Here is a 141,880-nt window from a genome sequence, read left to right on the forward strand (position 1 = left end):
TATATATGCCATCATAGTTGAATTCAATGTAATACTAAAATTTGCCTTTCCTTTTTAATCTAAAAATTGATACTGCATCCATCTGTTCATCCCTCTTTCCCTGCTCTTCTGAATATGCTTCTTCACACCATGATCCTTATCACTTTTGTTCTTATACGCTTGTTCTTTCCTGTTGTTTACTCATGTTGTCTAAGCTAGGCTGCCATGTTAAATGATGCCTTTCTCACTGGAAATACTGCCCATTCCCCTGAATCCCTCTTCACCATCATCCTCTCCATACACTGCTGTCTGCCTGCATGGGATATGACTTTTCTCTGGAAAACGTCAGCTCTGGGAGCAGCACCTTGAGAGTATCTCTTCCTTGCTCCAATACAGTGCCTCTTCTTGCCATCAGCAGCTAGATTCTCTTCTTGCCATTAAGGCACTTTTTGCACATCTCAGAGCTGTCATTTGCAAAAAAGAATAGAGACACATGGAGCAGCAGACAAAGAAAAGGGAGCCTAGATTAAATCATGGGACTAACCAGCTCTCTGAACACCATAGAAACACTCACAGACCATCCTAGCATCATACATTAATTTGGAACTCCTTAGAAAGGAAAAATTTAGCACTCAGGAGTCTAACAGCAGTCTCTTCAACACAATATTGCTTTAGTTGCAACATGTATCTTTCTTATTCTAAGGCGCTTACCAGAGTTCTGCTGTGCTCGCCCCAATATGTCATAAACATCATGAGCGTGCAGAGCCATTACAGGTGTCGGATTCTGGGCTGCAGCATCCCTGCTGTTCAAATACACTGGCACAGGACAGAAAACTGATAACAGCAATTCTACAAAGCTTTTGAACCAGGAGAAGAGGAGGATTGCAACCAAATACTGCCCTGCAGGCTCAGGTGTTCTAAAGCAAAAAAAGGGGAAAACTCATCATTTACCTGTGTTGACTACTCTCGCAAAAGAGAAGTCATTTGCTCTAAATAAGAGCTTGCCAAAAATGAAAAGTTAGGCAGGGGTACTTGAGAAAGATTATTAGCAGATACAGAATGCTTTCCTGCACAAACAGAATCATGTAATCACTAATGCATAACATCCCTCTTGCACTTAACCTTTATGTGCTACCAAAGTACAGTGTCAAGATTGTCCTTTGGCGTTATGCGCCTGTAACTGAAAGCTTTTAATATCCTCCTTCCATCTCCCTCAAAGCCAAGTTATCAGGAACATAGAAAGATTTAACCACTTTTTAAACAGCGCTATCTTGTCAGGCAATGTATTCTTTTCCGGAGGGCAATGGTGAATTGAATGTGTAAGAGAGACAAAGTGTCTAACAAAGGAAAACTTGCTGCATGACAAGGATCTCTTCTTCTCTCCCAAGGAACCTGACTAGCAAGAAAACCTCCCCATGGAGTACAAAACAAAGGAATCCTATGATAGCAGATGGGGCAATAGAAAAATCACACAAATAAAGATGTAGAATGAGAATGGTGGACATGAAATTTGTAACATTTTTGTAAATATTTCTTCAATAATAAATGAAAACTACTTTGATTATTTGGTTCACGATGAACCTGTCTCTCCCTTCCTCTTTTTCTGCAAAGGGGAGTTGAAAAACCCAACTCTTGCTGTCATGCTTTGCACCACCACTGAACAAACGCAGCACACAAAACAGAAAGTAGCTGAGAATGAGGCCTTGTGGCTTTGTGTACACTTCAGAACATAAAATACATATCATTATACACTTATGGGTATTTATCACCCATAGTGGTCACCGAGATTGCTCCAGAGAAAGAAGATGCAACAAAAAGTTGTCCCATGGCAATATTAACATCTTCATTGCACAGTATAGATGTCCTGGTGTTTGTAGATATGTCACATATACGACAGATATAGATACGTCCTGACAGAGAGAGGTCAAAATCAGCCTGTGCCCACCTTTACTACCCAACAGATTCATCATATCAACACCCGCAATGTCTGTGAAGACAAAAAAGTGCAAATAGTTCAGGACTCCTACATTTCTATGCCAGTAACTCCATAGTCCGTTAAGACTGCTCCTGACGCAGATTCACTCCAGCTCACATTTGTTTTCTGTCTTTAACATTATATCTAAATCCACAAGTACCAGTTGATGTGTACTCATGAGACATATATATGAAAGTCACCCAACATGAACTATGCCAACCAACCTACAACATCTCTACTTGTCTCTGCAGGTCTCTGCTAACTGGAGAACAAAAAGGCTTGGTCATATTCCTCTTTTTCCTTTTGGACAGAATTCCACCCATAAAAAGATGTAGCCAAGAGTGTATGGATGCATGGGCAGCCTTGAGTTTTAGGCTTCTATGCTTAAAATAGTTACCTAAAATGAGTAATTAAGAACAGCAATTTAAAAATTTAAAAAAGTTGTAACTTTTAGGGGGTCTGGACCACCCAGTGCAGTTGCTTTCACACAACCAAATGAGATCCTATGCACAGGGCTAAGGTGAGAATGAAAAAAACCCCATAAAGCAACCCCTCAAACTTAAATACATTGTGATTTTATCAGGAAATGAAAGTATTAATATAAAAATGCAACATTAACTGTACAGACATAATATTAGATTCACACAGTTCATTTGGTTTTCTTGTTTATTTCACCTTTAAAAATATATTGAGCAAAGCAGACATTTAATTAGGCTTTCTGATTTACATATAATTGAATAAAATACATGGAAAAGGGCGTATCCATCTCAAGTCATTTTACACCTTTGAATTAATACAGCCTCTATACCCCGTCTTTTAACAGTGACTTTCCACTTTTGAAAACCTAGTCATCTCTCTGAGGTCTGTAGTCTTTGTGCAGACAGGTCAAGTGGACCTGGATGTCAGAAGCAACAAAAAAAAGCAAATGCATGTATTTAAGTTGAAGGATACAGACTTATTAAATCACTTCTGCAGAAGGATGAGGAGTTTCTAGCAGCTTGATTGCTCAGTGTGCTGCAAGAGAAATTGCTCTGGACCAAAATTTGTCTTAAGAAATATAATGTTTTTTGCATCTTCCTAAATAATGTTGCGAAGGCACAGTAGGAAGAAAACAATGTGTTGGGGGTTTCAGTTTGAGCCTCAATCACTGCAACTGTAGTAAAATAATCATGTGAAAAAGCCAGAAAAAGCATCCTGCAAATTCACGTATGGATGTAGTTATATTGTGTGGGATACAAGAAAGGAGTGGGCTTACCCGTGTGCATTAAGCATTCAAAATACACCAGAAACAACACCATTTGCTTCAGCCAAAAACCAGGTTTAAAATGTCAATCAGGAAAAAAATGACGGAGGAAGCCACCGGGAGGCAGTGTTGTCACTTAGCAAGCGCATGAGCAAAGTCTTGCTTGCTTCTGCAGCCCTCGATAACCATCGCCCTGGGAAACTTCCCTTAACAGAGTTGTGTGCGGGTCAACTCCTAGACAAGAACATGTCAACACAGAAAATACAGCACGTTATAGTTATAACTTTATGTTTAGAGGCTGATGCATTTGTACCTACCAAGAATAGCAATGAAATTGTTCTCACTAAAAGCGATGTGTGAGTTTTGCTGGTAACTCAACAGTGGTTTGGTTTGTTGTTTTGGAGGTTTTTTTTCAGTATACCACCATCTATCTTTATCCATGCTATAGCAAAATGAGAGCTATTATGAACAAAACAAATTTTATGTGATGATGCAGGAGCTTCTCTGTAAATTAGAAATTAAGGAATGTCTTATCTTTCAAAACTGCAAATTGCTATGAAAAAGAAGAAACTGAAAGCGGTGATAAAATGACTCTTTTCATTTGACCAAACCCCTTAAATTTGTTTCTTATTAGATTTTGTGATTTATTAATTTTCCACTGCATCAACCCCTTTGATTACAACCTCATAAGCAGAAACAAAGCTGTGTGCAACAGGGATGAAAATCAGAAACCACACAGGAGACATCCTGTTCTTATATTGTCTGTCATCATGATAGAGGTCCACAAAAGCCAACCTTATTTTCTTTCAAATACAGCTAACTAATTTTTATTCATGGGTTTAACAATTCTTTTTCAGTTTGAAGAACATTGTGGGTCTTTTTTGCCCATGGATTCTATGATTCTGAAGGAACCTCATGCGAAAATTTGACTCTCACTCATACAGTATCAGTCAGAGAAGGCTTTACTTAATATTCTTGTCTAATGCATTAGATTTGTAAAAGCTGCCATAAACTTGGAAAATACAGATTTATTTAGGATTTTTGTTATTTTTCTAATAAAAACAGCATATGAAAAAATGTATTTTAATAAATGCTTTATAATCTCTATTGTTCCATACATATGAGAGTTTAATTCCTGAAGCTGATCATACATATAATATTTTCCATTTCTGCTGTTACCCACAATATTTTATATGCAGGTTATTTGCCTTTTTTGACCTGAAGATAGAACCACCCCCCACCCCCCAATTAAAGACAAGTGTCACATCATCCCCTTTAACTGCCTAACAACAATTAATACAGAACAACCTGCTGATAGCATGAAGCATAGAAGGACTTATAATGCAAAGAACCCAACAGGAACAATTTTAAGATATGCATTGAATTATTTAGCTCACTACAGAACACTCTGAGTGAAACACAATACATGTCTCAATTGAAACTCCTCTTTAGTGCAGAAGTTTTAATGTTAGTGAGTCTTGTTGGTTAATCCATGGGACTCTCTGATATAATGTGGCATAGGTGTCTGTGCCCAGAGCGTGTGCTCAGGTGAACGGAAACATCTGGCTTTAACTTCGCTTCCACTCAAAGCTAGGGAATGCAAATCAGCTCCATGGCTGATAGCTGTGCTCCTAAGAGCAGGTCACCTGAGACAATGGATAGGAGCTGAAACTGAGTCAATGACATTAAATAGTTCTGCTTTTACAACTGGCTTGCTCTCTGCCATGCTCCAATGTTGGCCGCGTTAGGCCAGGTCACATCATGGAGATACACCAGGGCACCAGAGAAAGATGGTTTGTTCTGTGCGGTGCTAGCTGGAATTTAATCCACTGCTCTGTCACAGTTTATCTTTGGGCAATTTTCTGTGCTGTGGATCTTCATCCACAAAAGATTAATTCTCAAATTATCACAGTATCGTAGAGATAAATCAATGTATGAGTGTCATGCACTTCAGTACTGTTGTAATGAAACTCTTAAGCTTTAGACAGGTCCAGCTCTGGAGTCCTCAGGACAGTAAAGCTACTGATCTGTTGGAGAGGGTCCAGAGGAGGGCCACAAAAATAGTCAGAGGGATGAAGTACCTCTCCTGTGAGGAACGTGAGAGAGTTGGGGTTGTTCAGCATGGGGAAGAGAAGGCTCTGGGAGACCTTATCGTGGCCTTTCAGTACCAGAAGGGTACTATAAGAAAGATGGGGAGAGACTTTTTAGCAAGGCTTTTTGCAACAGGATGAGGGGTTATGGTTTTAAACTAAAAGAGAGGATATTCTGGCTGTATGTGAAAGAAGACCCAGGGACCTACAGCCCTGTTAGTCTAACCTCAGTTCCTGCAAAGATTATGCAAGAGATTACACTGGGTGCTATTGAAAGACATTTAAAGAATAATAGAGTCATCAGGCACAGTCAACAAGGTTTCATAAAAGTCCTGTGTAACTAATCTGCCTACCCTTCTGTCATAAGGTCACCCACTCAGTGGATGTGGGGAAGGTGGTAGATGTAGTGTTTCTGGATCTTAGTTTTGTAATATTGTCCTCACAGCATCCTTCTGGATAAGTTGTCCATTTGTGGGATGAGCAGGATCACAGTGTGGTGGGTGAAGACATGGCTGAAGGGCAAAGCTCAAAGGCCAGTAGTGAAAGGGGCTACTTCTGTCTGGCTGTTCCTCACCAGTCACCAGTGCTGCTCCTCAAGGTTCAATTCTAGGACCAGTCCTGTTCGACACATTTATCAACAATGTGGATGCAGGAGTCAAAAGCACCATAATCAAGTTTGTTGATGATACCAAACTGGAAGGTGCTGTTGACTCTCTTGAGGGACAGGAGGCCTCACAGAGGGGTCTAGATAGATTGGAGCATTGTGCTATGATTAATGGGACGAAATGTGTTTAAGAGTTCAGTGTTTCAGAGGCATTTGGACAATGCTCTTAACATGCTTTACACTTTGGTCAGTCCTGAAGTAGTCAGACAGTTGGACTAGGTGATTGTTGTAGGTCCTTTTCAGCTGAAATAGTCTGTTCTGTTCTATAGTGACTCACACAGTCAGGGGTTACAAAGCAGATATGCCCCATACTGCCTAATGTCTGACTAGGAGGCAAGAAATGCTAAGTCCCAAAGAGTCTACTCAGGAACCTGCGATGACAATGTTAACTGTGCCTGATGACTCTATTATTCTTTAAATGCCTTTCAATAGTACCCAGTGTAATCTTCTCCCTAAGTTTTGCATGAACCGAGGTTAGACTAACAGGGCTGTAGGTCCCTGCGTCCTCCCTCACATACTTTGTGTAGACTGGACAAAATTTCTTCTTCACATCCAGCCTGAATCTCCCCTCTTTTAGTTTAAAACCATCACCCTTCATCCTATCACAAAAGGCCCTGCTAAAAAGTCTCTCCCCATTTTTCTCATAGGCCCCTTTTAAGTACTGAAAGGCCACAATAATGCAAATGTGTTTTCATTTCTGTACTCACGATGGTTAATAATATTACAGAGAAAGTTCATTTTTATAAGCTGCCATTTCCAGTCTTGGTGCCAGAGGTAACCTGCAGCTAGGAAATAGTTCCATTGATTTTATTAAACAACTCAGTTGTTCACTTATCCTCAGACTTCTGGGGTTATGGGCAAGCAGAACAGGTTTCTTGAACCAGCTGCACCTAGTAGCTCATCAGAGAGCATGCAGCAGGTTGTATTTCCAATGTTGTTACTATAAATGAAGCCATTTAGGGCAGAGAGCTCCAGAGAGATCTGGACCAAACGAAGCTCATCTACCTTAACTGTTTGGAACATGAACTTGTACAGGGCTGAGTATTTTTGGTTCTTTCTCTTTTTTGCCCTAAGGAAAAATATTGTTTCTACAAGCTGGTGGGAGTAGAAACCTATAAACAACTGTTGATTGCCTGTGAACTACAATCCTCTTGCAACTGAACAGAGTAATCATCATAATTAATAACTCAGTAATATTCTGTACAATGTCATGACCTGGTAGAAGCTCTCATCTAGAATTAATTATACTCTTCAGTTTGAATAGATTTTTTTGTTTTAGAAATAAGAATAACAGTATTTGTCCTAATGTATTTAACTGCTAACATGAGCCTAATTCCATTCACAGCATAATTTGGGTTTTGATTTGCACCAATCAAAACAAAATCAGCTGCATTATTCTTGAAAATTATCTTAAAACCGAATACAGCTCTGCCTGCTTTTACCAAGGTACAGAAATAGATTCTTTTTTTCCATGTAAGAAATAAGATGAGAAAATATGCACTTTCTTACCTTTACTGTCTGGAAGTTGCTGTCATTTCTCCCATTTTGATAATGTAGTAGCTGTAAAGCTAAAAGATAGGCTCAAAGGACACTTTTTTCATATTTTTTAATTTATTCTTTGGAGAGTTATTGGATTTATATGCATTTTTATGGAAAAGGGCAAAACAAAAACGATGGTGAAAACCAGAATGCATAAATAGACCATGTACCTAGTTATGTGCTATAAATCATGCCGATGAGTATTTTTAACTGGGGAAAGGTGACATGAGAACAATGAAGAAATGTAGCTGCTTCGAAAGCCTAATGTGATTCTATTCTGTTGTTGTAGAGACACTAGAAACGCACACGTACACCGAGGCTTACACAGCTTTGCCTGCTTCTCAAAGGGATGTGATAAATGGGGGAAGACATCCCAAGGGGTTCCCTTAGTTTAACAAAAACAAAAGTACTTTTCAGCACATTGCGTTTTCCTCACATCTTCCCTCAAATAAAATGAATTATGCACACAGATTGTTTATTGTCAGTTGGCATACTGTGGTGTTCCTGTTGTAATAAACAAGGCTCTGAGGACTTCTCTGTAAATGCTTTTCCTGTTTATTTATGTGGGTTTTATCAATACAAATGTTATCTCAACCCCAACACTTTATCCCCTTCCCCCAAAAAGGAAAGAAACAACATATACATGGAGATGCTGAGACATGTCGGAAGTTGCTGTTTCTCTGCATCTTTCCATCAGCAGAACAAACTGAATGGGAAAGTCTTCATTCCTGCATGATCGATTGTGAGATGTTTTGCATTCCTTATATGCATAGAAAATGGATTCACTAGGTGTTTAAGTTAATTTTATAACTACATTAGCTGTAGGATTTAGGAATAGTCATAGAGTCATAGACTCACAGAACAATTAAAAAGTACATATAAAAACCAGCTCGAGGATATTTTTATGGTAACTCCATTCTGTACATAAATATGGTGTTTTTTTTTCCAAGCAGGTGTGGTTCTGCCTTCTTCCCCCAGTAGCCTGAAGTATGAGCTCTGTCAGGATCCAGTAAATACATAGGGCAATGCCCAGTATTCCAGATATCTGGTCTGGAAGTTGCCTTCTATGCACAGTGGGGACGCATCCACAAAAGGTCAAATGGTGCCCTAATGCACCTGTAGCTTCTTTCTTTATAAAAACCAAGCTGCAGCAGTATTTATCATTATAACAGCCCAGCAGTTGCAGCATTTACCCAGAACTTGCTGAAAACTGACTTGTTTGGGAAGATAATCCCCTCTTAGAAAGCTACTCTAGTGAGTTACCAGTTAACTCTTTCATATCCTTTCTCCTCCTACCATATGCATCTTCCCTCCTTTTCAACACAGGGGAACACTTTATACCTACAGGCTACTGTTTTGCATTCAGTAGTCAATGGATTTAAATATGAAAGAGTCTTGAGGGCTAGTCAGGACTCCAGGACTCTGCACTTGAGGCACTAGTGTAAAAGCATTTGTGATTGTTAAAATCAGCAGGTTATTTTGTACAAGAAGGGCATCACCATGCTTTTAGCACAAGTTTTTTTTTCCATACTTTCAGATTAGGCATCTTCCCTTATGAACTGGTTTTGACTATGGGCTCTGAAGAGGCTGTGTGTAAGCAGCTCCTTTACAGAACTGACTGTGGTGCCTAAACTGCAGAGAGGACACAACAATTGGACTTCTCCCATGATCAGAGGTACTAACAGTGCCCTAGTGAATCTGCAGGTCTTTGGAGCATCTTACCAAGGGAAGTAGCTCTCCACATAGCGCTGCACAGAAAGCATATGGTTGGCTTTGCTTTCGATTTCTTGGGACCAGCCACCTAAAAACTAACCATTGCATAAAATCTCTGCAGTTTTTTACCATCTGTCTTTAGTGCTGGTGTGAGACAATTTTACTCTGATTTGCTAGTACTGAAGGATTCCTACTTAAATGAAGCACTGCCACAGAAAATATCTGGGCAGAGAAGCTGTTCTTGGAGGATATCTTTGCCCACTGAAGCAGCTCCACAGACTTGCACAGTTTTGACAAAGTAAGAAGTTGCAGAAGACTCATTCTGGTGATGGTTTCTGCATTGTTCTGTCCCCATTATCAATGTGCTTGCTCGACGCCATCATAAGAGGTCTGCACATATGTTTGAAGTTGAATGCCTGCACAGCCTTTGGCGCAATGGAGTCACAGCTATTACCAAAGCACTATAATGTCAATAAACATTGGCAGGACATGAAAAGGAAAACCTGTCTTAACAGATTCTAATGGATGATTATTGCATGTTGCTCACAGACCCCATTATGAAGCAAACACTAAAAGCCAAACCAAACTGTCCTACACTCCGTTCATAAAAGGCATCTGTCTTCTTCACAGAAAGAAATCAAAATAACAGGCTCTAAACTCATCAGACAGCCTAGACCTAATATGGCACTAACAAGGTTGTGGATCCTTACTACACCCTAACACTCTCCTGCTAGTGCCGTATTGTCTTTAATAGTAAGATACAATTTTATCCAACATGACCAGCTCTTCATCCCTTTATCCCAGTGTGTTAAGAAGGTTTAATTACCAAAATGACCTTAAATTTCCTTCTTAAACTTTTTTCAGGGGCTGGATTTTAAGACTTAGCTGTTGAATCAGCCACTACAACTTGGTATTGTAGAGTTGTATTCAGCTCAGGGTATGCAGGTACTTGTAAACAAAAGCAAATGATTAATCTTTTATAGGGACCTTAGCTTTTCTCAGCATGTTTTGCTGTTGCATCTGCACACTGTTGTACATTATAACTGATTTCCTTACAACAAAATTTGTTGGAGGAACAAAAGTTACTACGAAATTCCATACCAAGGGCAGTGTTCAATGATGTAGCACAGGAAACATCCAGGGCTATATCAAAAGCTTCAATTTGGGGGCCCTAAAATATCTTCAAAACCACAAAGGATTTGTTAATATAATACAATTTTTCACATTTTTAATGCATGATAACCTTTAATTTGTTTTAAAATTTCTAATATTAGAGCCTTTTTGAAGAGCTGGTTCTAGGACTCCGGAGGATCAGAAATAGATCCCGAGTTCCTGGGCTGCTTCTTTCTCTATTAGGATAAAGAAACATGTTACAAACATCAGTAGCTGTGTGTGAGGCTACAGGGATCTGTGGTTTTTAAGGATGGAGGTTGATGCTGTGTTTTTTTAAATAAGGTTAGAAATTACTCCAGGAAAGACTCCTGCTGCATCAGCAGATCTGAATGAAAGTAATCAGTATAAAATGATGTATGGGTTTCTATTCTTTAATAAGAAAACCCCAAACCAAAACAGAAACAAAACCAAGAAACCGTCCATGAAAATAAAAGTTAAGAGCTCAGTAAGTAAACGCTTACTGCATCAAAGATTAAATGAACACTAAATTAGCTTATATCTATAATTTTTTTCTTCCCATGTCTCATCTGTTTTTTAAATAACATATTCAGTGTAATTTTATGTCTTTTAAATGAATATGTGGGCTAAATTTTCTTAGTTTTATTAACAATAGCTTACATTGTGGAACATTTTCTTGTGAAGGACATGAATATTAGTCCTCTCAATCTCAGGACAACCAAAGCAATGAAATGCCATAAATCCAGATCTTTAAAGCTCCTTGATATGGATGAACCAGCCTGTAAGATTAGTTCCCCAAATAGCCCACAGACTTCAGTTTCATTCTGTAAGAAGAAAATAACTTGTTTCTCAAATTATAGTCTTTGCTTTTCTCATCTAAAATTCCTTTAAGGTTTTGTAAGTTTACAATAGAAAAAAAAAATTAGGCACCTCTTTTTATTTCCTTTTTTTATACTGAATTAAGATCTTTTGTCATACCACCTGTAGTAATAATACTCTCCACATCTGGTTTTGGAGTGCTTTCCATTTGGAGCAATTTTGAGATTGAATATTGTTTTCTGAACTTCACCCGCTGCAGACTGCAATGCATGGCAATCTCACTAAAATGACTGAAGCATTAACATTTTAACTATGAAGATTTTATTCCAAGTTTATTCTTCAAAAGCCCATAACTTTTATGCTAACCTTTCACAAGTGCCTTCCTCTGGCCTTTACATTTAGTGAGACACAGAAGACCATTAGTCTGCAGCATTTTTATTGCACGAGGTTTTAAATAAAAAATAGACTAATCATTAACCTTTTTAGTTAAAATGGGGTTAATTGGGAGGTAATGTTGATAATATTATTTTCATAACTGTTGAAGACTGAAACATTTTAGAACAGCAGTTTGGAAAACACATGGACTCCTTTACATGTGATTTACTCACTCCACATCTAAAAAGATACAGTGGTGTCAACTCAGCATCTTCTATGAGGACTGAATTAACTTGAATAAGAATCAATACCGCAGAAAATAGTATAGTGGGTGGCAAAGTTAGCTTTTATCTCATGTTTTTAATATAAGAAACGGTAACTAGGCATTTGTATAGAGACTTAGATTCTAAAAGCATAATTATTAATATTCTTTAGGGTGGGTAAATATTAACAAACAAGATGCAGGATGAGTAAAAGCAACCTGCATAACGTGAAGTGGGATAGTGTTATATATATTGTCTTACAGCTCTAGGGCAAAACCTCAAGTCCTAGAGTGAGTTCTGTCCTGGTGCACGTGCATCCCATAATGCTTTACATCAAAGGAGATGTCTGCAGGAATAAGAAAAGGCCATTACTAAGGGGCACTGTTTCCCATTTTCTGGCAAGGCAGTTGAGCAGGTGTTAATGTCCCCTGGACTCTTTCCTTCAGCAAATTGTTGGATTAGACGACCTTGTAGGGAGCATTCCACTCTGTTTTTCTTCAGCTCTGTACCATGCAGCTCACCATAAGAATGCATTGTCACGGAGAAAATATCTTGATTTTTTTTCTGCATGTAGAGGACAACAGCTTCTGCCAAAGCAATGTCTAGCTGACCACTGGCCTGTTGTGTTAAGGACATTTGAATATTAGTATTTTCTTCCATATGAAAATCCAGCAAGATTTTAACACTGCCACAGCTAAATACCATAAATCTTGAAATGGAAGCATATGTTTCCTTCACACATTCCCACTTTTATGCTTTAATTTGTCCCAGCCTACCTGAAGTGTTTTTACTAAATTAGATCTGTTACTAGTATAAAATTATATCCATTCTATTTGTGTGATACAACAAAAATGAAATAGAAATGTATCTGGTTATACTTAGGATTGGATATTTTTAGGATTGCTTCCTAATCTTGCTGTGGAAACCTAATGCAATGTAGAAAATAAGAGATCACATTATTATCCTTATAGCTATAATATAGGCCATCATGAATAAAAATAATACATATACAATAATGAATATTAAAAATCTAATTATTTGTGTCATTTAGAACATCATCTTTGTTTTATAATACAATCAAGAATATGGCACATTTGTGTAACACATTCTGTTTATTGAAAAACAAATACAAAATGAAATCATTTTAAGTGCATATTGTACCATAGGAACAAAAGATCTGTGGCAAAACACCAGAATAAACCAAAATCACAGTAATAAATGAAAAAATCACTAGCTGAGAGACTTACAGCTAGGAACCCATTTGTTCTTTGGGCTTGTTATGCTAATTTTCAGGACTTGCTGCAGCAGCAAAGTTGAGATTTAGGATGAATGCATCAATTACTAACTACTAATGCTATAAAGATATCTTTAGGTTCTCAAGGTAATTTAAAAGACACATTCATATCCTGCTTTTCAAACATTGCAATTTTACTTGAACTCTGGAAGAGGTAAACTCTTCAAAAGTCAATAATGGCTTTAAACTGAAATAGGGTACATTTAGATTAGACATTAGGAAGAAATTCTTCCCTGTGAGGGTGCTGAGGCGCTAGCCCCAGGGTGCCCAGAGAAGCTGTGGATGCCCCATTCCTGGCAGTGTTCAAGTCCTGGCTGGCCAGGGCTTGGAGCAACCTGCTCTAGTGGAAGGTGTCCCTGCCTGTGGCAGGGGGTTGGAACTGGACGGGCTTTAAAGTCCCTTCCAACTCAAACCATTCTGTGATTCTATGATAACATTAACTGTTTCCTTAAGAAAACATAAGTGGTTTCCTTGGGAAGCATTGTTTCTAATTCTCCACTAATTAAACAAAAAAGAAACCACCAACAAACAACTATCTAAAAGCCTGTGAATAAGACCCAGAATTGAGGTTCTAGCCTACTAGCCTATGTATTATTTTTAAGGAAATGTGTGTTTGGATACATTTTACACCTTACTAAGTGTTTCTTGCCTGAGAGTACATTCATGGCTGTACACTGCCAAAATAAGACAGTGCATCAATAATTTTGACAGAAATGGGTTTTACAATCTGAATCACAGAACTGCATTGAGTCAATATCCCAAATTATTAAGAAAAATGATTGGGGGAGGGAAAATACATTTAATTAAAATCTTGTGCCAGTAAAGCAAAGACATATTTTTGTCTTAACATTCCACTTAATGCACTGAGATACAATGAGATAGTCCTGCTTCTTATTTTCCCTCATTTTGCTAAAAATTAATATGTGGAAAAGAGTGCTGTGATATTTGTGAACATATCAGGACTACTGTTTTCCAAGTGAGTTCTAAATTAAAACTCTGGAATCGGGTCATTTTCACCCACTGAATTCTCAGGCACACTTTGTAGAAACAGGTTATTTTTCTTTCTGCCAGTGACTTCTCTTTCTCCTCTCACAGCCACCTTTCTTTTACTACTCTGCAAAGCAACAGCTCTCCCAACAGTTCTTAGATTGCTCTATTTTGTGTGTTCTTGTCGTTTCCACAACACGTTTAGGACTCACAAATCTGAGATAACCTCTAGAATTGCTTTTGAAGTCTCAAAAGCCAATCTCCTAATATACAGTGGCCAGACTGTGTTCCTAGAGCACTTTCCCCTGGGACTTGTCAGTGCTCAGGTATTTATTAAAAATGTAATTAGAACGGATACTGTTGTAAGGTTTTTTCCCTCTTGTTACACCCTAAAAATTCCAACACATTATCTGTGATTATAACCTGTCTTTCTGGAGCTTATTTCCTTTTAACAGGGCAGGTAAAACTGCTTTTCATCTCTTAAGGTGAAATAGTGAAATTATCTAATCTCTTTAAACACTCCGACTACTGCATGCAATAAAGAAAGCTGTAAGAAAGCTAACAGGATATCACCTTATAACTGTAAAACTAACATGAGGGGTTGGGACTACTGTTGTAATATCTCTCTCCTCTTATCTTCATGTAATTCTACTTGATGCTGTGAGTGCTCAGCATTTAAACAATGGATGGTACAGATATTGTTTTCTTCCTACAGTGAGGCATTTAATGGGAGGATGAATCTTGATAAACAATTTTAATTGATACTTCCATTCAGGCTACTTTATTTCAAATAGAGAAGTACATATATGGCTATGTGTTTTACATAATCTAAACCATAGAATTATTACAAAGAACTCAAGATTACTGTTCAGTGTGGTACCATATTGCAGAGCAGGCAGTTTGAATCTCAGTTCATTCTGATACAAAAGAAAACCTAAAAATGCAATCAGACTGCTGCTGAAATAGAAATTACTCTATTTACTGTCTAGAGCAAGAAATGCTGAACTTAGAGCTGTAATACTTAGCTTGCTTATTGCAAAAAAAAGAAAATTAAGTTTAAGTGAGGAAACATTTTTATTTCAGAATATAAGACAAAACCACAATGATAAGATGTTCCATTAGAATTAAATTTAAATGGATATTTTACTGTTATCCCTTCTCCCCCTTAAAAAAGGCTTAAGAAATGCTTTTTCTAAGACTGCTCCATGATTACTGTGTGTGAGTTAACTCTGTTTAAAAGCAAATGCAGTAACTAGTATAACCAAGTGGCCTCTATTATATAGCGACTTTAGTTTACCCTAGTTCTCCGAAGATCTGAGAAGGCTGAACAATTTTATTTTCTGGTATCGTCTCAGAAAAAAAATAACCACCTATAGGTTTCATGCAGAATAATGAAGTAACTGGGCCATGGGTAGATCATAAAAGCATTGCAGAAAATAGTGGGATACAGAAGATATTAATGCAATTAATTTTTTTCAGGGTTGGACTAGATAATATTCTTCACCCTGAATAGCTACCCATTCCACTAGGTAACTAGGAAAAAGGCAGTGGTGTTTTCAAAGTTCAGGTATCCAGTAATCTCATAGGAGCAGACAGGAAAACGCACATTATCATATCTCTTTCTTTAAAAGAACACATCACCATACAAAGATAAATGTCATGAGAGACATCAAGGTCTTACTAAGACAACTGGTAAGTTATGGGTAATGAGGCCTTGGTAGCTAGAAAAGACAGTCTGTGAAAGACGGGCTTTTAATGGGATTGAATTTAAGAGTAAAAAACTAGTAACAAACAATTTCATGCTGGATAAAGCTGTCCTAAGAACAAAAGAGAGCATTCATTAGCACATAACACAATGTGCTAAAAGAGATGCAACCACGAAGACAGGTATAACAAAGATAAGGGTGTACTGTATGGCATCACACACATTGAGAGAAATGAAAGAGGTATGTGGGACTACCAGATGCATCAAGGTTTGTAATAGATGTTGATTGTTCAGCATTACAGAAGATAGTCACAAAGGGCACAAAGCAAATCACTATAAGCATACTACTCAGGAAAACAGGAAAGTAAAGATCATACAGTTTTGCAAAAGCTCCTAGCAGAGGAATTTAGCAATAGTATAACATTCTTTTATAGCCACATTAGAGGATCAAGAAAGGAGTACTGAAGAAGTGTTTATATGCAAATACGACCCATGAGAAAAAGAATACACAAAAAAAGTGTTTCCATCATGATAGCAGTGATCTTTTGCATCATTAGAGCTATATGAAGTATTAGCAAGTATATATGGGAAAATGTCAAAATCTAGGTTTTTAATAAATGTAGAAACAAAGCCAATACTGGGGCAGGGAACTGTAAAAGTATTGCACTTTATTTAAAACTGTCCTGGGTTCAGAAGTAGCAGTCATTTTTCTCCTTAGCACCTGGTGCAGTGCTGTGTTTTTGACTTTCAGCCTGGGAACTGTGCTGATAACACCAATGTTTAGTTGCTGCTCAGCAATGTTTAGTCTGACCAAGCACTTTCTAAGTCTCAGGCTCTGCCAGGGAGGAGGGGAAGCCAGGAGGAAGCAGAGACAGGACACCTGACCCAAACTAGCCAAAGAGGTATTCCATACCATAGCACGTCATGCCCAGTATATAAACTGGGAGCAGTTACCCGGGAGGGGCTAGATCACTGCTCGGGTTGGGCTGGGTATAGGTCAGAGGGTGGTGAGCGGTTGTATTATCTTCCCTTGTTATTTCCTTTATCATTATTATTATTATTGGTAGCAGTAGTGATTTGTGTTATACCTTAGTTACTGGACTGTTCTTATCTCAACCTGTGGGAGTTACATTCTTTAGATTCTCCTCCCCATCCCTCTGGGAGCTCGGGGGAGAAAGCAGGAGGAGTGAGAGAGAGACTGTGTGGCTGAATTGCTAGCTGGGTTTAAACCACGACAAAAACAAAATTAGAAAAGACTTCTCTAATCTCACAAAACACTTCAGAGCAGAGAAAATAAAGTTCGTCTTGATGCCTACAGGCACATCATATGATCAAGGTATATGTGCACGCAGTTCCATGACTATGTGCACTGCTACAACTGCCATTAGCAAAATGCCTAAAGGAAAGCAAAAAGCCCTTTAGATTATGGCATACATGAATATAATGAAAACGGTGGTGAACTCACTGCAATATATTACCTCAATTACTGCACTAGAAACTGGAGAGACTGTGCTGACACAGTGCATTAGCTTTTCAGACCTAAAAAGAACAATAAGGTGGAATGTTAAATTTACCTGCTACAGACAATGTAATATTTTTGCTCTGCAGCTCTCATACATTCTATGTACTATGTATTCTACCTGGATTACCAACAGTTCAGGCCAGGCAAACTTTAGCAACCCACTTCAGTTCTCTGGAAGGCGGCAGTTCAAGAAAATGGTTTTTATCACGGCTGCTGCATATGAGATTTTGAAGGAAGGTGCAATGATATACAAAAAGGACTGTTTGGAATTAGCTATTTTCAATACCGACACTGAAACAACAGCAACAAAATATTATTCCCTAATGTCGCAGGGAAAAGATACAAGGAGATGCCGTCTAAAATTCTACTACACTAGAAGGAAAACTGGTGTTAATCCTTTTGGTTATGTCTAGGAATAGATATGTATGTAACTCTCCCGAGTTAGTGCTTTAAACAAGTAAAAATATTTTCTCCTTACAAGAGCTGAAGAACATAATGAAGAAGATGACTAAGACAGGCAGAAGTCTAGACCAGTTGGGGAGGAAGGATGAAAATGGTATTGGGATACAGTCTGAATGATTTCACAGATGATGCTTCCCATAACATGAAAGATTTAGTCATTTCCTTGTTCTACTGTAGTATCTTAGCTCATTCAAGGAAACACACTGTAGGCTGATACATGACAAGCAGAAGTTGAGCAGCCCTCCAATAGTGCAAAATCACAATACTAGTTATTTGTGTATACTATTCCTTTTTTTTCATCACAGATATGAGTTCAGAGGGACAGTAGAATCTAAACGTAACCAGTTCAGATTCAGAAACCTTTGACTCTTTCAGTGATAGCACTATAACACTATAAAAAGCACATAGTACTTAAAACAATATTTTTGCATATCTTTTTACAATACAGAATCTCTGAAGTTGGATGGGACTTCTGGAGGTTATCTGGTCCAACTCCACCTCTCAAGCAGGATCAACTAAAGTCAGCTGCCTGGGACCATGTTCAGATGTCGTTTTAACTTCTCCAGGGATTGGAAGCTCCACAACCTCCTTGGCAACCTGTGCCAGTGCTCAGTCACCCTCACAGTAAAAAAAGGTGTCCTGCTGTTAAGCGGGAACCTCCTTGTGCTTCAGTTTGTGTCACTGCCACTGGTGCTCTCACAGAGCACCCTTGACAAGAGCCTGTCTCTGTCCTCTCAGCACCCTCCCTTCAGATACTTATGTACTATAATAAGATCTCCCCTCAGCCTTCTCTTCTTTTGGCTGAACAGCCCCAGCTCTCTCAGCCTTTCCTCATAGGAGAGATGCCCCAGTCCCTTCATCATCTTCATCGCCCTATCTACTACTATCTACTACCGTCCCTGTGTGTCCTGTGCTGGGGATCCCATAACTGTATTCACGGATACAGTTCACCAGTATGAATCAGAGGGTAAGTATCATCTCTCTCAACTTGTGAGCAGCGCTCCTCCTAATGCAGTCTAGGACACAATTAGCCCTCTTTGCAGCAAGGGTGCGCTGCTGGCTCATGTTCAACTTCTTGCTCACTAACACCACCGCGTACTTTTTTGACAACTTGCTGTCCAGCTGCGTGACCCCCAGCACGTACTGATGCCTTGTGTTAATCTTACCCGCGTGCAGGACTTTCCACTTTCCCTTATTAAACTTCATGAGGTTCCTGCAAGCTCACTTCTGATATTTAATACCATAAATCAAGTTATAAAACAAATGGAAGGCTTGGGACGAACAGCTGCATGTGATGGTATGGCACTCTATAATGACTAAAAATATGGTGGCAAAGAACTTACATGCCTGAAAGCCTTTTCTTCCTAGCACAAAATACTTTATTCCTGCAAACCTTGTTTTGTTTTGTTTGTTTGTTTGTTTTTAGAAATAAATGTACAGAAAGAGTGAGTAAAATACGAAAATTAGAGAACAAATATTTTAAAATAAACAAACTTAACATAGCTGGTAATGAAATAAGTTTCATTAGGGACAAAAATAGCCTAACCTTTGAACTATGGGGCAAAAGGTATAAATGAGAAAGCTGTGAAATACTGGAAGCATCCAGAGCTTTTGAAAGTGGTTTGTTATAGATGCCTTGATATGACAGTATGCTCTTTTTATACTATTTATATGTATTTTTTTCATACTTTCACACACATGCAAGTTTGGAAAGAAAAAAGAAATGGCCACAGGAATATTAGTGAAAGGATTGTGACTGTAATTTTAATATACCAAATAAAAATTGGCAAGTGATATACTGGAATACTAAGGCAGCCAGAACCTACTTAGCAACATGCTAATCAGAACTGTGGTGAGTCACATCAAGGACATATTCACTAGATGTGGTATTTGTGACAAACTATTTCCCAAAATAGACCCTGCTTCTATAGGTCTTCAGCTGTGTGCATTTTAATGAGCTTAAGTCTCAAATAACTAATGGTTCTCTAACAGTCTGTTGTGGTCTGAGCTTTAAATCAGGGTCCCAGAGATAAATCAGAGTCAAGAACTACATTAGAGGCATGAAAGTCTGCCATGCTCAGCAGCAGCTTGATAGGATCATTGAATAAATGGAACAACACTCACCATATGAAAAAATATAAATACATAAGAATGGGCAGTAATTTAGGTAAAATCAACCTTGGGGTTGGTGTCCATTACAGGCCATGTGATCAAGGGGAACCTATTGCATATAAGGAGGAAGTTCTTTATTGTGACAGTGGTGAGGCACTGGAATGGGTTGCCCAAGGACTTTGTGAATGCTCCATTCCTGGCAGTGTTCAAGGCCAGGCTGGACAGAGCCTTGGGTGACATGGTTTAGTGTGAAGTGTCCCTGCTCATGGCAGGGGGGTTGTAACTTGATGATATTAAGGTCCTTTCCAACCGTAACTATTCTGTGATTCTATTGATGAAACCTTGTTACTTCAGCTACAGGAAGCATCATGCTTGCAGGCTACTATTGTCCTGGGGACTTAAACCACCACATCTGCTGGAGAAGTAGCATGGTGAGCTGTAGGCAATTCAGGAGACTCCTGGAGTGCACTGGGGATAACTTAAACCAGGTAATAGTCAGCCCTACCAGAGCAGATACGATACTAATCTTGATGGTCACTAGCGCAAGTGAGCTAATCAGTGACATAAATATTGGAGACTGCAGTGATCACGCACTGGTGGAGTTCACAGTCCTGAGGGGTAAGGGGCAGGTGAAGGGTAAAGTCAGGAACCTGAATTTTAGGAAAGCAAAATTCCAGCTATTCAAGCAATCAGTCAATAGGACCCCCTGGGAAACTGCTCTCAGGGACGAGGGAGCAGAAGAGAGCTGGCAGACCTCTAAGCACACTGTCTATACAGCACAAGAGCTCTTGATCCCCAGGTGTAAAAAACCAGTCAAGAGGCCAGCATGGTTGTGTTGGGACCTGCTGGTCAAACCCAAGGGCAAGAAGGAAAGAACAGGCTGTAGAAGCAGGGACAGGTAACCTGCGAAGAATGTAGGGACACTGCCCAGTTGTGCAGAGGTAGTCAGACAGGCCAAGGCTGGAGCTGAACTTGGCAAGGGATGCAAAGAATAACAAGAAGGGCTTCTACAGGTACATCAGTCAGAAAAGGAAGGTCAAAGCAAGCGTATGCCCCCTGATGAGCAAGACTGGCAAACTCGTAATAACTGATGATGATAAGACTGAGGTACTCAACAGTGTTTTTGCCTCAGTCTTCACTGGCAACCCTTCTTGCCACACTTCTTGAGTGGATGGTTTACTAGGCAAGGACTGGGGGAGCAAAGTCCCTCCTACTGTGAGAGATCAGGTTCATGACCACCTGAGGAATCTGAACATATCTAAGTCTATAGGGCCAGATGAGGTGCATCCGGGAGTCCTGAGCGAATTGGCTGATGTACTTGCCAAGCTGCTTTCCATTACATCTGAGAAGTCATGGCAGTCAGGTGAAGGCCCTGGTGACTGGAAAAAGGGAAACATTGCTGCCATTTTTAGAATGGATAGAAGGTAGGACCCTGGGAAGTGGTAAATGCCCCATCCCTGGCAGTGTTCAAGGCCAGGTTGGACAGGGCTTGGAGCAACCTGCTCTAGTGGAAGGTGTCCCTGCACATAGCAGGGGCGCTGGAACTGGATGATCTTAAGGTACTTTCCAACCCAACCCATTCTGTGATTCTATGATTCTGTGAATCAGTGCTTAAGAAGTTGGTGTTTCCTGCCTTTCCTGGACAGGAAGAATCATGGTCAAGCAGGCTCTTCCCTGCTAACCACATCCTAGGCTGGTTTTTATGGCCCAAGGCTCATGATTTCCCATCCTTTCTGTCCTCCTCTTTATTACATTCTAGTGAATTTCATTGGAGAAAACAATATATTGTGCTTGTTATGTGCAGGCTTGAGTTTGAACAACAGGGTAAAATGTGGAGAATTTTGTAATTCCTTTACTATTATAGATCTGGTGAGAAAAGAAGTCTTCAGACTTCCAGTATGCCTTTCACTGCTGCAAGCCAGAAGGAAATGGTATAATTTGGGTGGAAATACAGTGGTTTCTTTAAACACTAAATGTTTATTTAATCAGTTACCAGTGAGAATATGAGTCTTTCGAAGAAAGGTACATTGTGTTTTACTGCATTTGTAATAATACAGCTACTTTTCTCTCTGAGGTCCTGTATGCTGTACAGGCGCTTTAAATACATTTTTTTGCTTTACTGACAAAGACAGGGATTATTTTGCTCCAGGTCATCCAATAAAGATCACACTCCTACATATTGTTGTGTGTGAAAGTTGTATATGTCTGCCTGTTTCACAACAGATGGCCGCATTTCAGTACTTTTATAGAGAAGATGTATATGGAAGGTTGAAATAAAACACTCATCGTAATCCAAATTCTTCCTGTTGCTTGTATGTTTTAGCTGTATCCCTCAAACTCGATGTCACGCAGAATTAATATATAAATTTGTAAATTTGTTTCTATTCATCCTGGGTCAAGATTTATTTGGAAAGGTTGTAAAGAGAATGTAAATCAAGTTTATTCCACACTGTAACATATCAGACATTGTTTTATGAGATATCCCAGCCTGTAAAACATGAGAAGAAATAAGATACCTTAATAAATGGTCCTTCTGTTTTAAGGGTGAAAGAGCACACGTAATTCTGAAAAGGGAGCCTTAACCTCTGCTTCCAAGATCTGAGTGATTTCTGGTGTTAGCTTTTTGTTTTCAGAGCTTCTTTACCCCCATCTTGCAGGCATATGACCAAGACACATTGCAGACATCTTTTTATTTTCCATTAAATAGAAAAAAGTAAATGTGTGTTTATTTGATTCACACAGATAGAGTATTTTCAGTGTTTTTTTTTTTTTTTAACTGTAGCTTTCACTTAAAGTTTATTATTGTCTTTTCCAGTGAATGTTGGTTTAAAATATTACTTAACATCACAGTTTTGGCTGTGCATCACTGGTCTTGCTTCCTTCAGGCTTTTGTCACCAAAGATTCATTGATGAAACACCTGAGGTCTAATAAGGAAGCTATGTGAAACCTCAACGCCGAAGATCAAAGTGAATAATAATCTAATGTATTAACTACTAGGAAAAAAAAGGAAAATAGACTTGCGCAAGGTCTTTTAAACCTTTTTTTCCTGTAACACAGGCTGCTGCTGAATCACAAACCCACTTACAACGGCCCATCGGTGTAATCCATCGGAAGTAAGATTTTTCTGGCTAGTGCTTATGAAGTGCTTTGTGTTACTGGGGGCGTGCAAGTATAAAATGCTGCGTAAATAAAATAGTACCGCTGTTTTGGGACGAAAAAAAAAGTTAAGATCGGGGGTTTTCTCCTCTTTAAACACAAACCCTGCCCTTCTTCGTTCTTCCCCCCCCCCCCCCCCCCCCACCATGAGCTTTGTAAGGCACCGCCCTGGCTGCCCTGGTCCCTCTCACACGCCGTTGCCCCGGGGACCGAGTCCTCAGCCGCTAAGTACGTTCTGCCGGAGGCGGGACCCCTGGGGCGGCTCCTTGATCCCGTTTCCCTTCGCCTCGCCGCAGCTCAGGGAACGAATGCCCGCAGGTCCGCCGGTGCCGTTGGCAACAACAGCGGCTGTGCTCCCAGGGGATGGTCCGCTGTTTAATGGATTTTAATGGAGACCCAGCTCCGCGCAATGCCTCACACCCGCCCAGCTCCAGCCGCCGTGCCACTATTACCTCAGCGCCGCCTGCGCACCAGCAAACGGCGGGCGCGCGACAGACGCCGGGAAGTGGGAGGGGGCACGGATTCACCAATCCGAAGCTGCGGCCGCCTCTGACTGCCAAGACCCACCACCCAATAGGATCCATCATTTGAGTAGGCGGGAAGATACCGCCCATTGGGAGGAGCTGGGAGGCGGGACAAAGGTCCGGGGCGGGGCTCGGGGGCGGTTGGGGTGGGGGCCTCGGCGAGAGTATTTAAACCTAGCACCGAGGGGCTCACTTGCTTAGTTCGCGCAGCGGTGGTGCTTGTGCTGGTCTGTAGTCCGCTGGTTTCCGCCTGTTCTACGCGTGTTTGTGTGAGGAGCCTGTCCCGTCTGGGTCAGCGGCTCCCGGGCAGCGTCTTTTCCCCTTTCCCAGACCCTTGCACCTTCGCTGAGGGATTTCTACGCACCCCTTGTCCGGTTGTTTTGGGGGTGTCCACTCGGCCAGCGTCCCTTCCCTCCCCGCTCCCTGCCAGGGGCTTGCGGCGCTTCCTTCTGGATGCGTCCCCGCCGCCCCGGGCGGGAGGCGGCCGGGGGGAAGCGCTGCCTCAAAGGATTTACCGCTGACACCGCTTGGGACTCGGACCCGCGCCGCCGCCGCTGCTCCCTTTTCTGTGGGGGCACCGGGCGCCCCGCCGCTCCAGGCCACCGCCGCCATGGATGAGAAGTATCTGCCCGAGCTGATGGCCGAGAAGGACTCTCTGGACCCGTCCTTCACTCACGCCCTGAGGCTGGTCAACCAAGGTGAGGGACGAGCAGGAGTTAGAGGGGATGCTCCGCGAAGGGGGTGCTGTTCGCTCCGCACCGCTTGGTGGGGTTGGGTTGTGTCTGTAAGTGCTGTTTCGCTCCCCGCGCTGTGCGCCGAGGAGGAGCCGGGGGGTCTGCGCTACCCACGTCGGTCCCAGTGTCTTCCCAGCATCAGACCGAACCGGAGCAAAGGCTGGGCCGCCTTCCCCAATTGCTCCGCTTCCATAGAGGTGTTTCATAATAGCGAAGGGATGGCCGCTCACCGCCTTGAGTTATGATACCAAGTGGTATCCTGGTGTAGAACAGCAGGGGTTTTATGTACTCTGTCAGGGTTTACAGTAGATTAAAACCCGGAAAGGTTTTCCTTTTTAAACCTACTAAATAGTTTCTGAACAATAAATTATTTTTTACGTATGTATATAAAAAAGCTTGCAACCTATGTCCTTTCCTAGAAACTTTTGGCTCTAACTAATGTATTAAGATTTAACACTGCATTTGGTGAATCTTTTAAACCCCCCCAAATATTTCTTTTTGCGTTTATGTAACAAGTGATCCCCATCCCTTTTGTGTTTGACATGTCAGATGTGCTTTAAAGTGCTGTTTCAGTGATGCTGTACTGATCAGAAAAGTAATTCTGTGTGATTTACAATATGATTATACATTTGGATCTGTTGTATAATTGGCAGGTGACTTTCAAGTATAGCTCTAAAGAGATGAACACTTGGTGCAGTGCTTGGGGTGGTTAAGTGAAATAAGTTACAAACTAATCTTGTAACGTAACTTAATGACACCTAAAATGATTTTGGCTTCAACTGACATGATTGAAAAGCTGTGTGAGTGTACTTTACTTTCCATAATAGGAATAGGGCTAGATCAATGTGGCTTCTTCTAATGCATTGTTATAGTTTTTGATGTATCATTGACTGTGAATGCCCATCTCTAAATCAGGAGAATTGAGTGTTGTCTGACATTCTGGAATTAGGGGTAACTGTCAGTTTTGGCTGTGGAATGCCTTGTGATTTGTAGCTGCATGTCCTTGGATTGTTGGTATTTTGGATATTTTTCCTACCTTTGAATTTGTGATAGTGCTGGTATTGACAGTAGAAGGAGAACCGTATTAAGTAGAGATTTCTATTGTTTGCTTTAAATTTGTTAAAATTTAGCTTGATGGCTGAGAACTTAAGGCTGCAAATTTGTGAAGTTATTCTCCATGTTGTGTTGAACCTTTATTGCATATGTAAATTACTTTAGGGTGTTACAGATCTGATTTACTGTTTTAAAACCAGCATTTATGGAATTAGATATGGTTATATGGTTGCTACCAAAATTGTGACTTATGAGGGCTAAGTATGATACTTTGAGCTGCTCATTGAAATGAGAAATTAGAGGACAGGTAACCTTCTGCCTGCTTTTATTGTATATATTTGGTATCTGCATGCTTGCTTTCAGTTCCAATGATAACTTACATTGTCAGTGGAACAGTGTAATGGACAGGGATCCAACCTCTTTTTCTCTAGTGTGATTCTAGATTTTTTTGCTTACTTTGAAAAATCAAGTCTTGCATTAAATCTTAAGTATTTCACATGTTGGAGAGAGGTTAAAAAAAGATTAAGCAGGGTGACTATCAAACTGCAGCTTAAAATGTAAATTTATATAATATTCATGTAAAATAGATGATTTAGCAGTTGGATCACCAAGGAACTAAGTAAGGTGAAGTGACTGTATAATACAAGTGGGAATTGCGTGGCTTCAGGAGGAGATACTTTACAAACCCTCCTGTGATGGCACTGACTTGACTATAATTCAGAAATAAAAGCGGTTACTGATAATTCTGGCCAGTTAGATGAAGGCAACTGTTAGTGGAAATGTATATGCAATAGTTGTGGCTTGTACTTCATGTATCAGGTCAACTGAGCTCTTTCTGTGGTAGTTGTGAGCAAGCAAATGAAAGGGCTTTTATCATGTTTTAAACAGGATTTTTTTAGCTTTTCAAGTGAGAATGCAATGTGTGTCAAAGTTTGACTTCTTCCAGGTATGTGTGAGAATGTCTTAGCAAAGGTTTTTAAGTGCTTAAAATAACCAGCTTAATTATGTAACAGCATTTTGATGCCTTGGTAGCATTACATTTACTGTCTGTATTTACTTGAATCAAAATGCTATAGATCAGCCAGATTTCTATAGAAACTCAGGACTGATTTGTAAGAATTGTATGGTTGAATTGGTAAAGCCTTCAGAGATGCTGAAGGAGTTGAAGTGTCTGTATTGCTTAGACACGACAGAAATCGTCAACAAAATTTCATCTGTGCTGAAATTTGCCTTCTAAGGAAAAGTCCTGTGTTTGACTTCCAAAATCTGTTAATTGTAGTACTCATATGGAAGTGGACACATTTGCATATTATACTTGTAATTACAAATTACAATTTGGATATGATATAATTTTATGGCATAATTCTAAATGATACAGGAAAAAGTGGAGCTTGACATGCTTTGAGCTCCAGGGCAGCCTTTCAGCTGAGAAAGAATAATGTGATAAGATGCTGCAGCAATACTTTTGTGGGCAGTATTATTAATGTATCTCAGAATTAAGAGATGTCAGCATCTTCTCTTGCCCTAATAAAACCTTGTTTTAAGCATTTTGAAAGCATTAAAATCTGTGTCCTTCATTGTTCCTGCGCAGCCCATAAAGTGCTGATGTTTCCTGTTGTAAATCGTTCAGGTATTTGACAACTTCTCTCTGGGACACAACTGCAAGCCTGCTTAAATTTTGCTCTGAATAGTCATTGGAACATTCAGATGCTGCTTAAAATTCAAAGCAATAAGAGCCTTTTCTAGGAGACCAGAGTATATCCTTCATTCTAATTAAGATGATTTGCTGGTATACTTGAACACTAAGCCATTCTAAAGGGTTATTTTTACCTGTAAGCCTTTATACATGTTACAGATTGGAAGTATACTTATTTTTGCATGTGTGGTAAGGTGACCGTGCAAATAGGATTAATTTGCAGCTGGTACCAGGCAATGGGGAGTGGAACATTATGTCCCATTAATCTTAAGTTCCGTAGTTGAAGAGCCTTGGGGAAGATGAGGCTCTGGGAAGTAAGCACTTAGTCCATGTGTATTTGTGTTTTTCCTATTTGTATCTCTCAGGTGTTCATCTTTATGCAAAAATCTGAAAAATGTGTTTGTATGTGCAAGTGATTCTTGTTCTCAGGGCAGGCTGGTTCTTTGTGTTTATCATTGCGAGGCACTGAGCAGCTTTGCTTTTCAACCTTTGAGAGCTTTATTTTGAAGGCTGACTTTGCACTTGGGCTGGTATGTAAATGGTGGTAAATGTGCAAGTGTAATATTGATGGCCATAACTTAGTTCATGAGTGATGCTGTAAAAGTATTGAAAGACCTGCAAGAAGAGTTTATTTTCACATCTATGCATAGTATTGATTGATGACAAGTATTTTGTGAATGCTGGGTGAAGTATGTGAAACTGCAGATTGAAGAAGCTAACTGTAAATAAAACATGTTGATACAGACAGTGGAGACATTCAAGCAGATGTCTGGCACTTGTTTGGTTTGTGTAATGTTAAATACATGGGTGAGGAGAGCCCTGTAATCAGTGTTAGGGCAGCTGAAATCCTCATGTCAGAAGACAATGAGTCCTGGTGCCACTGCTGAATGACAGTTCTTACTTGTGTAGACTGTACCTGTGGAATTCTTTCTTACAGGCTCATTTTAGCTACTTAGAGATTTGAGGTAATATCTTAAATTGGTGAGGTGTCCTTTAAATTGTCAACAAGATGTACAGGAATAGGAAGCCTTCCTATCAGTAGATGGCTGTATATGCTAGCTGTATATTAGCCATGTGTCTAGTAGTGATTGGTAGAGGGTTGCTGTTTCTTGTCACATGAGTAGCTCAATAATCAAATAGACTAGTACCTCCCTAAATATCAAGGAGAATGGTGTGTAAGGAAAAGTGTACTGACTTTCTGCATTGTGGAGGGTATTAACTGTCTGATTTTTATAGCAGCTAAAGGATAGGTTACTGAAAATGCTTGAAGTAGGAGCTTAGTGAATTATGGCTCCATAGAAGTTACTAATTTTTAATAAGTCTCTCTTGGTATGCAAGCACACCTGGGCACTGAAGAAGAATTTCCTTTAATTTGTCACAAATGGAATTCTAGTTTTTCACAAATCTAAAAGATGTATTTGATTATCTGTAGTAAAGTGACATGCATATGTTATAATGTTAATCAGCTTGTTACTGAATCATCTACTTTCCTCTGAAGGACAGGTGCTTCATGGCATGGAGCAGATGTGTGATGCCACACATTCCAAGTCCCTAATGGTGTAATGTGTACTCCCTTGCTGTGTCACCTCAAACTCTCCTTCTCATTGTAGTCTCAGCCATGTGAGCAGTGCTTGCTCCAAGTGGCCTGCTCTTGGAGGCTGGCAAAATGCGTTATCAAGGTCACGCGTATTTTGTAAAGCAAATATAGCCAAAGGGAACTTAGGGAGTTTTAAGATTACTTTTTAAGGTTATAAATCTGAATAAAATAGTGAATTTTGTGATATATTCTTCAGATGGATTTTTTTGAACAGCAGGTTACTAGGTTGTCTTCCTTAGAGGTTAACTAGAAAGAATAAAATCTGTTGTCTTCCAGTAATCAGACTTCAAAACAGAAGTCTATGAAAATGTGAGTGCAACTGGTCACTCAGCAGGCTCAGCATGATGAGAAATTGAAGTGACAGTGGTAGGAATGGTATGGTGTGGCAGCACCATAAAAACAGGGAAGGCTGACTTTTATTCTATTGCTGTCTTCTTGAAAAAGCATGAGAAGTAATAAGACTTGGAGTGAAAACGGAGTATTTCAGAGATTGTGCCTGATGTCTCAGCTTTCATTGTTCAGTAACACTTCAGAAGTTCATGTTTTTGTGATGGTTGTGCTTTGCTTTTACTGCAGTGGAACTGCATTGGGAAAGTCATAAGATTTATTAACAATTAGATTCCAGTCTTGCTCTCTTAAAAGGCTGGGGAAGTGATTTATCAGATATTCTGGTCATGTTAACAGGGCTGCTGTGAAATGCAGCTGAAGATAATCATACATACTTCACCCTAGGCTCATCTGCTCTGAAGCATGACTCTAGCCTGCAGCCACTCACTGATGATCACATTTAGTCGGAAGCTGACTTCTAATTCACTTGCACACTTACTTTGGCAGTCAGTGAGAGAGATTGAATTTAAAGGTTTCAAATTTAGACTGGCATGGTTTGTCACTTTCAATCCTTTCTGACACCAGCCATGCAAATTAAAACTGTAACCTTCTGAGTATGTATTTACTGGAGAAATCGGAAGGTCACAGCATTGACTGGCTGCTTTGGTGGCCTGTGGCTTGTTTGACTTGGCTTACATGTACTTAAAAATCTATGTATGTGGCCTTTCTGCCCTCTGAGTTTCCCCACCAACTTCAAGTATCGTTAAGAAACAAAAGGATTTAAGATGTGCTTTGATTTGAAAGAACTGGATATCAACATTCAGAGTAGCCTGGGAAAGTATTCAGTGTGGTACTGCGTGGCTTTTTAATTAGTATTTAGCAGTGTCAGTAAAAAGCATGTTTAAATGGATTAACTGGTAACTGACACACCTAATGTTTTCTGGTGAATTAACAAACTGTTCTTAGCTGAGCTCTGCAGAAGTCTTGCAATCTTAATTCTTACATTATTAATACTGTTTAGCAAAGAAAAGGTAAAAGACAAAATGTTCAAACTGGGCAAGTGGAATATCGTGATAAAGTGGGGTTATCTACCCCCGAGTCCTGGGAAGTCAGGGCTCAGTGGGAGCTGCATGGTGGGGGTGGTAGCTCTAGGAGTTACTTTAGAGCCATGTACTGCTATTGAGGTGACTTACAAGTACAGCACCAGGTAGAAAATTAGTACTTTTGTCACCTTAAGCTAAAGCCGTGAGGGCATATAGACTAGGGATTTTCATTTTCCTGACATTCTAGCTATAAAAGTCCATGCATCTTAACCTTTGAGAAGATCATGTTAAAAAACTCAGTGCTTTGCAAACTTGGAGGTCTGTATGCCTCTTGCTGATCTGATTGGTTTGTGACCATGATCATTAACTGGTGGTTTGAGTGCCCTGCTACTGTCACAGAGGTCAATAAGGGGGATAATAGGCCCTTTAAACTGATGATGAAATGTCTAGCCAAAAAGTGCAAATGAAAAATAAAGCATGCTGCTTTAGCACCAGATGATTAACTCTGCAATCTAAGCGCTGGTAGATTTTTTTTCTCGTCCCATCTTTGATTCAGAATGGGATGCAATTCTGGGTTTTTGACCTCAGCTAAATTGTTAAGCTCTTTATAGATCTGTCAATGACTTGGGATACAGGATAGATGTAAGCTGACTGTTCATGACAAGGAGTGAATTGGAGTAGTAACTGGAGGGGTGGAACGAAGAAAGCTGTATTTGATTATTTCAACAGATGAGCAGTGCATGCTTTATTCTTTGTGTGCTTATCCTGTTTCAAAATATGTCTTTGCTGGAACTCATTAATAGAAATTTATCACTTTTGTGTTGTCATTTTTCCTTATTTTAGTGTATTGTCAAGTTATAATAAGAAACTACAAAGTAAGATGGTTTTCCTTCCTTCCTGGTCTCCATTTCCAGTTGCTGTTTCTGCTGGCTGCCTTCCATTTCTTATTTTGATGTGTTTATCAGGCTTTTGGCTTCAGGTAGCAGACAAACAACAACAAAGCTGCAAGGCAGCAAACAAATGTCAGTTTAATTCTTGTAGTTGGTAAATCTTTCACTTTCTTTTGGCCTTTATAGGTTTTCTTCTATAGGTCTTTATTTCCTAGGAAGAATTTCTTGACAAAATAATTTGAAACCTGAAAGATCAGAAATCATTTCAGTAAACCTATTGTTTTTGTGCTTAATCAAAAAAAAAGTAGTTACAACTGCTTATGCTGATCTTGATATAATGTAGTGACAGGTTCCAAATCCTTTGAGGATTTGCTGATTTATTTTTTTTTCTTCAACTTTATTAATGCATTTGCATTGAATAAAAGGAATAGAGGAAGGTGCCTTTTTGTAGATGAAAAAAATCTAGTGAGAAGTAAAAATTCCTTCTGTTGCTCTGACACTGCTTCTGCACTTACTGAGTGCTTGGAGCATAAATGCATTTGTGGTCTCTTACTGCCTGTGATTATCCAGTAACAGTACTCTGGATAGCACACGTGTTTGAAAGCAAAAGGTTTTAGATATTTTCAGCCGTGTTTTCCCGCTACTTTAGGATAATAATGATGTTTTTAAAAGATGTAGAAATGGAAGGACTGCTTTTAATGCATCTGTTTTTCCTTTCATGTGTCTCCTTTTCTGGTTACTGATAATGGACAACATTTTTCATTATTAGTTCATAATGTCCTAATTAACTAGAGGCTGTGATGAAGCACCAGTCCTGGTGTGCCTCTGGTCAGCAGTAGAGTTTCTGCTCTGTGAGATCACATCCTCAGTATCTGAGGGCTAAGGAGCTTTCTGTTGCTTTTCTCCTGTTACCAAGAGGAAATGTGATAACCCTGTATGTAGACTAGAGTGATACAGCTCTATGAGGTAAACTAGTAAAGTGAAACTGCCCTTTCCTGCCCACCTCCTAACTAATCCTAAGTGATAAACTTCCCTTTTGCAAAAGTGAAAAGCATGAAGTTCATCACGTCTACCTTATTTCATGGCTTTTTGTTATGCTTGACTTAAACCCTATAACCCTTCCTGAGTTTGCAGGAAAAGTGTTTTCCTTCTAGACTTCTTTTCACACAGTTCAAGTTCAATGTTTTGGTCCCTTTGTACACTCATGGAAGTTCAGAAACCTGGATTTTCACTTTGTTTCATGACCACTTCCAGCCTGCTTTTTTCAGGATCAACAAGTCCTAATTCCAGTGAGAAAGGTAGTGTCATTGCTGAGGGTTCTACCTTCCTTGCTGTGATTCCCCCAGGCTTTCAGAGCATGTGAAAGAGTTTCCCAAAGTAAGAGTTTATTACTAATTATTTGACTCAGTTTCTCCATTTAAATCCTGATGTGCATGGAAGAGCTAATCTGCTTCCCTTCCTGCTTCACAGCAGATGGGTTGCAGCTTTATCCTGAGCTCTAGTTAATCAGTGCTGCTTTTCTAGAGCTATCCTAATGATATCTTAGGCTGACTGCTCTGCATGATGGAATGTGGCTCCTTAGTGCTAGATCGTCAGTGTGGAGAGGACTACTTTGGTCCAGTTTGTCTTGTGCAACAAATTGAGCTTAAAGATTCTTTTCGCTTATCTTACAGCCTTGACCTTTTTATTATACCATGCATCCATGGTCTGGAAAAATGATTAGGTTTTTATTGTCCTACTGTATAAAAGCATAAAACAGAAGATTTATCATGCTTTTAAAGCTTACTGTATCTGCTCTGGCATTTTTTCTGCAGATGCTTAAAGTCTTCACAGAAACCTGTTAAGCCATGTGAAGAAAATGCTGGGAATAACCTAAGTGTAGTCTATGAAGTGCTTGTGAAGGAATTAAGGACCTCTGAAGAGTTCTTCCAGCTTTATTTTTGATGAATTTGGGGATTTCAAGCAATTAATATGAGCACACTGTGGAAAAAGCTGAAGTGTTGCACAATGGGTTTTCCTGTAATGTAGCTATACAGTATCATAAATACAGCGATGCTGAGATGTTTGAAGGTATAACTTCGCCAGGAAGGCTTTTGGTTGCTCTGTATGGGTCAGGGAACTCTGTATTAGAGACAGGTCACCGGGGCTCAGTGAGTAGTATATCATGCATTCTGGGCTGAGCTTTTTCCGAAGGGCTTTGCAGACCATGGTTTGGAATCGTTTGGCACTTTGCGGTGCTGCAGTGCGGGCGCTGTGTCAGGAGGGGGAGCCGGCGCTCAGCCCATCCAGCTCTGCCGGGAAGCGGGATCTTAGGAAAGGGGTGCCAGTCCCCTGAGGAAAGCTGTTGTTGGGGAGCCAGCGGTTTTCGCTTGCGGCCAGATGTGTTCTGCAGCTGAAAATGCAGTTCCCTTCCAAAAGCCAATATACAGATCACCGTGGCTTGAGTGCTTAGAGAATCATTTTGTCAGTGTTATTTTCAGAGCTTCCCTGAGTGCAGGTAAAATTGATGCTCAAGGTATGAAGGCTTTAATTGGTAACTGACCAGTTTGAAATTAGCATTGGTTGCGTCTTTCTGCTTGGCCATCTCATAGGTATTTGTCTTTACTGCTCATACCTTGGCCACAAGCTCAAATATAGATGGAATTGCTGTGGCTGTTTGGACACAGGATTTCCAGATACAACTGGGATGCAGATGGGACCTGAAATAGCGTTGGCCTGGGCTGATCTCTTGATGTATTCTTGAGGTGTACTTCAACTTGACAGCTGTCAGTCTGTCCAATTTGAGAAGTCCTCAGTCGAGTTTTAAAGCAATTCCTTTGCTAGGCTTTTACATTTGAACCTCTTAGAAGATCACATACAGCTGGTTATGGTAATTTCCCTGTATTCTCTGTTTAGTGTTATTTATCAATCATTTGTGCAGAGATGCATTTGCAGAATTTACAAATCTCCAGAAATAATAGGCCTCATTTAGAATGTAAAGTAATAGTTCACATAGTTCAATATAAGGTTAATTAAAAATGCCAATGTGTATTTCATTATCACATAAGTGGCAAGTAGCTGGCTGTGAAATCAGGTCTGTGAAGAGCTCTAGACAAATTACCCTTTTTAAATTGATACCCTGATAGAGGAAAATGTGATTTGCTTAACCTGTAGATCACAGTTTCTTTAGACTTCAGTGATATGCTGTGCATTATGCTAACATAATGTGTTTTCTGCCTCTGAGTAGGTCCTCAAGGCACTGATCCCTTATGTTTGTCAATGGCAATGAGCAAAGCTTTCCATGACTGGTTATCTAGGCTGGAAGGCTACACCTATTATGATAGCTTGCATGAACATGATGCTGGGAAGTCGAGTACTCTAGGCACTAAAAAAAGTACTCAGCTTGCTGGATAGCCTCCTGCTTGGTCTTTCTGCTGGGGAAAACAGTGGAACACATAGGAAAAAAAACTTGAATCAAATACTTTTCCTTCCCATTTGGTTGAAGTAGGATGTAAAGCTGTTGGTTTCATTCTGTACAGTTCTTTCAGAATCCTTTGCTTAGTTGTATTGGAGTAATAGCTGGGTACAGCTCAAACTGTAGTTGGTAGTAAATTTTTCAGCACTAACTACTCATTATTTGTAAGTCTGCAAATGATGCTGCTCATGTCTTGTCAGCATTTGCATGAGGTATTTTCAGCTGCCTCATTTGGAAGGTTTTAGTACTGTTATTGAAGCTGAGATGTGAAGCTTTTCTGCAGAGTCATCTAAAAAAGCTGAGTGCAGGGAATGCAGAAAGCAAACCAGTTCAGGTTTGGCACCCTAAAACATGATTGTATGTGCTTGTCAGTAATGGATATCAAGCTCTGTTGTAATAAAACAAATGTTAGAGCATTATTTTTCCCTTTGTTTTATTGATGACTAATCAGCTGTTTGAGCTCTGTCAGTTATAGTCAATTGGCTTCTGCTAATAACCCTTTTTCCCTCTTTACCTTCTTGTACTTTATCAAGACAGCTATCCTGACCTGAAATTTTTACAGGTAACCAGTTGAAATGCTAACAGAATAGTGAATGTGGTTTCAAGTTAGGCCATGAAATGAAGAAATAAGAGCAGATGGCCCCTTAAAAAAAATAGATTAAAAAGAATAGATGCTCCTGGCCAGCTACATAGTTAATTCCTTGCCTTTTGTCAAGGCGTCTGCCAATAGATAGTTATTATGCAAGGGTAAAATAAAAACGGTATTAATTTATTTGGGTGGGGGAGGTTTTCCTCATTTCCATCTCTCTGTGATAATTTAGTGTTATCTTTGTATTTTTAAGATACAGCTATAATCATTTGGAATATAATATGTTAAATTAGTTATTTTGGTGGCTCGAGGAAGAGTTTAAGTTTTCCCTTGTTAAATGTTCTTTACAGATTTATTATCAGTGAACAGACAGATCCTTTTCAATTCAGTTATGCACCTTTATTTTGGGGGGTTATGTGAAAGTAGCACATTCCAGCATTTTTGGGTGGTTCTGTTTGGAACTAGGTTATTAATTCCTGCACTTAGAAAATGAATGGATCAAGAAGAGAATTGAAACTAATATATACATTCATTATGTTGGTTGGGCAGGAGCAGGTGGAGTGGTCTAGGGTGAGATGTCTCTGCCTGTGGTAGGGGGGTTGAAACTAGATGATCTTAAGGTCCTTTCCAGCCCTAACCAGTCTATGATTCTGTGATTCTATAGGAAGGCTTATTTGTGGGAATACAAGTACCCGTTATTACTGGTTTGGCCTTTTGTTCTTCCCACATACACTTACGCTTTGCTTCTGTCTAGTAGCAAGGAGTGGTAAAAACAGTGTACCATATTAAGTGGTTATTGCTGACTTACCTGTCCTTGGTTTGTGCACCCAGACCCTAAATTTCTTATGCAGCTGCATTTTTTTAAATGCATCTCTTTTGTCCTCTGCTACATCTAGAAGGTAACTTGATTCAGTACTTCTGCAAAATGGAGCATCAATTTCTTTTCCCATAGAGAAGCAATTCAAATGTCACTGAACCAGGGAGTAATGACACCTCAGGTTCTTGGTGTTGGCACTCTTCTTACTGTTTCTTGGCAGACAGAAGTGATGGAGCAGAAACTTGAATATATGGGCTTATGAAGGCGTAAGTAGTAGCAGCAGCTTCTGCATTTTGCCAGCACTACTGATCTCAATATGAACAGTTCAGGTTTGTCTTTGCTGTCTCACCTTGAATGTAGGTGTACTTCCCTGGCCGTGAATTGTTCTGTGCTTGTAGATGCAGTATGCCAATTGCCTTGTGCATGTACTTTCTAGTAGTTGACTATTCTGAGCAAAATCTGCAGAAGTGCACTGAAATCTGCTACGTAAGCTATTAAATTTAGGAATTACTCCCATAATGTTCATTACACGTGGGCATCATTGGGGAAAAAATAATAGTGTGCAGTTAAAGCTGGGGGTTTGAAATTGGCTGGGTTAAAACTAAACCAGTAACACTTCTAAAATGAATTCATCATGCAACTACCTGAGGATGTGGCTTCTGAAACTGCAGGAAAGCAGAGACATCACATTTTCCACTTCCATATAAGCATTAAATTTTAAGCTGTCTTCAGAACAAATCTGTAAGACAAATGAATTTGTAATATCTTGACTGCTGAGCAGTTGCATAGAACATCATGCAGGTGTTCTGCTTCTTGCAGCTATAATACAACTATGTCTGTTGGAGAGAAACATGATCTTGGGCTTTTAAAAAGACTTTTTACTGAAGATGCTTCTTGGAAATGCATTTACAAACATGAAATATGTGACTTAGAAGGAAGTATTTAGTTTTAAGCTAAACATGAATATGCGTTTAGATAAAAATATCATTTGTAACTGTTTCCTATGGCAAGTAAAACCATACTATAAGTGCTACTGAAACTTGTATATTTTAGCTTTTACTGAAACATACCTTAAACTTAACTGGGTAGTTATTCCAGATATTTATGCAGGTATAAATCATGGTCTGTTTTGTTTTCTTTAAAGCTGGAAACTTGAATAATATTCTGCTAGGTGAATGCTAGAAATACGTGCTTAAGGAAAAAAAAAACCCAACCCTTTTTTTGGCAGATACCTCACAAGTTGGAAGATTACTTTCCTCAGTGAAGGTGCTACATGGGTAAGCTCAGTGGTCCTGCAGAAGACACAGGCTTACTGCAGACTTTGATCTCACTCCTTTCCTGCAGAAACTGACTTGCTGGCAAGAGATGGTGTTTCCTTTCTTTGAGTTGCAGCTGGAATGAGTCCATAAGGTGATCTTTCAGGGTTTATCATAGTTGTAGGGAAGTGTGAGCTAAAATTATATTAAATGATTCAACTGACTTTGAGAGTAAGTGTAGAATTGTTAGGGTTGGAAAGGACCTTAAGATCATCTAGTTCCATCTAGTGTAATAGAATAATATTTGGGAACAACTGAATGTGGAAGTAATCTGCTTAACTCTGAGTAATAGGTATCTTCATACACAGTAAAGATATTTGGATTCACCTGCTATTGAGTATGTGGAAGGGATAGTAATGTTATCCCTGTGCTAATTAAAAAAATAATTTGGAAGCTGAGAGTTTAACATCCAATTTGTTGAAGCTCATACATAATTTCCACATGAGTTTTTTTAGGCTGCACTTTCCCATGGGGCGGTAGATGTACAAGCTGCCTTGGTGTGTTTTTCCTGCCAAGCTATGTTACTGCAGCCAAGGACTGTAATGGATGACAAATACTAAAAGTGCTGCCTGCAGTAATTGTATCACTAGTGTTTTGCCTCTGTCTGCTGGCAGTAGGAGTGATGGCCTTCTGAAGGGTTAGAGGTGTGTTAAAGTGATCCAGAACGGTGTGCTGGAAGTAGTCCCTTCTGCATGCACCAGATAACCTCTGCAGGTTTGTTTCATAAGTCTCTGGACCAGAATACACAAATACATTAGGATCTTTGGGCTGCTGCCTTTTCCATAAGTATTCTGAAAGCATTTTTTCAACTTCTAAAGTTATGGTTTTGGCTTAGGCGTTAAAACACAACCCATCAATAGTGTTACGTTGCTTCATATTCACCTGTAGCTTCATGTTATTTCTGTGCAAGTTTACCTTTTCATACAGCTTACTTGCACATCAATAGTATGTGCGGTAGTAAACAAAGCTGCAGACATGAAGTCTTGGGAATCTGAGCAATTGATACCAGAAAACTTGTGTTAGAATCAGCAGGCTGATAAAATTATGAACAGTTGGTTGAATTAATAACTGTTTGTAATAGTTAATCTTTTACAGGCTCCAAAGCAGAGGTGGTGCTTATTTTCATGGTTCACTTGATCAGTGCAGTGTCACAGAACACAGAGACTCCTTAATTCCTTCAGTAAGAGAGGTTATGGTTATGTTGCAGCTATGAGTTTTAATAAGTCCTAACAGTGTCTGGTGCTAACTCTTGAGTTTTACCGAATTCAATATAAAGATTTAGACACAAATACTTGTGGTAGCCTCATTTCAGTTTCTGTCTCTAATGCTGTAAAACAGGAGCAGTGATAGGTTTTTATTGGACAGAAAATGTATTTTGTAGGGCATGGTGTTCTGGAAGCATTGGGAAGAGATGTGTAACTTTGGAAGAATGTTTATATACTTCTAGCCATGCAGAAAATAATTGTAGGGATATAGGGAGGGAAAAAATATTGGATCAGTCTGAATCTGTTCCTCTGCAGTATTTAAGCATGCAGAATCCTATGCTGCAATGTGAGTTTCTAGCATGCTTTCAGGTAACAAATCTCTTCTGGGCTCCAGTATTTCATGAGAAGCAAATCAGTTGTCAGTCCCCCTCACTGTCCATTTCTTCTGCCTGTACCTCATCATTTTGTTAGGATGCTATGGGAAATAGTATCAAAAGCCCTACTACAGATGAGAAAGGATGGCATTGTCTGCTTTTGTCTCATCTGGAGAGGCAGTCGTGTTGTTTTGTTATTGAAGGCTCTAAGTTTGGTATGTTGACTTCCCTGTCATATATTCACGCAGGCTATTCACAATCACCTTGTCCTTTATGCTTGGAAATGGCATTCCAAGGGCTGCTTGCTGCCTCATCTTCCAAAGAGTCAAGGTTAGTCTTATCCTATTGTTCTTCAGATCTCCCTCTTCGATCTTGAACATAGGACTCATACGTGCTTTCTTACAGTCAGTGTTTTCCCCCCAATCACCATGACCCCTCAAAAACAGTGGCTTTGTCATTGACATCAACCAGCTCCATCAGCACTTGTGGGTGTTTGCTGAAGTTTCTGGTATAGTGATCATTTCAAGTAAATTGTGACTTAGGTGTGAATTGCATTTTGGGATTTATCAACAAGATGTGACATATGACTAGATTATGGATTGCCAGTGTGATATACCCTGGCTCCATCATGTGGGATGGGGAGTACTGGCAAAGCTCCAGAGTTGCTCAAAGTGACTTTTAGATAAGCAGGGGAAGATAACTCAGCTTTGTCTAGCTGATGGCTGCATGAGGCTTTCATAATGCTTGGTAAGCAGTTGTACACTGTTGTAACTATAGTACAAAATACAGGGATGGAAGATTCCCTACTAAGATGAGCTTTGGTAGTGCAGGTATCTTAAGCATGGTTAGTTTAAATCTAGTGACAAGTTTTTAGGGTACACTGGTAGTGCGCTAATGCTTTACGTGTGGTCTCTAATACTGCTTAAATCTGCTTCAGGGTTCAGTAACTGTGTATACTATGGCTAGTATTTCATTTTGGCAGTAGTTTTAAATGTAATATATGCAGATTAAGAGCTGCAGGTTGTATCATTTTTCAAATGGGATCTGAATTACGCTTTTCCTTCTTGTGAAAATTGTCAAAGGACTCACAAAGCTTGAGTAGTACTATGTACTTAATAAGAAAGGATATAGACCATTCTTGATGATTCACCAAGATGACGAGTTAAATCTTGTGTAAAGGCTTCGTGATTGTGTTCCTATAGTGAAAGATGGAATAGCTTTTTATAAGGGCTCTTGACACAAAAAAATAACTTCATTTTGTCTGTGCCCTGAGTAGTACAAGATGGTCTGTATGTTGGATACCCTCCTGAAATGAAGTCGTGGCTTTACTTCTGAAATCTGAATCCAAAGTAGGTTTGTACCTGTCCTGTCACTTGTCACGTTTGCACATGCTGCTTTTATGATGGAGCTACTTTAGGCTCATGTTTGAAACTCCCTAAGAAATGTCTGCTAAAAATAAAGATCACTTAGCACCAACTCCTCCATCTTGTTCCTACCGTACCATTTGAATGATTCAGAGGGCTTTAGAGCTTTGCCTTTGGAGCTTGTTGGCTACTTGTGTTGTCATATAGAAGCATGTAAAAAGGATTTGCAGAAAGGGAATCTATCTACAGGCTATTGCGCAGTACATGCAGTAGGTAAAATGAAGACAGTAAGGGTCCCTTTCCAGACACCTATAGAAAGGATCATAAGGTGTCTGAGGCTTTAAGAAACCCCTGAAGGGTCAGTCTCCTGCTCAATGCAGGGAAAAAGTCAATGCTCCTATGCTCTTCTCATTTAAGCAGCAACATTAGGTGTTCCTGAAGCACGGAGGCACATGGCAGTCAAGTGTGTTAGTCCTGATAGGATGTAGCATTCAAGTTAGTAACTGAGTGTAGGCTTTTTGGTGCTGGTTTTCCACATATATGCTTAAATTGCGTTTGGATTTGTTAAGTTTGTGATGAGTTGACATTTTGTGCAGTTAATGTATTCCTGACCTTAGCAGTAGGTAAACCATATAGGAAACTTTGTTATAAGTTCAGAAACTCCCCACAAAATGAGATAAATAGTAATTTCCAGTGAAGCAGGGTGGGTAAATGGGACTGAAGCCTATGTTGACATCTTGGGTTTTTCCTGAGCAAGACTGACTGAACATCTGTTAATATCTTATATGTTATTTTTGACAGTTTCTACTCTGGTACTTCCTACTTTATTGCTAATATTAATCAGTCTGAATAGATTTAAGTGGAGTCATTTTTGATGTGAAGGTAATAGGTTTTGAATTGCTTAAATAAAAAGGCCTATTCAAAATATTTGTCATATTGGTGACTGAAATGTATTTTCAGATCAGTGCAGACAGTAGTACTTAGACTGTAAAATAGAACTTACAGTGCCTGTGAATGCAATTTAAATAAAGATTGGTTTGAGTACTTCAACAGGGATATTATTATTAATTTAAGGATGCTGAATGTTGTAGACATCATTGTAGCATGAACCACCTATTTTATTCTAAATTCAAATTAAGAGTCATTGTCAATTGCTTCCACAAAATTAAGGTGGCATATGAAAGACAGTTATTCTGAATTAAACTATTGTTATAATGTACATTTGTTGAAACACTCCTGTGTTTCTTATGTGCAATTTATGTTCTTAATGCATCACTTTTTATGGCAGTTCAGAATTGGGACCTGCTGTGGAGGTGATTTTGAAGGTATCACAGTGATGGCTAAGGAGGATAAGTGAACTTTTCTGAAGTTCACAGAGGAGTGGGGATGCATATAGTAATAGAACAGATGCATTAAAAATAGTGTGTTTCATTGTGTTTCTGATTCAGTCTTTCAGACCCATTCAGGATGAATCTAGATGTAGCCATTCCACATATATTTAACTCCCTTATTTGTCTCTTTAATGAAGATAAATTAATTAGTATTTGCTTTGGAAATAATTTGTGGGTGGAAAAAGGGAAATTTGTCCAAGCATTTCCTTACATCAGAAAATGTTTGGTTGCTGCTCTCAATTGTGGATTTCGTTTTGTTTTTCTAGGACATTGAGATGCTACATGCAACTCAAAATGAGGTGTTCTTTGTTTTGTGAATGTATACACAAAAACTGCTTTAAAGCTAACTAGGCATGCTAAACGTCTTTAAAAATACTGAATAGCAGGATGCTAAGCTTGGCTCTTCTATTTAGGGCCAGAATTAGGAGTGTTGCAGTCACAGAATGGTTGAGGTTGGAAGAGAACACCAGGGATCTAGTCCAACCTGCCTGCTCAGGCAGAGTGTCCCAGAGCACATTACTCAGATGGCTCTTGAATGTGTCTTCAGGGAAGGAGACTTTGCAGCCTCTCTGAGCAACCTATTGTAATGCTTACAGTAAAGTTCTTACTCATGTTCAGGTGGAATGTCCTGTGTTTATTTCACGCCTGTTGCCTCACATCGTATTGCCTCGTATCAGTGAGAACTCAACTTTATGCTGAATATTGTCTGGTTTCATGCTAGTCAAGAGGGCAGGGGTAGTGAGTAGCAGGTCTCTTAGAGCCTGCTTTCAGGAAATGTGGTATTTATTTCAGAAAGCCTTTTGAAATGTATTAAAGATGCACTGTGATTCTAGTTCATGTTGTGTAGTACTGTTTTCATCTGAAAAGACAGGTATTTGTTGGAAAGGTACTATTTCAGGTATTTCAGGGGGGCTGTAGGCATGCTGGGGATGGACTGTTTATTAGGGACTAGTGACAGGACAAGGGGTGATGGGCTCAAACTTAAACAGTGGAAGTTTAGATTGGATATAAGGAAGAAATTCTTTACTGTTAGGTTGGTGAGGTGCTGGAATGGGTTGCCCAGGGAGGTTGTGAATGCTTCATCCCTGGCAGTGTTCAAGGCGAGGTTGGACAAAGCCTTTGGGTGCCATGGTTTAGTGTGAGGTGTCCCTGGGCATGGCAGGGTGTTTGGAACTGGATGATCTTAAGGTCCTTTCCAGCCTTAACTATTCTATGATTCTAAATTTAATCCCTCAAGTAGTGGGTTAGAGATTAAAGGAGTCAGTGGAAGAGATGTATAATCTGAAGCACAGTTGAGACCATTTTACTGTGACTTCAGTGAGATTAAGTTCTCATCAATGTCATCAAAATTAGAACTATCATTATGTTCATTGTCCTGTGTTACTGCACTTTGGATTTACCAGAACAAGTTGTGGAAGGACTGTGAGCATTAAATCAGTATCTAGCATAAGAAACAAAACCAACCCATAGAGAAGTTGTAACTGCCAGTGTTTTCAGAATAGGTGTGCTTAAAATGTGCTTTGTGGTAAAATATGGATTTTGCCATAATGAAGATCTTAAAATAAGAAACAGTATGGAATGCTGGAGAAGTAATACTTTTAATCCTGAATGTTTCAGAAGTACTTCCTGGTACTCTGAATTAGGATTATACAAAGTTTGAAGAAACTGATACTGTTGACGCTTTTTCTCCATTAAGGAAAAACTACTCTGAAATTTGTGTACAACTGGCTTGGAGTCCCTGCCATCCTCTGGAAGCTTGTCTGTTATCAAAGCTTAGGTGTTTGTTGAAGGGGATCTTTATAATTAATTAGCTAAAATGTTTTTGTAGTGCTGTCACACTTTTTAATGTGGAGGCAAAAGGAATCATGCTGTCAAACCAGGTATCAGTCTGACTCAGTGCTGTTTTCAGCCAACAGCAAGAAGTAAAAGAGCAAGAAAGTATATAAAGGTACTTCCACAGCCTTTATTTAAGAGCTTTATCAATTGAAGATGGTGTGTTTTTTCCAAGTAAACTATGAAGTCTTGAGAATTTACTGAGAAAAACCATTGTTATTGGGACATGCTTCAGTAGTTCAAACTTGTTTGGTTGACTTGGTCTAACTTTTGATATCTTACTCTTAGCTACAAGCTGCCAAAATTGAGCTTGTCCAAATTGAGATAAACATACTGTTGCTGTTGTATAGTGTTAGCAGCTTCCAAAGCCCCTACAGTGTTTCAGGTGTTAAGAGTATTCAAAGAGCATAATGTTCTTCAAATACTTTAGGTTTCAAAATTAAAGTGGAAATTATTTGTAGTGAATAGCAAGGCAGTTAGGATGGACATCATTTGGATATCTTAGAATTTGACCTTTGGGTTCTTCACTTTTTCTTCCATCTGAAATAAAAAAAGTATGAAATGAAATTTGGGTTCAAACTAAACCAGGGTAAGTTCAGGTTAGATATAAGGAGGAAGTTCTTTACTGTGAGGGCGCTGAGGCACTGGAAAGGTTGCCTAAGGAAGCTGTGAATGCTTCATTCCTGGCAGTGTGGTCAATGCCAGGTTGGATGGAGTCTTCAGTGGTTTAGTGTGATGTGTCCCTGTGTCCTTTGCCCATGGCAGGGTGTTTGGAGCTAGATGATCTTAAGGTCCTTTCCAACCCAAACCATTCTACGATTCTATGACTTGGATTTTCTGGGGTATCTGATAAGAGTTCAGAACCTAAAGAAAAAAATAGAGTATTTCTTAAGGATTTGCAGACATTCTTTTTTTTTTTTTTCTGGGAACACTCTATTAAGGGCAAATGCAGTAAACATTTGTTTGAGTTTGACATTTGATCTTATGTTGATTACATTGATTTACTGCAGGCATATAGAGCATCTCTTTGTTTTACATTAAATGCGAGTATTTATATTGTCTTAGGAGAGGGAGCTGGAATCCTGGCTTGTAGTTCTGCCACAGGAAGATTAATTCTACCTACAGATTAACATGGAATGATTCTACTTTGTCATTATCTAATGTATCTAGCAACATTATTTGGTGAACTGAGAAGTAATCATTGCTTAGAGGTCTCTGCTATGATTAAATGTAAAGACAAAAATCATGCTGTTATTACTTCATCCAGTTACATTCCTGGACTACTGCATTAGCTGCATCTTTGGTCTCAGAAAATGGGATTTTAATCTTTAGCATTTTGAAAAGCTTTAATCACATGTATTTCTATTTGTCATCTAGGAAATGTCATTGCTTCACATAGCTAAGCAGTACAGAATGTAATCTAAAGATTAGGAAAAGGCAAATCTCTCTATTCATCTGACCTTGAAAATCTGATTGGATTTGCTTTGTAATCTGCCATGTTTTTTCTCTAATTATCTAAAGCTAGATGTGAATGATAGATATTGAATGAGCTGCGTAGGTAGGATAGTATTCTGATGCTTAACTTTGTGTTGTTTTAGATTTGAGTGCAAAGAAATGACAAGAAGCCCACCCAAAAATCTGAGACAAAAAGTGGTCTCAATATAGGGTAAACTTTCAGTAATTCAGTGTCCTTGACTTTCATTCAAAATTGAATGAATAGTGAATATGCCTAAAGTCAATGTAATTAACTTTAGAGCATAATAGGAAAAATCTTTTATCTTATTCTGTAGTGTTTTGACAATGAGCTGGTAAGAAAAAAGTCATCTGACTTCAAAACCAATGGGGAAAATTACGATCCATCTTATTGAGCATTTACTGGTGGCTTCCTGTGGGTCTCAGTACCTTCAGGCAGTACAAAGTCAATTAAACAGTGAAAGTTAAAGAATAAAGAAATGGTTATTCTTAAAATGATCAATAAAAAGTATATAGCTGTTTTGGGTAGGGAAACCATTCTTTGGAGTAATGAATGGAGTTCTTTTAATATTTATTAGGACAAGAAGTGAATGTTCTTTCTACAACCTTTTTAACTTATTCAAAATACTGTAGAATTGAGTGTATCCAGCATTAATGAAGTTGTTGCAGTAGAGTCCTTCAAAAGCTGTACTCAAATACATTCTGTAAGCTGAAATATTTAGGAAATACAAATAATGGTTTATTGATGTTATAAGAGACTTACATGGCTGGCTCTTAACTCTTCAGATACTTTTTAACCTTGGCAAGTCAGACATCTGAATATTCCTGAAGCAAAACTCACTTTTTAAATGTAATTTCCTGTCAGTCTCGAGGAAGGTCCCCAAACCACTGTTCATTCATAAGCTTGTGGTTCAAATTTAAAATTCTTTACTACTTCTGGAGGTAAATTTTTTATGGTAATAAATTTGCAGGTGGGCAGGGGGGCTGCTGTGCCTCTGTATAAAACTGATTAACTTCGCCTGTTGAGAAAACCATGGTGGGCTTTGATGTTAAAGGTACTTTTATTTTGTAAGTTTAGATTACTTCAGGAAAAAGATCCTTTAATGTAACAGTAATTACAGCTACTGCAAACTAAGGATTTCGCATCAATCTTCCCACCAGGAGTCTTTGGTGCACTGATCTCTCCCAGAATAATAGCACAGTGCATTAATTTTCCAAACAAATTCTAGTGTTAACATTTAAAGTCACTACTAAATTATGTTGTATTACAGTTTATTGTAATTGCATTTGCTTTAGCCATTAAAAAAATTGGATGTATTACAGTTTTAATATGTGGTATTTCTTGGTGTAAAACATTTCTGAAGAACATCATAGTTATGATCAGTTTTGAGCTTTGGGTGCTTATACTGTCAATAGTGTAAACCAATAGCAACATTGTAAAGCACCATCATGTTTTTTTCCACTTGTAAAACGTAGAAACCTTTAAGTGTCTTGATCTCCAAGAGAATCAGAGAGGTTCATAACAACTGCTCTTGTTACATCAGGAAGCAGGGGCATTAAAAGTAGTGTGTTTGTGTGCAGTGATAGTACTACATTTATATTTGAATAGGACATTCAGAACTTGGATGAACTTTGACTAAAAAATACCAGTCACCTGCTTTCTGGGTGGGAACGTCATGCCCTGTAAAACTTCAGTCTTAATTTCATCTGGAAATAAACTTCAGTGTAATTTTACATCTGTTTTATTGCCATAATTATTTAGTCTGTAAAGTGGCATCTATAAAACCCATGTGAATTCTTTTTTTACCTGGATTCAGCTGTTAGTGTATTTGTTGATAGTTGTCAGCCTGTGGGCTGAGGGGTTTGGAGTTTTCTCTGATTGTGCTGCAATGTAAAGGACACTTAGAGGCAGTTTGCTTTGACAGGGCTTCTCCTGCTTACATTACTAGAACTCATATGAGTGAAAAACTTCCTAGGGACTTGCCAAGATACCACAGTGTAGTTGGGGAAGCCCTCAGATTAGTCTGAGGCTAGTTTGGCTTTTAGATCTTGAGTTACTTAGCACTAACTCAAATGCAGTGGTATCTACTTGCTGTTCTGTGCTAGCTTGCATGGAAGGCTGGAGTTTGTTATAGGGAAAGATGTTACCTTCTTTTCTGTTGTGGTAAATGGGAATGGAGTGGTGTTCTTTAAAGCGGAGTGGATTTTCCAGTTGTAAGAAATGTGCTGGTTTACTACTACTGTTTTTCATTGGAAATTATTTGAAACTAAGTTGTCTTTTAAAGTGTACCTAAAGGATGCATTCTCCTATATTTTTGATTGGTTTCTTTTGAACACAGGTTCTTGTTACTGTCTCCTGTTGCAAGTTTTCATTCCTACTAAAAAAAGTCAAGGATAAATGACATTATCTTTCAATGGTAGAGTAGAAGCATGTTTCTTGTGAAAAGCTGATATTTGAAAATGATTGTTGAGGACAAATGTGAACTAGTTAGAATAACTTCTGTTCCACTTCTGAAATTGACTGTATTTTGGTATCTCTTGTGCTAACATGTTTAACCCACAGCATGCTGGATGTGATCCAGCAAAGGCTTCAAGCAGTACTTTATTTTTTATTTCCTTGTATGCTTGTCATGTTTTCCCACTAATGAAGTGAAACCTGCAATTTTTCATTAGCACACTGGAGAGTCAGTATTTGGACAGAATTATAATCAAGAATCAGTTTTGTATCTATCTCTGGATTGACAAACCCAGTCATGCAGCCTGGGTTTGAGCTTCTAAATCTCATTGCTAATTATTTTTCATTGGTATAACTCATCAGATTTTTTTGGGTATGATCTATGTCTCAACTACTTCCCTGAAATGTCAAAAGATAGACATTTGCTCCTTAAAACTCTAGACTCTGTTTACTTAAGTACTAACATAGTTGGAAGTTTTTGAACTTAAAAATGAACAGAGGTATCTAAGTTTTTACTGCTTGAGCCATATAAAATAATAATGTATCAGAAGTTTTAACTTAAAAGTTAATGTTTAAAATGCTTGAAATTATGATTTGAGAGGTGTTGATATGAACATGAATATTAAAGTTTGAAAAAGCAAAATGTGATCTATCCCATTGACCTACATAACCAGTTATATGCATTAATTACATAATATGCAATGTGTGAGTCATAGTTTAAGCCCAGCTGGCAACCCAGAAAAAAACCCATGCAGCCTGCTCTCTTGCTCCCCCCCACCTTTTCCTCCCCCCACTCCCAGAGGATTGTGGAGGAGAATTGAAGGAGTGTAACTCCCACAGGTTGACATGAGAACAGTTCAATAACTAAGGTATAACACATCACTGCTGCTGCCACCAATAATAATAAAAGAAATAACAAGGGAAGAGAATAGAACTGCTTACCACCTGCTGACTGATACCCAGCCCAACCTGGGCAGTGATCTAACCCTTCCAGGTAACTGCCCCCAGTTTATATAGTGGGCATGATGTGCTGTGGTACGGAATACTTCTTTGGTTAGTTTGGGTCAGGTGTCCTGTCTCTGCTTCCTCCCGGCTTCCCCACCTTCCTGGCAGGGCATGAGACTCAGAAAGTCCTTGGTCAGAGTAAACATTACTGAGCAGCCACTAAAAACATCGGTGTTATCAGTGCTGTTCCCAGGCTGAAAGTCAAAACACAGTACTGCACCAGCTACTAAGAAGGAGAAAAATGATTGCTGCTGCTGAACCCAGGGCATTTTATTATGCCACAGTGTTAGGCTTTAAAATTTTCAATTTATACTGACTTTGAAGATCCTCAGTTCTTGTATTGTTGCATTAAACTGAGAAAATAACTAACTTTTTCCCTTTAACAGAAATCGAAAAATTCCAGAAAGGCGAAGGAAAGGAAGAAGAAAAGTATATTGATGTAGTCATCAATAAGAATATGAAGCTGGGACAAAAAGTTTTGATTCCAGTAAAACAATTTCCAAAGGTAAGCCCCATTTTCATACTTGCTAAATCTAAGTGCTTGTAAAAGTTACTGCACTATTTTAACTTTTTTAACTGCTACAGTTTTGCATTATAGTGCTCTAATCCTTTGTCTCCTGATGCCTTGCTGTGTGCCATGGCTGTGATTTTATTTGTAGATTGAAGCCTTAGGGTGTAATGTAGACTTATCCAGAGGTGTTGTTAGTGTGGTTTACTTTCAGTGTATAGAGTTAAGTAAAGACTTGATGAAACTATATTTGGATATAACTTTTTAAAACAAGTTTTGGCATCTGACTACCAGTAATACTCAGGAATGTTATGAAGCTGAAGCTGTGTCAACTTTAAATTGCCTTGGTCTAATGCTTAAGTGATTATCATGGTGAATGAATACTATTAATGAATAGTGAAATATAAAAGTAATTAATTCCTCTAAGCTATTCTGAGGGTAATTTAAGGCCATGTGTGGACACTTAAGGACATGATTTACTGGGGGACTTGGCAGTGGGTTTGTAGTTAGACTTGATGATCTTAAGGGTCTTTTCAAACCTAAATGATCCTATGATTTAAAATTCCTCTACAATTGCTGTCCTACAGTCTGTTCTATGAGAGTTCTAAGATAAGAATGGTTCTTGTTGGAATAAATGCACAGGAAAGTTGTGCCGGTCACATGAAATAGTATGTTGAGAACTATTGATAAATGAATCCTGTTTTCAGGATAGCAAGGTCATTCTTTTCAGAATATTAAAAGGAGTAAGATATTTCAGCTGACTCCAGTGAAAGGCTTTGACGCTTTCTTATTGTAGGTAGCAGTGTGCAGCTTAAAATGCACCATTATGGAACTTGCTGTGTAAACTTCTAATTTTCATCACCTTAGAATGCAGCCATTGTTAGGCTTGAATTAGTTGGGTCTACACTAGTAAATGATGCAATCTATTCTGGAGGGTTAGGGACTGTTCTATTAATATTTGACCACCATGAATTCTTAACTTTTACTGCCAAGTATTTTTCTGCACTAAAATATTGCCACCTGGAAGCATTTATTCAATATCCAATAAGCTGTGTGACTGTATTCTTTTGGTCAGTCTTTAAATTAAATTTGATCCTATGCAAATGAGGTTAACATTTTTGTTTGCTTAAATTGGCTTTTTCCTACTACCAAGTTCAAGACCGCTCTGTTTCTTCTTACGGAGGAAAGGAATTCTTTAATTCCTCCATCTGTTTAGGAATACTTTTTCCTCAGTGTTTTTTTCCCCCACCTACACTATCAGTGTTTTTCCTCACAAGACTGCTGGGTAATTTGCAAGGATTGCTTTACTGCTGTTTGAAGTTTCATGAGATACTGCTTCAGTGAATTCAAGACTGCATATCACTTACATGCAGGCACCTCTTTGGAACTCTGGCTTATAAGTCATCTTTGACTAGGAAGAGCTATAGAAAAACATTAAAGAAATGTAATGGTGAGGTGGTAAAAAGTAAGGGAAGCTTACATGGTCAGTGTTTGTAATCAGGATGCTTCTTACAGGTACTGAAATGTAGGTACTTGAATTCAATGGGAAGAGGGCAAAATAGGCGCTAAAGCGAAATGGTGCCTTTTGAAAGAAGCTTGTTTTAACTTTAAAGGATGAAACACTGAAATTATTCTTGAGGATAACAAGTAGAAAAGTCCTTGCTGTCTTTTGAATGGGCATGTGTGCTCTGCTGTGTGCTCAGTAGTTCTGGTCCTTGGAGAAGTCCTTGAGTTAGGATAAAGTCTGGTGTGTGCTATGAAAAGAAACCGGATTTTATATCCAGATAAAGCTTTGGTATAATACAGTATGCCTCTGTTTAGACCACCAGGATCCAGGGGGTACAGAGTACAACTAACGTGTCAGTTTCTGTGTCTAGGACTTCTTCCATGGAGAGCAGAATACTGGTATCTCTACTCACGTATCTCCCTTCTGCCAGGGTGAACAAAAATCCCAGGGATTATCTCAGTATATTTTTACCTCAGTATAGCAGAGCTCAATTTTCTTAGAAATTTCCCTTTTATTGCACATAGATGTAATGTAAATGTATGTGTATATATGTGTAAAGCTTATTAAAGACTTGATATAGTCCAAAGGAATTAAAGAGTAGTCTGGGAATATGAATTCAGATTTATGACAGGTAGTCTAGATCTTTGACACACCTACCCTAAGCCACAAGCAGTCACTGCAGTTTAGCATCACTTGTTTACTAGACCAGGCCTGTACTTCCAAGATTTAATAAATGCATTGTATGAAGTGACATTGCTTCAGCATGGCAAGCAGAGCTTTATCCTGACATCCTGTAGTCTGCAGTGGGTGACATGAATTTTGAAAGCCTGTGCACAAGGGAACAAGTCTTTTGCATCCTAATGTTTGTGCTAAAGGCTAATCCCCTTCCTTCCTTTTAGGTGTGTTCAGCGGCAGGCTTGGAAATTACGAGGTGCTTTGTCAAGTCTTTTGGGGTAGATACAGAATTATTCCAGTCATCTTGGTTTCACTGAGCTGTATTTAGAATGCATGCATTGTCTGTTCAGATTTTGTGGAACTTAAGCAGAAAGTATGATGTGGTGCTTATAAAATCTGAAATGATGCTTCATATAAATGCTTTATGCCTCTATGCAGTTCTTTCCTGTGAATGTATGGTTTCCTAGAGCATTTTGCCTGCAAGAGGTGTTAGTATTAGTGTAAATGTGTCATCTGTAGAAAGTTCCAAGTGATACTTCCTAGAAAAATAGTTAAAAGATTTGGTTCTGATTTATGAGCAATTTTCTCCTTCCTGCTGATCACTGGTGACAAATGCTTCAGAGGAATGAAACTTAAGACTTAAATATGGATGAAATCTGTGCAAAATGCCCTTCTGCATGTGAATACTGAATTTAGAGAAGTTCTAGCAAGCTGGCATTTGTTTTTGTGTGCCTCCAGTCCACACTAATGCTGTTAGCTATTGTGCAAGATCTTGAACAAAAAGATACCTCCAGTGTTTCAGGAGATAGTCTACTTTGTGCTAACGAACTGAGAATCAGCTATTTGAAGCTGACAGTCACTACAGTAAGTAATCTGTCAAACTAGTGGCAGTTTAGGTTGAATCTGGCAAACTTGGGTTTCCAGAAAGTAATGAGGAAAAAGTTTGTTTCAGCTTTTTTGGGAAGCACTATTCTATTCATATCCATAATTTTGCTTTTAAAAAGGATCAAAAAAGTAAATTATTAAAGTTGTCTCTAACAGGGTTTAATATCTGAAAATAAATCTAAGTGACTTTGCTAGCAGAAACTTTATAGTTGCCAGTGATGACTGGCAAGCAGAGATGCCTCTCCTGTTTAGGTATATAGATAGGATTAATGAAATATCAACCAGTTTTTTGTGATAAATGATGTCTCTGGGCCAAAACAGACCACAAGAGCACTACCTTCATTCAGACAGTTTACAAGATCTGACACAGGGTTAATCAAGTTTCCTTTAAGTATTGCATTGCCCTTTCCCTGTTTAAAACTTCTGTCTGATTATGACTCCTTGAATAAATCATAACAGCCTCAAGAAGGGTCAGGCAGTCCTAGCTCTGATCTGATCAGCCTGGCATTGTAATGCCTACACACATTACCTGTCCTGTCAGATACATTCTCATGGGTGCATAGCTGAGCCCTGCACAGATTCAGCCTCATTACCTCTGACAGCCCTGGAAGGTGACAGGTTAACTGCAGCAGAAAGTTTTCAAAGTTGAAGTTCAGAGCAGCTGGGTTTCTTACTGGAAGAGAATCTGGCAGACCTCATTCAGAAGCAGGGATTTCACTTTTCTAGGTGTCTTTGCTTTCCCTGAAATAAACTGGGTTTCTGGTTTTCTGCTGGATGTGCAAACAGTTGAATCTGTGGTGATGTGCTGCTCACCTCGTACCTAACAGCTCGATTGCTACTATGGTGCTATATATATAGATGCATACATCCTTCAGCTGGGACCTTTTGTCTTGCTCAGAAGTTGGCAGTGTTAAGAGGCCTAATAGCTCATGCTAGAGCCAGTTTGCCTACATCTACTTTTGTGTCTGGACCTTGACAGAATAGCCAAGACAGCCTGAATTTTGTCTGTTTAATGAAATAATTTGGTAGTCACAGAAGTTTTGTTCAGTTTGTCTTTGAGACTGGTTATGCATTTGAATTTCATTTGTGTTCTTTAGCCTTCTTTACATTAAAAAGCATAAATTTATCTTGATATGGTGACAGTTTTCCTTGTTTTGACTAAACCTTGTGCAAGCTGTTCTGCACACTGCAGGTCCAGTCAAGTCTACAAAATCAGTTGTATCCAATCTCATGACTTTTTCAGGTTGGTCGGCTCTACACATATCTCAGAAGTCTGAATTGCTGAGATATGAAAATTAATGGGAGGTATTTAGATGAGGCTTGAATATGCTTTGGTAATGCTGCAGTCTTATTGTAACTGGGACATGTGCTACAATCAAGGATTAGAGAGGTTAGGACTTTTTATGTAAGCTTGTAGGAAAAGGGCCAATTTTTTGAGGCATGATTCATTTCAAAATCAAATTCTCCATAGGTAGGAATTCATGTGGATGTTGGATGTCTAAATTGTGGTTAGTGGAATGAGATCTTGTTAGTTTAGACAATGGAGTTCAGAGTGATTTAGTACACCTTGCTATTTGATCAGCTGAATACCTCAACTGACTTTGTCAAGTGTGAAAATGTGACCCTTAAACCCATGCTTCTGTTGTATTTCATGCTTGAAAGTCTTCAAACTTGCACAGGCTTGAAAGCAGAAAGTGAGCTGGCCATGGAAGGTCATGATGTGGTTGTCTTGAAGGGACTCTGGATCTGTCCTGACATTGCTATGAAATGTCAGCCTGTGTAAAAAGGTGTTTCATAGCTTAGTTACATATAAGTGAGTAAGGAGGGTGTTATCCTCTTCCAATACATCTAATGCTTTTTGAAGTGGTTTTGTCTCAAATTTGATTTTGCTTTGACAGTTTAGGAAACTCAAATGTTCTGGAGGGAAATACCTTCCATGGATGGTAAATGGAATGATGATGGTTTTCCATGAGATGGATCAAAACTATGTGGAAAAATTATTTCTGTTTTGTGACAGCCTACCTTTTATAAATTGCTTGTGGATCTACATTTAAATACTGGGTAAATCTCAAAAATCAGTAAGAAATGGTCTGTATTGTGTTCCCTGAAGTAATACTTGAGATACATGCTCCCAAAAGTTACTGACTTTAAGGAGCTGGTATCCATGTAAGCCTTTTAGCTCAACATTTAAAGAGAAAAGACCTATTTCAAAATGTCATTGGTATATATAATAGATCTGCAGTTGTTATGTAAAGTCATTGAAAGATGACTACTTTAATCATGTGAGTAGCTAGGAAACAATTTATCATAGCTTAGTTCTGTGGTATTTCTTCAAGTAGAAATAAGAAAATGTGGTTGTATAACCATTAGTTACATGGAGCAACAGGCATGGACTGTAATACCAGGGATTTGAGCAAATTTATAGTTATTGACCGATATTTGTTGTGTGTAAATGTTTAAAGCAAAAAAAAAAAAAAAGAGCAATGGGCTCAAACTTAAACAGGGGAAGTTCAGATTAGATATAAGGAAGTTCTTTATTGTGAGGGTGGTGAGGCACTGGAATGGCTTGCCCAAGGAAGCTCTGAATGTTCCATCCCTGGCAGCATTCAAGGGTGGGTTGAGCAGAGCCTTGGGTGACATGGTTTAGTGTGAGGTGTCCCTGTCCATGTCAGGGGAGTTTAGAATTAGACGATCTTAAGGTCCTTTCCAACCCAAACTATTCTATGACTTTATTGCTGTTTGTGAAGCAGAGTAGTTTGAAATGGTAGAATGTAAATGCTTGGAGTACTTATCTTTAGATATAGCATTTTCTTGAAAAGTAAGAAATATGTTGATGTTTTCCTATTTTCCCTGAAAATGTTTCCTGGTTTTCCCTTTCATTGTAAGAAAGTGTTGACGTGGCAGCATTGGACAGATGCAGAGATGATCAGTGTGATCAATCAATTGCCAAATTTATTTGCACACATTGACAGTTTTTATAATACACAGGAATAGCTGATGTAACCAATATATATTCTGACTGGCTTAAAAGTGCTAACCACAAATTCTTAAAGGCGAACGGGAAAATTCTGCCTTCTGTTACTTTTGCTACTTTTAGCTGTTTCTTGCAGCTTCGCCGTCCTACTCCCACGTCCTGTTATCCTTGAGCAACTACCAAGCCTCTTTGTTCTACTGCACGTAGCTGACCCTTAGTAACCTAAGGTTAGGCCTTGCAGCCTGGGTAACTTGAGTACAAGCCTCAGAGTTCAGCTAAGACCAGACAGCTGGGATTGCTTCTCATGTCCAGCGTTCAGCTATATTCTTCACAACTGCCATCTCCTAGGGCTAAGGCATCTGGGTTGGTCACAAAGTGTCTGCTGTCCCTCAGCCAATCCACAAGAAAGTGCTCTGAATCTTTATAGTAACTATTTTTTCCAGTGACCCTACTGCAGAGGAATCCTTGCAGAAAACTAATATGCCAAGAAAGCTTTCTATGATTTTTATGACAATGGCTTGTTTAGAGCATTACAGGGAAGTGTTTGGTCAAGCATTTATACTTTCACTAGGTATTTTAAGCTGGATGAACCATTCTCAGCAGAGTTGTCTTGGTGGGGATAAAGGAGGATTACTTCTATTATATCCTCCTTTCTGCTATATATACATTTAAAAATGCTGTAGCATTGGCATTAATTCCTTTTTTGCTGAAATTCATACTGTAGATCAAATGCTTTGCTTGCTTGTGTACTTTTTCAGCTGTTTTCTCCAAACTGTTTTCAGGGAATAGGTTCAGACAGTCATCTGGTAAGGACATAAATCTCTAGGTAGCAATTATGTTTTGATGTGGGGATTCTGAAGAAATGGGTGTTAAGCAGTGATGTCCATAATCTCCATTATACTATATCTGCAAAATTGCTTCTTAAAATGAGGATTTATGAATATCTGGAGGAAACAATTTTCAAGTAAAAAATTGATTTATTTTTGTTTCTATTGGGATGGAATTTTTCCTTTAAAATGTACCTTAAACTGGATGTTTTCTAGTTATACAGCACTCTAAAAAGGAAACAAATGCATGCTTTCTGTATAGGTAACCAGTATTTGTGGGCAAGACAGATTCCATGCCCAAGGGATAGATCCCATATTTGAGGATTTTGATAAGGAGCTGTAGCATTCCATGGTGTATTTTTACCCCCAAAGCCAGAGATGTAGACAGATGCAGGAGGATGCGCTTTCAGTGATCAGAGGGTTTGGGAAATTACCCATCCTAAAATCTTGCGTTGTTTTGCTCAAGCTAATGCATATTTGGTCATACTTTATAATAAGACTATAGAGGGAACAATTTATCACTGCTGCAGTGTTAACTTGTCTTGAACTTCAGCTGAGGTAGCAGTTTTTCCAGTCTTCAGTTGTCTCTTCCCAGGTCTGTTAATCTGAGTCTTGGTGCTGCTTTTGCAAAGATTCCCATAATTTTGATGTTTTAGCATTCATTATTAAGATACTAGGAAAAAATCCTTACTCTGAGGGTGCTGAGACCCTGGCACAGGTTGCCCAGAGAAGCTGTGGCTGCCCTATCCCTGAGAGTGTGAAAGGTCAGGTTGGATAGGGCTTAGAACAACATGGTCTAGTGGAAGGTGTCCCTGCCCATGTCAGGGGGGTTGGAACTGGATGAGCTTTAAGGTCTCTTCAACCCAAACCATTATATGATTCACTTAATGTACTGGATATGGCATATGCTTCAGAGCTGATCTAGAAGCAACTTTGTGTTGTGGACTTTCATCTTCTGTTTTATATACCATTATCTATAACATACTGATTATTAAGATACTGGAAGCTGTCTTACTGTTGAAACAATCCTTGATTTGACATAGGTGATTCATCCAGTGTAGAATAACATTCATGGCTGGCTCTTCAGAGTTCAGCTATCCTGTAGAACTGTGAATATTGCAGTACCTTCCAGACTAGTTTGTGCTGGAAAGCAGTGTGACTGCTTTGATGCTGTTATAAAACTGAGGTGATGCTGGTGAACTTGAGGACAGGTTTAAGTATTTACAGCAGTTTGGATATGATCATGCTGTGCTAGGGAGAAGGGTGAGTGCAAATGGGGGTTCTGGCATATCTGATTCTGAGCCAGACCTAATGAATGTGACTGATCAGACTTGTACAGAACTGCTTAGATGCCATAGTGTTAGTAGGATCCAGTGCATCTAATTCAGACAATTTACAAGTTTGAGTTAAATAGTGTACCAGAATTTTTTTTTTGTTATTGTTGTGCTTTTGGGCAAATAAACTCTTAAGTTTCCAGCAGAAAAGAAAGGTGAAATTTTATTCATGCTTTGACTGTAATTTAGGAGAAGGCAAGCATATGTTTACCTATACAGTGCGTAGTTTTGAACGTAACTTCTGAACTGGAACAAAAACTACCTGACAATTAAAATATAAACCATAAATCATGACAAATGGAAGGTTTTTTGGCAAACAAACTCTAAATGGAACCCATGGAATGTGTATATGAGCAATCTGTTATTAAGAGCTAATTTGGGTCTGCCAGGCTTATTTGCTTGTTTCACCAGCAGATAGGCTGGATTTGTTGATTTTTGTAATGAAAACTTGTCTTTATGGTGACTTTATACCTTTAGGGATGGCTCCTACCCCTTGATTGTCAGGGTAAAATGTATCAGTAATGACAGTAACTTAGTGGCTGATCTCTTTTGAGTGTATCTCTATGAAATATTTCAAAATTAACCTTTTGATCAGATGTTTCCAGTTTTACGTATAAGGGAGAAAACCCAATAGTCTGACTTAAACCAGTACCTGTTAAAAGTAAATGATTTCTACAGAAATGATTCATTCAGTATCATAAACGAGCTTCATCTATGGAATAATCAACTGAAATGTCCCAGAGCTTTCTGGCTTTCTTATGTTGGAGCAAAAAGGCTTTGGAACTGCACTGTAAGCTGCTCAGTAGTAACCCCTAAGCTCATTGCATTCTTAAGCTACACCTGGAGTTACTGTGTTTTCAAATCAGCAGAATTCGACTTGCAACTGAAAACCAGGTTTCTCAGACTTCGGATCTATCAGGTCTAATATTTGGAGCCTCAGTGCACAGTTCATTGGATCTCAGGATACAGCTAATCATGTTGATTAAATGTTGTCTAGAACACATCATCTGTGTGGCATGTGTATCTACTTGTATGCTTGTATAGCTACCACAACATCCAGCTTCAATGCTAAATATTTTGGTTTTGAGAAGACAGCTCTTGGTGCTATTAGTTTTGTAGGTCGTGTTTTAGATATGCACAACACACTAAACATTTGGCTTTAATTAAAATACTAGAGCTGGAGTAAACAAATGTGCTTTGGAACACCCAAGCTATCTTTTGAGCACTGAAGCCTTTTAGTAACTTTGATTACATTCAGAGTGGATTTCACTTTCATTGCAGGTATGCCCTTCCATTTGTCATTTTAATTGTCAGGTAGTTTTTGTTCCAGTTAGGAAGTGATGTTCAAAGCTATGCATTGTGTAGTTAAATATATGCTTGCCTTCTATTAAATTACAGTCAAAATGTGAATGACAATTTCACCTTTCTTTTAAGATTATTGCTGGAAATTTAGACTATCAGACTGCAGGTATTCAACATTCTGAAACAATTTCAGTATACTTCACTGTAAATGGAAAAATCTCTCATTTTAAACATATGCAGGCTATTTTAAAGTAAACATTAGTAATCTTGAATAATGCATGAAAAATTGACGTGGTATTCGACTATATGAAAGCTTTCATTTGAGCTTTACTTATAAAAGGAGTTCATAGTTATGATCCTTTAAGGAAACTGTTGACAAGGAGTTACTGACTTTTAGAAGCTCAGTCTTGTTATGTATTGTTTCAATTTGTTTGCTTTCCTTGCAGTCGTACCTCCAGAAATAATAAAATCACAAGTCCAGGGTGTAAGGGACCTCTAGGGAATATCTGTTCCAACCTTCTCTTGAGATTATGGTTGTAAATTAGGTTACACAATGCCCTATCAATGCCTCAGAGTGAATATTCTCAGCGAGGGATGTTTCTACCATTTTGCTGGGCAGCCTGGTTCTGATGAGTATGTTCCTTGGCTGTATGTTAGGACCTATAAGGAAAAAAAATGTACCCAATAAAACAAACTTAGAATTACCTACAGATTTCATGATAATTTGCCTGTTAACTTCAGAAAACCAAGACCTTAAATTTAGTGGCTTCTGTGGACTTCTGGAAGGCATGCTAAGACACATGAAAAACAATGGGGTGGTTGGTGACAGCCAGCATGGCTTCATTAAGGGGAAGAAATTCTGCCTGACCAATTTGGTGGCCTTCTATGATTGGGCTATTGAACTGATGGACAGGGGTAGAGCAGTTGATGTCATCTACCTGGACTTGTGCAAAGCATTTGACACTGTCCCACATGACATCCTTGTCTCTAAACTGGAGAGATATCAGTTTGATAGAAGGCTGAGTGGAGACCTCAGAGCAGCCTCCCAGTATCTGAAAGGGGCCTATAGAGATGCTGGGGAGGGACTCTTCATTAGGGACTATAGTGATAGGACAAGGGGTAACGGGTTAAAACTGAAATGGTTGAAGTTCAGGTTAGATATAAGGAGGGAGTTCTTTACTGTGAGGGTGCTGAGGCACTGGAATGGGTTGCCCAAGGAAGTGAATGCTCCATCCCTGGCAGTGCTCGAGGCCAGACTGGACAGAGCCTTGGGTGCCATGGTTTAGTGTGAGGTGTCCCTGCCCCTGGCAGGGGGGTTGGAACTTGATCTTAAGGTCCTTTCCAACCCTAACTATTCTGTGATTCTTCTATGATACTATGACTAGTGATGGATAATTTGGTCAATGGTTTCTTGGTTCTAACTCTCATATACATTGGTGATTGAACTTTGGAGGTACTGAGGGAGGTAAATGTCATGTTTTCATACTTGGCAGGCTTTTAATGCTTGTATTTTTTTTCTGTCTAAAGCTGACTTAGATGAACTGGAGCTGTAGACTGTGTGTTGTAGGGCACTGTAGCTGGGCATTTTTTCCATCAGCACTTCCTATGTTGCAGCAAAGGATTTTGAGCTGCACTATCCCAGTGCTGAGTGTTTTGAATTTCCTTCAGGGGAATAGGGAGATCCTTGTAGGAGAAGCCCATGTAGACCCTTCGGTGACACAGTAGTAGCGCAACAGTCAAAACTTACAAACTGTTTCATAAATGTGAGGCCACAAACAAGTAGCTTAAGTCTGTTCTTTAGCATCACTGTTTTACTTGTGCCTTAACTATCTTTTTAACGTGATTGTGTCACTTTAGGTTCCAATAGTATAAATATTCTGGCTTTACAGTTTCATTGGGGGTAATAAATATTCCTGGACAGTACTTTGTTGATAAATAATCTCAATTGCCTTATTATTTGGACAGGAGTTGTGGTGGGTTGCTCTTTGCTGACTGCCAGGTGCCTACCAAGCTGTTCTATCACTTCTCTTCCTCAGCAGGGTGATGGGGAGAAAGATGAAAAGCTTGTGGGTTGAAATAAGGAGAGGGAGATCACTAACCGATTAGTCACAGGCAAAACAGACTTGACTTGATTAATTTATTGCTAATTAATTGTAACAGAAGGATAGAGTGAAATAAAATGAAACTAAAAATAACTTCCCTATACCCCCCCCCCCCCCAGTCTTTCAGAGGCTCAACTTCACTCTGATTCTTCTATCTAAGTCCCCCAAGTGGCACAGGGGGATAGGGAATGGGGGGTTGCTGGCTCAACAACTCTGTTGTTCCATCTTCTTCATGGTCTTCTACTTCAGCCTGGGATTCCTCCTGCAGGATACAGTTGGAACTGCTCCAGCGTGGATCCCCTAGAGGGTCACAGATTGTTCTGGTTTAAGCCCAACCGTCAACAACGTACCACACAGATGTTTTTAGTTCTTTGCATAGTTTAATAGAGTCCTCAAGTTTTGTGTCACCATCCTTCATATTTCATGTGCATTCCAGAATACACTGTGGTGATATATAAAAGGAGACTGCTGACTGTACACAGCTCCCCCCCCCCCGCCATGTGTGACTGGGAATGCATGCTGTATAGAGCAGTGCTCATGAGAGCTTTCACATCTCCTGGTTTTCCTAAGTCCAGTTTTGCATCCCTGAAATGGCAATAGACAAATTCTCCCTTTGTTTTCAAAAAAGTGGATTTGATACCTGTTTCCTTTAGCCAGCTTTCCTTTTGAAGGATCTTCTGGGCTGAAAGGGCACCAGCTATATGTTTTGGTACTTTCTATTAATGGCAAGACTTATGTTTTCCTTGTTTTCTTTGTCTTTCTTGGTTTTTGAGGCTCACCACTTCCTTCTCCCTAGTTATCTTAGGGGTGTAATGCCATGGTTAAGAATCCCAACTGGCTTTGGTAAAATTTAGTTATAATGGGAGTTGAATAGCAGTTGAGAAGGTAAGTGTTGATTTGAGTTTGGACTGGATTTATATGCTTATGTTCTGTGGATTTAGCTCCTTGATTGTTCTGGCGTTTTAGAGCAGGGTATGCTATATGGATTACTTAACAAATCTTCAAGGGAGGATAAGGCAATCAAAGTATTCTTCTTCTTGAGATCTTTGTTATTGTATCTGCAAGATTGCTGCCAGCTTTGTTTTTATGGTTATGTACCTGGTAACAATTGTTGAAAAACTGAATTGCAGTTTGAGCACATCTGTTCTCAGTCTTGAGTGGGGTAAACACAAAGCTCTCTTTTCAAGTACCTGATTTCTTTGAATTCAGGTACTTCTGTATTTCTCTTGACACCTGGTGGAGTCACTTTCATGCTGTTAAATGTCCTACAGAGTTGTAGCTAATGACTGTAATTTATGATCTAATACTTTTTTGCACCTAAAGTTATTTCAGCAAAATATTCCATTATGCTTATTCATTTAGACTTAAAAATCCAATGAGCTTAATGGTGCTTTGTTTTCTTACAGTTCAACTTTGTGGGGAAGCTTTTGGGTCCACGTGGCAATTCTCTAAAGCGTTTACAGGAAGAAACACTGACAAAAATGTCTATTTTGGGAAAAGGTTCTATGAGGGACAAGACAAAGGTAAGACCTGAATATGTTAGTGTTTGGTACCTGAATTTTGTAGCTGACCTGAAACTTCTGGAGAGGTGAACAAGCATCTTGCCAAAAATGGGAGCAAAGAAAAAGCCATACCCTCATGTTGGTTAGATTCAGATGGATGCTGCTTTCTCTTGAGTCTGTTCTCAGTGGGTATTTTGAAGCCACCATGAGTTGTATGTAGGATCCCAAAATACAGTCCTTGGGCATTTAAGTGGGGCATTACCAGTGGCTTGTTCCAGATTAGTCTTGTATAGCTTATAATGAGTAATGCCCAAATAATTACCACTTTAGAAGGAACCCCACTTCTAAATTCCTCCAAGCATGTTCACATAACATTTAAACTTAACATGTAATAACATTTCTAGGCAAAGGAGAAGAGCTGATGGAAGGAGGTAAAATACAACCAGAAGAAACTTCACAGCTCTTTGGTGATGTAGTAAAGATGAAAATGGGTGGTAATATGAGCAGGTTCTGATAAATACTTCTGCTCAGTTTCTGATTTAAAGCAGTAGACTTCAGGGATTGGTAGCTGCTGCTTGTTAGCTTGACAAGTAGGATGAAAAGCAAAAGGCTGTATAGGAGCAATAAACTACTGCAAGGTGAAGTATATTTACTGTCTTTAGGCATATTGCCAGATGCCTTGTGCTACTATGCATCATAAGCTGTGCTAGTACTCTGCTTTGTTCTGGACCACGAAGGGATGAAATACAGGACCAAGGTACAAAGCAAACAGGGTAAGCTTTCTCATAAGGCTTCTGGTATCCAGTACTGCAGGGATGTCTGTTGAAAACATGAAGTTAAACCAGATTGCCCAAACCATGACCATTCAGTGTGCTAAACTGTACATGAGAAAATGAAGATTTAAAGGACAGATTGTCTTAAAAGTGATGACCTTGCTGTCCTTTAGCTCCCTTGTTCCACATCTGGTTTTCTTTCATTCTTTCAGCAGCCTCAAATCTCCACTGCAGTGAGGGGGAAAAAAAACCCCAAAGTAGTGTGTTTTAGCCAGCCAAGCAGCATCCACATGCATTTGGCCCAGCCTAGCTGGTGTATGTACTGTCAAATAATGGAAGGCAGAGTATTTTGTGTGAGCTAAAAATAGTGTCAGTGAAGGAAGCTGGAATGGGAATAAGCTGTGGCTTTTCTGTTGGTCATTGTGGGGAATAAAAAGATCCTGAAATACTAAATTTATGCCCAAGGCTGGGAGATGTAGGCCAGTGGGTGAGCTCATTCTCTTTTGTGTGGTGATTTGCTGTGGAGAGTAGTGGGTTGCCAAGCCATGTTACAGAATTGGTGGGGGAATCAAAGTGAACTTTGCAAGTGAAGCAGGAGAAAAAAGACAGTTACCTTAAAAGCTTTCATAGGAATGATTTTTAGAACAACCTGCACTGAAATTCCTTTCTGTAAAAATTGCTGATTGAAATCCTTTTCCACCAAGCACTGCACATGAAATGGTGACTTTTTTTTTGTTGCGTGTTGCTGTTAGCTGGCAAGCTGAGTGGTAACCACAGAAATTTTCTGAATTCTCAATTCTCTGCACATCCAGCTGTACAGTGATTCTTCTAAGGGTAGGGAATGGTTGATAGCATATATACCAAACCACAAAGTATATGGAGAACTTCACTAATGAAAGCATATAGCTTCTGGTGCTAGATGTTGGTTTATGTATCTTCAATAACTGTGCTTTAAGTATATATTTAAGTGAGAAACTGTGCCAATTAAAACTAAATAATTAGAATGTGTACTTTTTATTAGTTTACTGCTGTTTCTTGTTCTGTTATTTGTTGTTTGTACTGACAAGAAAACAGTTCTGATGGCGAAGTCTAATCTTGCTGACTGACCTTTTCATATTCCTGTTGTGGATGCTCTAACAGCTAACTATATTCCGTGATGCTTAAGACATCCCCATAGTCAAACATGAAGTATGATGACATGAATGGTATTTATGAGAAGCAGAAATGGTTTGTCACTTGCACACCTTAACCCATAATTAAGGGTTGTGCATGGGAGATTTCCACTGTCTTTGAACCAGTAAGTTTACAAATCTATAAATACTTACTAGTGCATCCCATATACGTTAAGCCATGGGAGAGATTTCTTAGGACTTTGTTTTTAAGACAGCATTATATCAAATTCTTAGTAGTTCTGTTATTTGGTAATGCAATGAAATTACTTTAAATGATGGCTTAGCTTCTTGGAAAGCACCTTTCAGACTGGGGATGAGAAGCAGCCTATCTGAGAGTGACATATGGCTGTTAAGTCTGTGAACTGTTTGCATGTGAATGCAAGTATTTGGAAAGTGAGCTCAGCTCCACTACCTGGAAATAGTTTTTCAGTTGTATTGAAGTATGTTGGGTGAAGCAGAACAAAAGAAATAAACTCTTCTGAAATAGCTAGTGAACTCTTTAATATCCTATTTCCTTCTCATAATGCTGTTAGCTTCAAGTAGCACAGTTCTGTGAAGGATGTACTCATGGGGTAGAAATACCAGTGAGAACAGAAAATAAGAGCTGGGAGTAGTGCAATAATACTGTGGTTGAAATAATATCAGTAAAAGAATCTTGTTCTTGTGGAATATTAGATCAGACCTGTTTCTGAAGACTTGAATTTTGAGAAGAGGCTTCAAGTTCACTTATTTCTGTGTCTTCTAGATGAAATGGATGCACGTTCTCCCTTGTGCTGCAGTTTCTGTATGTCAGCAGAAGTCAATGGGTCCTATTTTGTGTTGGTTATTATCGCTTATGGTTGATAAGCAAGCTGATACTATTCTGATATTTTGGCAACAAGATTGGTTTTAAGTGTATCAGAAATATGATTTTATCCTTTTTAGTTGACATCAGAACATGAGTAAACAGTATGTGCAAATGCCTTTGAAGCAACTTTAATACTTAGACTATAATATGCTTAAAGAAGGTGTAAAAACCCCAACATCTTTCTTATCTCCTAGGAGGAAGAATTGAGAAAAAGTGGAGAGGCAAAGTACTTCCACCTAAATGATGACCTGCATGTTTTAATTGAAGTATTTGCTCCACCTGCAGAAGCATATGCCAGAATGGGGCATGCGTTGGAAGAAATCAAGAAGTTCCTCATCCCTGTTAGTATTGTAACTTTTTCATGGGAATTCTGATAGTCTTGAGTGAGAAAATGTCTCTAAAACTGACTTAGTGAACAATATTGGTCAGGTCATATTACATAATTTCCTTCACCTGTGAAAGAAGTGATGCTTACAAATACTTCTCATTTTGATATAGGCAGTGATTGGGTGAATGGATAACTGTCCACATGCTTATGATAACTGTACAAATAATGAACATCTGTTAAGTATGGAAAAAACTTTGCTTAAGGTAGAGCTTTTGTGTGTTTTGCTAAATCTGAAGCATCAGCATAGGGTTCTGTTTCACTAAGAATAAATTTGATGTTGTAGTATTTCTTCTACCCATAGTCCTGGCTTAGCATTCAGTGCTGAGAATCAATACAATTTTATCATGTAGCTAGTGCCACATGGGTTATACTTGTTTTATGTATACTTCAACTTGCAGTGTATGGATATATAAAATGAGATGTGATTTCCAGCATAAGCCTGTACTCCGGGTTTGGAATATGTATAGACAATGGTGCTGCAGGGTTTCCACTGTCTTTCTAGAGAAGATTCTTATTTGCTTCTCATGTTAAGGATGAGACTTGATTGTTTTGTGATAGTAAACTCATGACGGGGCATTTGAGAAGGTGTTACTGTGTGTGAAGTTCCTATCTGTATTAAGTTTTTAGTGGATATTCTACTATTTTTATTGGATATGAAATGAATGGAAAAAGGAAGCATTCTCAAGGTACACTGACTTCTGTTTATCTTTACTGCTGGAAAGGTTATCCAAGTGCTAGTTTTGATTCATGTCAGATAGTGGAAATGTGGGAGACCAAGCTGAGAAGACTTTGTGAAGGTGTATGTCTGACAGCATCACAAGTGTTTGAGAGTATAGTCAGTGTGGCTGTATTCAGGACCAGTCAGGGATGTCTGTTGTACGCTGCTATAGTTTGTTGTGGGTAGAGCTGTTGGCTGTACTCCAGGGTGAACCAGTTGGTACAGATGATGTGGCAGTGCTGCTGTATGCATTTTGAGGATTTTAGTTTATTCTAAACCTAGTCTAGATCCATGAAATTAAGTCCCCAAGTGTCTAAAATTGATTGTGTGCTCCTTAGTGTTTATTCTGATCTGTTTTTGTCTGAAAGAGATTTCATATGCTCCAACACTACCCCCTGACAGGAGCCAAAGCCTGATAAGTAATGATCACTAGGAGGTTCATTTAGGAATACATGATGATGTGAAATAACACACTGTGTTATAAAGAAGCAAGCACCACATTATAACTTTGCAGGTTCCAAATGCATATGAAGAGGTAAATATACTACTGCTGCACATCCTAACTGATTAGGTTGGTGATACTCTGGAGCATATTTGTAGGAATGCTGGGATACTCCAGAGGATATTTGTAGGAATGCTGGGCTGTCATAATGTCAAAGGTTACTGTATTTACATGACTTATAACTTGAGTGTGTGAAGAGATAAGGGAGAATTAACTTCAGTATTCTGGTGAGCAAACAGTTGCTCTCTTTTGAGATGGAAATATGCTCATTTTTAATAAATGCTTTTTGCAAGCACTGGAAGCAAGGATAAATCTGATCCCACTGCCCCTTCATCAGAGGTCTTATTTTTCTTCATTCAGCTTGATTCACCTAATGCCATAATAAATGAAGTATATCAAAACCTAGCCATGACTCTGCTGCTAAATCACTAGAATTACAGACAGACTTATAATGAGCAACTCCATTCATTGGTTGTGCACTTTTCATCTAAGTTTTTGATCACTGCATTTTGTACTGAGCAGAACTGACACTACATAATTATTTCTGAGCTACGGGATCAAGCCAATGCTGTCTTAATTTTCCTGTGGCTTCTCAAATGTAATTTTGTGAGATTTGTTCTCAATGCCTTAATCTCTTCTGCCCCTACCTCCCATAGAACTACTGGTAGGTTAACTTTCTATAAGGTCGGTTGTGACTTTCTTATAATTATCACTATTTTAAGAAAAAAATCCTGCTATCACTATGCAAGATTATGGTCGTTATTTATGTTCTCCTTACAATGTAAACTAACCATGCCTTGCAACAACCTTTGATGCTTAAGATGATTTATGAAAATGGTCATGGTGCAGTTTGCAGAGCAGGCCTGAATATTAAATAACAGTTGGTCCTAGAAGGTAGGGTACAAAATATTCTTATAGTTGCTGACTATACCAAAAATGCCTTAGTCTCTTCTTCTGTCTTCATAGATCCATAATGTGCACCTTTAAGTTCAGCCTCAGTCGGCTGCAGTAGTGTACTTTCCTTTAAGCTATTGGTATAACTCAAATCAAGACAGAGAACCTTGACTTGAGGGTTTTTGGCTGTGCTTATGTTGCCTTGACTCTCACTTGTCTTCTGCAGGTAGAATTGTGGCTTCAGATTTCAAGTGTAATTTATTTATTCCTTAAGTTAGCCAGTCCCTTTTGTTTGGCCAGAGCTTCTGGTCAACAATCCGGTATTATCTTAGTATTACTTATAGAATCATAGAATAGTTAGGGTTGGAAAGGACCTTAAGATCATCAAGTTCAACCCCCCCCGCCATGGGCTGGGACACCTCGCACTAAACCATGTCACCCAAAGCCTGGTCCAACTTCTGCCAGTTAGGATGAAAAGACCATCACCTCCCCCTGGCTCCTGTATTGTACCATGATTACTGCAGTTTTGGCCAATAGGACTTTCTGCTTAATTTTCGAGTGGTGACAATCATTCTTCTGACAGCTGCAGCATTAATTATGCTTTGCTGTTGGGTACCAGTTACTTGTTTTCCTTTGCTTTAAAGACAGGTATAGAAATATTGAGAGAATCTGTAGCAGACAGTTTGCAGTGTGAGCAGAATTAAGAGTTTTTCCCACAGTCTACCTTGCCTCCTGCTTGCTCAGTTTATAAGCTGTGGTGATGAAAGTGTTTAATGGCATTTGAAAGAGCTTGACAGGCTTTGGAAACTCATGGTTTCCCTTAAGCAAGCTGGCAAATAAATCTAAGGGGTGAGTGGGTGGGTGTGCAAAAAGGATGCTGGAAATCTGATAGCTATTGCACACTGCCAGCATAAGGATCTGCTTGGGGGTTTTGCAGAACTGCATAGGGTCTTGCATGGGTCTATCTGAACATTAACATTTTACTAATAGTTTGATAAATCAAAATAAGGTCTTAAGTGTATTGATCAGGGCTGGGTGAAAATTGCAAATAAAACTGAAACTGTTGCTTAGTTGGATCATGTAAGCAATCCTGAATAGGGAGAAACTACGTTGAATGTGTCTTCATGGTGTAGTCATTGTTAGAGTAGGAAACATCCTCTCTGCTCTAAGACTAGTCAGGATGGGCAGTGCTCATAAAATGAAAGTACATCTGTTCCCTTGGAATTCAGCAGCAATTTTTGACTGAAATTTGTGTCACCTCTGCTGAAACTGTACAGGGGATGAGCATAGTCTAAAGGGTTTCTGTGTCCATCTTCTGTTCTAGGTGAGGAATTTGACTTGAATTTGTCTTGACTTGAAGTGTGCTGCTTTCCAGCAGTGGATATTCATAAATTGACTATCTGTTAATCCATTAGACTCTGAAATGGATTCTTCAATTAACACTGCTGCTTATCGTGGCTTCCTTATACTGCTCCTTCACTCTGTATCCCCCTGCTGCCTCTGGCACATGTGATAAGGACCATATTTCTGTTCTTTGCACAGTGGAGTCCTTGTCTGTGACCTAAGATTGCTGGTATGTCTAATAGTTTGCTACAGGAAAATGAGAGCATCAGGGAGAAAAAAAGGATCCAACATGCACAGTAGTAACCTAAGCATGTCTTTGAAGAAATTAAATTAGTATTAGATGATATAGATATTTTTCGGAAGCCCTTTTGAGGAGAATGTCTTGTGGAGAAGTTATAAAGGACATATGATAAATACCATGTCAGAACTGGGAGCTGTGTGTTTGTGGTAGTTCCTTAGCATTTTGTTTAAAGACTGAAGTTTTATTTCATATATTACATAGAAATTTCTGTTTGTAGCCAGTTCTGGTCCAGTAACAATTTACAAATATAAAGTATTTGTACTGTATATTATTAATGCATATATTAAGCTATATGTTGTTATACTACATGTTCCTATATATATGTTGTTGGCCAGAATAGTGTTCAATTGCCTGTTTCTATTCTCCCTAGGATGGCTCAGTTGTGTATTGGGTCTAAGCTGTTCTGTAATGCAATCTCTTTCTCAAAAGCTTCAATTATGGAGTTTAAACCAGTTAATTTGGTCTTGAAGACTCTTCTTCACCTTGTTTGCTGGTTGATTTCTGCTGTGAAATAGAGGATGATCTCAGATGGGAAGTTATGAGTTAAATTCCAAAGCGTAGTCAAGGTAGATCAGACAAAGTGCTTGTATAGTGACATTTCTTCCTAATAGTAGTAACTATCTTTAGTAATGTGATGGAATGGAAAAATTCCTTCTTTCTGTTCTTACAAGTGTAGTTTCAAGGATAATTGAGAACTCTGAACTCACAAAAGTTTTTAATCTCCTTTCTATGCAGTTATTCAGTTGTCTGCAAGGCTACCTGATGATCATTTAGTATCTGTCTAGTACATAAACATAATGAGCACGGATTTCCTGTGAGATGCAGATGTTTTATTTTGTAATTGAATTGTAAAATGGGTGGTATTTTAACAAATCTTCTTTCTTTGAAATGAGGGGATTTACAGAAGATCAGAGCTGCTGTGTCAGAAGTATCACTTTATTCTTATTAGAGGACCTAGTAATATTTTGATTCTGTTTCCATGTATACATGTTGCATAGAATACTTCTTGATTCAGCTTTATAGGTGCATTCTTTGCCTCACTTCAACTGTAAGAAAAATGATGGAAAAACATGTAGTTCAAGAGTTCATTGCATGTCTCTATTATTCCTGTGAAGTGCTTGTTTTGGAGGTTGGTTCAAGGTCCCTGAAACTCTTGCGCATTTGAGAAGTACTGTATTAATTCCATGTAAATCACTTCAGCTTTCTTTTTTATAGATCTTGAGAGGGTTTATGCAGAATAAGAAGCAAGCCATGTGTCCTCAGCCTCTTTACCACTGCATATTCTAGAGCTGATTGGTTTAGCTCTTTTTATTAGATAATAGTGCGTGTGCTTATTGAATGAGTTCACTTGTTTATAGTTTAACTCTTGATTCTAAGTGTAGATCCTATCTCCACTTAGAATATGGGACCTTTATTCTTTGTTACCCCTATCTACAGCATTTTAACGTTCACATTTTAATTGGTAATTCTACATGGAGGTAAAATACAGTGGAAAAGAACATGCCTGATATTTTTTCCTTTCTGCCCCCTCCCCCACTCCCCCCCTATTTTAGGACTACAATGATGAAATTAGACAGGCACAGCTTCAGGAATTAACATATTTAAATGGTGGCTCAGAAAATGCAGAAGTTCCAGTGGTCCGTGGAAAAGCATCACTTCGAGCAAGAGGAGTACCAGTTCCTGCTTTGTCCAGGTAAGTATCTCAGCTGTAGTGGAATTTCACTTGGATGTACATTTAAGCTTTTTCCTTCAATACCCCCTCCCACCTCACCCCTCAGAGTACAACAGGACCAATCTTCATTCATTGAAGATAGAATAATTTAGACTGAACTAGCAATGGTACTGATTTATTTTTTAAATGAAACTTAAATGATACCTGTGTTAAACAATGTACATCAGGCAAGATGTTTAATCTTACTGTAAGAAACTGCTTGCCTTGAATTTTAAAGTTGCCCCTTAGGTGCATGCAGGGTCCGTGTGTGTGCCCTCTGGAGCTCACAGCTTTGGAAACTGATAAATTTGCCTTGCCTTGAGTGACATAGGAATTTCAGAGCAATTTCTCAGATACACAGAATATACATATTCTTACTGTCTTAAGCTTCACAGTCATAATGAAATGTTACAGAAGTGCTTTGGAGGTAGAATATGGTTTTAGTCTCATCTGAGTGGCATTACTTCATCAAAAAAGCAGCTTGTGTTTGCAGGAATAGGCAAGTCTATTGCTTTGGCTTTATTTTTCTTTGGCACAGGAGATGTTTTATTTTTACCCTAGCAGCCCCTATCTTCTTTGCAATACTGAGATGACAGCTTCAGCTCCTTTGAGTCCTGAAGTGTGAAAACAAAACTTAAGTAAAGTGTTTTAACTGTTTCTGTTACAGTACAGAGAAACTGTGGCTGCAGCAGCCAAGTTTAACCGTTTCCTATGGTAAATAACTTTCCTTTAGTTGTGGTTATAGTTCTTATTAATGCAAGCTTGAATCTTACAACTCAGCTTTTAGAACTTAAGAATGATAGTTTGGAGTGTATTAACTTAGATGCTAGAAGAAGTAGTACTGAGGAATTAATGCATTTATACAGATCTCCATTTATACAGTTCAGTGTATCCTGGTAACAGTTGCAAATGAAATGCAAAATGAATCTTAGAGAATTTACACTTCTAGTTGTGTCCTGTAACAATATAATTTTGTCTAAATCACCAGGTTTGTTGTTCTTATGTTGTGCAATATCTGTTCTGTGATTTTAATATTGTTCAGAGTAGTGATAAATGTATAGCGAAGGTCACTTCTTTAGCACTGAAGTCAGCCATACAGAAGTGCTTACAATTGGAGATCTCCATTTTTTAGATTTTATTTGCTAATTTTACTTCAGTTCTTAAACTGAAGTAAAACAGTGTTTTAACTTCACCATAGATACCTGTAACAGATCTGCTACAGATGCTCAGTACAGATATACTTGCAGTTGTGTATTTTTTTATTTTTCATGTCAAGTTAATGTTTCTGCGATACAGGAGTCATTGTTTTGATCTTATTGCCAGAACTTGATACCTACTGTAAGCTAGTGCATCCATAATCAATTTTTAGTACTGTATTTCTAACATTGGTAGCTCCATTCTCTGGTTTTTGGTGTTTTGCTTCATTTTATGCAAGACATATACCGTTATGTAGCTCAGAATCCTTTGTAGTTGGCCTGCAGCTATTGAAGTGTCTTTAGGTTAAACTTAAATGCTAGTATTTGATTTGGAGATGACAGCTAAAAGCTGTTTTGTTGTCTCCATTTCTAATAAATTCTAAAGAAAGCTGAAAAGTTCTTGGTTTGACTTGTCTTAAACTCCAAGACAACTTCCCCTCAAACTGAATTTCCCCTGTTTGCGTATTCTGCAAGTGAAATTCAGTGCTATTGCTGCTGGGATACCACAGCCATTGAGTTAAATATCTCAGTTGTAATGCTCTGTTTCTTTTTCAGCAGAAATTGATTTCAGTAATACTTTCATTGAAGGAGAGCTTTGTTAAAGGCTTTGTTTTAGTGTTAAATGAAACGGGTCTTATACCAAGCATCCCTGAGAGATACAGTGGAGGTTAAAGCAAAGCCTGAGATGTGTAAAATTAAGTTGAACCTCAATCCTAATCTCCCTTTATAATCTATAGAATATTTTCAAGATATCAGTCTTCGTACATGAAACATCCTGTTGAGGATGTAATATCTGAGTGTTTAAATTCCCAGTGTTTATGGCTTTATTCCTAAATAGTTACACTTAAAAGTACTTTACACCTTTGTTTACTCCTTATTAGACATGTTGACATTGGAGATAATGCATCTTTTGAAGTCTTCTTTTAAGACTTGTTGCATATGTTTAGCTCTGTACTAAAAATCTTACTTTGTAGAAAACAATACATTTGTTGCGCTTGCATACACAATTTTAGCTTGTGCACGGGTATTTCTGTACATGGTAAGTAATTTCCTAATGATTTTGCCTTGGTAATTTCCTATTCTCATGTTTCTGGCTTGTTCCAGACTTGACAAAATTTTTGAGTCTAGAGCCAAGAAAGATTTTGGGGGATGAGCAGATGGAATTTGCTGTTTTCAGCTTTACCTTTAGGTAAAGAACCAGGACTGTTCTTTTCTCATCACCTGTTAAATGTTTATTTGGGAGGTGACTGTATAAAATGAAGGATCATACCAGTTACTGATTAAAGTGTGCAAATATACATACATTAACATACATGTTAATGTACACCTGAGTAGTTTCTTCTCTAAAATGTCACATTCCTATTTTAGGAATAAGTAAAAACAAGATTTAAAGATCACTGAATTCTGACTCAAACTAAGATGTATTGGAAAAGTGAAATTTTAGAGGGTGATAATAAGGCATGGGGTAGGGGAAACAAATTTGTCATTGTTAGTTAGAATCATAGAATGGTTTCTGTTGGAAGGGACCTTAAAGCTCAACCAGTTCCAACCCCATGTGATGGGTAGGGCAACCTTCCACTAAAGCAGGTTGCTCCAAGCCCTGTTCAACCTGGCCTTGAACACTGCCAGGGATGGGGCCGCCACAGTTTCTCTGGGCATGCTGGGCCAGCGCCACAGCACAGTCTCATTGAAGAGTTTCTTGTATCAAGTCTGAATCTACGCTCTTCAAGTTTAACTGTTTCCCTTGTTCATTGACTACATAAAGAACTGGCTGGATGGCCGCATATAAAGAGTTGTGGTCAATGGCTCAATGTCTGGCTGGAGACCAGTAATGAGTGGTGTCCCTCAGGGGTTGGTGTTGGGACCTGTCTTGTTTAACATCTGTGTCGCTGACGTGGACAGTGGGATTGAGTGCACCCTCAGCAAGTTTGCCGATGACACCAAGCTGTGTGCTTCGGTTGATACGCTGGAGGGAAGGAATGCCATCCAGAGGGACCTTGACACGCTTGTGAGGTGGGCTGATGCCAACCTCATGAAGTTTAACCATGCCAAGTGCAAGGTCCTACACCTGGGTTGGAACAATCCCAGACACAGCTACAGGCTAGACAGAGAAGAGATTCAGAGCAGCCCTGTGGAGAAGGACTTGGGGGTGTTGGTCAATGAGAAAATGAACATGAGCCGGCTTCAGTGTGTGCTTGCAGCCCAGAAAGCCAACTGTATCCTGGGCTGCATCAAAAGGAGTGTGACCAGCAGGTCGAAGGAGGTGATGCTGCTCCTCTACTCTGCTTTTGTGAGACCTTACTTGGAGTATTGTGTGCAGTTCTGGTGTCCTCAACATAAAAAGGACATGGAACTGTTGGAACAAGTCCAGAGGAGGGTTGTAAGGATGATCAAGGGACTGGAGCACCTCCCATATGAAGATAGGCTGAGAAAGTTGGGGCTGTTCAGCCTGGAGAAGAGAAGGCTGTGTGGAGACCTCATAGCAGCCTTCCAGTGTCTGAAGGGGGCCGATAGGGATGCTGGGGATGGACTCTTCATTAGGGACTGTAATGGTAGGACAAGGGTTAATGGGTTAAAACTTAAACAGGAGAAGTTTAGATTGGATATAAGGAGGAAATTCTTTCCTATTAAGGTGGTGAGGCACTGGAATAGGTTGCCCAGGGAGGTTGTGAATGCTCCATCCCTGGCAGTGTTCAAGGCCAGGGTGGACGAGGCCTCGGGTGATATGGTTTAGTGTCCTTGCCCATGGCAGGGGGGTTGGAACTTGATGATTTTAAGGTCCTTTCCAACCCTAACTATTCTATAATTCTGTGATTTTAAGATACAGTTTAAAATCATCCGTCTTATAAGCACACATAACCCCCCCCTCTTTAAGTGCAATAAGTGAGAGCTGGTTGGGTTGACTCCCCAAATTATGAGGAATTGTTTGAAAGCAGATATTTTGATTTCACTAAGATGAGGGGAGGGAAAAGTAATTTCTCAAAGGAAACATGTAGGAGTAGCCTAATTGAAGAAACAGCAGAATTCCGGTTTATGCTTGCAAGAGTGTATGTCTTTTATTTTTGCCATTTATTTCTTATTCATATTTCAGTGTATGCGTGGGTGGGACCATAATGGTTGAATGACTGTCAGGCCAGCTATGGAAAAATTAAACTTACAGAAGTTTTAGGTTAGAATATGCTGTCTGCTATGTCAAAAGTAACAGAAGGCTATGTAGGTCAGTGCTGCCAAGTGTTCACAACTTCCAGATAAGTCTCCTGTCATATGTATGGAATCAACTGATTTCTTTTTTAATAACTTACTGTTGAGAACATGTAGGTAGTGTACTGCAAAATATAGTGTAGCATGAAAAGTTTGGCAAAGCCAGGTCAGGATCCAAGGAAAAGTAAATATCACACCTACCTTCAGAAATGGCAAGGAGGACCTGTTGAGTACAGGCTGCTCAGCATCACCTTGATTTTTACCAAGAAAGGTTGGGCCATATGATCCCTGAGGTCCCTTCCAACCTGGTATTGTAAGATCTCTGGGAAGGTGATGGAGCAACTAATCCTAGACACCATTTCCAGGTACATAAAGGTTATCAGGAGGAATAACTATGGATTCACAAAGATGTAGTTATACTTGATCAGCGTTCTGTAATGAAGTGACTGGTGTGGTAGGTAGGGGAGAGTAGTGAGTACTGCCTGCTGTGCCTTCAAGGGAGGCTGTCTCCATAAGATCCATAGAGAAGCTGTTGATGTGTGGGCTGGATGAGGAGCTAAGTGCATTGAAATTGGGCCAAATGTCTAGGTCCAGAGAGTGCTGCTGAGTGGTACAAAGTTGGCTGCAGGTCACTGACAAGCAGTGTACTCCAGGGGTCAATACTGGGTCCAGTCCTGTTTAACTTCATTAGTAATCTGGAAGATGCGGCTGAGTGTTCCGTTGGCAAGTTTGTAGAGGACAATGAACTGGAAGATCCTTTTATCCTATCATTTTAGTCAAAGACGGTTGGCAGCACCATCCAATGCATTCCCCATCAGGAAAGGTTCTACCATGAGAACCTTAGCCAGTGTGTCTTGATTACATATAAAAAACTGTAATGTATGCATATAAATATGCATATCATGCTGTTCTTTCACTGGTGATTCGGCCTCACTCTGGCAGATTTCCTGATTCCAGAATGTTTGAAATATTTATATTTTTTTGGTTTAGGTTTTTCACAAATTCTTTAGATTACCCCTGACCTGCTTTTCTGAGTATTTTACACTTGTTTTATTAGCATTTGTTCTTTGAGCTTAGAGATCGGTTCAGCTTTTCAAGTGGTATCTCCTTTAATACGTTTGTTACCCTGCTGTTCTGGCCTTACTCTGAGGTCCTTTTGCCCTTTCTCAAGCTTTTTGTTTTCTTGGTATTGCTCTTTATTTGCTCTGACTTCTCATAATATTTCTGTAAATGGCTTTCCATATTGTGTATATCCATTTTACTTTTAAATCTTTTCAAACTTCATTTATATAACTGCCCTGTTCCAAATTAAGCAATACCAGAACTGATCTGTTTCTGTGAAGGTATGTGAAGGTGCCTGTTCAAGTGGTTCCCTGACATTTTGAGTCAGTTTCTGTTCATTGTTCATGCTAGTTGAGCATCTTTAGCTCCCTGGTAACTTAATAAAATCATAATTTACAGTTTCTAAAACTTTGGCCTTAGCATCATACCCTGCTATGACTCAAATCTGCGTGGTGGTACTTGAACTGCCTTGTTACTGGGTTTCCTATATCTGGACCTTCCTAGTCTCCTCCAGCCTGGTGCAGTAACCATGAATAGTTAATAATGGTTAATAATTAACCATAATGGCCAATACAGAGCAATGTATCACAGATTTACTCTTCTTACAGTAACTATTTAAATAGTCTCCTAATACGGAAGAAATTAGTTTCCACCCATTACCACTTCAACCCTATTAACTGGTTTTGAAGTGCAGAAAAAAAACTTTATGTGGATCTGGTGCTCTGATTACTCTTCAAGAATAAATCTATGCTGGCTCTAAAAACTGTACTATTTCTTTCCTTCCCCCTAAATGTTTCTCCATGGTTTTCAGCATGTCCCATTTCCTGCTGCTTTCACTTGCACCCTGTCTGAAGGATGCTGTGAAGGTTATAGCTAGTGATTCTGGAATCTTTTTACTGACTTTTTCTACTTGGTATTGACTATTGTCTATGCCAACAGGTTCATTTCCCTTTCTTTGGCTTCACTTGGAAAGTGTCACATTTGCTATTTCTTTATATTACTTCAGCAGGCTGTGTCTGGGAACTTCACTGCTCACCCCTGCCCCCACTGCAATGAAGTCAAATAAGCAGCTGGTACCCTGTCCTGAGGAGGCATTCTACAGATTAGCCAAAACCAAGTAATAAACACAGTTTTAAATCACTTACTCTCTAGGCTTGTGTAAAATACTTTGTGACTGTGTTTTATCAGTAATTAGAATTAATAAAATCTATCCTGATTGTATCGGGTGTTTACATCTTTGCATTCATCATTTAGTGATGCAGCTTTTCAAATACTGATTGTGATTAAATGATTATATTTTTTCTCAGTTTACCAATGAAGTTATAGGATTTATTTGAAATGGGATAGGAAGTCTTAAGGCCAAATCTGGATCGTACTTTATAATAAATTGGATATTTCTACTCAAATAAGTGTATTTCTACTCAGTTACTAGTCTTCAGATTAATTAGGTGGCTTGATAGGTAGATAGGTGTAGAGCTTGTGCTTGTTTTCTTTGTATCTGTTACAATATTCAGTAAGGGTGTGATTTCCTTGGAACATGTCTGTATGCCTACAGAGCAGTTATTTAAACACAATTATAGTCCATGGGGTGAAATGATCTCCTTTAAAAAGGAGGTGCCTATTAGCAATGCTTTAAACATTCTGCTTAAGAGACAATAAATGGTACAAGTTTCTCACAGGTTGTACCTCTTAAGTCTCTCCCTTTACTATAGGGAGGAGGGGGGAAACACCATCTTCAAATCATAGAATGGTTTGGGTTAGAAGAGACCTTAAAGATCAGAAGTGTTTTGGTTTAGGCTTCAGGTTTTTTCATGTTAAGTGTCCAAATCAGTGGAATGCAATTTAATGCTTACTCTGTCAGAGCTTTAAGACAAAAAATATTGTTATTTCTTGTTCCTGAATACATCTAAAGTGTCAGGTTATATTGTATAATCACCCTGCACACTTGTTACAGGTTTGAATGTTTCCTGCAACAGCTGGAAATCTGTGCTTTAGAACCAGAGGAAAATTCAATGTTTTCTGACCCAGTCTCTTGCACGCAGCATGATCTTTGGATTGCATTTAGAAGCTTATACAGGATGATCAGAAGGCAGTTGCAGCTGATTCTTCTGTGCAGGGTTTCAGTATGATGTGGCCTGACAGCTTCAAATTAACCTGTTACTCTGTGATGGTGATTCCACATACTAAAAGTCAAATTCTAGGGAAGTTGACTGCTCCAGTGAATTGGTTTGGGTATCTCTGTGTATGCCAGAATGGCTCAAGCTAGTGAGAGGTTCATCACTGAATCATGTCTAGTTTGTGTCTTTTATCATTTTTTTTGCATAATGTGTGTAATTGGATTAAAGCATACAGAAAAACGACAAACTGTAAATCTTTTAAACATTTTCTGGCTGTAGCAAAACAGAATTATTGTGAAGTGGGGGAGGGGTCTGCTGAAGGGAAGGCCAAGGGTGAAGTAGTTAATGGCAAGTGGTCCATGTATTCACAGGGGCCGTGGAGGGGTGCCTCCACCACCAGCTGGAGTACCAAGAGGGGCACCAGCACCCAGAGGAGTGCCTCCCAGTAGAGGACCAGTCAGTCGGAGCCGTGGGCTTCTAGCACCCAGAGCAAGAGGTGTACCTCCACCTGCAGGCTACCGGCCCCTTCCACCGCCTCCAGCACAGGAGACCTATGGTGAATATGTAAGTCGAGATGCTGTTGTGCCTAAAATATATAACTTTGGTGGGATGATCCAAACTGTCACTTTACAACTAGTAGAATCTCCTTAATTAGCACCTAATTAATCTACGGCAAATGTGGTCACCTCTCATTACCCTTTCAGACTGGATGTGCTTTATATTAATGCAACTTCAGGTTATATATACTATCATAAAGGCACTTACAGTGCATTTGACAAAGTATTTATGTACCTCTTAAACATATTATGTTAGTTTCTACTTTACAGAGATCTGAAAAATCACATGTCAATGGATTATTTTTTTTTTTAATTCTTGGAATAATATCCTAGTCTTCTTCCCAGCCTGCATGTGTGGTCATTGAACTGTTCAACGGAGAGACAATTAAACTATTTTTATGAAAGCTTCAGAACTGATCCTGAAGTTTTAAGTGTAGAGTGTATCTCAATAAGCCATACATGTTTATTGTATTAAAAATTAAAACCGTATCAAAATATTTTGTGTTGTATGTGACTGAAAATTAGAGGCACTTATGAATTGTTAGGGTGAACTTAACTTGCAGAGCAGTGAGATAAAGGCAAAGCTCATTAAATCAAAACCAGCATCATAAAAACTGATTTACTTGTACAGAAAAATAATACTTTCAAGGATAATGCTTTTGATGTTTTACGTATCTTAAAGTTTTTAGTGTGCCCTCTTTACAGCCAGGTCTGTCTGGACTTTGTCTCTGTTGTTCAGACTTGTAAAAAAGGAGTTCCTGAGTTCCAGAAATGGTTTTGCTATTTAGATGTTCTACTTTCAACCTTCTACTTGCTGTCTTCCCCTCCTCTTTCACTGCTCACCCACCAAAAAAAGCCCATCCTCTAAATCAAATCTCAACCTTTGTCCTTGTGATCAGAAACCTGATTTTTCTATATAACATTTAAGCTTTAGGCAGAAAGAAGTTTAATGCTCGTACAAATGTTTATACACCTACATGAACAGTTCAGAAGAAACTGATATATGAGAACTAGTACTTGACCAGCGTATGTGAATGTCCCCTGGATATGCCTGCCTTGGCTGGTTAAGGTGGGTATTGCACAAAAGTGATTATTTCACAAGGCTTTCAAAGGAATCATCTTCATTTGAGTCTGTTTCTAGGGCATACACTGCAGAACACATGGTGATGTGGTAGGAAAAAACATTTGAGTAACTTTATATTTATAGATATATCTGCTGTTTATAGTGTGTGTATGTCAAAGTGGTGTGAAGATGACAGCTGTTGGATCAGTATCCTGCTGTAGGCTTTACTTCCGTGAGAGAGTAATTAGAAAATAGCTCTGTAAGAAAACATAGTGCTGTGCTAAATAACTTATCTTCAAAACAAGATATGCTAACAGAGATAAAAACACACTTAGAGGTGAAATTGATAAAGCTGGTCTGGTTTAAAATTACCATAATAGAGATTCACTGGAATAAAGTTTTGGTAGGACATGAACCATTAGTAACAGTTGGACTTGATGATCTTAAAGGTCTTTTCCAACCTAGCTGATTCTGTGATTGTATGCTAAAGGCTTAATTTAATGCACTGTATTTTAACTGCCTGCTTGTAGTACATTATCAAAGTGATTTAACTGTTTTATGGGTTAAGGTAATATGGTAGGAGTCAGTACTGTTTCTGTCCTTTACTTGCTGTTTAGCCATATCTGGTGTAAAGTGCTGGTTTGCCAACCTGAATATCTGAGCAGGTTTCACTCTGCTGATAAGTGTCTATAGAATGAGGACATGAGTGAGATTGTGGGTATTTTAAGCAGCATTAAGTTTTGACCCTCTATAGAGGTTACAGAGCAGCCTTTAGAACTGTATTGGGTTTGTGTGGGCCAGGTTTTGGTAGTGGGATGAGGGGCCACAGGGGTGGCTCTTGTGAGAAGCTGCCAGAAGTTTTCCCTGTGTCCAATGTGGCTCCAAGATAGACACACTGATGCCCATGGCTGAGCCCATCTGTGATGGTGGTAGCACCTCTGGGATAACAGATTGAAGGGAGTAGGGGAAAGAGCCTGTGCCATAGCAACCAGAAAGGGGAATGAGAATCTGAGTGAGAAACATCTTTGCAGACTCCAAGGTCAGTGCAGAAGGAGATAGAGATGCTTCAGGCACCGGCGCAGAGATTCCTTCCTGAAGGATGCACCCCATGAAAGAGACCCATGCTGGAGCAGTCCTTTGCTGATGGATGCACCCCAGGGAAGGGACCCATGCTGGAGCAGTTCATGAACTGCAGCCATGGGAAGCTGAGGACAGGAGTGATAAAGCAGCTTTGGTGAGCACCTGTGTATGGCCAGGGTCAACCTTTTCATGCTCTTGGACTTACAAGCCTCTGCTCTGCTTTGTATTTGTTGAAATAATGTGAAACCATGCAAGCTGAGAAAGAAGCAAAATATATTCTGGATGGAAGTCTTCAACCATTTGCTTCTGTAATGTTTTAAATACCTCAAAGATAATGTAGGGCTTTCAGTACATGAACTTCTTGCCCATTTCCTCTGTAGTGTACTATGTTTGTGACGGCAGATGACTCACAAACATTGAGTCACGAACAGCCTCCTTTTTCCTTCACTCGCTTTGCTAACTTTTTTCTATAGTCTTTGGGACCAGTAAGTCTTTAACATCTATGAGGAACTTGATTCTGCCTCATGCCATAATCTCTCTCCTTCCTCATCTGGATTAAGCTGTTTTCTAAAATGTATCAGAATTGAAATTGGATTACTTTCATTCTGAAAATGTGGAAGGGTTAATTCTGTCTCACATAGGGAAAATTGCATCACAGGCTATAAATCATTAATTTCACCTGAAAACGGTGATCAACAGAGCCAGGTGACCATTGCTGTCCTGTGCATGAATCCCATAGGGAAGCTGTCAGGAACTTACCTGTTGCAGAAAGCTGTACATAGAGGTACATCTTTCTGGGATACTTGTAGTGCTGACTCTGGATGTTTGATTTGGCCTTCACTGCAGAAGTGAAGATTTTCCTGCTACTCTGATATGTTGTGACCTTTTTCCAGTTCAGTAAAACTAGTTTTCCCACTCCACTGTTGCCAATCTCACTCGTGTTTATCTCAGCCCTAAGACCCATTCCTCCTGGGACCTCGCCATATTCTTAGTACCATGATGTTTTTAAACCCAGGAAATGATAGTTCCTTATTTTCTCTTATCATTGCCCCTTTAATAGGTGTAGCTTCAGCTTAGATAATAGGAGAAATTCAGGTCTCTACAACCAGCTAGCTTTATAATCACAGTTCTAACCTCACTGCTGTTTGGTGTGATAAACTTTGTCTGAAGGCTAACACACCTCCTGTTTTTTATCTCCTCAACCACTCAGGTCAGGAGAAAGCCTACAGTGATATGTGAAGCATGGCCACAATTATTTTACAATGCTTGGGTAAGGGAGATCATGCTAGGTCTTGCTAGATTTATGGAAGCACTTCCAGATAGTTTCAGGGACATCATCCTCTTAATTGAGAGTTTTTCTCTACTTATTATTCTAAGTAGAGAACTTGCAGGTTGACAGTTTAGTCAATTAAGATTAGAAACAGGAGTTGTCTTAAGCTGCTAGCTGGAAAGTTTAAGCTTTCACATTTTCCTGCTTATTAACAGTATGGTAGCAATTCACTACTATTGAATCGCATCAGTTACTTAAGGAAAGTTCAGTCAAATAGGTTAGAACTCAATTGTTTAGTCTCAGTTACTGTCTAGCTTGCTGTTCTATGTCTCTTCCTGTTGTCCTTCTCTTACCAGCTTCAAACACTTGCAGCTTTTTCCAAATCAGTAACCCAGCAATGGGACTGAAGCTTTTTTAGGTTAGATTTTCATTTGCTGCTATTTTTGTTTTACAAAGGAAAACATATTTGTAAATGTTCTGTATTTTCTATGAATATACTTGTGATGATGCCATGTCAAGTCTTGTTTTGGCTGCTTAGAAGTGTTAAATGTGAAGTGAGGTTTATGTGAGCTCATAATCAGATATTTAAGTATTAAGAATTGGACTTAAAACATGGGTTTGTACCCATTGCTGTGGCAGTGTGGAATGTCTGCACTGAAAAACAAAGCTTGTCAATCTAGTAAGTTATGGCCAAGACTTCCTTCAACACTGCTTTGGAGAAAGCGTTGTGATCTAAATGTTCCTCCATAGTGTGTATGGGGGGGAGTTGTGGCACAGCTTTACTGCGAGGTGGGCTGATGCCAACCTCATGAAGCTTAACCTTGACAAGTGCAAGGTCCTACACCTGGGTTGGAGCAATCACAGGCACAATTACAGGCTGGGCAGGGAAGAGATTCAGAGCAGCCCTGCAGAGAAGGACTTGGGGGTGTTGGTCAATGAGAAAATGAACATGAGCCGGCTTCAGTGTGTGCTTGCAGCCCAGAAAGCCAACCATATCCTGGGCTGCATCAAAACGAGTGTGACCAGCAGGTCGAAGGAGTGATCCTGCCCCTTTATTCTGCTCTTGTGAGACCTCACTTGGAGTATTGTGTACAGTTCTGGTGTCCTCAACATAAAAGGGACATGGAACTGTTGGAACAAGTCCAGAGGAGGGCCATGAGGATGATCAGGGGACTGGAGCACCTCCCATGTGGAGATAGGCTGAGAAAGTTGGGGCTGTTCAGCCTGGAGAAGAGAAGGCTGCGTGGAGACCTCATAGCAGCCTTCCAGTATCTGAAAGGGGCCTATAGGGATGCTGGGGATGGACTCTTCATTAGGGACCGTAGTGACAGGACAAGTTGTAACTGATTAAAACCTAAACAGGGAAAGTTTAGTTTGGATACAAGGAGAAGTTCTTTACTGTTAGGGTGGTGAGGCACTAGAATGGGTTGCCCAGGAAAGTTGTGAATGCTCCATCCCTGGTGGTATTCAAGGCCAGGTTGGACAGAGCCTTGGGTGGCATGGGTTAGTGTGAGGTGTCCCTGCCCATGGTAAGGGGGTTGGAACTGAATTATCTTAAGGTCCTTTCCAACCTTAACTATTCTGTGATTCTCTGGGAAAGACCCAAAGGACATTACCATACCATGCTGTTGTCTCTTTGTAATTGATAGCTGAGTATTTTTCCTGTATAGTGGAAGGCCCTTGGTCCAAATTCCTATCACAGGAATTCACATTCTCTTGGTTCTCTCTGGAGCTGGTGTGCTGACAACAAGGACACTGACTGTCCTAAGATACAGGGTCAGGGTCAGTGGTTTCTCGCATTTTGATTTTGCAAGAAATCCTCACAAATCTATGTGTAGACTTAAGGGAAGTTTGTTCACCAGTAACGTTTGTCTGGATGGCTAAGAACAAAACTACATGGTGCAGTGATTATTATAAAAGATGCATGTATGTACCCATTAGTGAAAGGAGTGAATGTAGAGTCTTACTATTTAGAGGTGAGAGCCCATTCAGCTGAATAACCTCTAGCCTATTAGTGTACCTTCTTAGAAAGCTAGTGCTCTGATTTCATTGACAGCACTGAGTTTGAATTTCCTCTTCCCTTGTTGAAATCATATTTAGTTTAGATTTTGAAAAACCAAAAATTAGGATTACGTGAAAGCAGTTGCTTGGAGCTGTTAACACAATGCTCATTTGGCATGGTGAACTGGTTTTAAAGTAGATGTTTTTCTCAATGTTCATTTGCTTGCTTGCTGTTCATGTTGAAGGAATGATCTATTGCGGAAAAAGAGCAAAAATCATTGTATACCATATAAAATATGCCCAAACTTCTTAATAGAAAACCCCTAATGCTTCTTGAAGTGGCAGAATATCAAGCAATGCCAGTCCAGATGACATAAGACTTTGAAAATAATCTAAGTTCTCCCTGAATAAAGCTCAAGTATAATTGTAATTCACTGTGCAGGAGTGACACCATGTTTTAGTTTGCCTTGGTCTTCTGAATGTTGATGTATCCCTAATAACAGGCAACATTGATTTCAAATGCTTTTATTTGCTTAGTTATTTTGAATGTGACTCAAAATAACTGAGGGTTTGGAAAAGGGTTTAAGGTAGCTTCATCCTCTAAGAACAAGAGATACAATCTTCTGTCTATTCGATCTCTGTTCCCACTTGTACATAATATTGTGATTTCCACTTAGGTATTACACCTTTTAGGCAATGTATTTACTGCGTTCTAGATTTTCAGGAATGTGAAGACTATTCCTAAAGTCAGGGTGAATTCAGGTAGGACTTCTAGAAAGCAAGCTGTTATCAAGCCATTATTTCTTGGCTTTTTTACCAATTCCAATGTTGTTTCTTATGCTGAATAGGACAAGCAAGAAGAAAATGTAAAAGAGCTTTAAGTCCCTTAATTTGGGTGTTTATTTTGAGTCTTTTACAGTGGCTTTCTCCTAAGTTTTCAAGATGAGGTGGAAAGAAACATGGAAAACCTACATTTTTGGGGGAGCTCTGGTGACTTTGGCTGTGGAAACAGTAGAATACTTTGGAGGAAAGGCTGAAAAGCTTTTCCAGCTGGCTGTCTCAAAGTTGAAAGTTCACCTACAATGTGCATTTAAAATGTGCATCTTATATCTTAGTTTAAGCTGCTCATCGAAGTTGACCCCTTTCTGACCTTATATTTTTGAATGAGCATGAGTTGTCCTGATACTGACGCTGCTCTCTGTTTGTATATTGAAAGACAGAATTGGTTTGGCCTGGTTGTAACTTGGTTTAAATGTTGTTGTCTATGTTCATTAGGAGCTCTTCTGGGTTGTTTTTTGAGGTCCATGAAAGATGTAAAAGTACATCTCTCATTCCAGGAGAACCTTATTTGTTCTGCTTGAATATGCACTAGGCTCCTTCTAGATGAAAACAGATGAAAATGTACAAAATGAGAGCTTACAGTCTGTGCATGTTTCCTGCTAATGTCCTTAATGTTATCACTTAGACTTTAGCTGCCCATATTTGTTTTGCTTGCCCCATATTCCCTGTTGATTAAATGATGGGGAGATGTTATTTCTACACAAGAAAATGGCTGTTCCCTTTACAACTCTAATTTACCAAAAAAAAAAATAAAATAGCTCACTACATTGCACTGCCTTGATGTCATCTCATGTTCTTTCTCCAAGCTAATCCCTACACAAGCATTTTGAGTGTAGTAGACTGTCTAAAACAAAGTCATTCCTCTAGTATTCGATGATAAAGTACTGGTGTAAGTATTAATTTCAGAGAATGATGAGGGAAAGAAACAACCTTTTAGTTGTAGTGATAACAGCCTTATTTTTTTTTTCTTTGGATGGATTTCTTTAGTTGGGGAGAGCTGGAAAATTGATTTCTTATAGCTTTCAGGATTTGTTTTCCACCACTCCAAATGGCCTTTTTGTTAAAATGAATTTTTTACTCTCTTCTTTCTTTCTCATTCTGGCTTGTTCTTTTCAAAACATTAATTTCCCCTAAAGAGGGCCCAAACATAAATCTGTCATTGTCACTGTAAGGAGATTCTAATTTAAAGCCAGTACTTCCTGTTCCCCATGAACAAGGCTATGTTTAGAGTATTTAATTATTGGAAAGAAATATTGATGAGCAAGGCTTAGCATGATTTATAATGGTTTCGCTATTGCCGAGGTTTTAGCAAAGATTGGTTGCATTGCTTTTATCACCTTCTGACCGGTGCTAGTAACTTAGTATTTCATATATTTGAAGGGTGCATATTTACACATTGCCTTTCGTTCTGTTCATGAAAAATTTCTGCACTTCCCACTGAACAATTACTGTTACCAGTACTGCTCTGTGGATTTGTATCAACTGCAGGCATTATCAGTGACACCACTGCAGGCAGAAGCTCTCTTTAAGAGGAAGTGTAGAATTCTGGCTTATAAGATGGCTTAATATTGGTGTTAATAAGGTTTGAGGTTTTACAGAATAGTTTAATATTTTCAGAGCATGCCTTGTGATTCTACCTCTTCTGTTACTTTGGGGGAAGATTCTCAAGACTGAGATGAAAAGGTCAGTTCAATGGTTCTTTATCTTCCTTGCTGATGTTTTGTATGTTGTGTGCAAAATACCTGTAGTTTCAGAGGACTTCAGCATTTTCAGCTGACTTTGTTGTACATTTTTGTTGTAAGCACAAACTGTACAGCACACTTGGCTCTTGATCAGACTAAATCTGATGAGATTTAGTTTTCTAGGTTAGTCTGAAAGTAGAATAATGAATAACAAAATGCTCCCATTCATAGGATGAGAATATGATCTTGCTTGGGCTTTGGGATTTTTTTTTTAAACAGGAGAGGAAATACAGCTTCACCAGTAAACTTTGTGTATGAAGTACTTTTAAGAAGAGCTATTTGTAGACATCTGTAATTGGAGTAGAGAGGGAAGTCCATCATATGCATTTTGTGGTAGTAGGAACACAAATGATGTCATCCAGATAAAAGACTACAGCTTTAAATGCTAAAATGAATTCCTTTATAAATACCTGAAACATCCTAAAAAAATCAGCAGTTAAAATACTCTTATGGAAATGTCATTCTTGTATTATACCCTGAAGTCTGTGTAACAACACTTGTCAGTGAAGCTGTCATGTACTTTAGTACAGGATATCCATATTTAGGCTCCATCTTGTCCATTTTCATTATATATGTGTAAACATGATAATTTAAGTTAGCATGATGTCTTACAGAAGCAGACAAGATGGCCAAGGATATTTCACCCAGGTACTAAAATCATTTATTGAAGTCACAAGAGGCCTGTTTCAGAAAGAAAATACTCAGGTGGTGTGGATTTAATCTAAAATGTAAAACATTCTGCCTTGACCACCCTTATTTGAAACCTGAAAGTGGTTTCAAACACTCTAAGGAAATAGTGTCAGATATAATACAAGGAAAGCTCTGAAACATACTTCAGCTGTCCCTTCCTAATTGCTACTTCAAGGGAATAGTGCACAATAAACAAGTGTTTTGGAATTAAAATCTCTTATCTCTTAACAGAACAAGCCATTGAGAGCAGCTCTTTAAGCCTGTTTGATTTTTGCAGCATGTTCCCCATGTTTATTGTGGTTTTAATGCTTTTTTTTGTTTTATAAATGTAAACACAGCAATAAAAAGGAAGAGTTGATCTGTTTAAGCAGATTATAGTAATTGCAACAGCACAAGTTGATCTTTTTAATGCCAAGTGACAGGATTCCCACGTATAAACTACAAACCAGACATCTTACCCTTCAAAGCAATCAAAGCCACCTTCAACAATGTAATAATGCAAGGCTTAATTTTTGCAGTAGTCAATTTATTAACACCAAATGGCAAACAGTAATGAGTTCTGGGCAACATCTCTTTGGAAGAGAAATGCTGGTACTAGAAACACTCAAGTCTGATACAGCATGGACCTCATGAAAACCTATTCTATTCTGCTAGTTGTCTTATTAAGGGTCTTCCTTACTTTGTTCCTCTGTGTTCAAGAAGTTATAGATACACCGTAACTTCAGAGTAGTCTGTCTTCCCCTTTTCTTTTGTGATCAGTTCTTAGTAAATGTGAATAGGACAGATTGCTTAAGCAATGATTCCTTCATGTCAAAGCTCTTCTACCATGTTAGAAGGTTAATTTCAGTTCTCTGCTTTCATTTGTTGCCACTGCTGGGTGTGCACGGTTTGAAATTTGGGAGCTCCTCTTAGGGGTGGCTGGTTCACAGCTGGGAGATTCTATGAGAGGAGAGAAAATGTCATGTAAATGTTCTGGAGCAGCGCAAGTTGGCTCAGATGGCTTCTGCTGTTGATCAGTGTCTACATTGTTAACAGATGTCTGTGCATTGCATCAATAAGTAATAAAGTGCTTGTTTGTAATAACTGCCAGGAGGCAATGGTTTTGTGGGTTCAGTGTATGGCTTATCAAGAAAAATCTATATATCAGATGGGCAAAGAAAATACTAGGACTGTGTTTTAATTTTTAGTTTCAGGACAGTGAATTACTGAAAGAGAAAATAATGCATTTCCTTTTCAAGTGGGACTGTTTATCCATGGATCACTTTACAACAGACAATTGAAAGAATCCTCGTTTCTTCTTCCAGCTTTATGAATAGGCTGTCACTCATTTGTACTGGCAAACATTCATAGACACCCGTCTACTAAACACTGCCTGGAAACAATAATGCTCACTGATCTAGTGGTGATGAAACAGTGCTGATGGGCAGATGGCCTGGTTTTCCTGGAAAAAAATGCTAAAAATTCTTTGCAAATTCAGTTTCCTGTCAGTTGTTTTGAGGATGTCATTGGCTTCTGCTGTAAGAAGCTTTCCTTCCAATGTCTAGAAAGCTGTCAATTACACATGTTGGAGATGTGTTTTGCTGGGGTCAAACAATGCATCATTTGTCATCCCTACCTAATTGATGCTGCTAGTCCGCTTTTGTTTTCTGTCATCACTGAAAGGTTCTCGAAGCTTCCCTTTCCTGGTAAAAAGTTTTTTCTTTCGTGAGACTCTATCTATACATTGCTAGGATTTGGTACACGCTTACTTTCAAAACACCCTATGTATGATAATGCCCGATTTTAATTTCTCTTGGTCCTTGTATCTTCAAAGTATCTTCTCATCAAGTCATTCTCATCAGGCAAAACTGGAAAAGACCCCTCAATGGGTATTTAGGGGTCTTTGGTATATTTGGATAGGATTTGGATATTAGGATTTCCTAGTAATTAGTACAAAGGAAGCATTGTTTCTACTTTCCATATGTTTATCTCTGTTACTGGATGAAACATACTGCTGACAGTTCTTTGGATTTCCATAGTTCATGCTTCTCTGGGAAAAATCTGCTATCATTGTCACTTGCTTTTTATCTTAAACTTGCGTGGCTTGCAGTTGGCATTAATGGCTTGTTCAACTTTATTTAAATCCAGTGCTATTCTGGGAAGAGTGTTACTACAGGGGATACTTAAATAGTGTGGATAATGTGGGAGGAGTAAGAAATGCTTGCTTTTATTCTGTTAATGCATACTAAACTCCCACAGGTTGAAAATTATATAGAGGGCATTCAGAGAAGTAAAACAATTGTCCTTACTGGTGTTTTCTCTAGGGCATTTCTTTCCCATCTGTTATCTATGTAGAGCATTGCATTTATTGACCAGAAATAAGTCAGTTGCACAATATCTATTCAGATGTTTGGATTCTTGAGATGCTCCCCTGAGCTTTCCTGAAGGTTGGTGGCTCACACAGCTTAAATTCAAGTATATGGAGACGGGAAGTATTTTGCTATCTCTGCACAAGGTAGTGTTAACAAAAAAAGATCTTTTCAAAGCACGCTGCCAATAATTAAAACCTTAAATCTTAGATGTGTCTGGCCTCCTAAATGGAAGTAGTTTCCATTATTAACATTTTGCCACTTCATGGTGTACGTGTCTAATATATTTCAGAAGAGTATTCCCTCCTATTTGATCTAGGTTAGTATGCTTCGGCACTGTGCTTATGGTTAATACTGCCTTTCTTTTATATCATTTCAGGAGTATGATGATGGCTATGGAACTGCTTATGATGAACAAACCTATGATTCCTATGATAACAGCTACAGCACTCAAGCACAAAGGTAAGTCTTAAGCTGCTCTATCTATATTTGAAATATTCTGCAGTTGGGAAGTTAGTTTTACTTTCAATTTCTTTCAATTTCATCTTTACCAGCAAAAAATCACTAGATGTTATTTCTACAAGCCTTTTATAAGATTTCTCTCTAATCACATAAGTTTCAGTCAAGTTACTGAGTGATCAAAAAGAAATAGAAATGAGAACTTGAATCAGTTTTAGTGATGCTAAATCATAAATCTGAAACACAAGAGCCAATTGCATTTTTCTTGCTGCTTAAACCAGGCTGTATTCCAGTATTTTGCCTCTACTTGGCTGTAAAAAAAGTGCATCCTTTTGTTTTTCTCCTCTATGGAGTTGTCTTTTTGACAGATCTGAATCTTTCTGTGTGTGTTCCTTCCCCCGTTTCATTCTCATCAGTGTTTTTAAGCACTTATGATTTATTTTCTTCACATTTTGTTTCCTTAAAGACAGTTGCTATTTGGAAACTCCGTGAATTACAAGGAATGCTAATGTGTTCCAATTATGGGGAAATGCTGTGTAGCACAAATTACTTGTGTTAGGTGATAGTTGGAACTTAATGGCAAATATTACACGACACATTTAGAATCTTGGCTTCCTCACTGTTGGGTCCTTCTAATGTGCATCTATGGAAAGGCAACTTTGTGCACCTATTACTGAGTTATAATTTATTCTCACTCTCTTTTGCTTAGACCAACCATTCCTAATTTGATCAGTAGCAGATTCTGTAATGTCACTGAGAACTTCTTGAAACTTGTATGGCAAAGAACTTCAAATGACTGAAGCAAGAATGCTGAAAAATGGTTAAAATGCTATTGTTCTGCATTACTGCTTTGGTGGTTTTGGGTGATTGGAGCTTCAAACCTTGCCCACTGGGAAAGTGATAGTAAGAAAGGGTGATAGGACAAGGGAGAATGGGTTTAAACTGAAACAGGGGAAATGAAGTTCAGATTAGCTACAAGGAGAAAGCTCTTTACTGTGAGGGTGGTGAGGCACTGGAATGGGTTGCCCAAGGAAGTTGTGAATGCTCCATCCCTGGTGGTGTTCGAAGCCAGGTTGGACAGAGCCTTGGGTGACATGGTTTAGCGTGAGGTGTCCCTGCCCATGGCAGGGGGGTTGGAACTGGATGATCTAAGGTCCTTTCCAACCCTAACTATTCTATGATACTGGTGGCTATTGTGATGTTGATAAATAGATACTACTTAGTGTTTTACCTTCTGCTAAAAATTTAAGACTTCTACAGTGTAGCTTTATCTGAAATGGTGCAGAACTGTTCACAGCAAAGTTTAGAACAAAGCTGTTTACACCTGACATCTGCTTTGCTATAGTGTTGATATACCCAGCTTAAATTTTGTTCTATAAATGAATATTTTCCCATATACAATAACTTAATGTGGAAAAGCTTAGTGGAAAGTTCAAGTGTCATTATTGCTGAGAACTAACAGAATGAAAATACCTTTGTGTCTGATATTTGGCTCCTAAAAGAGTCTTGCAAGCTACCAAATAAAATAGTATGACTTAAGAAAGCAGCAGTGTAGGACCTGCAAAACATGAGGCTCTGTAGAATGTTACATTTAGAGAGCAGCTGTTGGTAATGGACTTATTCCAGAAAGAAAATTACCAAAATAATCTTCAACTTTTATGTTGGCAATTCTGTTCTGTTTTACTGCTTCTAGTGCTGGTAAATGGGTTTATTGCACACAAACATTTGGACTTCATTACAAAGTCATTTGTCTGAGCCAAAACTAAACATTACTTGGATCTGATTTTTTCCGTGTTAAGGTTTTCACTAATTTTCCTTTGAACTGAAATTGGCAAAAAGCACATCTCCTGAAAATTGAAATTGCTCTTGTAAAGGACTAGTACATAAGGATATGTATAATCTTAGATATACTGTGCGTACACACTTAGCCATCTGGAAGGGGATACTTCATAAAGTTATTGCTGTTTGTGTTTTACCTGTATAATTACCTATATATCTATTGTACCAGAATACATATACCGTTAGATTGTGTTGAATTCATGAGCTTCTGAAAGGTCACTTCATCCTTCCATTCCCCCAACTTTACAAAGTGTTGCATGGTAAAAGAAAACAAGAAATGATTCACTTGTATGTTTCTCATGGGGTATTGACATTGATTTTTCTGGCATAATTTCTGGCTGGCAAAAATTTTTGGGATTGTATTGGCAGGCAGAAAGTAATAACTATAAACAGCCATCTGAGCTACCTAGAACAGCATTCCTGTCTTGAACCTGAATAGCAAATAGCCCATATTGCAAAATGCTGTTCTGCAACCACTAAGAGATTTATGATGTAGGTGCATTGCAATGCCCTTACTACTTATGAAGGAAATTAGGGAAAAGCTTTTTTATCATTTAGCTTTACATCAGGATATTTTACCTCATAAGGCATGGAAGGAAAAGGCATTTGCACATAGAGGGCATTCACATGTCTAAAATATATCATTTGTGTGTGACTAGCATGCGGAAAATAATGTATTTGTAAGTTGAAAGTAGTAATCCTGAGAAATTAATATCAAGACATACTAGAAATACTGTTAATCTAGAAGATTGTGATATTGGTATTGTGTATTAAAGAAGAAATTTGAGAAGTAACTAGTAAACTGAAAAGAGGGTCTGCTCACCAAATTTGCAATACCTTTTCAGCATGTGAACCCTTTTCCTGTACTTCATCAAATCTGTTAATGTTCACACATATGCGTTGTGTACAATGTGTCATACAGTAAAAACAGTTGAAATACTCATTTTTGTTTAAAAGCTTTTGCTGATACCGATCCTTCTGTTAAAGGTGGAAAATTTTAATAGAATTGGAAATACCTCTAGAAATCTTCTAAATGTATAAGATGCCATTGCATTACAGTACATCTACGATACCTGTGTACGGGAATATGTTCTTCAACTTTGACTGTTCAGTACAACAGAGCATGACCGTCCTTTATTGTTTGTAATTTTGCCATTTCTAGAATATTTCCCAGAAACAACCAAATCTGATTCACTAGGATGGGTGATATGTTCAGATATAAAACCCAGCAAACTCTTATTTCTGTGTGCATTGCGGTAGTTGGGACTTCGCATGCCTCTACAAAAACTTCCTTTTTACAACCCAAGTACTTGCTGCTACCAAGTAATGATTACTTAAAAGTTTAATGGTATTTTATTTGATGTTGTGTGAGACATTATTCCTGCTTAAGCGTGGCAATCTGATGCTTCAGATAAAACCTATCACAGCACTAATAGGGAGAGAAACATCAGAGTGTTCTCCAAGTTCTCATCTATCTTAATGCCATGTAATCCTATAAAAAAATTGTTTTTCCTCTGAAACATTTTCTTGTCTGCAGTTGTTTTTGTGGAACAAAGCCTCAAAGAGAGGTTGTCTTTTAACAGAATTATTTTTCATGGACAAAATGACTTCAAAATATCCCTTGGAGCTGTACTAAGCTTGACTAAACATCTTAACTGATTTATTTTTAGAAAAGATGTAATTAAATTGTTTATAGTGTTTTGCAGAGGATTGTTAGATATTTATACCAGGGTAAAGTGGGATGATTCATCAGCTGAGCTTTCAGAATTGTTATAATAGCACTAAACAAAACAGTTCTCAAATTCTAAAACCCAAAGGGTAGCAAATAATGAGCAGAGACCTGATCACCATGTTCCAGTATTTAAATGGTAGCTACAAAGGGGATGGAGGCACCTTTTTCATATGGGGTCACATGGAAAAGACAAGGGGTGATGAGCACAAGTTACTCCTCAGGAGATTCTGGTTTGGGCATTGGAAAATTTTCACAATGAGAACAATCAGCCATTGGAATTATCTTCCCAAGGAAATGGTGGGTTCCCCAGTGTCAGACACTGAAGATTGAGCCAGACAGGGTGCTGGGGCACCTAGTGTAGGTCATGCTTTGCCAAGGTAGATTGGACCAGATGATCTGTGAGCTCCCTTCCAATCTGGTATTCTATGATTCTAAAGTAGCTGAGGCAGTTTTACCATAATAGAGCTGTCAGAAGCTGTGATCATGTACGGTTGGTACTCAATGCCTATCTAAGGGGAACAGCAAGATTAGACTGAATGTTGCAGTTGTGCAGGGCAGATTTCATATGCAGTCAGCAGTTCTTTCATAAAACTTCTTCCATATACACATGTAATACTTTAATATGGGCAGTTGTACAACAGACTTTCTTGGAATTCTGCCATTCATGGTCTAATGTAAGTGTGAAAGACCATACTTGATTCCTAGTGTGTCAGATCATGTAGACTTGTCAGGTTCCCTCACCAGCTTGTATGCATCCTTTCACAAACCTAGCTGACTCTTAAAGGACTTCCCCAAGTCTGTGTAGAACTAATTTTTTACTTGGGTTTACTGCAGAAAATAGTGTTAATGGCCTGATGTTAATGCTAGATCAATTCTACTATGAAAGTTCAAAGAAGAGTATTGTGGAGGAAGCAGCAGCATTTAGTTGGGTCTTCATTTAAATTTATAGATAAGTTTAAACATTTTCCGCATAAAGAGAAGAATCTTATTTATTTTAAGTCTCTGAAATATGTTTCAAATTGAGCAAAAGTGGTTTTGTCCCTTACTGGCTCCACACATGATCCACACAAGTGTTTGTGAAGACAATAATACAGCAAAGGGAAATGGGTGCTAATAAATCAATTGTCACTGTCAGTTCAGTGTTTAATGTTCTCTAGAATACATAAGATTTATCACTGAGGAATTGTAGAATAATGGTAGTGTATGGAAACAAAGTCCACCAGGGAGATGTACTACATCATTCGGATTTAGTGCTGCCATCTGCTTAATAGCATTGAGATGACTACAGAGGTACTTATGATCAACCATTCATAGCAGTGACAGATGCTGCAGAGAGTTAACATGCCAGAGAATGAGGTTTGTTACTGAAATTCAGATTATGTGACAAGGTTGCTGAGAAAGGGGGCTGGGTTTGTTACCTCTCCAACAGCACTGAAGGTTTACTGTGTGCTTTTAAGTTTGCTATCAAAAGAGAACATCTAACACAGTTACTGCAGTACAAAAAGTGGAGAGAGTCCCATCTGGCTGCTTCATGGCACTGAGAAATTTCAAGTAACTTCTTTAAGCTTGACTGTGAGCATTTAAAACTTGATATCTTTCCTAGAGAGAGAGACAAACCACTTTTGTCTAGCTTCATTGTTTTTTTTTTTTACATACAACATACATCAGCAGTCCTGACTACAAGAGGAATAGTACATACAACTGTATGCCTGTGTCTGTTTAGGGGCAAGTCCTTCATATAGTAATGTCATTTTGTGTTAAATTGTAACTGTAAAACTGTTTTACATCTTCAGTCAGGGCGATCTCACCTTTAATCTGTTGCAGAATTTAATCTAAGCAGTGATATAAAACAGGAAAGATGAGTACTCAAGGCAATTGCTGGCTTTGTCTAAAGCTTCCTGCAGTGTTTTCTGTTGTCCACATTTGCCTGTTAACGTTACAGATTTCTCTAGGCAGCCACCACTGTACCACTGGTTTAAACAATGTTTCTCAGTTGCTGCTCTTGTATATTGAACAGTAATTGCTACCATCTCAAATCATACCAAAACGTGATACACTCAAATAACTGCAAGTAGCCTGTGAGCCTTAGAGCCACCTGGTCAAGCTAGTCTGAGCTGAGGGAATTGGCAACTTCCCTTTAGTATACCTATGTTTATTTGGTGCCTCTAATTTTATTCTGTTTATTGCTTAATATGCCTGGGAGTGAGAAGCACGTACTGTGACTTTATTTCATTTATCTAAAAGCATAAAAAGATAACTGCCTACATGGTAAGTCCTAGGCATGTTGAAAATGCAGTGTTGTGCACACCAAGCTGCGAGGCTGCATTCTTTACTGTTTAACAGTGACTGATTTAAGCCATTGAATTTCTTCAAAGACTATACACAAAGACCCCATGGTTTGCAAGGTTGAGTTTTGTAGCTTGTGATACATAAGAACTAAGTAACTGGATATCAGGTTGAAAAGAGAATTAAAACACCTTGAAATCTGGCAGTGGCTGTTGTTCAACTGATGCCTAAATAATACAACTAAATTGGTTTGCTGAAATCCTTCAGATCTTTAAATCCCTGGTTTTGTGCCCTTCAGTTTTGAGGGAAGTTGATTCCCAGTATTTAGTTTTTGGCAAAACCTTCATTTTCCGTTAGGAACTCAAATTTTCAGGTGTGTTCTGAAACTGCTTAGCAGCCATACAAAAGATGGTGACATTGCTGTTTATAGGAGGATTTTCATAAAGAGCTGAGCGTATGGATTTGAAATTGGCATATGAAGATGTTGCTATTGATATTTGAAAGTTAATTGCTAACACTTTGTTTGTGATGCTCAGTGTTTTAAATTTACATTGTTAGGTTTGTCAGCAATCATGCATTTCCAGGATGTATAAATATGCATTATATGCAAAGCAGTGTCTGTTACTGTAGCTTTTCAAGATGTAATTCTCAGTTTTACTGCTAGTAGCTGTTTGTATTTTGTGCTCTGATTTGTAAATCAAATCAATCCACAGCAGTTTGATTCCTGGAGGTAGTGCACATGGCCAGTACTCTGTAATTGTTGCTTGTGCACACCTGGTGTGTATGAGCTTATTGGAGCTTATAATTCTGTGCCAATAAAACCTCAAAAACATCAGCATAAACAAGCTAATGTAACTTTGATCGGAAAACCCCTGCCATGTGGTTTCCTGCTTCATTTTAATGCTTATAGTGTAGGAAGAGATTTTCTGCAGTGTTTTTCAGAACTAGTTCTTCATGTTCAGGTAAATGTTTTCTTTTTTCCTTTTTTTACCTGTTAAAATGTGACAAGATAAAATAATGGGTTTAAACTGAAACAGGGGAAGTTAGATATAAGAAAGAAGTTCTTTACTGTGAGCGTGGTGAGGCAGTGAAACAGGTTACCCAAAGGAAGTGGTGAATGTGCCATCCCTGGCAATGTTCAAGGCCAAGTTGAAGAGAGCCTCGGGTGAAATGGTGTAGGGTTAAGTGGCCCTGCCCATGGCGGGAGGTTGGAACTGGATGATCTTAAGGCCCTTTCCCACTCAAACCATTCTATGATTTAGAATTGTCTCAATAGCACATACAGATTTGATCGTGTGCCAAGTGCAGATGTTTAAATTCCTTAAAATTTCTTTACAGAAATCTGGTTTGAAACCTCAGTAAGCAGGAGTAAGACTAAGGCAATAGCAGTGATGGAAAAAATCATGATGAATATTGTATGTCACGATGCACTCAATCTTGGAAAAGACTTAAGAATCCTCATTGCATTGACATTAGATTATATCCCTTTCAGAAATGCTAGTATTTTCATTTGTACTAATTAGCCTTGGTAAAAGGCTTTTTAGATACAAAAAAATACATGGTTTTCCTCATGGCTTTCCTCTTAAACGTAATTGTAACTATGCCTAAATGTTTAGGAAAACAGTCAACATGCTATGTTGGCTTACTAACAGTAATTGAAAATTGTGGTTTTCTCTCTAAAACTGTCCTATGGTATTTGATTTGCTTTCAAGAGAATGAAAGATTGCTTCTTTGGTAAGGAAATACCTACTTAATTGGGCAACATTAGGAAGGGGAAATGGCTGCAGGGAAGTCTTAAAATGGTCTTGTTTCTCCTCCTTGTTTTCTAATAGAAAGAGCTGTAAATTGTACTTTTAAGCACAGTTTTGGTATCGTTCAGGTGGTGTGAGAAGCATGGTTTAGTAACAGCCAGAATTTGAGGTTTATCATGGTGTAATTGTCAAGTGATAATTGTATGTAATGCACTTGAAGCACACTGGTAGGAGTAGTAGAGCCCACATAAGGCCAAGAGACAGGTCAAAATGGACTGAATTTGTCCTCAACACAAGAGAAATCTGACTTATTGCACTTGCAGAGGCAAAGCTTGGACCACACTGATGTAAGGTGCTTTAGGAAAGATCTCAATGTGGTAGTGCATTGCTTTTAATATCTGACAGATTCTTCTGATTAAACAGCCCTGGAAACAATCAAATATAATCTTTCTTTAACCAAATACATTTCTTGATGGTGCACTTTTTTTTTGGTTATGATCAAAAAAACTGCGACGGAATATTTTTTCTCTTAAATGCCCCTCAATTTCAGCTGATGAGTAAGGGTATCAAATTTATAGGAAACTGGTGAAAGTTATGCTGTCCTTTCAATAAATTAGAAAGACAAGAAGGTTGATGTATGCCTTAGTAGTGCTTCTAATGACAGAATGGTGATTTACCATCTGTGCAGTTTTTGTGGATGATGAGGTATTAGAGGCAGTGTTGTTGTATACTCCAGTCTGTGACAAGGAACATCGCTGATCTCTAACAGCATCTTAGGCAGGACTCAAGGGATAATCAAGAATTAAATGGAACAATACCCACAACTCTTTGCAGTATTGCAGTGGATTGTCTAAAATTTCTTTGACTGACTGCCCATGGCAGGGGGTTGGAACTGGACGATCTTAAGGCCCTTTCAAACCCTAACTATTCTATGATTCTGTGATGAATCTAAGTTAGAATGTAAGTTACTTAGAGAGAAGAACATGTGGCACAGTTGATGCATGCAAAGAAAAGAGAGAAAATGTGTCTTTTTCTGATGTTAATGTTGCCTCACACCTCTGTTCTCAGTTTAGCAGTTGGAACACATTTGGTACACACCCGGATAGTTCAACATTTCCAGTTTAGTTTCCTGATAGCAGTGTAGTTCACTTCCCCAGCTGCTTTGCAAACGAGGCAAATGTGATGTAAGGTGCCTGGGGTTCACTTCTAATTCACAGACCAAACCAAAATGCTGATGTTTACACAGCCTGAAATTTTTAGGTTTTCTGCTGGTGCTTGCTCTATTTTTTGTTTAATTTCTGCTGATGCTTTTCTTTGCTTTTGCTTTTATGGAAAAATGTTGACATTTAGCATTTCTGATCTCTAGGAATGGATTGTTGCTGTGTGTCTATGATTCTATTCATAGTTTCAAGGTAGTCCCTGGTGCTGCTGTTCCTGAGAAACCTTATTTGTGCTTTGTGCTTCAGTCACCTCTACTTGCCATTTACCTTTCCTGTTTTGAGTGATGAGACATGGGTGGAGTGGGGGTAAAAGACTGAATTGAGTTTAGCCAGCAGTAATGACATTTCAGATGGTAAAGCTGTTAGCTCTAAGGAGCTGTGTAGAGTTCTGCTAGAAATATGTAGATTCAGTTCTGTGCTGGGTAAGGAGCACCAGAATGCAGATGCCTGTGAGGGCATTTCACTATTTAGAAATGAATTTTATTACAGCTTATGCCATAAAAAGTAATTTCCAAATAGTGATGGCTAAGGGAATCCTTGAGGGGGCACTCCAGCCATCTTTAATAGGTAATGGATTTGTTACGACTATTGTCTGGATGAGTACAATGGGATGTAAGTTAAGGAAGATTTCATCATTTTTTTCTCTATTTTATAAAGCTTTCATATATGTCAGGTGCATTGAGATCATTCTTCTTACAGATGTAAGCTGAGATGTAGGGATTAGAGTATGTACCAAAACCTCGTGCTAGGAAGTAGCAGAACTGGGCATTAAATAAAAGTCTGTGTGCAAGATGAAAGATGTGGATCTCCTCTTGATAACCTTTTTTTATGCTATCCTGTTGTATACTGGGTTATAGAATAAGCTATTCTAGTGATCTACAAAAGCATTAAGAATGTACTTAACTTGGTGTTCAAGACAATTATGGTATTGTAAGAAGCTTCACTACAGTGATTGTTGTCTTGACAATAACATTTGGGACACTGCTGATAGATGCTTTGTGATACCAGAAGCAGCTGAGCATGAAGCCCTGCTAGAAAGAAGCTTGTCCCTGGGGGAGGGTTCTATTCAGAGCTGATCATAGCAGTCAGGGTCTACCTCTTGCTAGAGATCCTCATCTGTACTTTCTGCTTTCCTGTTCTATGTGACCAGTGTGTAGAAAGACGAAGGTGATGCTTGTGGAGCTCTTCATAGCACAAAAGGAAACCTTGGTGTTTGGAAGGGGGTTTTCATCACTTTCTGGAACTGCTCTGGCTTCTGTATAAAGGGATCAGTCACAAAGTGATGCCCATGTGCAAAACAGAGCAGATGTTTTCTGGGTTTCCCTACTAATCATCACAAGAAGCTGAACTGGTTGCAAAGCCTGTTTTTCATCCCTGAAGATGAATAAACTTTCAGTTCCCTCAGTGCTTAAATCCAGTAACCAGGCTTGTCAGTGCTTAAGTCTGGCCTTATCCAGTAAACTCAAAGCTTTCAGAGACCTTTTAGTCTCCCCTTTGCAGTCAGGCTCCCTGCCATACTACTTCTGTTTCAAACACAGCAGTGGCCTAATACTGATGCTAAAAGATGCCTGTATCAGACCTAAAGAGCTATGGCAATTGCATTTATTAATCACCTTATGTTTTGACTACCTTTATCCTTTCTTTGGAAATACCACTGACCATTTGCACTGTTTTTTGACATTGTTGTTCTACAGTTGTCCCAGAAGTAGCCCAGTGACCTATTCTGATACTTTTGTGTTAGGTCAAAACTCTACCATTGTTATCTGTCCAAAGAGAATATTCTAACTTGTCTGGAAAGAACAAGCTAATAGTCAATAAAGTATAAAAGGTGAGAGTTCCTAAGACTTAACCATTGTGTCAAGAGCAGTTACTGCTATTGGGGTTGTTTTTTCATAAAGATATGGGGGTTTTATTATGGTTTGTTAAGATATTTTCAGAAACAATCAGCTTAGCAGGAAAGCGTGAGAAATTCAGGTCATTTCATAAGACCTTTGAAGCTTATGTTGAATACTTCTAAATTGAAGTATTTTAAGACACTTCCCACAGCCCAGTGGTTCTAGAGAAATGGCAGGAAGCTTCCCAGTCCTCTGTGTTACTAGATAAAAAAAGCTCCTCTAAGGCTTTACTTCATCAGTGATGCAGTGTTAAAATCTGAGGCTGCTCTTCTCAGGCCGTTTCCTGAGCATAGAAGGGGTGCTTCCCCCTGACTTTAAACTACTTAAGCCTTACTTTGCACTTCCTCTAAACATTGTAGGATTAATGGCCAGCCCTAGGTAATTAGACCTAAGTTTACTGTTGTTTGCTAATCCTTCCATATCATCGGGTGGTTCCAAGTTTTTATATTGACATGGAAAATCCAAGTGTGTTTTACTTTGCCATCTATGTCTTCTCTTGTGTCAGCCCAAAGACACTGTGCTGGAATGGGGATTCAAAAGAAGTTAAATATAAGGTGATAAAAGCAAGGGCTCTATGTACAAATGATGTGAATTGCAGCCAGTACTACAGTGTTGACTGCACTTGTACTGTTTACTTGATGGTTAGGAAGATGCTTGAAAACTTACCTGACTATAGCATATAACACAGTTATCCACCTACAAAGTAAGTAACTGCAGAAGTAAAAATTAAGATAATTGAAGAAAATGGACTCAAGACATTTCACATAAGAAAGCACAGGAATTCAAAGCAGACTCCAGGTTTACTCTTGCTGAGTTAAAAAGGACAGGATCCATGGAGTGCTTTTCCCTTGTTCTGAAAAGAGAGAGGCACGTGAGGTAAAGAAAATGTTTTGTCTTTTCCTATGAGCCAAAATGAAAAGAATAGGGAGAATAGGGCTTTCCTTGCAGGATAAATCATAGAATCATAGAATAGTTAGGGTTGGAAAGGACCTTAAGATCATCAAGTTCCAACTCCCCTGCTATTGGCAGGGACATCTCACTCTAAACCATATCACCCAAGGCCTCGTCCAACCTGGCCTTGAACACTGCCAGGGATGGAGCATTCACAACCTCCTTGGGCAACCTATTCCAGTGCCTCACTACCCTAACAGGAAAGAATTTCCTCCTTATATCCAATCTAAACTTCCACTGTTTAAGTTTTAATTAGTTACCCCTTGTCATATCTCTACAGTGCCTAATGAAGAGTCCATCCCCAGCATCCCTGTAGGCCCCCTTCAGATACTGGAAGGCTGCTATGAGGTCTCCACACAGCCTTCTCTTCCCCAGGCTGAACAGCCCCAACTTTCTCAGCCGATCTTCATATGGGAGGTGCTCCAGTCCCCTGCTCATCCTCATGGCCCTCCTCTGGACTTGTTCCAACAGTTCCATGTCCTTTTTATGTTGAGGACACCAGAACTGCACACAATACTCCAAGTGAGGTCTCACAAGAGCAGAGTAGAAGGGCAGGATCACCTCCTTCGTCCTGGTGGTCATACTCCTTTTGATGCAGCCCAGGATACAGTTGGCTTTCTGGGCTGCAAGTGCACACTGCTGGCTCATGTTCATTTTCTCATCGACCAGCACCCCCAAGTCCTTCTCTGCAGTGCTGCTCTGAATCTCTTCGCTGCCCAGCCTGTAGCTGTGCCTGGGATTGCTTCAACCCAGGTGTAGGGCCTTGCACTTGGCATGGTTAAACTTCACTCTTTATCCACCGAGTGGTCCATTCATCAAATTGATGTCTAATCCATTAAAGGGAGGTAGTTTGACTAGATGGTCAGAATGCTAAGCTGCCCGAGAACCTATATAAAACCCCTATAAATGTCAAGGATTCTTTTGTACATTAACATCATGCCTTCTGTCCAGAGGAAGAATTACATAATGTAACTACTTAATTCCTCACAACAGAATTGACCTTGACTATCTCAGTTAATGAGTTCAAATGTACAATCTGGCAAGAGGCTTGGTATTGCAGGTTCCTTTGACTGGCTTTCCTTTTAGCAGGCTATTGCTTTGGAGAGGAAACAAGTTTTGTAAGCTGTAACTTCTTATACAATATCAGATTTTCCTGTAATTCCTCTAAAAGCACAGTTATCTTTGGTCTTGGTTATGAACTCCATGAGCTATTCAGGCTGTCAGAGATGAAGCAATCTTCAATGTTTCTTTTTTACCCAGAACTCCTTACACCCGTGTGCATGTACTCTTTCCTTTGGGTCATAGTCTTTAAGCTGTCTTATCTGAACTTTTGCATTTATTTAACACACAGTTGGACTGATAACATTGGCTTTGTTCATAGAGCACAAATGAAAGCAGTCAATGTATTAAATTGCACTAGGCAACTTGTCTTCCCATTGTAACATGTGCTTTTTGGACAGATTATTAATTCTGAAGGGTTTGTTAACAGAGATGGGTCATGAGATGACAGGCTTCCAGTATAAGAGGTTTTTTCTTTCTAATATTTATTCGTTTTGCAGTTTATATGCTGTAAAATGACTTTTTTTTGTTTAGTAATTATTTTCTATGAAATGAAACTCTACAAAAGTCATTTTGACAAGTATGACAGATACAGAGATAGGGCTCAGCTGCTGTAAGCTTCTAAACTTGATGACAGCCCTAAATAATCAAGTGCTGTGTGGAAGGATAGTGAATGTTGGTTTTAAGTTGGTGGTCAGAATAAAGCTGCTGCAGGGCAAAACTGTTATTTCCTAGGCTTCAAACTTCGATCTTGTTATTCTGGGGTCCTCAGCACAGGACTGAGAAATCACAGATAACATAAAGGCTTATACAGATACCTTTTATATGCACTTCATAGGGCATTTTGCTTAAGTTTTTGTTTAGGAAGCCTTATAGTAGCAATAATGAATACTCAGCCACACTTTTCAGATATACATTTGCACACAGATTAGATGTACACAAGAAATATGGTAAATGCCCCATCCCTGGCAGTGTTCAAGGCCAGGTTGGAGTCTTGGGTGACATGGTCTAGTGTGAGGTGTCCCTGCCCGTGGCAGGGGGGTTGGAACTGGATGATCTTAAGGACTTTTCCAACCCAAACCATCCTATGATTCTGGCCTTGATTATATTGTGGGATTTAAAACCTTGTAGTTAAAATAAAAGAAACTAAAACACCAACAACCCAAGTGCAACAAACAATTGCTAATTCCTGTTCAGGCTGTAAATTGTGCTCTCCCTCAGGTTTTTAATTTGCTACCAATCAAGCTAATGCTAGAAACATTTTGTCAATATTAGAAATTAGCTGCAAATGATCATATATTAGCTATTTCCTTCTCACTCACAAGGTAATGACTTTATAGCATCAGTTTAGAGTATCTTCCAAATTTTATCAGCCTTGGGTCTGGCTGTGGTTAGAAAGAAGAGGAAAGAAATGATTAGACTCGCTTTTGATGTCCTACAAACATGTCTAGCAGACTTCTGTCAACTGTGAAAAAAAAAAAACCAACACTGTGCATAGCTATACTTGCATGAAATATGAAAGCATAATGGGAAGGCAGTATGTAACAGAACTTGTTCTTTAGTTTCTATTCAGTGGTCTTAATACACATATAAATGCTCTCATGAAACTAAAGACTTCGGCTATGGTTAAAGATATTCATACTTTTGAATCCTTACAATCCCAAATTCCTGCTTTTAACTCAGTTCCTATTGTTACTTACCTGCCTGTTAAAATGATAGCATTTGCATAGAGGTACATTTGTCTTGAAGACACTTAAGTAACTTGCTGATCAGAGATTTATATAGTTGCTATGTCCTTTATTGCATTTCTATCAGTGAATTCAAAGATGCAAAGGCAACAGTAGGTAATGAAAAGAAGTTTGACAAATGAATTGATTTGGCACCTACACCTCCTACTCTTCCTTTGCTGGCAATTGTAAGATCTTCAACCTTCACAACTATATGATTTTAAACATAAAATTCCCACATCCACATTTACACTGTAGATCAGGGGCTCAGTGATGGAGAAATATCCTAATGAAAGTAAATGCAGTTTCTCTTCTAATTAATGACCAAACAGCACCTACATTCTCATTGTCACATGTGCTTACCTGTCTTGTCTTAGGGCATATCTATAATCCTTTAAGCTTTCTTCTTTTCAAAGGTAGAATGTGTAATGATAAGCACTGCTTAAAACATAACTGCTTTTCTTGTTCTGTTTCCCTCCTCATACAGTGGAGGAGATTACTATGACTATGGCCATGGACTGAGTGAAGAAACATACGAATCTTATGGTGAGTAGCTTTGTAAGCTGAATAACTACAGTAGTACACTCTTGGAAAGATACAATCAAAGAAGATCTCCTATAAGGCAGGTTTCAGCTCTGCACTGGGTAGCAGCTGTTCAGGGATCCCTGCATTGCCACATTGATCTTTGTGTGGTCATTGAGAAAAATACTGAAGGGTATGTCTGTGTTCTCTGAGAGAACATAGTTGTGTGAAACTAAAATCAAGGAAATAGAAGATAAGAATCTAAATCAAGTATCCTTTTCCTGTAATGTTCAGTGAGATTTAGAGGAAAAACATTGGGCATAGGACCTTTTTTTCAGGAGCTGTTTGCAGCCGAAAGCAAATGCTGTTAGTGTGGCACAACTGGCCACACTTGCTAATTGTAAGAAACCTAGTACAAGGTAAGGACATGCTGAAGTTCTCAGTTGAGTCAGGGCCTAATTGAGTGCATTTTAGGCTTGTACGGTCTTTTTGTATTAGTTAACTTTCATGCATCAGTGCTGGGAAATCGAGCAGGGAGTCATTATGTAAAGGTTATGGAGGCACTTTAGGTAGCCTTTAGGTAGACATGAGGGCAGTGGGTTACTTATGGAGACAAAACAATGTGTAACGAAGTAAAAAACATATGCTAGTGCTAAATATCACATTTTTTAAGCTAGAAATGTGGTAGTGACAGCTTAATTAAATGAAATCTGTTATGGATTAGGAGCATAAAGCATGTTGAAAGGCACCTTTGCTTAAGGGATAGATGTTAAGTCTCTGGCTAGACATCAGAGAAATCTAATCTAGATCTCTCAAATCTCAAACATTGGAGGACTGTTAGTAACTAGTGTGAAGGAGTTGTGATTCTGGGTTATGGATGCCTCAGTGATTTTAGAGCTCTACTTAGTATTCCATGGTGTATTTCTTGACCTCCATTTAAAATGCTTCCTGCTGGGAACTAAAATGACCTCAACTAAGTTGTGATAAATGCAACTCATACAGAAGTTTACTCAATGTTGTCTATTTAATTATTTTGCTTAAAGGGAAAGTCTGTTCATCAAAAGAGGTCACTTGAAATTCCTCTATCCCCCAGCACTTTCAACTGGTGTTGATTTATGCATATATATCTTAAATCTTTATTTCAGCATTAAACTATTTTCCATTATAAGCCTAAGACTTGTAAGACTATTTTATGAATGTAAATTTGATGGGGAGGAAATATATGAAATTGATTAATGTAGATAGTTTCCCCATCAGCCTATGTGGGCTGTGGTATTTAAGGTTGAAAATATGGATTTTTTTCATTGCTTTTGCATTTAAAGTTGGTTTTGTATTTATCAAAGCACAGCCACTCAGAATATTAAGTGATGTATTTACTCAAATTGAGAGGAATACCTTGAAGAATGATTATGGGTTACAGCCCTGGAACTTCTTGCAAATACAAATAGTTATCCACTTTATTTAAATAGCTGACCTTCAAGTGCATCCTTAAATGCAGAGTTAGATACTAACAACCATCCTTACAGTATGTAAACATTAGGTGCCTTGAGCTAGAAATTCATGAGGCTGCATAGTGAGCAGATAGCTGCCTAGTGTTGGCCAAGAGGAAACACAGATTCCCAGGAAGTACCTCAACTTTTCCTCCTGAGAAGCTCACTTGCCAGTCCAGAGAGATGAATATCAGCATTTTTAGGATTTGGATCCCTGAATGGCACCAAAATGAAAGCTGATAAAAAGGTGACTTTATCCAACAGAGATAGGACCAATTGCTTGAAAAGGAGCAAGTATTCCCCTTAAACTGTAACCAGCTTTACTCTTAAACAGTTCCTTGCAGTGGTGCTTAAAAGCTGGGATATCTTTAATTCTTACCCCCATTCTTTATTGTTAGGCTATTGTTCTCCTTGCTTAATACAAGCCTTGCTTTCTGTGTGATGAAGCAGCGCAAGAGTTTGCTTCTCAAGTATGTTGCTGTTATTGGATTCCTATACAGCTTGCCTGAGGCACAAGCTTAATTCTTCCAGTTTTATACAAAGCTTGAATTTTCACCTCTCAGGCAAATGTTCTGGCCACAAAGCTATGATATATAACTTGGACTCTGCAGGCAAACACCTACAGTTTAAAAACTAAAGTAGGTAGGATGAGATTTCTATGAAGAAATTGTGAAATTGGACCCTTGACTTACAAGGTTCTTGTCACCAAATTTCAGCTAATTACTATCTGAGCAAGCTACATTTCAAAGTGCAGGGCTCTTTGAATGTTAACTTTCTTTATTCTAATGGGCTAGAAAGACAAAGTGATGCCTGTGTGTTAGATTACAGTATGTTTGGATTCCAGACTTAGCTTCCAGATTGCATTAGGTTCACTTGGACACCTCTCTGCTTAGGGCAGGGCAATCTTCCCAAAGTAGATAAGGAAATACATAAAACTGTTTTCAGGTGTATTTGCTTTTTATCTGGGGAGGGGTGGTGTTTGTGGGTGGCTTTTATTTTCATTGAGGTTTTCCTGTTGTTATTTTGGGGTTTTATTGTGTGTGTGGTTTGGGTTTTGCCTTTCAGGGATGATTTAGTACTCTGGTGTTTACTTGAAGTATACCCAAGTGCTGTTTCATTATGCTTTTCATATGGCCTGTGTTTTCCCTCTTGCTATAAATACCTGGCACAGTATGACCCTAAATTAAGACACTTTGCTACTTTCTGTTAATATTTATTACCACTGAAATGTGATAGGATTATGAAGTGTTATATACAGTTTATTTAGAAACTTCTTTCATTGTCAGTTCAAAGAAGCAATTTTCCTTGCTCTCAGTACTTTTATAATCTGCCTTTGTATGTCTTGCATTTTAGAGGAAGTGTATGCTTACAGTGAGGCTGGATATTACCCCTAGATTACTGGAAGCTACAGGTGTTTGTGGTGATACTGGAGGCTTTTCTCTATTGGATTGCATATCTGAATTAAGCCTAAATTGGTACTGATGCCAAGGAACTTGGTGTAGCTTATTTGCTTATGCGTAATTTACATCCTCCATTCATTTAATCCCAGCATAATTATTTGTAGGTCTGCTACTGTAGCTGACATTCCTGTGTTTCTGCAACAAGCAGGTCCACCTGAATGCCAGAGCCCTGTATGTTTTTGCTATTAGGCTGTCGCACTCCCTGCTGTTGTGTGCATCGTGGGATAGCTTATGTGTTGTACGCAGATTTTTTGGGTCGATTGTTAGACTTTGTAAATATCACTCCTTAATTCACAATTCAATGAGGACAAAATAAATACATCATCTGAGAACACTGGAAGGTGTCTAACTATTGTTTCCCTTCTTGTAGGTCAAGAAGAATGGACCAACTCGCGACACAAGGCACCTCCTGCAAGGACAACAAAAGGAGTCTACAGAGACCAGCCATATGCCAGATACTGATTGTACTGTCTGATGTTGTGAAATATCCAATCTCCACCAGTCCTGTATACTGTTCAAAGTAATTTTTTCTATGAACAATCCCTTTTTATTAACTCAAAGTGCATAAAAAAAGCCTGAATGGATGGACTGAACCTTAAAATCTTTTTTTGAAAGAACAACCTGAACAGAAAGAAATGTAAACCGAGGAACTTTGTTATTTCCAAACTGTATTTGAGACAAAATAGGTGATCAAAAAAATAACCTTTGATTAACTAGTGTTAAACAGAAAGATAGGTTTACTAAATCTGTTAGTCCATTCTTTTAACAGAAGCGTAACCTTTTATTTTAAAGGTTTTCAGCAGTTTAGTTTTTAGCTTTTCTTTTCAGCCATTTGCTAGATTCTCTATTTGCAAACATGCGTAAAAAGGGAAGCCAATTCCAAATGCAAATAATGTGGTATTTTGTAACTCAAGTCTTGAAATGTTCTGTAGTGTTAAGCAAAGTTTTGCCCTTGCTTGATACTAAATAAACTTTTGAAAGAAAATCAGTGTGTGTGAGATTAATTTTATGCTTTATCTGATAATAAAACTCCATAAATAGTAGTAAACAGGGAAAAATGTTTAACACAGCAATCATCATAAAAGGCTCATCTTAAACATTGCACCACTTCTTTAAAACAATGGTATAAACCTAAATGTTATCTATATATACTTACAGTAGATTAAATGCTGGTTAAAGTATCCAAATGGTATGGATCTGCTTGAGTGCCACATTAAATCAAAATCTTTATTTTATTTTTTTTTGTTAAAAATGGTTTAAAATAGCTGAATTTTCTGGAAAGCTGTGATTAGTTTTTCATCTTGTTGAGCATTTTCTCACTAGTGCAACATTGGAATTTTTAAGAGCATTTTGGTACCTTAATGACCACCTCGTTCCGTGCTGGAAGCAATAAACACAAAGCTTTTAAAGACTTTCTGACTTGACTAATTGAGGTCGCTTTCGTCAGAGGCAGAGGATGTGTAACCCTTAAAACGGTCTTCATTTGCAAAGGTAAATAAATCAAATCAGATTTTAATCTCACTTAATTTATCTTTAATATAAGCAATAAAAGCAGGGAGGTTGCAACTTAGCAAGTTTCCTTTTAGAATGTAGGAAAGACTTTGAGGACCCCTAAATTCTCCTTTTAAAAGGTTTAATTTGTATCAGTAGTCTAAAAAGCCTTAGCTTAGCTAGTTAAATTTGGTCAAACTATTCCCTATTAAACAACTGTAAAACCTCATAACCAATAGCTTGTAATATATTCTTTTCCCATAAATTCTAGTAACTTAAACATTACAGATGTTATCTAAAGCTTTTTGTTTATTAAGTTTCTATTAATTATAATTTGATTTACATTGTTTTCTTTAGTTGAAAGCCCTTTAAATGTAGTAAAAACATCTTTTTTTTTCTTTTCTTGTCAGGAAACCCACCTCCTTGGACAACCAAAAGAACAAAAACCTGAATCTTCTGATGCTTTGGTAGGTATTCTCACTTATCTGTGAAATTATCACATGAGTAATAGAGCATTTGATCAGGTCCTTAAGTCTTTATACACAAGCCTTTAATTTATGTAGTCACTGCAGGTACTAAGTTGTAGGTCAGCAGAAATCATTGGCTCTGTTCAGTTCTGATGTGAAAAGCTATCACTAAATGGGACATTAAACTGTCCCAGTGTGTGGACAAAGTCCTCTGGCTGTTTATTAAGAGGTATGCATAGCTTTGACAACATGTCAACCAAATATTTCATTGGACAGAGGAAGATGAATGAAAATGGGTGTGATTTTTATGCTGGTAGTGTTCAGATGGGAATTTGAAACTCAAATCTGATCAGCAAATACTTCTAATAGGATTTCCCAAAGCTGAAGAAAGCATTTTGTAGAATTAGTTTCTAAGTCAAGCATTTCTGCACAAGGAGCAGACTGATTTTTTGGCACAGATGAAGGAGAAAAGTCCATTGAGAAACATTAGCTGAAGAAATAGCTAGCTCCACATTTTCCAGCGGATTCAGTATATAAAGAAAGATTGTATTTATGCTCAGATTGTGTTTTTTAAATAGAACAGGTTTCTTTCTTTATTTCCTACTTGGAATGGTAGTTTTTCTTGCTAACCTCATGATCTCAGTGCCTTTAGTTGACATCACTTAAATGTTCTCTACTTTGAAATACTGCATACATTGCACTGCCTCTGTATGCCACAGTAAGTTTAAGCGACTGCTGTTTCAGACTAAAGGAGCTTTATGTCCATCCAAAATGGGTTTATAACAATTTGCTTTAGCATAGGCCCCTTTTGAGGTTAGGAGAACTCGGAGATTTCTGCCCTCTTGGGCTCAAATGGCAAAAATTCAATACCAGCTGCTGGTACTGCTGTGGCAAAACTGAGTATATAAATACCTCCCATCTTAAATCACATATGATCAGTTACATTCAGACATGACAAGTTTTTATTTGCAAATATGAGGTTTAATATTAACCATATACAATGAGACTTGATGGGTTGAAACTAAAATACCTAGTAGCAAGGATGACTAGTAGGCAAATAAGTGAATCAGGTGTAAATTCAATGTTCTGCAGTATTTATCCAACTCCAGGGCTTTTATATGCCATGTTAGTGTCTACTACATGGAGGATGGTTATACCGTAATGCATTTGTGCCACTTCTCTGGTACTCTGCCCTGAAGTCCTATAAACCCTCAAATTACTTCAGGTTCCCTTTCTGGGGTGAGGGAAAAGCATGTGCTGTCAGGCCATGCAGAGGCTGTTTGAGTGCACCATTGTGTTACAGGGTCTGTGAGACTGGATGTTGCAGGTCACATGTGTAAATGAAAATCGCCTTCCCAACAGCACTCTCAACCTATGGTTGGTTGTTTTGGTTGTATGCCAGATGTGCATCCCTTTATGCATGTGATGCTCCCATTAAGTAGCTGTGGCACTGGAATAGGTTGCCCAGGGAGGTTGCGAATGCTCCATCCCTGGCAGTGTTCAAGGCCAGGCTGGACGAGGCCTTGGGTTATATGGTTTAGTGTGAGGTGTCCCTGCCCATGGCAGGGGGGCTGGAACTTGATGATCTTAAGGTCCTTTCCAACCCTAACTATTCTGTGATTCTGTGATCTTGGTGTGAAAGTTTGAGTCCAAATTTGTTCTTTTAATGAGTTGCAAGATATAAATTTGATATATCTAAAAGTCTCCATGTATTGAGCGTAACAGTGGTATTAATTTTAAACCTGTTAGGTGCCCCATCCCTGGCAGTGTTCAAGGCCAGGCTGGACAGGGCTTGGAACAACCTGCTCCAGCAGGTGTTCCTGCCCTTGGCAGGGGGCTGGAACTGGATGAGCTTTAAGATCTCTCCAACCCAAGTGACTCTCTGATTCTATAAGTATTGTTTCTTCCAGCATTCCACATTCTGTTTCTCCTAAGAAAATGAGTTTTTATGACCTATAAAAATAACAGTTGTATCAATTCTCATGTTCTATATGTGTGTGTACAATAAACTACATCAGTTCAAGCTACTGGTGTTAGATAGTTAGAAACTATGTATTTGCAGTACAGAACTTCTCTTTGCAGTACCTGTAATAACATGCACTAGTGTTTTGCTATTGCATTTCTGGGGTTTTGGGGGAGTTTTGTTCTCTGAAATGAAATCCATCAGATGTTGAACAGAAAGAAAAATAAGGTCTCTAGACTTAAAATGCATCAGTGTAGAAGGCAGCCTTTCTTTTGTGACAAATTAACCTTGAAGCTTTTTGCCATTTCACTGGGGTTTTGTATTCTTACACTGGTCAATTCCTGTATGTAACTGGTCAAACAAGTAATGTTAATGATTATAATTAACCATGTCATTAATTTGCCTTTATTGAACCACTTTGTCACATTTGCACTGAATTTCAGTGGTAGCTTCTGCAATGTTTTCCATAAATCTACATACATTTATTGCATATGTAATTGCCTGGTCCTAATGCTTAGAATCTGGCAATCTTAAGAGTATCCATAGGTGCTATTCTTGGGATTTATACAAATAAATTGTTTTCCTCTTTTTTCAGGAACTTCTGCCATGACAATTATGGACTGCTTAGAGCATTGAACTTACCTGTGTGCCCAGACAACACTGAGATGGGCTATGGAGTATGAAAATCCTGTATTTCTTGTATAAAGCCTTAAAGTGTGTAACAGTGTACACTTTTAGAAGAATTGTATATTTAAAATCCCGATTGTTGAGTGATGCAGCAGTGTTTGATTCAGAGCTCAATAAAGACTTTTCATCCATGTTCCTGTTACAAAGCAATAATGCAGCCTCATGTTCCTCCAGTGACTTCTTTAGCCTTACACAGCAAGGGTAAGAGAGCGTGTGAAGTCTCATGACTGGAATCGAAATGGTTTGGGAAGTAGCTTGTCTAATGTATAAACAACACGGATAGGTTAAAATGAAGATTGGTATCTTGCGCTGAAGCTTTTCTTAATAGCTAGTTGTGAAAAGGTCTACTTACAACAAGCCTCTTGGGTAGAAATGATACTCCTAACTTCCATTTCCTTCAGAAACTTGCATAACATGAAGGTGTTTTAATCCCTGTCAATTATACTCTGCTGCTTATTCTCTTTCACTTGGTGTTTGATGCATAGAAATGTTTTCTTTAATACACAGCCACAGGTTTTCGAGTAGTAATCTTGGACAAGGCTTTTACACCCTGACCGATCTTGTATCTAAGTCACATTTCCTCAGTGCTCTGTTTTATATTAACTGTTATTGTGATAATTTGTAACAGAAATAAAATTCTGATAATCTAATTTCTTGTGTTCTTTTTCCTAAATACTGCTTGCAAAGTACAAGTGAATGATTTCTCAGGGATGTTTCCATGAGATGAGGTTTTTATTCACTGAATCTCAAATTCATCCCAAGAAAAGCCTCGTTTGGTTTTTGTTTATTTTGCCTTGAAAATAAGCAATATCACTGAATAGCTTCACACTGAATAGCTTTACACCTTCTCTTTGACATGTGTTCCTAACTTCTAATACCGTGCACTGACTATTGCAGATTTCTGTTAACCCTGGTGCTGTTCAGAGTGTCATGAGTAAGGAATCACTTCTAATAGTAAAAAAGCCTGTATTTTTAACCTTCAGATATTTAAGGTCATTTTATAAGTCAGTCTCAATTTGGGAAGATTTTTCCCTGCCATGGTCTCTCTGTGTTCAACTGCATTTCTGCAATGTTTTCCCTAGTAATTATTAAAATAAGTAAAAGCAAAATCCAAAACCTTTGAACAAGCACAAGACACGTATAATAATTAGGCTGACAGGCAGGAACCTCTGGTGTGGAACTGCACCTAACACTTTAGGTGCTAGCCAAGTATAAAACTGTATCTGGATACTGTGGGGGGAATTGAGATAAGCAGAATGCAATTTCACTTACTGTAATTTGGACTGGACACCAGGATTACCAACACAATCTCATTTGAGGAGTTCTATGAACTATTTAAGGAGTGAAGTATCAAGGCTTCCACTCTGGAGTCATGAACAACAGAGCTTCTTACTGTCAATACTTAAGTATTTTGCTGGTATGATTTATATTTCATAAGTCACATTTGAAATATCCAGCAAATCTCGTGGCTTTCCTGAGATCTTGGCTGGTTACTGTGTGGCCTAACACAGGATGTGTTAAGGTCCAGTCAAAGCGGATTGACTGCAGATTATCCACATGTTTCTCTGGCAAGTGCTTTGCTTATTTCACTAAAAGCTTTTGAGGATTGACTGTTCCTATGCTTTGAAGCCAGGATTTAATTTCTGCTGGGGTTTATTGCCACTAGGTTGAGATTTTTATTTCTTGTGACTGTTGAGTGAAGCCTGGGTCCAACTGGAATAACTTGGTCATTCACTTCAAGAGACTGTGTGTGTGTGTATATATATGTGCATCCTGCCTGTGCTGTCATTGATGACTTCAGCGTACACTGCAGGTGTAGCTCTGATGCTCTGTTGTGTGATACCAGTTCTATATGACATTGCCTTAAGTACAGGTTTTGAGCAAGGACATGAGCCTGCTGCTTCATATGAATTTTTCCAAGCTACCTCACAGTCTTTACTGCTTATCCTGCTATGTGGATGTCTCCACATTTAGGTACATAATCATAGAATCATAGAACAGTTAGGGTTTTTCAAACCTTAAGATCATAGAGTTCCAACTCTCCTGCCATAGGCAGGTGCACCACACACTAAACCATGTCACCCTAGGCTCTGTCCACCCTGGCCTTGACCACTTGCCAGGGATGGAGCATTCACAACTTCCTTGGGCAACCCATTCCAGTGCCTCACCACCCTCACAGTAAAAACTTCTTCCTTATATTGAGACAAGGGTGGCACAAAATCACAAAATGGAATATAGAAACCTTTAGATTTAGTTTTAAGTAATGTCGAGTTTGATGGCTTTGTAACAGTAGCAATGGAAAATTCCTGAGGTGCATGATACATGGAGAAAAAAGAACAAGAGTACAGCTAGAGAACATACTGAGAATTCTCACAAGATAAATCATTATAGTTGACATAGTTTCAAGAAAAAGAATCTAGAAGAAGAGGACACAGGGATAAGGAGTATCTGGGAACCGCAGGTGTCCAGGATGGGCTACAGTTAAACTAACTGATAAGTAGGAGGATTATTATGTCTCTGGGAAATGTATGAAATAACTTGAGGTCACATATCTTTCTAAATGATGTTGCAAAGGATACATTTCAAATTGGAACTTTGTTCTTCTGGGCAACAGAACTGAAGATTAAAGGTCAAAATACAGTGTTAAACTTTAAAATACACATACACACACGCATATATATATATATATATAAAATGATTGGTGATGGGATCAAATCTGCTCTTGAGTGGTTCTGCTTTGATTTCTCCACACAACTTTGCAGTCTTTTTAATCTATTTTAATATTATAGATGGATTTTTCCAGCAGGCTCCCAATTGTTGTAGAAGGCCCAACTTGTAGTAGGATTCCTAGGTTGCCAACTTCCAGAATCTCAGTATTGTTGTGGCTGAGTAAATGCACACTAAGAATCAGTATCTTTATCATAAAGACTAATTGGCTGAAGGGGCTAAGAACTGTTTTCACAAGCTCAGCAGTTTTTGCCCAAGTTAACTACATTTGTTTAATGGGGAGAAAAACCCCTTTGGTAATGGAAATTACTGAAGGTATTTAGTGTTAAGGCACATATCGCTAAAATGATAAATGTGCAGCCTCAGATCCTCAATGAGTTTTGCAGTACATTGACCCTTGTCTTCAGGCTTCCTCTACCACTGTAAGTCGGGAGAACATCTGTGGCAAACTTGGCTTTTAAAAACAGTTAGAAATTGTAGCCAAGGGCAGAAATAAGGCTGCTTTGCTGTGTTTTCTTTTGGGGGTTCCTCACTGGGAAAGCATTAAAGGATTAAATGTCCACATTCCTGAAAGGAGCAAATTAGGGAATGGGCTTAATGGAAACTTCCTCTTTTCAGTCAAAGATGTACTTGAAAATTATGGAATTAAAATTATTTAGGTTTAATAAAGGTTTATGACAAAATTTAACAGGAATCTTTATACCCAGGGATCAAAAATAACTCATGCTCTTTCAAGAGAGACAGCTACTGAGCTGCAGCTCCTGACTAAACAAGGCTCTGCTCCTATTACCCTGAGAGGAATCAAATGTAAATGAGGCCTTGGAGCTGAGTTTCTGTTTTTTGCAGAGCTAAACACTTCACCAGCTCTTTGTGCCTGGAACCATGTGGTGTAAAATAGCTGAAGTTATGTTCTTACTGAAACTTCAGGTTTTCACTTGAAGTGAGATGCTGACCCTTGTGAAGATAAAGGGAAGGTGTTGGTGTTTACTGACCTCCACTGGCCGTTTTGGTTGGGTTTTTTCTCCTTGTTGTGCACTGCTCCAGTGCTGACTCCAGCAGCAACCTATGAACTCAATACTGCATTGTCGTCTATGGCAAAAGAGTGAATGGGACTTCTGCTACTGCTGTTTGTGGAAGATCCTCATGCCCTTAAACATCTCATGAAAATGAAAACAATTTGATAAAGTGCCTTATTTCTTCAATCTTCTATTAAAAGCTGGGGTTTCTTAACATGGAGGTAGCTGGTTACTGTAGGTTTCTCACTGAGAGAAAACGTGGACTCTTACAGATTCCGCTACTCAATGATATATTAAGCAACGAGAATGCTTTTGTCTCTAAGATCATTCTTCTGATAATGCAAATACCAGCTCAGTACTCCATGGATGAAGATGCTTCAGCCAGCAAGATTGTTACAGAATTACACTGCTAAACATACATTAATGGACTTTGAGCTTTTACTAAATCATTTTGCAATGTTCGTATCACAACAAATACTGCTTTATAAATTCAGCAGACCTTTCAGGATAGTTAATTACAGGCTTGAGAGCAAATGAGAAGCCTGACTATAAGCTACGGTGAATGCTGCCTACATGCAAATTGGAACTCATCTGATTAATCAGAATTATCCACATGTGGAAATTAACCTTATTCTGTTTAGTGTAAGTTTCAGTTGAGCACTTGAGGCTCTAACTTGAAATGGTTTGAATACAAAATTCCCTTAGATATTTAAAATATTCCAGTGATGATTTGCACATACAGCATATTAATAAGAAAAGTGTGTGTGGTTTTTTGATCATTCACTTGAAGACTGCATTACTGTTACATCAGAAATAGAGTCCCTCTAACACCGACAGTATGAAAGAAGTATAAATCAAGAAAGTAGAGATGATCCTCGGGCAGTTCTGCCTCTCCAAGGAACAGTGGGATAAATGCCTAAGAACTGCAGTAAAGTTTTGCTGTGTGTTCTATGGCAGTGATCATGACTTGCATTTACTTTATTATTACACTTGTTACAGATTGGCGGAAATGAAAATTGAAAAACATTACACAACAAGAAACAGGATGAGTGATGGGGAAGCGTCCTTGTTCCAGTCAGAAGAGATTTATTTCTCTTCCTAGTAGCTGGTGCAGTGCTGTGTTTTGGCTTTAGTCTGTGAACAATGCTGGTAACACAGGGGTGTTTTGGTTGTTCTCAGTGGCACCAACCCTTATCAAAGACTTTTCAGTCTCATGCTCTGCCAGTGAGGAAGGGCTCAAGAACCTGGAGGGAGCAGAGACAGGACCCCTGACCGAAGTCAGCCAAAGGGGTATTACATACCACAGCACATCATACCCAGTGTAGAAAGTGGAGGGAGTCACCTGGAAGGCCCAGATCGCTGCTCAGGTCAGGCTAGGTATTGGTTAGCGGGTGGTGAGCAATTGTATTTTGCATCACTTGTGTTTATTGTTTGGGGTTTTTTCCCTTTCCCCTTTAAGTTTTATATCTCTGTTCTTGTTATTCCCCTATTACTGTATTTGTAGTATATTACTTAGTTCGTAAACTGTTCTTATCTCAACCCATGGGCTTTACATGCTTTTGATCTCCTCCCCATCCTGCCTGCGGGGGGAAGCAGGGCTTGAGCAAGTGGCTGCGTGGTGCTGAGATAGGGTGATGTGTCCCTGAGGAACTGGATGATCTCAAGGTCCTTTCCAACCCAAACCATTCTGTGATTCTACATTAAAAGCAATCTAAGTACCAAAGGCCAGTTTGGATTTAAAATTTGGGAATGGAAGAGGAAAGCTCCCATATTCCCTGAGTTAGACTGGGAAGTCATTCAATAGCTGCTAATCTTCAAAATGTCCTCTTTTGGCATAAACTACTTCACCTTTGTCATAGACTTATTGCAATTATTCCCTGGAGTTCACTCTTGAATTAGGTATATCTGGTATTAGGAAGTTGAAGTGATGCATCTTAGTTCCGAGGGGTAACAGAAACACAGGTCACAGGTACGGTCTATGATAACTAACATTTTAACCTGTTTCCAGCTAGTCTGGCATTGGAATCCCCCGCACAGTAGAAATAACTTCATTATTTTTTTGTGATATCCTTCAAAGGTATAAGCAGATAACTTTTGTAAATGCCACAATCAATACTCTTTTGAAAGGTCACTGCAAGTACTCCTGAATAATATTTACATGCATGTGTACAGAATTTGATGTGTTTCGTAAGGGCTCTTCAGAAGAGTAATTCAAAGGACAGAAGATAATAATCTTACAGTGAGTGACTTGAAAAGCTTGATTATGGTTTATAATTGCTTGCACAGGGAGAGAAATAACAAGTATTAAATGACTCTAATCTAGTAGGGGGAAAAAAGGAAGAACTAATGCCGAGTGTGAAAGCCCTGCAGTTTTCAATGAGAAATTAGGCTCAGATGAGAGTGATTAACCACAGCAGAAAGCTACATACAGAAGAATGGGCTTCTCCTGGTTTTCCTATATAGCAGGTGAGACTGAATGATCTAATAACTGTCTGAACTTGAAAGTTGTAGATCAGTGATTACTGTATAATTGTAACCATCACAAGAAAGCTCTGTTTTTCCTGATTTGGAGGCTAACAGAGTAATCTGCATGGGTTGAGATGACCAAAATACCTTTTCTTAAACAGGGATGGATTCTCCATTTCTGTATATATATTACATACATATGTCTTTCTGCCTTCACAATGAAAGCAATGCAAGTCAGTGTTTACTGATGCTGATGTACCAACACAACTCTTGTTCCTTGTGCAAGCACCTTTTAGTGTGTACTGCTGTGGTGAACTCAAATTGCGCTCTTTGAGAACAGCATCTACTTATTAACAGAAGTCTCTAAATTTAAAGAAACAGGATGGATTTCTCAGTTCTGATTTATGTTATTATCTATAACTCAGATGACAAACTTGACTGCTTGCCCATTGTTTCTGAGAAACAAGCTCAAAGATTAACTATCTTTCTGACACAAGTATGCTGACGAGACATGCAGCCTCTGGAAGACCTCGCTCTTCCCCCTTGACTCGTGGGTGACTAAATGTATTTGGATGTTCAAACCTTACATGCTTGACGTGAAGCATGATGAATCCCACTCATGTTCCTGCTCCAAGTCCAGCTTTGCTGATACTTTGAAAACAGCCGCAATTGAAGGTTCTGGAAAGAAATAGATAGCTGGAGAAAAGCACTGAAGGCTGCTCTCATAGCAATGTGCGTACAAGGTACAGTTTGCTACATGGTATAGAGGTTTATCTTGTTATAGAGGAGACTATTCCAAATGGGTAGCAGTAGGTGAGAGAATGTGTATGTAGCCATGCTTGTTACCTGCTGTTTGTCCTTCTGTCCTTCCTTCCTTCCTTCAGCAAAAGTCTTATGTACTGCTCATTGTAAGCAGAAAAGAAGGGCAGACTGTCTTATGATGGCTTCTGTTCCAGATATTCCTGGGACATGGCCTTCTTAGCACATGTATTTATCAGGATATTTGCATAATTGGTGTTTGTTAAACATGGCTACATGATTTAGTTTGCTAGTAAGCATCTTAAATCTAATGATTACCTACAATATTGGCTGAGAGGACTTGTACAAGAGGGAATTACGGTTGTGTTAGTTGCTGCTTAAGGGAAAGTTAAATGGGATTGGCTGAGGGAAAGTCTAGATACTAGGAAAAGCAGGTGAGTTTCTATGCATAAATACTTAGAATAATAGGAAATAAAAGACTTCCTGTTTCACTCTAGTGTCTAAAATATCAGTATCAAGCCCCCACTAGTAACCATTAGATGCTACATAGAAGGAAGATAAATACCTCCAGTGTACTTATCCAGTTATCTGGAGCTGCATAAATAAGATTCTGTCTCTTCTGGAATACCTGCAGGAAATCTTTTAACTAAGAATCAGAAAATACACAGTACTTCTGCTAATGGAAATCTAAAACTTCATATTTCTGTGGTTCTTCACATTTAAGGAATTCACTAACTTCCAAACACTGTTGTGTTATGGAAGAGGTAATGCAGATAGTTTGCTCTATACAGAAGAAAAGTTAAAGCAAACTTAAAAGTTTATCATTAGTGCAACATTCCTCAGAAACTCAAATTTTCCCAGAAAAACTGTTTTGCAGGAAAACATGTATTGGGAACAGATATATTAAAATTAGTTCTCTCAAAACTTTTGTTTTTAAGATGTCTATGTTTAAAGCATGACCTTCAGGACATGCCTCATGTTGCCAGGTCACTTAAAACACATGAGAAAATCAACTGGGAGAGAAAACAACAAAAAGTAAAAACAAGAAAAAGAGGACACAAGTGCAGCACTCTCAAACTGTAGTTCTCTGTATTAACATAGTCCTGGGTAAGCTGCTCTGGGCGGCTCTCTTTGAGCAGGGGAGGGGATAAGATGTCTCTTCCAACCTCACCCATTTGGTGGTTCTGGAACACAGTAAAGCCACTGTGATGGTCAAGCTGAGTAGAACCCATGTCCTGCAGTGCATTGTGTCAGGTCCACCCTCCCTGACCAAGCCCTGACCAAAGCCCGTGGAAGCTTCCCCCAAAGGCAAGATGCCAGAAGAACTCTCCTGCATGTTCAGCTCTTGTCCCACACACATAGTGCTGGTCTGTAAATGCGGGTGCAGGAAGTTGGGTCCTGAGCCCATGGGGGTACATGACCCCATCTGACCATAGCTCAGATCCCACCAGGGCAGCAATAGAGCTGCTTGGGAGCCATCTGGAGTTGCTCCTCCTCAGAGCAGCAGGACTGGAGTCAGGGACCCTCCCCTTAGGTTGCAGCATCGTCCAAGGGAACCCCTCAACGTTGAGCCGTTGCTTTTAAGTGAGTGATTGTGATTTTGGATCACTGGCCATAAAGTTAAGAGTCAGCAGCATAGTGAACCTGTGTGACATCCCGAATGTGCAGTTAATGCTGGTGGAGCTTTAACTGAGTTTAAACAATGAATTTTGTTTAGCCTCAACTTACTGATTCCATGACATTTAAATTGGCATAGTTGCAAGGATGGCCATAGATGAATTGTTACAGATGCATAGAATCATAGAATAGTTAGGGTTGGAAAGGACCTTAAGATCATCCAGTTCCACCCCCCCTGCCATGGGCAGGGACACCTCACACTAAACCGTATCACCCAAGGTGTCGTCCAACCTGGCCTTGAACACTGCCAGGGATGGAGCATTCAGAACCTCCCTGGGCAACCCATTCCAGTGCCTCACCTTCCCCATGTGTACAGTGGGTGAAGGAGAAGTGATTTGACCTATGAGCAGTACTACAGACAATCAAATGGTGCTGTAGATGTGGGGTAGGTGGTCAGGAAAGTGTGTGTGTGCTCAGTACAGGCAGAGAACCATTTTGCAAGGAATGATTTGGAGAAGCAGTTAGAGATGGACTGTTTAAAGAGGAATCAGAAAACAAGTGAACATGTTTCTTAGAAAAAAAAAAAATTGTAATTATGTCGGCATGAGCAAAAAAACCCCTAGTGTGGTCCAAATTCGGGAGCTGACTGCAGGCACAGCCTGGGAGGATTGGGATAAGGGTATCTGGGGAGGTTCTGATGCAGCCTGTGCTGCAGAGGTGGAGGTGCTGGACGGAAGAAATGTGCAAGCCCTCATTAAAGCCAAGAGGGAGCAGGTGTTCAGGAGCCCCTGAACCACAATCCGCAGGCTCCTGTCAGTGCCTGAGCTCAGGGAATTGCACATGCAATTTTTGTGTAAACTAGGTGAAATACAGTCATGGAGCTTATGGAGAGTGTTTGACCAGGGGAGATGATACTGTTCAGCGAAGACAAAGCAAGCAGGTGTTGGGTCCAGGAGTGCTTTTGAGCAGCTGACCGATGGCGATTGCTCAGTCCCCTCCAGAGTGGGTTATTGGGCTGTTGGCAGAGCCCAGGAGCGAGGAGCAGTGGTCACTGTCACAGTGAAAGGGCTGTCTGAGCTACCAGAGGGGGTGTAACATCTGCCTGCATCCCAGTGGTGTATGAGAGGGCTTCACAGCAGCTCCCACTGACCCCTGATTCCTCATGTCACCATACACCCTGAAAACATCCGTTCATTCTCTTGGGGAGAGAATTCCAGTGGCCATGGAGCACGATCAGTGCCTTGGAATGCTCCAGATTTGTACAGGCTTGGGGTTCAGAAAAGAATGAGCTTTGGGGGAAAGCATCGCTACGAGGGGTACCCCAAGCAGGGCTGCACCATCTGCCCACCGATCACATCCAGACACCACTGGAACTGCTGGGAAGAGGCTGAAAGACACCCCAGCGACGTGCTTTAACCCTTTAAGAGTGGATTTGGACATTGTCAAGGACGGTCTGTGCCCCACAAGTGGGGGGACTGCACCCCAAGAACCCAGCAGGAAGTGTGGCAGGAAGCCTCAATATTAAAGAAAGGGTGCATGTGGAGGTTTGAATCTGTTGATAGATGACTGTTGTGTTCACATTCCAAAGTTTGTGTTATGACAAGTTGTATTAAGCACGTGATGGTAAGATCAGTAAAATAACTGGGAAATGATGATCCACAGTGAGCATTAGGACTCATCAGGACTGTGATCCCTTGCAACTTTTGAGGCAAGAGGTGACTATCACCATTCCAAGGAAAACAACTGAATCATGACCCTTGTCCCCATACACGGTGGTGTTCGGCAGGGGCAGGAAGTTGGGTCCTGAGCTCATGAGGGTACATGACCACATCTGATCACAGCTCAGATCCCACCAGGGCAGCAATGGAGCCCCTTGGGCACCACTTGGAGTCGCTCCTCCTTGGAGCAGCGGGACTGCAGTCGGGGACTCTCCCCTTTGGTTGGGACACTGTCCAAGGGAACTAACTCCTCAAGGTTAAGCCCTCCCTTTTAGATGTCCAGCTATTTTTTCATTACAGCCTAGTTTTCCAGTTCCCATGGAGTCTATCCAAGCATTCTTTGTATTTCCAGCTGACTGCAAGTTTGCCACACTTGAAGGTACATGATCTCTCCCCAGGTCACGTATGTACCTCAATGCCAGTCACCACAGAAGGCCACCAAGCTGGGCAGGCATGACTTGCCCTTTGTAAATTCATGTTGGATGTTCCCAGTTACCTTCTTCTCCTTCGTGTGCATAAAAATTTGTGTCTGGAGTGGATTTGCTCCATAACTTTCTCAAGGTTAGGCCAGCCAGCTTGTAGCTCCACAGGTCCTTATTCTTGATGATGGACATGACATCCAGGCATCTGGAACAACATTCTTTTGCTTTATATTTAATTATGTATGTTTCATAAAAAAAACCCCACAAAAACTCCAAAAACCTGGGATAAATATTCCTCCAAATCTTCCTGTGTTCATTACTTCGTACACTGGACTAGTTAGTTAATATTTACCAGACTGAAGGTAGTTGAGAGGAACCTAAACCTTTAGAGGTCCTTCTTCCATTCCTGTCTGTAAAACTACATGCAATAGAGGTTAAATATATACTACATGCTTTCTTGTTTTTACTTGTTTCTTCTCAAATCAGTCATGGTAAAACAAAGATCACATCTCCTTTTTAACTTCAAACAACAGGCCCTGGGACCATTACAACACAATTTGTTCAGTGTGGTCTTGAAGGAGGATATAAGCACGCGTGACCTTACAGCACCAGAGAGTGTAAGTCCCTCCAGCGTATACGGACACTAACATGTTTTAGTCATATTGGACTCACAGAATGTGATCTTAAGTCTGGATTATAGCTGTCCTTTATAGACAACAGTGATAGAAAGGCACTGAAGAAAGGGAGAGACAGCAGTGCCAGGAATGACTTGGATAGCCTGAGGAACATGAGAGCACTTTTCTATGCTAGAGGCCTCATTTGGTTGCCTGCGGTTAGCTGACACCTTCTTACTGACCCACATGCACAGCTTCTGAAACAACTGCAGTTGTTAATATAATAACAGAATTAATTTAGTAATGAATAAACACACTGAAGATGAAGTCTGCTCCCTCCTTTATCTTCTCTCTTGCGCAAGCACAGACTGTAAGTGAGCTGATTGTAAATAAGTTCTTGATGATCAGCATATGTTAGCAGGAAAGAATTGACTTCCTTCTGCTGCTCCACCACCAGACCCATTATTATCATTCAGTGACAATACCCTGTTCTGCTAATTCAAGTGGAGTCCTCAAGTGGGAATGTTGTTAATCAGATAGCACCTGAGAAATAGTGCTACTTATTAATCATCCCTGCAGATCTTTTGTTCTACCACAGGTACACCTAGGGAGCAGAAAACATTTTCAATTATATGCAGCGTTTATTTTTCAAAGCATTTCTAAGTATTGAAAAGAAAAACCAAAATTACCACAAAAATACCCAAGCAAATTGCAATTTATTATTTACTTTCTGTTGAGCACCTGCAACATTCCACATCTGGTGGGCGGAACACAACATTCTGTTAGTTCATGTGTCTGTGGATGTATTGTTCATGTTAGCTTTGAAATTTAAACAAGCTTCAGCTATATTGCAGGACAAGCCTCCTGGTCCATCTGTATCCCAACAACAGTCAGAATTTTAAGCCCCTGGGCATAATACAGTTTGATTAGTACAGAGATTAAGCCTTAAAAGATGTACAGCTTTGGTTTAGCTGTACTCATGCAACTTGCCAGTCTTGCGGCAGAGTTAAGAATGTTGCCCTTAGGATCGTATTTGGGCTCAAATGCTGTATTTATCAAGGAAAAGCAGATCCCTTCAGTTCATAGGTCAAGATAAAGATGAGGAGATGACTGTAGTGGGTTGACCTTGGCGGGCCACCATATGCCCATCAAGGTGCACTACCACTGCCCTCCTCAACTGGACAGGAGAAGATATGGTGAAAGGCTTGTGGGTTGAGATGAGGACAGGGAGATCACTCATTGGTTAACAACAGGGGTAAAGCAGATTCACTTGGGGAAAAGAATTTCTTCTCATTAAAAATCAGAGCAGGACAATAAGAAACAAGAACAGATCTAAAACCACTTCCCCACACACCCCTCCCTTGTTCACAGGCTCAATTTCACTCCTGATTCATTTACCTCCTCCTACCAAGCAGCACAGAAGATGGGGAATGGGGAAGTGCTCAGTTCACCACAGGCTGTCGTTACCACTCCTTCCTCCTTACGCTGTCATGGTCAAGAGACCCCTTCTGTGTGTGACTCAAACCCACTCAAAGGTAGAAAGCGCTGCGGGAGGCAGAGTGCCTGTTGGTGAGCAGCATGGTGCCGGTCATGGGCAGGGTGAGAGCAGGGATGTGGTGCCCCGCAGTGCAGGATGGTTCCCTGCGGTGTCTGCCCTGAGGCCGCCAACATCAACTGCCCAGAGCCAGCACTGCAGGCCAGCGGTGGCACCGCACAGCTTCCCCCCGCGCCTCAGGCACAGCAGGAACTGGGTCCGGGGCTCACCAGAGACCCCTGACACCAGCTGGAACCTACTGGAACTGCTCCCAGCACATGCTCAGTGTGAGTGAGTGTGCCTGAGATAGGGGAATCATCAGATTTAAAACTCGTTGCTGGTTGGGTAATTAGTCTTAATTTGCACTATTAATATCATTAGTGAGGATATACCTTAATCACATTATTAGTGCACCCTAAGGGTTAACAAAGCACGGGACTTAACACTTATGGAAAGTTAGCTATATTTGTAACTCGAGATAAGATCAGCCAATGCAAGGAGAGACTGAGACCACGCAAAAGAAAAGAACGAGTTGAAACCAGCTTTGTGGTCTGGGCACGATCCAAGGAGCAACTGAGCCTGCATGAGACCAAAAGGTTACCTGCAGGGATGAAGAGGAGCCGTTGGCCTTCATCCCACGATTCCCTGCGACCACCACCAAAGGCCCTGCGCAAGCACGGTGGGAGGAGTTTTATGGAAATATTAATTATCATACGAAGCAGAGACAGGTTATGAATCCGTATAGGTGATCTCATGAATATGTAACCACAATGCTATATATTTAGAGGCCAAATGGCTGCCAGGGGGCACAGCCTTGGTGGGATGACCCCCGTGCTGCCCAGCGCTGAATAAACATACCTACTTTACAACCTTATTGGCTGCTTGGTTGTAAAGTCCTTTCTCCACACGTCATGCCTGTGGGAGGTGGCCAGGACCCTATAAATGATAACGGTGCTGAAGTGCACGCTGGGTGCCCATCCACAATGGGATTGCTGGCCACAAGCAGTGTAACTGGAAGGGGTTCTACACATTCAGGGAGAAGACGTCGCTGGTTGGTGATCCTGTTTCTCCTTGTTTTGCTTCCTTTACCCTTCCTCTACTTCGGATCTTTTATAAGAACAAGAACTCGCCAAGATATTTGTTCCTTTTGACAAGTTTTATAGTTTGCAATAAAATTACTGGTTGTTTCGTTTTCCAACCTCTGGAGGGCCTGTGGCTTCCCCAGAAGCGTGCGCAGCGTCGCAAAAGACCAGCTCCTCACACACCCGCCCGGGACGGGACAACCTCTCAGCCTCTTCCCTGCTCCCACATGAGGTCCCTCCCATGGGATCGTTTTTTTCCGAAGGGAGCTGTGGCTCCTTGCGTCCCCCCTGCTCCAGAGCGGGCCCTTCCCCGCCTGCACCCTTCCGGGACCCCCCGCTCCCGCCGGGGCTCTGCACGGCCGCATCTCCTGCAGGAAATCCCCCCCTGCTGCGGCGTGGGGCCCTCGCCGGGCTGCAGGGGGGGTCTCTGCTCCGGCGGGGTCTCTGCAGGGCTGAGGGGATCCCTGCTCCGGGCCTGCAGCACCTCCTGCGCTCCTCCTCTTCCGCCCTCCCTCGGGGTCCCGCTTCTGCTGCTCCCTCCTCGGCTTCCTCCTCCTCTGTCTGCGCCGCCTTTGGCCCCGCCTGGAACCTGTTTTCCCCCTGGGGCCCCAGCTTGGCTGCCGGGCTCAGCTGGGTCCTGCGCTGGGGCCGTGTTTTACTTCTCAGTTCTCTGTAATACCTTAATGAAATGATTCCTTATCACAAGTCCTTTTTACTTCCTGGAGTGCTGTCCTCCAGGATCAGTTCTGTGTTGTTACAGCACTGTTGGTGTCCCTGCCCATGGCAGGGGGTTGGAACTTGATGACCTTAAGGTCCTTTCCAACCTTAACTGTTCTATGATTCTACTGTTATGGCAGTGCATGGTGCTATGCTGCAATAATAAACTGAAAAAACATGTAAGGACTATCGACCTAAAGGTGAAGTTCATTTGGGCTGCTACTATCTTATGTATGATGATTAAGATGTATAATCATTACTTACCATGCAAAGCTGAAATGGCTAATTTGAATGCCTCAGTACTTAAGACTGCCAGAGCTTGGGTCCATAGGCAGTGGATGAGAGGAAGTCTGACTTACATGTTGTGGTAGATGGTGGGTTTATGGTTGGTATAGGTCTGGCATCCTGGGGCTCAAACACATCTGTTCACCTCATTAAACTCATCACATAAGCCTAAATCTTGTGTGTGAAGGCCATCTCTGAAGAGGCCCATAGGTTAATGACAAGGTGGTGCACTCCTGCCATTCAAATGGGTTGTGTAAAGGCAAAACTGGCATCTCTCCGTTGGCTTAAAATTTGTGAAGGTGGTAACAGATCACCAGCGTGCTCATAGCAGCAAGTTGTGAGCCTCACAAGAGATGCTTCAGTATTCCTTCTTTGGATGCCTTTTCATTTTTACCAGTGCTTTAATTAGGTGTAGAAAAATCACGGGCCAATCCATTGCCATCCCTTGAGCCTTTGGAGAAGCTGCTACATTTCCAACCACTTCATTACTTGTTCACCCTGCACTTCCAATTTGAGCAGCAAGTGGACCATATTGCTAAACCTTCTAACACTCATCCAGACCCAGGTATCTATTATCTCTGTTCAGACCTGTGTTGACTCCAGGGGTTGCACAGCTTTTGATTCATGCTTGGATTTCTGCCTTTCCTATTTTCTTTTTTTTTATTTTTTCCCTTTGCTCCCTTTTTTTTCACTTTTTTTTTTTTTTTTTTTGGAAGCATCTCAAGTAACCAGTCCCAGCAAACTCGGTCTGTAACCAAATGCTGCTACTGAATGAAAATGAGTCTGCCATTATGACACTAGAACATCACTCGCAGCAGCAATATGTGTCCTGTGAGGTGGTGGTTGCCAGGCTTCAAATAAGATATCAAACTTTACCACATAGGAGTGTTTAAAGGCCCTGTGGTACAGGAAGCCTGATTCCCGTCTCTGTCCCAGTAATCTGAAAGGGTAATGACTGCACAGTTGTTCTAGTGAAGTTCCTGATGCTGCTGTGCTTTCACGTGCAATCTTTCCTTTCCTGTCAAGTTCCTGTGTGGCATCACTATGTGGTATTACACAGCTGCTTCTCTTTACCCCAGAGATAGCAGCATTTCAGCAGAAGACAAAGCAATTGCTGTTCTTCAAGCATGTGAAATTTCCTGGGAGTAAAGAGCTCCTAATCTTCTGCCTTATTTGACTTTAAAATCTTTCTCAGACATCTGCAGATTTAAGGGCTCTGGTTTGGAGATTGGAAGGAGTCTGTCCTTAAATTATACTCCTGCACAGCGCAAGTTCTTTTTGCCTCCCCCCCCACCCAGAGAAATAATTTACTGATCTCTTCTTGAAGAGCTAGACTTTCAGGCTTAGTAAATCAGACTGAATGTTTGCAATTAAATTTCAGAGTACTGCAGGTCATTTGTATTTGAAATTGAAAAAAAATAATAGCCTTAAGATTCTACCAGATGTGCTCCTTTTGCCTGCTCTGGGGATGAGTTGTATTTAATTTGAGTTTGTGTTTATTGCTGCTGCAGTTTTCAGGCTGATTTCCACAGTTACAGCAAAAGAATATCTGACCTAAGTGCCCCTAAAATGAAATAATAAGCAAGCAAGCCATGATGCAAATGAGATGTTAAATAAAACCCTCCACAAAACAACCCTCCACCAAGTGTATATCTTTTCAAAGAAGGAAGGTGCACCGTCTTGGCAGTATTGCATAACACATAATGAGGACAATGAAGAAGTGACCCTGACATGCAGGTAGCTGACTCTAGATTAGCCATGTGTTCTATGAAGGGTTGCTCCTTCCTGTTGCTGAGAAAGATCTGGTCATGAGCTGTTCATGGTTTTCAGTATTAGCCAAGCCAAACTGGAAAAGTCTCCTCCCAGCTTTAAGAATGCTGATGTCCCAGACCCTCAGGGTTGGTCTTTGTGTACATGCAGCTCACCTAAAAAAACCTCTCTTTACACAAGGGATCTCTGTGCATATGAAATTCGCTTCTGTAATCTCCATAGCCCCTTTCATCTCAGCAGCCTTGCTTTCTTCAATTAAGGACTGCTGCAAGCAGGGGTTGGAGGAATCCCACCAGTGTGGAATAGGTATCTGACATGAGAGGAGGGTTGTGTCTCATGAACAGGACACGAGGTGATCATGACTGGCTTTGAGGATGAGATGGAGTTCTTCCCTAAATGGTGGATATCAGATAATGAATCCAGATAAAGCAAAGACTAAATATGTTAAAAGTCATTAAATTTCATAGGAGATGAATAGGTAAGAAGTGGAGAAAGAGGTATAAGGATTTGTGCAAGTTTCTTAAAGTTTCTTTTGATTCTGGTTTGTAGTGGTTAATTCCACAAATGTTGGTTTCCTATCTGGAAATTAGCTACTAAGATTCAATGAGATGAATGGTTCTTGGTTTGAACACTGGACTGGGGGTGAGAGTATTTTAGCTAGGAATATTTATATTCCAGGGACGACCAAAGCTTTTAACTTCTATTTCCCCCCTCTCCTATGAAATATGTTAGTATGAGACTTGCTGTTTAATGTGTATTTCTGCAGTGTATTCACCCAGGTGTAGAGAGGCATGTCCTGGTTTTATTTTCTTTGTTCAGAAAAGTTTAAATGGTCATATAAACTCTGTTTTTAACTAACTCTGCCTGCAGTTTGCTCATTGCTAACTGTAAAAACAAACACTGGAGGCAAGGGGCACACCAAGTGCAATAGTTCTGTGGACACAAACCAGTGAAGCACAATAGAAGATCTACATCTGATGCTTTTTTCCTCCTTTTTTTTTCTATGTATGTAGTTGAATCCTTCTGCCCTTTGCAGGTGATAATCTGACACGTTAAATTCTACTGCAAGAGGTTATTAAACCTTGGCTAAACCACTGTGTTATGAATGCATTGAGGGCATTGAGCACAAGAAATTCCATTCCTGCTACTAGTGCCCATAGCCATTTAGCAGAGAAGGCTCATGTATCCATTCTTTCCAAGGCTGGGTAAGGGGATCTCAGACCTTGTTTCGAAGGCCACAGGAGACAGGGCTTGGCCTTCCTTTCTATGTGTCAGCATTGTGTCAGGTCCTAGCAGTACTAGGAATTCAGTGCTGATTTTCAGGTTGAATTTTGTGATCTTCAGGTTCCAGCTCTTGTTATGCCCTTGTTAACAATCTCAGAACAACGTTTAGGGTGTTTGCATGCAAGCCTATGGAAAGAATGAGCACAAATCTGTTTAGCAAGTATCCTTATTTTACAGTAGAAAAGGATAGTGATGAGGATATTACATTCAATTTGACTAGTCAATGCAAATCTAGAAGGTGGTCTAATGGTATCTTCCCTAAAATTGCGTACCATGTTGTTGTGGTTTAAGCCCAGCCAGTAACTCAGAACCACGCAGCCGCTTGCTTACGCTGCACCCCTGCCCCCCCCCCCCCTTTTCCCCCTCATCTGCTCCCGCAGGGATGGGAAGGAGAATGGAAAGAGCGTAACTCCCATGGGTTGAGATAAGAACAGTCCAGTAACTAAGTTATAACACAAATCACTGCTGCTATCACCAATAATAATAATGATAAGGGAGATAACAAGGGGAGAGAATACAACCGCTCACCACCCGCTGACTGATACCCAGCCCAGCCGAGCAGTGAATTAGGCCTTCTGGGTAACTGCCCCCAGTTTATATACTGGGCATGACGTGCTGTGGTATGGAATACCTCTTTGGTTAGTTTGTGTCAGGTGTCCTGTCTCTGCTTCCTTCCAGCTTCCCCTGCTTCCTGGCAGAGCATGAGACTCAGAAAGTCCTTTGTCAGAGTAAGCATTACTGAGCAACAACTAAAAGCATCGGTGTTATCAGCGCAGTTCCCAGGCTGAAAGTCAAAAACACAGCACTGCACCAGCTACTAAGAAAGAGAAAAATGACTGCTACTACTGAACCCAGGACACGTCACTTCACAAGTGCCAGAACTGACATAGCAGAGAAAGCTTTTCAAATTAAGACTAGCAGAATCTGGCCTTAACAGCACATATGCTACAGAGAGAATAGCTGTTAGGAGAATAAGCTGTTTGGTAATACTTACGAAAGCTTTGGTGGTGGTGATGAAAATCCACCCCCAACACAAAACCTATCAAAACCCAGCAGGTGGTCTGGATAAAAAGGTATCCTGGTATTTAGAATTCCCTGCATTGTTCATTAGCTGGCATGTTCAGAGCTGTCTGTGCAGATGAATGGATGTGCTGTGCTCCATCACAAAGCAGCGAGGGGGAAGAGGGAGCAGCTCCACTGCTTTGGTGGGACTGGGAGCTGTGCTTAGCAAAGCCAACTGTTTTGGTCCTTTTAATAAAGTGACAGTAATTTGACAGTCCCAAACATTAGGCTGTCACTGTAATGGAGCAGTTTGCAAATAATGTTGACATTATCTTATGCTTCATGTCAGAATGTGGGTCTGCTTTATCAGCTGATTAATGGGGAAATGGGATGAAATCCTTCAAATCTGACAAAAAGGAGCTTGGATTGCACTGGGAGCGAGTTGGCTTTTGTTTCCCTCTGTTCCTTTTAAGCCCCTGTAGTGCTTTTTCATCTCTTTTCTTGGATTTGTTCTGTGGCTTTCTTTGTTTTGTATGCTCATTTTGAGCATTTGTGCAAAGCTGAGACAAGTTGAACATAAACAGTGATGTTTAAACTACTGTAAGTACCATTTAAAGTAAGTCCTGAAGTTTGTTTTTCTGGAATTAGTTCTGAAATAATGAAGGTTTGGTTTTGGGGGTTATTTTTGGGTTGGTTCTTTTCTTAAGTACCTTCACCATTCATTTCTCTTATCTACTGTCACAGATCGTGGCTATTCCTGCATACTAGTGGTATAATACAGATGATGATTAGCCTTCCAGAATTCATTTTACGGCTGAGGGAATTACAAACACAGAAGTTTGCCAGTGCTCTGCCAGGGATTTTATCTGTCATTGCAGCCCATTGTTGTGAGCTATTCAGTCTGTTGCAGTAGAGCCCTCTCAACCACATCCTTCCAAATCTCATACTTGTCTTTCTGGATTTCCTTGAAGTGCATCTGTCAAACTAACAGGCACTAGGAAGATTTGGAATTTGTATGTATTTTGTAACCGTGTGTGATCCAAATGCATTTCATGCCATTGAAGATAACAAACGAAACAGGCTATTGGACATGTACGCAAATACCAAACTTATCAACTGTCTTCTTTTCAGAAGGGAAAGTAGCTTGTCCACCCACTGGGAGGTGTTTGAGGAAACTGCTGGAAATACATCTGACCTACAATGATTTCTGTGCTGGATGTGGAGAATGACAGTCCTTCCCATCTGTCCATTCTCCCAGATGGCTCACACAAATGGAGTATCCATCACCAATGCACCCATTTCACAGGATCAACAGGTATTTGGGTTGGATGGGACTTCAGGAGATCTCTGTGCCAACCTCTTCAAACTAGGTCAGTCAGTTATGGAATCCTATAATACATATAATATGAATGGATAAAGCTCAGAGCTTTATCCATTCATGTCTTGAGAACCTCCAAGTATGAAAAAGACACAAAGTACCTGGACAGCCTGCTTCACTGCCTGGATGTCCTCATGGGGGAAAAATAAACTTCTCCTTATGTCCAGTCTGACACTCTCAAGCTTGTCCCTTCTCTCACCTTGCACCACTGTGAAAAGACTAGTTCCATCTTCTTGATGACCTTCCCATGGATTCTGTGGGCTGCTGTAAGGTCCCTTAAAAGCCACCTCTTCTCATGCTGAGCAATGCTCATCTCTCAGCCTTTTCTCAGGAGTGTTCTAGGCATGATCATCTCTGTGGCCTCCACTGAACTTGTTTGAGTCTGTTAATGTAGTTTGAATATTGAGCTATTTTAACTCACATTTAAGTCAGTGAAAATACAGTATGAACCAACCACTTAAAGCCCTGTTGCTGTGGCACCAAGTGCTCAGGCCTTCTCTGTGAATTACAGTAACTTGTCCTTCCCTCTGTGAATCACATAAGGAAGAGGATGGGATTATCTTGCTTTCTGGATAAGAGATGCAGACGTATTACCCAGCTTGGATGGAGGTGGTCTGGTCATTCAGTAGCAGTTAATGATTGTTACCTGTATCTTTAGTCCTTTTCCATCTTTGCTCTACTGGACTTCAGAAATCCACCTAATTTCACTGGTATGGGATTGCAATGATGATTGAACTGGGAATGAGTGTCAGTAAATGCTCCCAAGAGGCACTTGACACCCTCTACAGGAAAACCAGCAGCCAGTATTAAAAAGGAATTAGCATTTCCACAGCACAGCCTTTGCCATACAATGTACAATGACCTTTACAGGCCAGAGAAGACTCAGTTTAATGTACTATATAATGCCAGATGGTAATGTCTTTCCTCACTTAGGTGGCTTGTGATTAAACTCAATTTTCTCAGCCACCAATTGACCTTTATCCATCTCCTGCAATTTAGTGAATGGAAGTTGGTAAAAGCTAATGGGGTATATATATATCATGTTGTGACAACTTGTCCTTATAGCAAGATAATACTGGGCACTGAGGCACATCTGAGATGCAGTCATTTCAAGCAAATGTTGTATTTATCCAGATAAAGGAGAACTTGTTGAGGTGCAACAAAGTTATTTTTGTGTGTCCATAGTGTCTTACACATACATTTTCAGCAAGACAGTGTTTATAACAAGCCCTCTTTGCATCATCAGGCTGTGTTCAGAGGTGTTCAGTAGATATTTTCCATTTAACTAGAGTAGGATGAGACATTTGTCATACCCCAGCTGGTGTCACAGTAAAAATGAAGGGAATTTACTCTCCTTGTCCTCTTTTGGAAATCAGCCTTTATGGAGAGGCTATCTTGGAGTTTATAATGTGCAGAGCCATAGTGCAAGAAATGGCCTTTGCGTTACTTGGTCACCTCCTTGCTGATGCAGTGGCTTCCTATGATCCAGACACTTTCTGGCCCTAGAAGTGTGGCAGATCTGGATCTAAGGTCAGTAGTAAAATGAATGTCACAGTATGATCTTCTCCCATGGTCCAGTGCATGTGCTACCCCAAATACCAGTGGCAAGTAGATAACTTCATCTTGTTTGCCCCATTGGTATATTCATTGCAGGGGGAGGATTAGTTGGTACTGCTTTCTAAAACATTCACAGAATCACAGAATCCCAAGGGTTGGAAGGGACCTCAAGAGATCATCTAGTCCAACCCCCCTGCAAGAGCAGGGTAACCTAGAGTACATCAACCAGGAACTTGTCCAGACGGGCCTTGAATATCTCCAACGTAGGAGACTCCACAAGGTTGCCCTTGTGTCACTCTCACAGTAAAGAACTTTTTCCTGATGTTCACATGGAACCTCCTATGCTCCAGTTTACACCCATTGCCCCTTGTCCTATCACAGGACACCACTGAAAAAAAACCTAGCTCCATCATCCTGACACTCACCCTTTACATATTTGTAAACGTTGATGAGGTCACTCCTCAGTCTCCTCCAAGCTAAAGAGACCCAGCTCCATCAGCCTCTCCTCATAAGGAAGATGTTCCACTCCCTTAATCATCTTTGTGGCTCTGCGCTGGATTCTCAAGCAATTCCCTGTCCTTGAACTGAGGGGCTCAGAACTAGACACAGTATTCAAGATGTGGCCTCACCAAGGCAGAATAGAGGGGGACGAGAACCTCTCTTGACCTACTAACCACACCCTTTCTAATACACCCTAGGATGGCATTAGCCTTCTTGGCCACAAAAGCACATTGCTGGCTCATGGTCATCCTCCTATCCACCAGGACCCCCAGGTCCCTTTCCCCTTTCCAGCATGTTTGTTCATCATGAGGAGGGATTTATTATTTACAATTGCGACATCACTGCGAAAGTTTGAATTTTACAAGGTCCCAGCATGTATGTGTCACATTTGTCTTCTGGTAAGACTTCTTAAAGTGTTTCTGTTTCTTATAAATGTTCCTCACAATAACTGTGTCCAGGACACAGTCTTGGGATACTGGATCTTGAAATGTGGTTTAAATGAAAGCTGATTTGAGCTCTCCCTATGGAACATGCTGTGGTTAACTGTAATCCAGTATTGCAAACACAGCATTAAAAGGGTATTTTTGAAATGAAACAGCACATCTTTAAGTAATTGGGTATTTTGCTTCTTTAGCTCTCCACTATATTTCTCTTCTGTTGAAATCACCTGTAAGGTTTTATCTTACCCCATTCCTATGGAGTTGTCTTCTCTTCCTTTGCTCATCTTCACTCCACTTTCAGTGTCAAGAGTGATGCCTGAAGTTTCTTCCCTGTTACTGCAGTTGTCTGTCAAGATTTTTCTTTTGGCAAAGCTTTTCCTAAGGTGGCTTTTGTTTTCTCTCCAGACCCCAAAGATGCCAACATGTGGCAGTGAAACACCACCACTGGATTACTGTCTCTGTGATAATTTAGTGTAGACTTTTGGACCACATCTATCCCAGCTAATTGAATGACATCAGGGAACATTCCCAGGGATTTGATCACCTGTCCTGTTAAATGGTTCCTGTTACAGTTTTGTGGCCCCAGCCAGCTGGCACTTTCCCAAATGCATCCTGGACAGAGTTCAGGAATCAGCAGAGACCAGGGACCATTCCCTGTTAGCAGTTTGGGCGTGCCCACTGTGTTTTGCAGGCTGGGAGATTTTTAACAGTACAGGTACAGGCCAATCTGTGCCAAAGAATCCCAGGCACATGTAGCATAACTATTAAACCATATTGTAACTCAGCAGCAGTGTCTCCCTTTCCCTCTTTACCTAAAAGGAACCACAATTACTCTTAGTTCTTAAACTTGGGTGTTCTTTTAACATGTATAAGGCAGCTAGGGAATCGCTAGAGCTGCCATTTTCTGTGACAGCTGAATTGGTGCTGTTGGTAAATATATATTACCTTCCAGTCATTGATTATGGAAATACATGTATGTATTGCATTTCTATCTTGGACCTGCTCCACAGATGAATCAGGACTGTGTAGTGAAAGTGCCCCACTGCATAGACAAATAGCTTGTTGCAGCAATTAGGTGGTATATAATGAGTAAGGGACGGGGGGACTTGTTGCTTCCTGTGGTTGAAGTTATATGATTGAAGTTTGGTAACTTCAGTTACCAAAATGAAGAGCTATCCAACTGAATACCAACTGAAGATACTATCTTTCAACACAGTGCTGAGCTCCCAAGTGATGTTTCACAAGGAACTCTAAGCCAGGAGATCAGCCTAAGGTGGAAACACAAATTGTCCCTGAGAAACAATCACATATGGCTTTATCAGGATTGATAGATACAATCAAGTGGCCTGTATCTTATGGGATTTTGTCTAATCAGATGGCAGATGTTTTCAGGTAGAGACTTATCCTCTCAGAGGACCTAGAGAAGCACATCTTGCTTTTCCAGGTGACTGTGTATTCACTCTTGAGTAGTGATTGCTTGTAGTGAAAGCCTGCTTGTAGTGTGCATCAACCATACTTTCATGCAGATGTTATGGCTTTGATACCAAATGCAGATGTTGGCTTAAAATTATCTTAATTGAATTGCAAACTATACTGGTTTCAGTGCACTGGCAGGAAATGTGCTCAATACATAGGATTTCAGTTCAAAGTAATTCCATTTTCATGAAATGTGCAGTTCTGGGTTAAAAGTTCTATTCCATCAAATAAGAACCAATTTTTATATCATTAAAATGGAACATAAGTTTTGTTTTTCATTTCAAGCAGCTACTAATGTGAAAACATAGTTAAAAAAACCCTGTGCTCCAGAGTTGTACAGGGAAATGTCCCCAGAATGTAATATCAAGGATAGCAAGTAATATTGATTAATTTCATGGTACAGGTTACAGTATTCACTTTAGAGAGTCACTCAATACTAGTTATCAAAATATATGTAGAGGAGAGGTGAAGGGTATGAAACTGCCTGGAGAACACGTCTTGCAAAGTAAACCCTCAGCTCTGAGTTCTGCGCATGACTTATTTCTAATACTGCAAATATGTGCATATTAGATTCCCTATTGATCATATTTTGAGTTAAATTTAACAAAGGTAGTAAGACACAGAAAGTAATAGCCCTTTAATCTAGGTAGCAGAAGTGAACGTTTGAAAGTCACTAGTAGAACAGAGGTTTATTCAAAGCAGGATCTTGTATATCTGAGATTAGTACCACACTGGATACTACTTCAAACGCATGTATTTCTTTTTAGTGCTATTACTGTTTTTCTCATTGTCCTTAACATCCAACACATGCATGTTTGTTGTCACCTATATATAGTAACTCCTACTACAAGCAGTTTCCTAAACGGAAGTCATATAATAAGGATTCTCCCTCTGATACAACCATGCTCTAAAACCATGAGCAATTTAATTAATCCTTCTTGGTTTCTGTTTTTCCTTATATCACCTTTTCTTTGCATTAGAAACATGTATCTGGATGGCTGCTTACCTCTTCTTGTTCTGACTGATCTTCCCACTGCAGCTGCAAGCCTTATTATAAAACAACTGAATAATAGCTCTTACGAAGAAAGGATTTAAGGTGAACTTCCATTGTACTAAAAAAACAACCTCCTCCCTTAATAACAAATAAAGCCCAGAAACATCCTTTCCCAAAAAAACCCTTAATGGTAATTTTTTAAGTAAGGTTCGTATTTACGAAACTGCACAGAAAAATCAGACTGTCTGGAAGCTAAAATGTTATTTTATACATAACAACTTGAGTCTAAACTATGCCAATGTCACTGAATTTACATTGCTGTTGGCAGTTACTGGGGGTGAATAGACAATAAGGCAGGTGGACTGTGTCTGCCAGTTGATGAATGTGGTGGTCGTCTCTCTTTAAGTTTCTTCCTGCTAACTGGAAGGAGAATCCCATCCTTCCCACTGATGGATGTAGTCGGCCACCTCCTGCAGCTGTGGGTACTCGCCCAGTAACACCAGCTTGACTGTACATGAAGAATTAGAGTCCTTTATTGCTAAAGAGCAAAGGTAAAGAAACATGGTTACAGAATGGAAATGAGCACATTTAGCTCTGTCACTGTGGTGACCGTCTCTGTGCAGCAGGCTAGCAGATTCATTTAGCTGGTGGTGGAAACACATGATACACTGAATTACAGGAGGGAAGAAGATGGAAACTTGAACCCACCTGAGCCCTGTAAAATTGCTTTTCTCCATGATGTGGCAGCTTTGTCATCTTTCACAGTGACTTATGGGTGATAACAAACACCCTCTACGTGGAGGCTAGTCTAACTCGCCTATTGATTTTTCCCAGTCCTCTGTGCTTGCTTAATAAGAAAAATGTTCCTTGAAACTGAGTCTGATAATCTTAAAGATGTTATTTACTTCTTAAAAGGTGAGCTGGATTATGATTAATATGGTGAATAGCTAAAACCTAATGGAGTCAATGTTTCTTTTATATCACAGTGGTCTAGTCTTGGTGCGGAGAAGAAAGTAGCACTCAAACCTGAATTAAACACTCTCAGCTTTCATGTTTGTGCAAGAGATTTGGATTTATTTAGTAATATCTATGTGCAGGCCCCCATTCAATCACAGGAGCTTATGTCATGCTGCTGCACAGAATGGGGAGAGATACTCTGTCAGGTACAGACTCCTTTCCCATCTTCCTGCCACTTCCCAGGGTCAGCTGCAGCACAGGTCGCCTTGGGCACCCCTCTTTCCCTTTTGGTCATCAGCTGAGTAACATGGTGCATGTTTTCCTCTGAGAGGAGCAGAGACACTTTTTACAGGGTAAAACTGAATTCATGACAGTTCCTCTATCTCTTTGCACAGGGAGGCTGTGACAGGCAGGGACCTCATGGTATAGTCATAGCTCAAGAGGAAGGGTACAAGTGAATCATGCCATCCTGTCCCTCCCTTCTTTCCTTCTTCCTTCCCACTCACATCCCACTTGTGCACCAGAATTCTTACCAACTCCACCTTAGGATGGAACTAGACATCCACCAAACACCTATTGCTTCTCTGCACTGGAAATGGGGGATCACTTATCGCAAGCCTGCAGAAGATAAAGATGCTTCTTGGCAGATGAGGCAAAATGGATCATAGGATCAATCATAGAATAGTTAGGATTGGAAAGGACCTTAAGATCATCTAGTTCCAACTCCCTTGCTGTGGGCAGGGACACCTCACACTAGACCATGTTACCCAAGGCTCTGTCCAACCTGGCCTTGAACACTGCCAGGGATGGAGCACTCACAACCTCCCTGGGCGACCCATTCCAGTGCCTCACCACCCTAACAGTAAAGGATTTCTTCCTTATATCCAATCTAAATTTCCCCTGTTTAAGTCTGAACCCATTACCCCTTGTCCTGTCACTACAGCTGCTAAAGGACAGTCCATCCCCAGCATCCCTATAGGCCACCTTCAGATACTGGAAGGCTGCTACGAGGTCTCCACGCAGCCTTCTCTTCTCCAGGCTGAACAGCCCCAACTTTCTCAGCCTATCTTCATCCAGTCCCCTGATCATCCTCGTGGCCCTCCTCTGGGCTTGTTCCAACAGTTCCATGTGCTTTTTATGTTGAGGACATCAGAACTGTACACAATACTCCAGGTGAGGTCTCAGGAGAGCAGAATAGAGTGGCAGGATCACCTCCTTCGACCTGCTGGTCACGCTCCCTTTGATGCAGCCCAGGATATGGTTGGCTTTCTGGGCTTTCGAGATCCCAACCCATGGCTTTTGCTCTTCCGTGCTGGCTCTCGGAAGGTGCTCCAAGGCTTCCTGTCAGCCACAAACCTGTTGTAGGAGGCCTGTGTGGAGTCTTCCCTGTAAAATATACAGGAACAGGGAGTTCTTGCTATTGATTATCAACAGCTCAATGTAATGTTTAAGGTAGCAGAGCTTTGCTGGAACCACAGGTGCTCCTTGTGCTGCTGACTTTCAAAGACACAGCACCATTCATTACACACTTCCTGGGCTCATCTTCCTTTCTCTCGAGATCACAATGTACATTTGTCATGTTGTGCAGGAGCCTACAAACACCAGTGCTTGCTTTGATTTTTCTCTTGGCATCCCAGCTGGGCAGTGATCTGTTGTCTTGTCATGCTGAACTACCACTTTGTTTTGGTATTTTTTACACAGTGATACAGTATTCCCTAACATCTTACCTTGGAATCAGAGCTGGCCCTAAATAGGTGGAAAAAAACTGTTAAAAACTTTTTGTTAGAAAGGAAAAACAGAATGAAATCAGAAAAATGAATAAGCCTGTGTGTGTTAGCGCTCGTAAGGGAATTCATCTACAGTTGTGACTTGGTTTCAGATCACAGATTGTAGCTTCTTATACTGTCAAAATGTACAAAGTTACGTACCAAAATTGTTTTAATAATCCGATTATTTTAATAATCTACTCAAGTAGTAAAAGTTTTACCATGTTCCAAATAGGACTGGGAAGAAATTCAGTCTATTTAAAAGACTATTGAGCATTACTGTTTCGTATAGATGCTGGGAGGAAGTTGTGATGTGTGTTGTGAATTCTCACCAGAATCGTTTGGCTCTTCAGTTGGGACTCATTCTGCTGCAAGAAGTGAGCACGATTTAGTAACATCCCAGTGATGCTGTGATGCAGCCATGAAGCACAAAAAAAAGGGAAAAGAACTCATGATCATTGATCATCCCTCTCGGAGAGCAGCGATGGAAAACAAAATGCATGGAGGAAGTTCATAAAATGGGAAGGTCAGGTCAGATGTAAGGAAGAAGTTCTTTACTGTGAGGGTGGTGAGGCACTGGAACAGGTTGGCTGAAGAAGTGGTAAATGCTCCATCCCTGGAAGTGTTCAAGTCCAGTTTGGACAGTGCTTTGAGCAACATAGTCTAGTGTGAGGTGTCCTTGCCCTTGGCATAGGGTTCGGAACTGTGGGTTAAGGTCCTTTCCAACCCAAACCATTCTATGATTCTTCCCCACCCCACTGGGGGTGTTAGTAAATGGTTGTGTGGTGGTGAGCTGCCCAACCCCAAACCACAACAGTTTATCCCTGTGGTTGGAAGATAGCTGGCTTAGCCGGCAAGGGTCACTTCTACCCCTTCTTTTTAAGGGGTAGATGGGAACGGTAAGATGACAAATGGCTGCTTCACTGGTGTTCAGTGTGAGACTTTGTGTCTTTGTGAAATCATCCACAAGTTTTCCATTTGTTTCCCAGTGCCAGAAATAAGAGCCACCAGTTCCAGTAACCAAATGATCCAGGCACTAGTAGTGTCCCAGTGGTTAGGTATCCAACTGTTAGGGCTAGGGAAGCAGTTTCTGGAACAATTACATCTGTTACAAGGGACAACCCTGAGGCTAAGAACACATTGTGATTTGTGCCATGAGTATATTTTCACATACAAGGACTCCCTGAAACAATACC

At 39.6% G+C, this 141,880-nt stretch overlaps 1 protein-coding gene across 4 annotated transcripts; it reads left to right on the plus strand.

The window, feature by feature from the left end:
• Nucleotides 1-23,801: 23,801 nt before the first annotated feature.
• KHDRBS3 (KH RNA binding domain containing, signal transduction associated 3) lies at nt 23,802-113,252 on the plus strand. Of its 4 annotated transcripts, none has more exons than XM_061374142.1 (12): nt 23,802-24,252; nt 48,557-48,675; nt 61,691-61,807; nt 64,773-64,919; nt 70,279-70,418; nt 76,902-77,012; nt 78,384-78,576; nt 89,983-90,065; nt 105,010-105,068; nt 108,365-109,485; nt 109,896-109,952; nt 112,511-113,252. In XM_061374142.1, the coding sequence occupies exons 1-10, from the start codon at nt 24,165-24,167 to the stop codon at nt 108,454-108,456; spliced, it is 1,149 nt and encodes a 382-aa protein (XP_061230126.1). In that variant the 5' UTR covers nt 23,802-24,164; the 3' UTR covers nt 108,457-109,485; nt 109,896-109,952; nt 112,511-113,252. The 4 variants fall into 4 exon arrangements, with proteins under 4 accessions (XP_061230126.1, XP_061230127.1, XP_061230128.1 ...); XM_061374143.1 differs by having other exon boundaries at nt 108,365-108,514; XM_061374144.1 differs by having other exon boundaries at nt 76,905-77,012.
• Nucleotides 113,253-141,880: the final 28,628 nt, after the last annotated feature.

The sequence above is a fragment of the Neopsephotus bourkii genome, unplaced genomic scaffold (genome assembly GCF_033783945.1).
Source record: "Neopsephotus bourkii isolate Nb327-2 ecotype Australia unplaced genomic scaffold, CSIRO-AGI_Nbou_v1 NB_1637, whole genome shotgun sequence".
Taxonomy (NCBI): Eukaryota; Metazoa; Chordata; class Aves; order Psittaciformes; family Psittacidae; genus Neopsephotus; species Neopsephotus bourkii.

Bases quoted from the DNA above. Each gene is read 5' to 3' on its own strand.
- KHDRBS3 (XM_061374142.1), top strand. From the start codon at position 24,165: ATGGATGAGAAGTATCTGCCCGAGCTGATGGCCGAGAAGGACTCTCTG. The intron at 24,253-48,556 runs GTGAGGGACGAG...TCCCTTTAACAG, and splicing joins CCTGAGGCTGGTCAACCAAG to AAATCGAAAAATTCCAGAAA. The intron at 77,013-78,383 runs GTAATAAACACA...ATGTATTCACAG, and splicing joins TACAGATTAGCCAAAACCAA to GGGCCGTGGAGGGGTGCCTC.